We start from the raw sequence: 124488 nt of genomic DNA, 5'->3' as shown, positions 1-124488 counted from the left end.
ACTGGGCTTGTCAGCTCAGACTGAAGCAATAACCTCTCTGAGCAGGAGAAACAGGTGATGGCTCCTGCCCCCTGTGCAGGGGTTTTCAGCTTCTGTAAGGCTCTGGTCCTCTGTAAGGACTAGGCTGGGGCAGAGCAGCTGTGGCATTGTCTTGGGCTGAACTCAGCCCTGTGCCCCACAACACTTAAATTTATTTCTGTCTGCTGTGGCCCTACTTTGCTCAAGGGAGAGACAGTGATTTGGATGTTTCCTGCCTTTGAGGAGGGAGGGTTGGGGTTTTTCTTTTCTCTTCCTTCCCACACAGGCTATGCAGAAAGAGGACTGGCAGCATGTCCTTCCAAAGATGCTTCTGCTTCTTCATTTGCCATGATTGCTGTCAGTCCCTCTGGCACCTAGCTAAGATTATCTTATCATGGGCAGGACTATGGGATAATTAAACTGTTCATCTGGCTGCATGCAGGCTTTATTCTCTTGGAGAAGCAGATGTGCAGAGGGAGAGGTTGAGGTTTGTAACGGTGCAGAGTGCTGTGGTGACACAGTGAGGTGTCAGTCACAGTCATGTGCCTTCTGTAGGGATGAGTGGGGGCTGAAGCTGTTATTGCCAGAACTTTCATGACCACACATGTGCTGGAGATTTATTGTTTTTTTTAAGTGATATATATGTGTGGGTCCTGGGGGTCAGCTCGGCCACTGCAGGCAGGGTTGTGGGCTGCAAAGCATCATTTGGAAGGGATGAAGAAGCCTTGAAACAAAGTAATGCAAGGGAAGAAGAGATGCAAAGACAGGTCGTGGTGGCTTGTTTCTCACAGCATCGCTTTCTCCACTGACGTCTCGTCTCCTTGCAATATGCCAAAGTTTCTGGCTTTAAGCTTGGAGTCACACTGCAGAGCAGCAGAGCCACAGCAGGTTCAGCCCTCTGTCCTTTCTTCTCCATGGTGGTGTGTCTCAGCTGGGCTGCCCTCCTCCTGCATTAAGGCAGTGGCTGACCTGCTAGGTAGGACCCAGAACACAGACCTGAGTAGGAACATATGCCCCTCACTAGGCAGCACCTTCTTTACACAACCAAAAGGTGTAAGGTAGCACTTAAGTTTTCATCTCTTTTAATCTCTGGACAACATTGTTTGGTTTAATCCTGCTTCCCTGGCAAGAAAAAAATATTTCTGCTTTAAAAAAAAAAAAAAGGTGGTTATTTTCAAGTCTCATATGTTGATTTAGAGACATACTGGCATTTCAGGAAAAGGTGGTATGTGATGTGCTACACTTTCAGGTACCTAGCTGAAGGAGTCAGCCTCCTCCTTCCCCCAGATAACCTCTTTATCTGAGAAGTGCACTTATTTTACCCTCTTAGAGTTCATAATATTTATAAGCCTCCTGCAAACCATTAGGACTACATCCATTTGGGCCATTCCAATTTTTTTCTGAATCCACACCACTAATGTCTCTATTAGTAACATAGCTTAGAGGGACATCTGAAGGCTGGGACCCTTTGCAAGCAGACTGCACTGCAGCTTTTCAGTAACTAGCTTGTCCTCCTAGGAAGACTGCCTGTCCCATCTCCAAAAGCACTGACTGCGCCTTTCAGCTAGGATAGTGCCAGGTTAGGAGCTGGTGTAGAATTAATGAATGCAGAGGGTTGTTCCTAACCCAGGAGACTGCTGGTTTGAACATTTCAGTTACATTAGTACTGTGTCACAGCAGCTCCAGTGGTTTTGTTCTTGATCCCATCAGGGTCAGGCTTGAGCTATTCTGTGAAATGGTTGTTGTCACAGAAATTGGTACCCAGCACCTGTCTTCCATGTGCTACATGTGACTTGCAGAAGGATGTCCTGCAGCATACTGCTTATATGTCCTCCAGCTGAAGGGCATTGCTGCCTCCAGTTGCCACCTCCACCAGTCCAGGGAGTGTCAGTTTTCTCTGGATTCTGTCCACCCGTGAATAAGAGGGCTCTTTCTGGGTGAGGGCTTTTAAAAAGCTGATGTGATGCTCCCATGGTAAATGTCCCACTCTCCAGTAGAGCTTATTTGCAGCCTGGAGCTAGCTAGCAACACAGTTCTGCTTTTGCTAGCAGAGGGTGGGAATGGGTTTGTTGCCTGCCCTTTTCCTATTGTGTTCCCACTCTGGGGTTCTAGAAGAGGGCAGGGGAGCACGTCTTCTGATTGTCATGTTTACAGGATGATTATATATATATATATATATATATGAATAAATTCTTTACCCTTTCAAAAGAAGATTTTTTTGGTTGTTTCCTGTTGGAAGGAACCATGAATAAACCCAGCCTGTTTTTGAGGGGGAGGGGTGGGATGCCATTTTTTTTAAATGTGGCTTTGAATAAAAATGATTTTTATAATATTTTGTAAAGTTGTCTTCAGTGGGGCCATGACTATGATGTAAAGACCCTTCTAATAAAGTAACAGTGTGAGAAGCATGGGCATGTGTCTGATTTCCTGCCTGATCACTGGCTGTGGTCTCCAACCAGCTTTGCGTCTAGCCTGGGTTTTGCTGATTTACAGAAACCTTCAGAGCCAGTTCTGGCATGTAAGCCTTGCAAAGCCGAACTTCCAGTTCTTTAAGATAGCTCTAACTGCTTCAGAAACACTTCTGCTGCAGCTCGGAGGCAGTCACGTCATTGCTAGGAAGGTGATGCTGGTAGGGCTGAAGTGAAGCAGCCGCTCCTTCGCTGTCCGTTGTGGGTTACGACAGTGCTCGGCTGACCCTGCTTGGTGGAGAGCAGTATTGCATCCTGCCGGCTGAAGAGTGCAAGCCGTTGTCTGTGGCATTTTCTTCCCTCTTAATTAGCTTGCTGGCCTTAACAAATCTCAGGCAAATGCCTCAGGTCCTGTGCTTTGGTGTACAAGCTGGTCTTAGGAATGCCGTCCTGTCTCCTTCTTGGCTGAGAAGTGCTTAGATCCTAGGAATGCATTAAGGGGGGGGCATGGTACAAATCGTGTCTTCAAGCCCTATCAGTGCTGGGGGGGACCTCTGCTTGCCTCCTCAGATTGCTCAGAAAAACTCCCACCAACCCTCTTACCAACCACAGAAAGCCTGTGTGGTCCTTTTTTTTTTTTTTTTTTTTTTTTTTCCTGCTCAAAGATTTTTACCTTGTGGTTGCTCAGGAGCCTGCCACTTTCTACCTTGGGTTTCATGCTGGAAATGGCCTTGCTTTCACTGTCCACCCTGGTTAGGCAACATTGCAGGCTGTGAGCTCAGACATGAGGTGCTGAAAGGTAGAGGGATTTGGTACTGTGAATTGCAGCAGGGCACCACTGTGGCCAGAGGACAAGAGCAAAGCATGTCTCCTCCCTCCAGGAGACAGCAAGTATTGAAATAGTTGAACCAGACATCTTTGTTGTTTACATGTACCAGGACTGCACTGTCTCCTGGGACACACTGGTGAGAAATTATTTCACTCAATGTATCCCAGTGAAGCAAAGAATTTCATGGGAGTATTTAACTTCATCTGCATGTCCTTGGCAGTGCCTGAGGGAAGCTTCAACCATGAAGACCCTTACATTTATAACTGTATGTCAAATGTGCACTGTATTCCAGAAATAACTGTTATCCGCTCTTCTGCACTGGTGAAATGTTGAAAACAGAGCAAAAGTAAAAATCTTTCTTAATTTTTAAAACTAGAGATGACAGCTCTGAAAAGTTACTGGTGCTACAGCAGCAGAAGCATTTTCAGCTCTCCTCGTTACCTCTCTTTACTGTCACATCTGGGCTCCAAGCTCCCTGAGCTGTCCAAAGGCTTTTGCAGTGTCCCTGATAGAGATGATAGAACTCTCTGGGGGAAGAAAAAGCAGGCCAGAGAGGGAGAGTCATGGAATTGGGGCTTGTGCCTAACTTCCTTCCTCATATGACTGCATCTGCTTTCCCTCCCTCGCTGCAGGAGGACAGCTGAAGGTGAGAGCACTGCTGAAAGCATATCCTTCAAAAGTCATCTGCACTCTTTTAAGCCAAATGCTGTTGTGTGTTCTCCAGTTGCACTGGCCACTGGTTTAGTTCTTCAAGCACTGAACTACCCAGGGATTGAGAAAGCCAAGCTTCTCCAGAAGCTGGTGGCTGTGTCTTGCTGATGGGGCTTGTTGTTGCCTCTCTCCTGGGTGGAATTGGGGTGGGTGGCAGGGAGACATTTCCCTGGCATGCCACCTGCCTTCACAAGCACCCACTGGGAGTCCCCTGGGCCTGGTTTCCAGGCCTGCAGGGGATGCAGGATGATGTTTGCTCTTCATTCTCTCGTTCACTAGATGGCATGCACACTGAGGCAGTGGCCCTGGCCTCCGGAGCCCAGCTGCTGCCTGCAGAAGCGCAGAGCCCGAGCTGAGCCGTCCTGTTCCACTGAAATGTTTGCTCACTCTTTTTCCTGGATTCACCGTGGGACACCTTCCACCAGATCTCTGCTTCTCATCAGTGCTTCAGGACTTGGTCTCCTGCTCCAGCAATGTCCTCAGGAGTTTTCCAGGATTCCTCTGCTCACTGGCGCTTGTGTGCCAGAACAGCCTCCCTCGACCTGAGGATTGAGCATCCCCTCCATGTGGTCTGCTCCTCCCTGCTGCTGTACCTCTCTGCAGGATGGGTGCAATTTGCTGCCAGGCTGACTGATGGGTGGCATCCACATCACACAGCTAAAACCTGCAATACTGGGGTTAAAGCAGTGGGAAATTGTTCCCAGGGGCAGCTAAGAATCAGTGCAATCCAGCCCTGGTTATACAGTGGGTAATCACTGTTCTGCTGGGCTTCAGCTGCCAAGACTTGCCTTCTGTTGTGGTAGCAGCATTGTTTTTGACTAATCTTTGTGAGGGAGCTCCAGGAAGATGGATGCATTTGTTCTGTGCACAGGGGAGGACCGGGAACATTTAGCCACCTGTCACACATATAATTCTCCAATTAAGAAGCATCAGCAATAGTGGAGTCTCCATGCCAGAATGACTGCAGATAGTGTTTCCTCTGCAGGTCTGGGCTGATAGTGGGGCACTTCCTTGTTCCATTCCTGACAGCTGACAGATTTCAGGGATGGCCCAGCTGTGCCCAAACAGCTGGAGCCTGCTTACAGCCAAACTGAAACCCATTTGTACATCTACGATGATGTTGAAGTTGGCTTTTCAGAAGTCATTTGCCCTCTTGCTTTAAATTGCCCAGCTGAACCTGACAGAAAGAAGGGAGAGTGCACACAAGTCAAGGAGATCTTAACTCTTGAGTAGGTGGTGAGCTCTCCTGTGCAGTTATTAACAATACTTCAGCCTTTGGTCAGGGCAGCAGGAGATGCCATGTTTATTCCAAAATTCCCCTCACATGCACCATCTAACTTCATCATAGGATGTGCTACAGCCAGATGTCTGCTGCTTCTGCAGCCACAACATCAGAGGTATGGGCCAGGCATGGGACTTTCAAACATTAACCCTTTGTTTGGGCTCCCTTAGCAAATCTTTGTCAGTTTCCCTGATAAATTACAGAGGTGCAGTAGCACCCAAGCTAGGTAGTATGTCTCCAAAGCCAGCTTCCTGGCGTGCTTGCCTCAGGAGGTGACCAGATCAGCATGCAAAACCGCATCCCACTTGTCTCAACAACTCTCATCAGGCTTGTTAATTAAACACAGGAGCTATTTTGCAGCATTAGGTGCAATTGTTTCCAACCTCTGCTTGTTCCTGGGTGCTCATAAGCTGTCAACCAGTGGCCAGTGCTCTCAGGACCCAGGAGTGATGAAGTCACTTCAGCAGGTGATGGTGCTGGGGAAGTGATGCTGATGCTTAAGTGCTTCCAGTTGATTTTGTGCAGTTGCTTGGCTCTCTGCCAGCTTTCTTAGACCTGGAGTGAGTTTATGCTAGAAGACATGAATAAAAATACCCACTGTGTATAATGAGCTGGCTGGCTGATACACACGATTTTTACCAGGTCTGAAGGAATGGCCTTCACAGCATGTGGCAGTCATGGGATTGCATCCTGGGCAGTATATAGAAAAGAGCTAGAAGGCTGAAGTCTGGACACCAGGGTCTGGTCCTTGGAGCAGATAGATCCAAGATGCTTTGAAACTCATTCATACATTCTCCTTTTCCTTTCCATGTCACACATCTCCATATGGAGACTTTTGGCACTGGAAATGGATTTATCAGCAAGGGAATGTCCAAAGGTTTTGTGCATCTCTGAGAAGGGGCAGCTGGAGGCAGCTGGGACTCCAACTGTTTATTGGCCACTTGTCCAGCACTCCCACTGTCCTACAGCATGTCTCTGTGCTGCAGCTATCACTGCTGCTAAAGCTAGACCAAATGAATCTGGCAAGAAAACACAGTTCAGCCTCTTCACAGATGCTGCACTTATAGGTCAAAATGCTCTTAGAATTGTGTCCTTGATTTGCTCTTCCCAGATGGGTTTTTAAATTAATTTTTTTCCCCTGCAGACTGCTCCTAGGGTTCATGGGTAATGAGTCTAAGGTGTCTTGATGGTGGATGTTGTGTTAATACACTGATGCACTGATGCACTGATGGGCATCAGGATGATCTGTCTCACTATGCTGTTTTCAGTGCATAAGGGCTGTAGGGTCAGCCTGTGCACTTCTGTAAAACCAAATTACCAGGCTGCATCAGACCAGCTCTGCATACACACAGCCAGTGTACAAGAGCAGTCACCCTCTCCTGGGATGCCTGGCAGTCCCACAGTTGCTGCTAACTAGAGCAAACCAGCACCCAAAGCAAGTGGTGCGGCTGCAGCCATAACATTCGTAATTCAGATGCATCACTTAATTGCCTTCACCTTGCAATCTATCACCTATTACTGAATTTGATTAGTGTGTTTCTGCACTTCTTTTTGTCCTTCACATATCCAATTACCTGCTTCTGTTACCCCTTGCCTGGCCTTTCCATCCTCAGATCTTCAGGTTACGTCCTTCTCTGCATTGCTCAGTTGCAGTGTCCTCAGCAGCTTTCTGCCTTAGTTTCTCCTTTCAGCATGTGAAGACCAGAAATTGGTTCATTCCTCCCTTTATCAGCTCTCTCCAGTGTTCCATATCTCCTCAATATACACTTCCTTTCTCACCACCATGATGCACAGCTGCTTTGGCTGGTTTTCTCATCATCCTTTGGAGGATTCATGAATCTTTTAGAGCTTTTAAAACCAGTAAAGCTCAAAACCTGCAGTTCTGCTGCCTGTTGGTGCTTTCTCAGGCTTCAAGGTTGAGGTCCATCCCCAGCATCCCTCATGCATGTCAGGGCTTTCCTGACAGGAGAAGGAAGGGGAAGGCTTTTCAGGACCTCTACATGGCCTCCTGCCCACCTTACTTCCATACATGTCTGACTGAAGAGCGACAACAAGGCCAAGGCAGAGAAAGGAGCAACCTGCGTCTGCACCACAAGTAAACCAGCACTGCAGTGGTATACCAGCAAGTATCAGGGAAGCCACCAGTGGCATGATGTACCCTTCAGACAAGCCAGCATCCTTCCTGCAGGTATCTCTGAGGGGGCACCATGGTTTTGGGCTCATCTGAGTAGGAGAAGGATGAAGATAAGCCCTTTGGGAGGGTAAGAGGGGTGGGGTGGGTAATAAAGTCCTGGCAACATGCCTGTGCCTCCATTAAGTCTCTGGGGTGATTGTAGCAAAGTTAACAGTATAAAAAGAAGCCACTGCTAAGGAGTAAGAAGAGTTCATTATGATAAAATTAAATTCATACACTTGCTAATGATCTGCCAGTGTAAGCCTTGAGTAACTTATGCAATTAAAAGCCCAATGGGGAAGAGGGCTGTGATTATGCTCTCTTTGTGGTTACTTGTCTGGTCATCAGTTTGTCTCCTCCACTGCCCCAAGGGCAGAGTTGGGCACAGAGTGAGCTGCTGGGGAAGAGGTGTGGGGTGTGGTGGCTCAGCTTCCAGGGACATGTGGGTTGTCCCGGGTAAGGCAGTTCTGCTGATCTGTCCAAGAAAAATCACCTTTTTCTGTTCGATTCACTTCCGGGAACCTTTCAGGATCCGGTTGTTCATGATTAAGGCAGCACTTCTGTGGAGAGTGTTGTTATGAGCAGGGGCAGAGTTACGGAACGCAGGCACAGACCCCTTTCAGCCTTTGAAGCCCCCTCCCCATGAAGGATAAACTGTCAGCTGCACCTTTTCAAATCTCTGCCCTCAGACAGAGCCGAGTCACCTTCTCTGCTCCACCTCGGGATTGGGGGAACTGTGGGGCCATAACCCAACCACCCCAACCCGCCAACGGACACGCGTGGCGCCGGCGGCGCCGGCAGCCCCTTTAAGCAGGCAGCGGAGGGGCCGCCCCGCCGCCCGGGATAGGCCGGGGCTGGCCGGGGCCGCCTCCCGCCTTCGGCAACGGGCGGGCGGCTCGGCTGGGCTCGGCTGCGGCGCTGCAGGCTCGGGTCCCGGCTGCGTGTGCCAGTACCTCCCCCAGCGCCGCCGCCGCTCCCCGCTTCGCCGCCGGCGCCGGGCTGCGAGGGGTAGAGGCAGCGGCATGCCCAGGCGCATCATCGCGGAGGTGAAGGTGCTGGACGTGCAGAAGCGGCGCATCCCCAACAAGCACTATGTGAGTGGCTCGGCTCGGGGCGCCCCGCTCCGCCGCGCCCGGCCCTGGGCAAACAAAGGCCGGGCGCTGCCGGACGGCGGGCGGCCCCGCTGCCCTACGGCCGCCCCACGGCTGGCCCGGCCCCGGGGCAGGAGGGAGCAAGCAGGCTCTACTGTGGGGGCCACTCGGCGCCCTCCCTGCCAGCGGGGAGATGCACTGCCGCTTCACCTCCCCGGCCCCTGCTGCCGGTTAGGCGGGCAGGGACATCGCCGCGCTGGGAAAGCAGCTCCGGTGGTGACCCTATGCGGGACCCAGTGGGGAAAAGTTATGGGAGGTGTCCGTGAATAGCTGCAGATCCGGGCAGGCTTTTTGCGGAGGGTCTCGTAAGGCAGCGGGCAGCCGGGAGGAGCAGGCGGCAGCTCTGGGGCAGCACCGGGAAGTGACCCTGCTCCAGGGAGGGAGTCGCCGTTAGCGGGGGGGCTCTGAAACCTGTTAGATGCACAGTCCCTGGGCAAGGGACCACCCGGATCCTTTCTTCGGCGCCTGAGGCAGTGTCACCATCTCTGTGAGGTGCCTCTCTGGTCCCCTGCACCCCTTCACTGTGAGCTGCCCGAGGAGCGCGTTCCTGCACGCTCGAGGGCATCTTCCAAGCTGTTGTGGGTTGGGCTTCTTTTGAAGGGGTTGTTTTCCTTCTTTCTTTTAAAATTAGTATTATTTAAACTTTGGAGTGCTTCCAGGCATCTGTAGTGAACTTGTGGGTGCATCCAGGCAACAGCCGTAAAACAAAGACCAAAATGTTCTCCGGGCTCCGTTTAGCCTTAGAGCAGGCTGACCCAGTGACACACTGCTCGCTGTGTGTTCGCTCTGGCTGGAAGTGTGTCGTGTCAGCACAGCCAGGCTCCCCGAGATCTTGGGAGATCCAGGGCTTCTCTGGGTCACCCTGGCTGGTTTGTGGCAGCGAGCAGCAGCTGGAGGAAAGCCAGCTCTAGCCGTGATGGAGGGGAGAGTAAAGGGGGCTGTTACCCATTCCTTGAATCCAAGGATGTGGTGTGGCTGCTGCTGCTGAACCCCTTATCACCTCCTTGTTCCTCTCCGGTCCTGCCTGCAGCTTTATCAGCCCTATCTGAAGCTGGCCCCAGCTCCAGACATGCCCCCCTTCCTGCCATGTCCATCTCAGACTTACTCATCATAGCTATGCAAGGGATCTGGAGGAGCGTGTACGTGAGGTGGTTTGCTGAGCCGCGTACGCTTCTGTTTGTCTTGGCGGATCTGTTGCATCACCATCAGGTCCTGTAACAGGGCTTGGACGGGGTTGTCTGTTGCTGTGCTTCCCTTTGGGCCTTCTCATTCTCTTGCTGGGGGCTCTGCATACCCCTTGGGCTCTGTTTCCTCACATCTGCGACTTGCACCCCAAGTGCTGGACACCATCTGTTTTGAGCATTGCCCCTGCTCACCCTCCACCCACAGAGGCAAGATGCAAGATGGGTGGAGTTGGGAATACCACAAATAATTCCCGTGAGGCTGGAAAACTGGGGCAGAGGTGGTTTCTAGAACAAGATACGGGGCAGCTGGATGGGGGCACCCTAGCAGGAGCTCCTGGGATGGTTGCAGAAGGTGGCTGCTCATAGTTCATGACAGGCAGCCGTGCAGCCTGGTCACTCAGTCCCCTGCTCCCTCCTCAACTAGCAGCTCAAGTCCTCTGCCTCTAACCTTTCCCTGTACTTGTTTTTGGACTGAAAGCTGGCAGCATGAGCCAGCGCAGCTCGCGGCAGGGCTGAGCCCAGGGAGGGGCAGTGCGGGAGTGAATGGGAGCGCTCGCCTTGTCTGAGGGAATCAATAGGAGCTGGGCAGATTCTCAAAGACAGTTAATTATATGGAATCAAAGCCTTTTTTTTTTTTTTCTATTTTGTTGTCCTTTCTTCCTCCTTCTACAAAGAAAGGGAGAGGAGGGACAGCAAATCACATCTGAGTCTTCTGATTTTTAGACCATATTTGCTAGCATGCTGCAAAGCCAAGTCAGCCACAGTGTACCTGTTAAACCTTTGCTCTGGCTTCTCACTGCTGAGCAGAAATGTGCTCTCCTTCGTCCCCCGGGGCAGCTGCTCGCTGTCCCTGGCAAGGCTGCAGGAGCAGACCAGCTTTTCCTCCCACTGCCTCTGCTGGCCTGACCAGCAAGTGACCCTGTGCTGATCAGGCTGCGCATCGAGGAAGGCTTTTCTTTGCTGGACAAAGGTGCAGTTGTGTTGTCTGCAGTGAGGCCACAGCAGAAAGTCATGAATTCCAGTTTCCCAAAAAAGTGAGATCAAACCAGTGTTTCAAGGTCCTTATTGACACCCGTGGTGGGAACAGGCTGTAGGAAAGTCCAGCTCTATTCAGGCTAGAGTGGTTTGCCCATCACTTTGGTATTCAATACAAAAGAAGCTGTGTTGCCCAAGACAAAAACTTGTGCTTCTGTGGATCTCTGGTTTAAAGCAAGAGGCACAATTTTCCCTCGACCTCTGGGGCTTGAGCTAGGGCTGGGTGAGGACGCAGCATGGGTTTGGGTGCTAGCTCAAATGTGTGCTGAGCAGAGTGTTGGGATTTAGCTGGGGATCCAAATGCAGCCCCATGCCCTATAATGCCTGTGTGCCTGTGAACAGCGCTGGCTCAGATCCTGGTGCAAGCAAGCATCAATCTGGTGTGCTGCTGCCTCACTGCTTCTCACAGTGTGTCCAATGACTGTGCTTACCTGGAAGGATACACCAGGACAGCAGTGCACTTGTCCCACCTCCTGTCTGACTGACTTGCTCTGGGGACACCCCAGTACATGACCTGAGGACGGGAGAAGCTGGGTGGGTTATGCAAAGGAAGCCCAGACATTTGAGTGACGGGAGAAATGGGAACGGTCTCTTGATTGCTGTCCTCCTTCATGAGGTGTTAAACACTTTGGTGGGTACTGCAGTGAGCACCACTGGCAGGGCCAGGCTAAGTTGCTCTCAGCAGGGGTGCTCTCCCCTTCTGTGCTTTCCTTCTTGCAGTCAGCCTTGTGCTCCGGGAAGGCTGTTGCTGCTGTGGTGTTGGCAAGGTGTGAGGCTGACAGATCTGCTCCCATTCTTGTCAGACCAGCTCTGCTCTCACATGTGGAAGGGCTGAGAGGGGAAGAATAACTGAGCTGCTTGCTCTAAGTGATAGGAGCCTGGAATTTGCTCTGTGTGAAACCATATCACACTGTATTGCAGAAGCATCTGTCCTAGGCTGCTGACACCAGCTGCTTCAGCTGCACTTGTGCTGCTTGTGTCTCCAAGCTTTTCTCATGGGCACTACCTGGAAGGGACAGTGAGATGTGGTCCTTTTGTGGTGTTTGTTGTAGGATACACAGCTCTGATCCTAATGAGAGAACAGCCCAGCTCTGCATCTAATCAGCCCACCATTCAAGCAGAGAAGGGAACTCACTCCCATCCTTTAGGCAGTGGCCAGAGGGTGACCCTGCAGTGCCATTTCCCATACAATCCTATGCTAAGTGATTATAACTCATGCCCCTCAGGGGTGCTGCTGGCGAGGGCTCTGGGGCTGTAAATGTGAAAAGGCAAAGTCCAAGAGCAAGGTTTAAAAATAATCATTCTGGGCATCAGAGTAGCAGACTGTCATTTCTGTAGTCTGGCCAAGTCTCACATTCTGATAAACGAATGTTTATTCAGAAAGGACCCAAAACCAAGTGACAGTTGAAACACACTAAATTTTCCTTTAAAGGACTTCACACAGGATCTTTTTATAGTTTTGTTTTGTTATTCTGTAGTAGAATTCTTAAAATCTTTTCCCTACTAAATCCAGATTATTGGGGTTTTTTATTTTTTTTTTTGCCCTCACACAAGCTTTAGGACTTTTTGTTTTAACAGAGCTGCAATCTGTTTTGTGTGTTAATAACAATGCCACTGAATGGCATCTTCATTTCTACAGCCCATCCAGCAAGAATGTATCCATAGTTCAGACCGTTTTAAATGGTTGTTTTAGAGCACAATCCAAAGTTATGTATGCGTGTGTCTGACAGGAAAGGGAGAGCAGCAGGCTGTTGGGTTGTGTTAGTTTATTGGGAAAACTGGACTCTACTTTTGCTGGACTTCCTTTCCCAGCCTCTGTGCACACATGTATCACTTTGGAAAAGGGAAATGTAAACAGAGTGTGCAGCATACACTTATTTTGCAAGCTTAGTTAACAAGACTGCAAACGTTAAACTCATGCATATTGAACCTCCTCATTTGTGGCAGCTGCCTTGTGAAAATAATTAACAGTGGGTGTTGGAATCTGGTGCCTAGTTGATAACATCTATAGATGTTTTGAAACAAGTTTGATGAAAACCACACTCAAAAAGTAAACGTGTTACAGTTTTAATGGAGAATTTGTGACATGATGGTAGGTGTCTGTTCCTGTTCCTTGTAGTGATGGGGCTGTTCATGGTTTCATTTGTTGTCCAGCCCAACCCCATTGCCAGCCTGGGATTGATTGTGAAGCATTCAGAGAAGAGTGCTTGAATGGCAAGAGGGTGAGAGCTGGTAATGGACAGGTGCAGTGATTCTTCATTGCCTTAGATGCATAAAGCAAGAGATGTCTCCTGAAGAACATGTGCCCCATGAACCTGTGTGTCGTGGTCCTCTGGTCCTGCCTTGCCCAGCCAGAGCAGAGCTCTGTGGAGACCTGGCACAGTGTCACCTTCTACAGCTGTATTATTTCTGCCATTGTGAATCATACTGGTTGCTTGGCTTAAAAAGGGCCTTAGAGGATGACTCCCCCTGTGCTGCACTCTCTGGGGAGGGTGGCCATGCTCCTGGTATGGTGGGAATGTCCTGTGGAGAACCAAAGGAGCTGGGTACGTGTATATAGAGGGAGCAGGAGAATAAAATGAGTAATATGACATCTATGCAGGGGCCATTAGCTGAACTAGAAAGGGAAGACCACAAAAGCAAAATCAGGATGTATGAAGCAAGGTTGAACCCAGGAAGCTGAAGGCTCTGCCACAGCAAGGAGTTTCTGAATATTGGTGGCCTCAAGAGGTTCAAGGGCTTCCTCAGCATCCTCAGTGGTGTTTTGCTGCTGTATCCTGTGGTTTTGCTGTATCTCATCCCCTTTCCTGTCAGCTGGCTGACTCTCTCCTGCTGGAGGCAGGCCAAAGGCAGGGTGTTTGGAGCCTGTAGCTAGTAGAAAGTTGTGCCCATCCTTGTGCCTGGCCCTGCTCTGCCACATGGCATTGCAGAGCTGACCAATCCTTCCTTCCCCATAACCTCTCAAGAGGGTTGGGGCTTCAGGGAATGCTGTTAGCTCTGTGGATGAAAACCAATGTTGAAATGCAAACTCCTGTGTTTTTCTTCCCTAGTCATGTTACTCAAGGGCTGTTGGAAAAACTTGAATGTTGCAGTTCAGTGGAAGGGCCAAATCCTGCCTGGCACACAGCTGCTGAGGTGGATGCAGCTCTGTATGGAACCTGGTGTTGGTACACAATTCCAGCAGTGAACTTCAGCACTGGGGCCATCCATCACCTCTGCCTGCCCAGAGGTCTGGTGACCTTGGTCCCTCACAGCTTTGCTTTGAAGGGGATCTCTGTCTTCCGGCCGTTTCATGTAGCAGTGGGAAACAGCAAACAAACGAATCCATATGTTTGACCTTTGGTGTGACTCTGCTGGGGGGCTGAGGGGTCTGTGCAGTGGCTGAGAGGGGCTCAGTGGGTTGTCCTTGGAGTCCCTGCACTTGGTGTAATGCCCTGTGTGTGCAGCAGCTTTGGCTGTGTGCTCAGGCAGTGCTGTGCCCTGGTGAGCCATACAGCAGCAGAGTGGGAAAAGCTGTTGCTTGCTGAGGTTTCAGGGAGGGTCTGGTTGAAGAGATGAATCAGAGCTAGGGGAGCTGGCTGCTTATTGTAGCCCTGGATGCAAGGGCAGGTTGGCTTGAGTTATTTGCCATGATGAGGATGTGCCTGTCCTCGTGCTGCCTGTGTCCCTGTTACCCAGCTCCTCCCCACACCTCTGACTTGTTGCTTCTGTTTCTCTCCTCCTCTAGAGCAGAGGGACCCTGGCAGCATCCCCAATGCCCCACAGTTACCACTGGGATTGCTTCTCAGACTGTCCCTTTCCCACTCCAAGCTTTGGTGTCCTGCAGCACAGGAGCCCCTTCTCAGCCCTTGCATGCCATCGGCAAAGCCTGATGGAGAGGGGCCAACTACAGTAGTTCACTGCCGAGAGCTTGCTTTGTTTCCAGCCACATCACTCCTTTTTTTTCTTTTCCTTTTACAATTGCCCACTCCCTTTTCTGTATTAAACATCCTCTGGTTTGGCTCAGTCCCTCAGCTGAATTGATTTCTCTACCCCATTGAATTTCTTGGTGCTTCTTTCTCGTGGCAGCAGCTGAAGCTGAGGTGTGAGGCTCTCATGTGGCTTCTCTGTGTTTTGGGGTGGGGTCGAATAAACACTGATGCTTTTTTGAAAAAACTTCTTTGCTGGTGAAAGATGCTTTAAATATGCAGAGTTTTCCACAGAGAGGTTTATTGTACATAGCCTCCCTGGATCTGAGACCACACAGGCTCAAACCCATTGGAAACAGCTCTGCAGACAGCTCTGCCTCTGCTGGAGGTTGTTATGTCTGGCTTCGCTGTAGGAGCTCTGCTGAGTGGTTGGGGACCTATGCTGATGTCCATCAGTGATGGGTGGGCAGAGCTGTTTGTCCTTGCAGCCCCATGGAGATGCCTAAGTGACTGTAGCATTGTGTTTCACCCTGCCATGGTTCATGTGCCTCTGCTGTGGCTGGCATGGAAACAGGAGGGCCTCAGTGTGTGGAAGCTCTAGGCGCAGGGATTGCTGCAGTGTCACCCTGCAGGGAGGGCTGCGCCGTGCCAAGGAGGGCTGCTGGCAGATTGTTGGCTTGCAGGGATGTTGGGATGGGTGTGCAGCTCCTGGGCTTGAGCTGGCAGAGCTGCATGGTGCTGAGCTCAAGCTGATCTTGCTGCCTTGTTCAGCTGTTTTACCAGGCAGAGAGCTCACAGGCTGGCCAGCAGCTGCCTTCTCCTCAAAGCCTTACTTGTGGGCTTCATGTGTGTGTGTCCCCCAGCCCGGATACCTTGCAAGTCTCCTTGCAACAAGAACTTGGAAAAACTCTCTCTGTGGGAGGAGAGGAGCTGAACTGTAAGTTTTCCTGTGTCTCATCTACCTTTTCCCTATTCAAATGTCAGCAGTCCAGACTGCTTCCCAGGTTGTGTTTTATGCATGTTTCTGGTGTGTTTATGCAAGGAATCCAGAAGTGATTCTTCTAGGTCACATGGCCTCATGTTTCAAGAACGGGAAACTGGGTTTGGTTATTTTTTTTAGTATGTGTTCTTAATTCCACTGCCTGAAGTCAGCCACTTGAATCATCTGCTCTCTCTAGCCATGTTGTGTTATGGGCAATGTGCCTCTTGGGGAAGGGGCAAGACTGAGGACTTGTGAAGCACTCCAGAGTCCTCTGTCCCTCTGAGCAGTGAAAGTCACCAGGAGCCACTGTTATCTGCAGCATGGAGGCTCTTTATCAGTCCCTGGAAAAGTAATTCTGGGGGTCTGACAGCTCCCAGGACTTATGCTTGCTATTTTGTTTCCTCAAGAGGAAAAGAAAAAAAAAATCTCTGGCTGCCCTTTCAGATAGAAAATTTGTACTGGCTTCTTGTCCCCTCTGTTCTTGTGCCCTAGTCCTTGTGACTCTGCTTCTGATGTACCTCTAAGCTACGGCTCCTTCAGCCTCCCTGCTCTTTTGGTGATGGCCAGCACTGGAGCTTGCTCCCCACCTGGGGTCCCATCCTGCTCAGGAGGAATGTCCTGGATCTTCCTTCAGCATTTGCCTGCTGCAAGTTGCCAACATGTTTCCCCTGGGGCTGCAGAGCCCTTGCTGCCATGTGAGCTGACTGGCAGTTCTTGTTGACAGCTCTGTTATGGTTGGCCAGGTGCCATTTGCATTTCTTTTAGCAACCTGTCATTTTTTTGACAGTTCCCTTATGAAGGTTTTCAGTCCCACTTTCCCCTGGCCCTTTCTCCCTCTGAGCTGCCTCTCCAGAGACATTGGGGTGGGGAGAGCAGTGGCAGACATGGGGTCGTGCTGAAGGGATGCCACAGAGGCCAAGCTTGTCATGCCCAACTGTGTGGGCTGCAAGATGCCCTGGGTCTTTTTTTTAATCTTTGTATTTCTGTTTTAAGGCACTTGGTTTATGACCAAGGAGGATTTTGGACAGTTGTGGTCCTGATGGTAAACCTATCAGCTGGTAATTTTAAGTAGTTGGTATGTGATGTAGGGAGTTTGTGCAGCCCAATCCCTGTGGTTTCTGTTGGAGTTCAGCCTTTCACATCTGCAGGTTTCTCTTTTCTGTGAAGGATCTGATCTTCAGCCCTCCAAGGGACAGGAGCACAGAGAGTGCTTGGCTTTAATGTGAACTGCTGCTCTCCTCTGGCATTGAACAAGCTCCACCTGCATCTCCAAAACCGTTCACATGGCCTCTGTACTCCCTGGGAGCGGAGGGCAGGTCTTGTTTTCTGGCTTTGGGTTTTGCTGAGGCTCTGACAAAGCTGTCACACCAGGAACAACTCCTGCTTCATAACATGGGACTGGTGCAGCTTGGGACTGTGGTTTCATGGCACAGGGGCCAGGGAGCTCTGGTGGCTGGGAGACAAGCAATGGGGGGGCTGAGAATGTGTTTGTGAGGCTCTGAATCCTGAAAGCAGGATTCTGAGTGAATTTGAGTGACCCTGAAAGCTCTGTACTCTCCTCTCACCTTGCTCAAGTAGGACCAATGCTTTGAGCTGTGTCTCAAGGGTTTCAGAAACATGAGTGTGAACTTCAGCTCTGCTCCCCTGTCCCATGGCTGAAGTGAAGCTATGGAGGGTTCAGCCCTGGTGATTCCTGCCTCTTCCAGAGCTCAGCTTGGCCCTTTGCCTTCAGCCATCAGCCCTAGCTGCGGGTTTGATGTGACACATGTGCAGAAACATAAGCTGGAGCAGAGCAAGGGATGAAGACTCTCGGGGTTGGGAGCTGGGCAGAGTAAGGCATCCTTGCAGGAGGGGAGGGAGCTACCAGTTCCCAGGTTTCACCAAGTCAGCTAGTTCCCCTCTGTGGTGCAGAAACCACTGCTGGCCTGGGAAGGGCTGTAAATATTTAGATAGCTCTGCCTGTTGGTTTTGGCCAGGGGCCCAGCCCACGTGATGGCATTACAGATGCCCCTCCTGGATCTGGCTGCCTGCCGCCTCCCTGCCATCTGCTTGGCTCTTCCCACTCCTCAAGGAAATGATGGAGCAGGGTCTGAGTGACAGCCCCCCTGTTCCCAGCAGAGCTCCCTGTGGGTGCATGTCCCTGAGACAGCACCAGCTGCAGCCTTGGGAGATCCTCTCACTCCTTCCATGGAAAAGATCTGCTGGTGGTTTCTCTGTGTTACTTCTTTGAAGGAGCTGGGGAAGAGCTGGAGAAGACCCATGAAAGAACTATTTTCACATGCCCTCAGCCACACAGCCAGGCTGGGAAAAGACCTATCCATGGAGCAGCCTCTGCAGGACCACAGGTTGTGAGACCAAGTGATGGAATGGTTCCTACTGGGACAAAATTTGGCTCTTTGGGCTACTGCTTGTGATGGCTGCTTCTGGCAGGACCTGTTGCAGTGCCTGACCAGGAGGGGAAACTTCAGACCAAGTGCAATGTTTTCAAAACTGTCTTGATCATTGACAGTGTGTCCAAAAAAGCACCTGAGAAAAGGATGGGCGAGTGCCTGCAAGAGCTTGGTGCCTCATCATCTTCAGTCCCTCTCAAAACCATCATTGGGTGGCTAATGGCTAATTGCATTGTTCGTGTCCTCCAAAATCTGCACTTCTGTTACTTCTGTTAGTTAAGGAGAGCACCTGAATTCTCTTTTGGTGTGTCTCTTTTATGCCTAGGACAGCAGGGACTGGATTAGATATCAGCAGAGACTGAGAACTGTGGTGGCTTTGGCCAACAAAATGCTTCAGTAGAATGGGGCTGTCAGAGTGAAGGACAAAGGGATATTCACAGGGAGAGAAGAAGGCAGCTCTACTGAGAGATGAGCTCCCATTTCTCTGGGCTTCTCCTCTATTCTTTCAACAAGTAGGTGAGGAGATAACCCTGGAGACCTTTCTGCTGTACAAACAGGGTGTGCAAGAACCCTTACTCAGACTCCTGAGAGTTGCACATTTCAGCAAAAGGCAAGTGAGCTCAGTGGTTGGGAGAAATGCTCCTTCCCTTGGTTGCAAAGGGTATAATAAAGCATGGTATGCCCTCAAATCTCATGGCTTTATTACCCTTAAGAGCTTTGAATTCATTTTGGCTTGAACAAATCCACATCCTGATTAAAATCCCAGTCTAATAAGCTGTTGACTCCAAATAAAGGCAGGATAGGAATAAACAATGAAGAAAAGTTGGCTTTTCCTCTTGCCCCAGTGGAAGGCTTTCTCCAGGCAGGCAGCCAGCGGTGATATAACCCTGTAAAGTGCTGTAGACTGGTGAGAAAGCTGGATATCAGCTGAGCTTCCAAGCAAAATGAGCTCATGCTGGCCTGCCAGCAAGTCCTGGGGTGAGGGTAAAGGCAGTTTGGACACTTACTTAGATCCAAGTTAACGCTGAGGTTGCTGATGGTATGGTGGTGACTGTATGGATGCTGTCAGATACTTCAGAGGCCATGTCATGCAACTTCACTGGTTTTCACTGCAAACTGTGGTCAGACAAGTTGTCCCTGACCTGTTGAGGCCTAGAAGCATGATCTTCCATGGGTATTGTGCCTGTTTCAATGCCACATTTGGTGATAAGTAAGGGCAGTGTCTGGGCTTCCCTTGTAGCAAATCATGTCTCCACAGCTGCTACAGATGCTCTCTTGCAGGAGCCCTCTGTCTTCCTTGTGTTATTATGCAGAAATCACAGGTCCTTCAGCTCCAAAAAAGAATTTCTGAATGAAAGGAGAGGATTGTGGTTAGCTGAATCAGGCCTGTGAGGCAGTGCTGAGTGATTTGAATTTTGCCTGGAAAGGGTGGCAGTGCCTGTGACACCAGGCCAGCTCGCTGCAAGCTAGCAAAGCAGTTGCAGCTGTATTTGGGCTGATCATCTGGTTTGAGAAAAGTGGTCACTGGCCTGCTGCATTGAAAGTACTGAAGGTCTTTATTTCAGCAGTAAGAACTCTGCCTCTTTTTCCATCTGAATTTGGAAATTGTTCTGCTGCAAAGAGTTTGTGGTTCCTCAGGAGTCTCCTCACCTTGGTAAGGTCATGCTCCATCAGCCTTCTAAGCAGCAGAGTGACCTTTTGATTAGATTTTTAGTGCAGCATTGGAGTAGGTTTGGTGGGCACAAATCATTTAGCATCGTGATACGCCTTTGAGCCTCCTGGTGTTTGAGTTTCAGTAATGGGCTGGGATGTTGGTCACGTTCCAGCATCTGGAAAAATGTGTCTCTCTGCAGGAAACTTTGTGAAACTCTTTAAGAGATTCTGTTTTAAATATCAAAACATCAGCATCCTAAGAGTCTTCACGCTTCATGATGCTAACTGGAGTTCTAGCAGATCCATTCACCTGAACTGTTGAATGCTTTAGTTCCTGCTTCAGTGAACTGATACTTGCATTTGTGGTAGAAGTAAGCAGGACATGAGAGTTAGAAGAAGAAATGAACATGCCCTTGTTCTGCTCAGTCAATCTGTTATCAATTAGGAGGGGCTGAAGTTTGCATTGTTTGAGTGTTAGCTGGCATCTCCTCAAGGGTCATCTTTGGTCTCTGCGAGCAAACAAGAAGAACGTTGGATAAGTAATTGCTTAATTATTTTATTTGCTTGTTGTCTTCCACAGTAGAGGAAAAAATGGGTTGGGCTTTTTGTTTGCATTCATCACCAGTAAAAACCTGGTTCATGTGGTCTGTGACTAACCTGCAGTTACTAGGACTGACTGACTATAGCGTTTTAAGGAAGAGGAGGATAATTTGCACATTTAAGTAAACAAAGCCTCGGAGCTGCTTATGGAAGAACAGACTGAGTTTTGAACCTTGTGGGTTGGAATTCTTGCAAGCTTCAGCCCCAGGACCCAGGCTGGTGGTGGTGTCTGGTGATGCACACTCCAGTTTTGGAACCTCAGTATTTGGAACTTAATGCTGCAGCCATATGTCGAGGCATAGTTGCTGACCCATAATGTGTCTGCCTGGAAAGACTTCATCTGTGTTTTCACATAGAATTTCTCTTTCACATTTGATGTATGCCCCTATCTACAGATAAGGAGTTGCCTTCGTTCACAACTAGCAGTAAGCATTTAATGGACAGTTAAGTTGCAGCAGTGGAGCTTAATAAATGAATCCTCTCTATTTTATAGTAGACTTTAAGTGGTCCCATGAACTTCCCTGGTTGATACTCAGCTGTGGAGGCTGCATTGGCAGCTTTAGTGATGTTCAGGTTGTGGTGCAGGTTGTTGGGTCACTCCTCTGATTTCTTCCTCTGTTCCTTGCAGGTGTACATTATCAAAGTCACCTGGTCCAATGGATCCACAGAAGTCATATACCGACGGTACAGCAAGTTCTTCGACCTGCAGGTGAGCATTCTGCCAGTTCTTGGGGCTTTGAGTTTGGAAAGTTGAAAGCTGTGGTCAGTGGTTTCTGCCTTTCAAGATCCATGCCTCTTGTAGTCTACCAGAAAATATTTTTATCTGAGCAAGCTTAAACGTAAATCCTTGAAAAAAAGCAAGAGCAAGCAACCTGAAAAGTTAGACTCTTCAATCCAGTGGGGACACCCTGGGGGTTTTGCGTGTCCCAGTGTTAAAGTTCTGCTGTCCTTCCCTGGACTAAACGCACATGGGGCTGTGTAGGTGTGTTTGAATTCCTGTGATGGAAATCTGCAAGTGATAAGGATTTTGGGGGTTTTATTGATTGCTTTGTGGGGGTGATTTTGTTAAAGTTAGACCCAAATCCCGATCCTGCAGAGCTAATACTGTGCCTTTCCCAGTTGCCATCACAGCAAAACAGGACTGCTGCTGCCAAGAATGGATTCCTTGAATCCATGTCCCTCTGCCTGGCATTTTGGGGAGCAGGCACTTGGGAAGTACTTGCTGCCCAAAGTGGAGCAGTGCCAGCCCAGAGGGCAGCAGCCAGCAGCTGCTTTAGCAATCACCTCCTAGTGCAGCGGGGAGCCTGGAAGAAAATGAAGCTGGGAGGGAGGGGGGAGACTGGAAAGGCAATTGGGACAGGCCAGGTTGCAGAAAACCAAAGCTGGTGTTCTGGATGAGCAAGCAAAGGGTGTTTTCCACCCCCTCATTGGTGGAGATGAGCCAAGGGGTCTGGCTGAGCTTTATGAAACAAAACAAAAACTGAGCTGCTGGAACAGGCTCTGTGCAGATGAGAAAGGAAAGTGCATGAAATGATCTATGGACCAGCAACAGCTGCCAGAAAAGTCACTGGCACATCCCTGCTGGCCTGTGTGTGGGACTAAGAGTGGAGCTGGGCACCCTCTGCCTCCAGCAGCTCACTCATGTGAGGTTGGTCCTAGCTTTTTTGCTTTGTTTGAAGGGGTGCTGTGATTCCCCAGAACGAGGATACCTTTACTGAAATTGTTGCATCCAGCCACAAATGCTCTGCTAAAATTACAGTACATGTAGGCTTGCCCAGTGAAGCAAGCCCATGGGAATCCAGATGGCTTTCCCAGGTTCTGCTGGCTTCAGAACAGCCTTCAAGGCCTGGGGTTGTGCGAGGCGGCTGCTCGTGTTGATGGTGCCCTGTTCCCCACCCAGCAAGGCACCTTCTGCAAACGGGGCCATGAGGGTGACTGTGTCAAGTAAGCCCTGGCCAGCCAGGGAGAGCCTGGCCTTGGTGAAACCCTGAATGTCCTTAGCCTGCCCTGTGCTGCTGTCCCACAGCATCGTGCCAGGCAAGGTAAGGTAGGGTGGCACAGGTGGCTGTGGGTGCAGGCAGGGTTAAGCAGTGTGCAGCTGCTTGTGTAACCAAGGAGATATTAAAGTAAATAGACAGAGAACAGCTGTTGGGCAGCAGCCAGGGCTGGAAGGAAATGGAGCTCAGTGCTTCTTTCTCCACAGCATCTCATCTTTGCTGGTGCTCCAAGGTGGCGGCCAAGCTCATGCTGCCATTTGCTGCAAACAGGGCACAGTCTTGTGGGGTTTGTATGTGATGAACTGGTACCATCAGTTGTGCTGTTTCCCTGGGCTGCCTCACTCCTTGTGGAGAAGTCCATGGAGGGAAGCAGTGGCTGTCCTTCCTCTGTTCCTCCCCTTCCATCCTGGACTGAAGCTGTGCCTTGGTGAAAACCATTGCCATTGCAAGCTGCAAGGAGCCAGACTCAAACTGTCTCTGCAAAACACTCTGGAGCACCTTTAGAGGCAGAGGTGCTTTATACATATCATGGTGCAGATGGGAAAATTTAGAGCAAACATCTCTCCCCTTCCTTGCAACTTTTTCTTTAAAAAAAAAAAGGAGGGGAAAAAAGAAAGGGAAAAAAAGACTAGCCACTCCTTGTTGGCTCTGTTGAAAGAATGAATGAAATTGTGGTTTTTCCCTTCCTTCCCTCTTATCACACATGCTTCCTGCTGTCCTTATTTTAAACTTGTGGTGCAGTACAGTGGAAATTGGATTGAAAGGCCAGGACTGAAAGAGATCCTCTTAGTGGAAAAAAATGCTCTAGGTAGGCTTGGTAGCACTGACTGTTACCATTGCTGGAGGCCTTTATTATGACTGTTGGATGATTCTATGCCAATTTTAGCTCTTTAGGCAGAAATTTTCCCTACTGGAAATTATTCATGCCTCCAGTTATTAAAAAAAAAAAAAAAAGCCCACAAAAAATAACTGATTGGCTAAAAATGTTCAGCTGCTTTGGCATACAAAGTAGGAGAGGAAAATATTTCTCCTGGGCCCATTTCTGATGGTCCTTTTGATATGTTGGAGAAAGAATTGGAAACTTGAGTCGCAGGTGATCCTTGTGTCAAGAATCTGTCTTTCATGTTACCCACTGAAAATCCATCCAAGTTTGTTCATATTTATGGCCTTGAGGAGACACAGTACATGTGTGTTTGGGTAGAGATATTTGTTAATTTAATATCTATCTTCCTAGTGATTCCAGCTCCTGTCAGAAGCTGAGCAGGTTTTGTTTATTCAGTAGCAGCTCTGGCCATATTTGGGTGAAGGTTGGTGCACCTTCTTTTGCTGCAAGGGAGCTTCCTGCTAAGCTCAGGAAGCAGGACAAGGAAGCCATTTGGTCCAAGTGGAAGAGAACTTCTTGGGGCAGGAGTGAGGGACTGGTGGGGGCTGATCCCTGGATTGACCCTTGAGCAGTTCAGAGCAGCCCAGGCAGAGCTGTGTGAGGGGTTGGGGATTTTCTCCTGGTGTTCCCTGTGGGGCCACAGCTGAATCACTTGTCACCTTCCATTGTGGCCAAACAATTATTTTAGGAGTAGGGCCAAGTAAAACACATGCACGCTTGCTACTGACAACCTCGCTGGTGAGCCTGCTCCCACAGCAACCAGAGGGCAAAGTGTCCTTCCCTCCCCACCCAGGCAGGAGTGACGCTCACAACACAAACTGCCAGCTCAGCCGAAACTGGGGTGAAGGCTGGAGGTGTCCCAGTGCCATTCTCTGCCTCCTTCTGGACGCAGAGACATCAAACCAGCTGTGTTCCCAGTACTGGAACGGGGAACATTGAAAGCCACCTTACTGGTTGCAGTAATGCCTCGGGCTGGGCTGTTATCACCTGAGAGCCTTCAAGGTTTTGAGTGAATACTGTGACCTTCCAGAGCTCTTCCCATGACTGTCACTGATACCTGAGACTGGCCCTCTTCTGGAACAGTCCTGGTTTAGAGTTGCTTGCTGTAGCTGCCTTTCCAAGCACCACCCTGCTTTTCTCTTCCAAGGGTAACACTCACTTCCTCTTTCTGCCTAATTACCTGTCTCATTTTGTTGACCACACCCTGGGTCATCTGCTGTCACACGCAGGAGATTGTCACCTCCTCTTTAAGGGCTAGTGACCCATGCTCGTTCCACTTGTATGTCCCAACACAAGGCTGCTTCCTCCTGGTTCCAATCCAGCATTTTGAGCAGATGAAGTGGTGGCCCCCATCCCCTGGGAAGCATGCAGGTCTTACCCTTTCCTGCTCCGGGATTGTCACAGGAAGGCTGAGTGTACCATCTTGTGTGCCATGTCAGGTGGTGATGCTGGGATTGCTTCCACCTCCTATACTCTGGTCATGCACTGACCTGGGTAGTGCTCAGGAGTGTTTTTGCTGTGTAGATCCTCTGTGCTCTGTTTCCTACCACCTCTTCTCCTCATTTTCTCCATAAATGTTTTCTGTCACACAATGATTTATATAAGAGCCAACTTTTTAAGGATTAAAAAGCAAGCCCTAGAAGAAATAGTAATTTTAAAGTTTGAAACCTCAGGTAACTGCATAGTTCATAGTAAATTCATAACTACAAATACTAAATTGAGTTCTCTATTAAATTCATCTCTTGGTTGGAGGAATAATTTCTTTCAAATAGGATTGAGACTCTCTGGAAACACTCAATTTGCCAGATGTGAACTATTAGAAGCAGATGGATGCTGTTCCTGAGAAATAGAGGTAGTAAGATTGATGCTTGCAAGGATGCCAGTTGTATTCTGGACACTAATTTGGGCTGGCAGGAACACTGGAAATGTTAGCTGGCATGGAAGCTGGTAATCAGAGCATTGTCTCAGGTGGACAGAAGTAGAGGATTAAGGTCTTGTGTACCTGAGATGCTTCCAGCTCTGCCTGCAGGGTTCCATTGGATCCCATCTGATGCATCAGTTGTGAGGAGGTTACCAAGTCCCTTAGAAGAATTCTCTTGAAACCATTGGCTGTAGGGAGCAATGCTGTTGGTTAAAGAACAGATACTGGTTTGTATTTAGTGGTTGTTTTTTTTATGGAAACCCCCCAAAAGAAACATTTTTTTTCCCCCACTCTGTAATGATGAGCTCATCAGTCACAATAGTAGTCATTTCAGGTCTTCATGTGACCAACAGCCACTGTTGCCTTTTTGCCCTCCTAAAATGTCCTTGCACCCAAATCTGCACCTTCCCTGCTAATATCAGGTCCCTGTATTTTCCCCAGGCAGGAGCCCCACTCAGTGTCCTTATCCTCCTCTGCCTTTCAGCTGCAAACACCATCTCTTTGACTATGAGTCTTTGTCTGACTCTTTTCAGTCTTGTTTGGTGCCCTGGACAGCAAGGCTTGTGCCTCTGCAATTTGGGGTGGATCTGGTTGGTCACAAAGTAAGCTGCTTGTGGGCTGTGATGAAGCTGGATCTCAAACCTCCCCCTTGGAGCAAGCTTTGCCGTTCATCCTGTGTCCTGCATTCTCACCACTGAAGCAGTAGCTTCTCCTATGGTGGGTAACTGCAAGCCCTTACAAATTAAATTGCCCTTCAGGAGTGCCCTCTTTGGGGACAGGTTACTCTGAGGCCTATCTTCTTGTGCTGAGAAACCTTTCCTGGTTGAGGGCTGTAGAAGAGGGTGATGCTGTGTGGCTGCTCCTTTGCAGAGAGGTTTAAAATTTGGAGCACAAGGATGGAGACGTGATGTAGGCTGGGTAAGTGTGCTTGCTGCATGGCACAGAGACAGAAAGACTGAGAGTTTTAAGCAAGTTTTAAGATGTCTCTGGTTCTCTCCCATACTCTTTTCTACATATTTATCAAGTGTGTTTCCCAGACTTCCTATTTGTCCATATGTTTAACAAATCCTTCAGGTTCTTAGCTGGAAACTTTGGTTTTGACCTACCTGGAGCGATGTCATCTTGGAGAGAATCCTGCAGCCCTCAGGCCAGCAGTGTGTAGGACAAAAAAAAAACCTAGACTGTTGAAGTGGTGCCTACTTTTATGAGAAAACTGGCAAAAGACTACAGTCTGTGCATGTTGTCTCGACGTGGAAGACAGCTTGGCCCTTCTGGAGGGGATTCTTCAACTGTTATGTATATGCAACCACTAGGCAAAGACAGGGAGGGGGGAAAAGTCAGAATCTTAGTCATTCAGACTGTTTCAAAATAAAGCCCTGCATTAAAATGGGCTCAGAAGACACTAGCTGGCACACAGAAGAATTGTTCTCATCAGCTTCATTCAGGCAACTGGATTCTTTAAAAATTAAAATGACTCTCATGTGTTGCTTCCAGTACTGTGAGCTCCTTGCTCACCTTCCTCCACCTGCGTTCCTCCTCCTCCTCCTCCACACTTTAAGCTGTGCTCCTGGCAGTGAACAAGGTTCATAAAGGTGAAGTATGTGTTATCTTAACTCTCCAGATGTGGAAAGCAAGGGGCAGGCATGTTGAGTACTGTGTCCTGAACAGCACAAGGCTCCTTCAGGTGGGAACATGAGCTGGGGCACTGCTTGAATTTCACCCCTCTTCTGAGTCTTGCCTGGTCCTGGCGGCCCCTTTGATGAAAGAGCCCTAAAGCAGTGAGGCTGTGCTGCAGCCAGGGGAAGTGGATGTCTTTTTGAGCCCAGGGATTGTAAACAGGGCTCTTTCGATAGCTATTTCGTAACAGGGATCCTATTTCAACACTTTGGGGATTTCTTTTTTTTTTTTTTTTTCTCCAGGGTTTATGGAGTTCAGCAAAATTCTGCACAGTTGCGTGTGCAGTGTACTACGTGGTTTCACCCCACCACAAAAATAAATCACCAGGAGCTTGCTCTTAGACAGCTGGATGGTGAAAGACAGGCCCTTGCGTGACTAAGGACAAGAAAAAACCCACAGCTTCCTACGATGAGGTTCCTGCTACAAAGCACCAGCAACTATTTTTGCCTCTGTGCCCAGACTGCACTGAGAGCTGTGAGCCTAAATGTTACATGCAGAAGAATAGAAACAGTGAATTGCTGTAACCAAAGTGAAGAAACACTTTCCATTAAATAAGGACTACCTCTGTCTGTAGAAGAAACACCTGGTGTTTTTCCAGCAGTGCAGCAAAGATCTTCATCGTTCTCCTCCTTTCCCTCCACAAAGAACATGTACAGTCTAATGCACTTCAGCCTAGTTAAAAGTTGGCTCCTTATTTTTTTTCTCTCTCCAAATGTCTCCCATTTATAGCTTTCCAGCATTTGGCAGCCGGGCGCCAGCGCATTCCCGTGCGTGCTCGTGCCAAGGCAGGTCAGTGGAGTTATACTTGGCTCTAGCTGGCACCCTGACTAGCTGCTGCATTCTGTGCCTGGCAGCTGAGCAGGGCTGTGAGCTGCTGAGAGCTGTGCCTGCCCCTGGGAAATGGCAGCCTGTCCTTCCTCACAGTGGGTGTTGGATGGAGGTTCCCAGCACCAGCATAGACCTGGGGCAAGCGTGGTGGCACTGGGCAGTGCATGGCTGCAGTGGAAATAGATTTCAGTTCTCATAGTTAAGATTTTCTTGAGCAGCACTTGATGGTTTCTGGTTTATTCCAAGCTGGTGGCAAGTGCTTGCCCTTTCCCTTTGCTCCAAGTGTGCAGCTCTGCAGGCTGTCCGCACCCTTGCCAGCTTTCTGCAATCCTCCCTCTTTCCTCAGGAGCAATTTTGCTTCTTGTTGATTTGCTGTGAGGCCTGAGGGCTTCCACTCATCTCCTACCTCTCATCTCCACTTGCCATTCCATCAGATGGTCCCCTGTGTTCCTGGCACTGATGTGGTGGCATGGCAAAGGAGCACCAGCTCCTGAGACTGTCCATGCTTTGTTCATTCATCCCTGTTGGCACTCCCGTGTCTCCTTCCCTCTGGAAACTTGGCAGAGCCAAAGAAGACAATATTCACAGCTATTGCTTCCCAGCCCTGGGGCAGCTATGTCCCACGTGAAGCACTGCTTGGTGGGTGCAGTCTGGAAGGGGGAGCCTGTGCTGAGTGTAACCTCTGGATGGGAAAGGCAGAAAGATGGACAGGTTAAAAGTTTTACCTCCTTGGGGATGGAACTAAAATCTCTGCTGGCAATCTGGTGTGGTTTTATTGGGTGAGGCTTCCAGCAATGTGTTTACACTTTGCTCTGTAATAGGAGGTGAGGGATTACCCCTCTCTGCCTGTCTCAGGGTGAGCTAATGCCCTTCTACTCCCCGACTGCTTAATCAAAAAGCCCTGGAAATTCAGCTGCCCCATCCCTGGGAGGGCTGAGCAGGATCCACAGGAAAGCAGGAGCTCACTGTTGGTCCTTCTTCTGTCTGCTGCCTATGAAGTAAGTCCCTGGGGAGGTGCCCAGGGCTCTGCTACCCATGCCTGCCTGGAGCTGGTTGTGGCCAGTGGGTTTGATGAGGTCTGTGTGGGCTTGGGCTGATGTGAGCTCCAGTGTCTCCACCATGCTCTTAATCAATGTAACACAGCTTGGCTTTCTTGTGGAAGGACCTGCAGTTGATATTGTGTGCCAGCAGCCCTGGATCTGAATCGAGCCAATTCCAAGCTAAGCTGACTGATGCTGCCTGCAGAGGAGCTGAGGTTGGATAGCAGCACATCAGTGCAAAGGAAGCTGTATCCCAGAGCACTGAACTTTTAGTAGAGGGGCCAGGACCCATTCATATTGCTAACTCCATATGAGGTAGTATGGACTGTAGCAGGCACCCCGTGCATATGGTGGGCCTCCAAGATGTGGAAGCATCTGTGCAGTTTTATGGTGAGTGGGAGAAGCAAATGAGAGCTGGAAGAGACAGAGGGAGATGATGGTTCTGTGCTTGTCCTGGCTGAGGGTGGTGATAGTGCTGCGGGGATGCATTTTTCTGTGATCTTGATTTCTCACTTCTGTGCCTTTCCCTTGGTTACCTCAGGCTCTCACAGGTCTGCCATGATGCTGTAGATCACCAGTCTCATGCTGGCTGTGGAAAGTGCCAGATCTTGCAATCCTGAAGTCCCTTTGCAAAGCAAGGTGTGGACCTCTGCAGTGATCTTCCTGGGGTCCCAGTGGACCTGAGGACAAGTGAAGAATTTAACTGCCTGCTTTCCCTTCCCAGCACTCCATTCCATCCAAGAAGCAAAGCTCCTTTCCTCTTACTTTCCTTGCCTGGGGTTTTCCCTATCTCTTACATGCTTTCTGCCCTGAGGCTTGCCTTGCAACTTGTTTCCAGACTTTTCCTGGGTACCTGGTGTGCCTCCTGCAGGAACAATGAGGAAGGGAAGTCTGTACCATTTGCAGCAAGGCTGCTCTGTCGAGTGGGCTAGGGAAGAGACTTCATAGGGAGAGAAGGATGGGTGTGCAGGATCTGCCCTTCCCCTCTGATTCATGCCTTCCAGCTGACCAGAGAATGGAGAGGGGAAAACGTGATGTGGTGCCAGTGGGTGGATGCTCTAGGGCTCCAGCAGCTGGCCTGTGCCCTTCATGGTGCCATAGTGACTCTGGTTTTCCTGCTTTGCTTCTCTACTGCTGTGGGGACGCTGCAGTGCTGCTGGATGCATGGCATTCCTTTTGCTCATCTGGCCCTCACCTCCTGGCTGCTACATGTCCCCAGGCTGTGGGGTGGTGCTCTACACCCTGTTTTGTGGTAGTTTTTATATTCTGGTGTTATATAGGATTGCAATATGGGAAATTATCTCTAGCATGATCCCTGTCTTAATTCCATCTCCCTGAGCCTTTCTGCCTTGCTGGTGCCATATCTTGAGGCCTTTATAGTAGGGGTGAGTCAGTGAATAGTGAAATATAAATGATATTTATAGCTGTCTTTACCTGGCAGCTTGGAAATTAGATCTTGGAGATTAAGCCTGGGAGGTAATTAAGGTTGGTGAATTTATTGTTTTAATACTGCCTTAAAATATTTTACTTTGGGCAAGAAAAAGTTTTCACCTGAATGTCCTTTTTCAGTGCTGAAATCATATTAAATTAGCCAAACCAGGTACTTTTTAATACCCAAGATACTATTGTGCACCTTACCTGAGAATCCTTGTGCTCCCATTTTCCTCTGCACACACTCAGCTTGCTGATTATATACCATCAACTGTGGCCTGGTGCTTGAGCTTTCCAGAGAGGGAGAAGATATTTAGTTGTAGCAGGCTTTCAGAAATGCCTCCCTCAGCGAGTGGTTTGGGTGCAAAGTGGTTTTGGGACCCCTCTGGGGCTGACTTCCTCTTCCCAAGTTGGCAACAAACCATCTCTGGGAGTTTGAAGTTTCTCCAGCAGAGTGGGAAATGTGGAGGAGGAGAGTGGAGATGAGTCTTCTCCCTGTCTTGTGCTGAAAACAAAAGTTGAATTGGTTCAACTATGTCATGCAGCTTCACTCTGAGGTGGGTAGACAGCTTGCTTCAGGTATGGCAAAGCCTGACAATGGCTGTCAGCAGGAGCTGGCTGAGGTCTTCAGCCTTGCAGAGTCCAGCTGCCATTTTTCCTTTTTTTTTTTCCTTACTTTTCTTTTTTTTTTTTTAATTAAAAATTATTACTGAAAAATGGAAGAAACATCACCTTTTAGAAAGTTTTAGGATTTTGGACTTCCTATCTGTAGAGCTGCTGCGGGCAGCAGGTGTTGCTCATCTCCAGCCTAGGGAGCACTGGGGTGAGGAAACTACCAACAGTTCTGGTAGGGACCCAAATTTCTGGAGTTCTCACCCAGTCTCAGTCAGCAGAAAGTTGCAATTCCATATTTTTTTACCACATGTGTATATGCTGAAAATGGCTGATGAAAAGGCCACTGAAGGAGGCTTTGTGCTCAGCCATGCAGAGTGCCAAGGCAGCTGGGAAGCTGCACAGCTCTTCAAAATGGAGAGGTTTCCTCATCTGAAGTTTGGAGGAAAGTTGGAGTTTAAATTCTAGCAAACAAAGTAACTCATTTCAGTGTGTGTAAAACATTCTCTTTTTTTTCTCTGTTAATTTCTTTTTGTAAAAGCCTTTCCCTTTAAGTCCCTTAAAACATTAAAAATATCCTTTGGATTTTAACAGGCTTTAGCGTTTGCATTGAAATGTTAATTGAAATGGATACTTATCTGCTGATCTTTCTTCTTGGTAAATCAGCATTTTCCAGTTCCCCTCCTCTCCCCCTTCCAGCCCTCCACCCACCTCCAGGAAATAAAGAAGTCTTAGTGGAAAGTTCCAAGGAAGCTCTGAGGTTTCAGTCTGGGGGTCAGCTGCTTTCTACCTGCCTACAGGTGCCTGCTCTAAGACCCAAAATCATTGATTTTTTTTTTTTTTATCAGTCAGTGAATTTGGCCAGAGCTGTTTGAGGTTTTTTCCTTTTGTGTCTCTGTGGTGAGATTACACTTAGAGAAAAGCTCTGAGATTAGAACAGTCAAGGTTTGTGCTCCTTAGTTTAGTTATGCTGGAAAACTTTAGCATTATTTTCTCCCTGTCCTGGTTGGGTCCTAAAGAAGCAAGTGCAGTGCAAGGGATGTGATTTGCCTGGATTTTGTGTGAAATCTGCATTCTTATCTTTAAATGCGTAGAAAGCAGCAGGGTTGCTGCACTTTGCCTGCTGCTGGGGCTTCTCTGTGGTGCTTTGTGGTGTTTGGTGTCTCCAGGCCCTGGCAAGGAGTGAATATCCCAGGTGAGGTGGCATTCCCCCTGGAGCTGCATTGCAGCTTGGAAAAGGATTGCCACAGGGCTCCCCATACCCCAGCTCAGAGCTTGCTCAACCCTTCCCCATGAAGTGCCTAAGTGAACTCCTGCATAAGCTGTGGGGCCACTCTCCTCCATCAGACATCACTTAACAGTAGCCTTCTGGTTTTGTGGTCAGTGGAGTTTCTTGGTGAGCTCCAGCCCTCTGCCAAGGGCTATCCAAACTCAGAAGTGCTCTGAGGCCTTTCCTGCCACTGTGTGGGTCATGGCAGTGCAGGGCTCATCACCTGCCCCAACACTTCCTGCCAGCAGCTGTGGCTATGAGCTGTCCACAGAGGCTTCCTGCTCAGCTTGGGCTTTTGGACACCACTGAACCTGGCATCTTTAAATCCCACCTTTTCTATGAATGGAGGAATACAAGGGCAGTTACATATATATATATATATATATATATATATATATATATGTATATACACACAAGGGCAGAATACAGTGCTGTGTGGTGCAACAGGAGCTGGGGTAGGGACACTGGTGGGCACATGCTTGAGGTGGGCTGGTTCATGCTGTCAGACCAGGGCTCCAGAGCTGCATCAGTCTCTGCTAGACAGAATTTTATTGTTAGATGGGACAGAATGGAAAGGCACATGGTCATGTTTCATGTGAAGACCCTGGTTTAGGCAGTTAAGCCCCATCCCTGGAAGTTTTTAAGGCCAGGCTGGATGTGGCTCTGGGCAACCTGATCTAGTGTGAGGTGTCCCTGCCTCTGGCAGGGGCGTTGGAACTAGATGATCCTTGAGGACCCTTCCAACCCTAACGATTCTATGATTTGCAGTGTCTCATTTTCCACCTGTCTGCCATGGAGCTGCTCTGATAGACAACCAAGCAGAATGAAATCCTCCCTCGCGTGTCGACAGAGATCTCTCCACATTGGCCTTTCTGCTGACGCTGCTGACTTGGAAGATGGGGCTTGTGTTTAGGGAAGGAACAACAGGGAAAACAGTTAGCAAGAAGTCTGATGCAAGAGGAGGGTCATGAGGTGGGTGTTTCTGACCAGCAGTGTTCTCCCAAGTGATAAGAGTGCAGCTTTTGCAGCCCTGCCTGTAGCTCAGATGCCTCCTGTTTTGTCTCACCATGTTTGGGCCTGCCACAGATTTCAAACTTTGCATTAATTTCAGGGAAGGAATGTCCATCGGTCTGTTTTTCCTCGTGTGAAGTGGGGAAGGTTTTTAGGAGAAGGAGGGGTTGAGGAGAAATCAGATAATGAGGTATTTTGGGGCAGAGCTAGGGACAAGTCATCCCAAGGTTCTGGCAAACGAGTGGGGTGGCGTAGACACCAAGTCTGTGACCTGTCACTGGCATGATTGACAAAAGATTGCCTTGTGTGAAGCACCCTGTGAGATATGAAACTGGATCTGGCTGGAGTGTTTGAGCACATCCCTCCTCTCGCTGTGCCTCTGCTCCTCAACACACAAAACAGGGCAAATATGTTGGTATTTCTCCTCTGTTGTTTCCATTTCCACATTGGAAATGAAATCCCAGGACTTTGCAGTCTACCCAGTGTGTCTGTCTCTGGATGCAGCCTTCCCTATGGCAGTTCCAGAGATGGTTGTGGTGGTGGTTCTGTGATCTTTCTTTGGCACCAGGCTGGGGTAGGTGACACAGCTCTTCCCTGCTTCCGTGCTGAGGCTCCTTCCAGGGGTACATCCTTGTGTGACACAGCCCCAGCTGTGCTGCAGGGACGTTCCCACGGATGGGATGGGGAAGAGGAAGTGCTGCAGACCAGTGTCACCCCCCAAGTATTGCTGCTCTATTTCCAAGCACATCTACCAACAAGAGTCACTTCCCCTGGTTGGGTTGCCATGGTGAATTATGGATGCCATACTGGGGTTTTTTTGGTGGTGTTAATGCTGTGCTCCTAGTACCTGCATGGACTGCTGCAGCTTTCAGTGCTCATCTGTGCCATCTGGGACCTGCCTACTCAGCATAGAGACTGCAATTACCAGAAATTAAGGGAAAATGGATGAGTAAAGTACTGTAAAGAGAATGATGACTTCCAGGATTCAACACCAATGAATCAAACATAAAAAGCATTATATTATAATCACCCAAGAGCAGGCAGAAGGTTCCATAGCTCTGTGAGGAGGTTGTATAAATGGAGATTGCTTGGTGCTCTTCTCCAAATCTGAGGTTTTCTTTTCCTTTTTTTGAAGTAATAAACTCTCTCCTTTAGTCTCTACCAAATATATTCTGGACAGGCTTAAAAAGGAGGGAAAGCAAACAGTGCTTTTCAGGGGTTGTTTGGGCCATCCAAAGATGGGTGGTAATTTTGGATCCTAGTGTCTCTTACTGGAGTTGGGTTTTGGGAAGGTGCAGTTTTGTCTGCCCTCTCATTCCCTTCTTAGTGCCTACAAGTAGGTACCCAGAGCTATTTGTTGCTTTTGGAAACATGCAGACTTTTAATGTCTTAAAACGTGACTTTTTTTTTTTTTTAATGCTGTTGGAAATGTATTTTGTAGATAAGAAAAGACAAAAATCACTGTAGGAGTAGGGTCTGGCTTGACCAGACAGAGGGGCCTCTCTGGATACAAGGATTTCTCTTTCTCCTTCTATGACTCTTTCACCTTTCTGCTGCAATTAGCACATTGTGTTGGTTGTGATGGTGACAGAAGCAATTAGAATCTCCCATTCTCTCATTGCTGATAAACAGACAGTCTTTAAGTGATTTCTGGGGCTGGATGATAAAACAGGAGCTTCTCATATTCAGGAGCTTGTAGGGGTTAGACACGTAGGGCTGAGTGGTTCCTTCACTAGGAATCCTAGAATTCTAGAATGGTTTGGGTTGAAAAGGGCCTTTAAAGGTCCTCTTGTTCCACACCCCTGCACTAAGCAGGGACAGTTTTAACTAGATGAGGTTGCTCAGAGCCTTGTCCAACCTGACTTTAAACATTTCCAGGGACAGAGCATGCACAACATCTCTGGGCAACTTGCTCCAGTTCCTCACCACCCGCATCACACAACATTGCTTTCTTATGTCCAATCTGAGCATGCAGTGCCTGTCATGGCCTTTATTGCTTACACTGGAGATGAGCATAGCTGAGGTTTCTGCTCAGAGAATGAGTGGGGCCTTGGGCTGGAAACATCTCCTCTGGGCTGGAAATGTCTCTGCGCTGTGGAAGCTTTTTGCTCAATTGCTTTTGGAGGACCATTGCACTGGAACCAAACCTGTGGATGTGAAGCTGCCATATCCTGTGAGCCCCTGCAGGCTGGCAGATCCTGTCGGCTCCCCAGGTTTGCTCTGTGTGGTTTATGAGCAAGCACCCAGGCTAGAACAGACCAGGGTGTGCCTTGGTGCTAGGGCTGGATGTGGCAGTGCTAGGCAGAGGGATGTGTCATGCCAGCCCTGTACCTACTGCCCTCTCCATGTGAGTGAGCTATTCACAGGCTCCAGTGTCTCCCTCTCTAATGCTTCCTGTGATTTCATAGGAAATGTCTTTTGCAGTGGCAGCTGCTGCCAATTTTTGTAGCTGTTTTTTCTCTGATCTGATCTCATTTAATTTTTTTTTTCTGGTCTATTGCTGAGCAATGCTAAAAGTTTTCCATCAAGTTTTCACAATCCAGCCTCTGTGATGCCATTTCCTAGCACTGAGGAGGTCAGGATTGTCTCTGCCTCCTGATGTGTAGAATGCACTTGAACTCGTTCCTCGTACCAGAGGGCCTGGGGAGAAGCTGGGCTATCAAGAAACCACTCAGTTGTGCTGCCCTTCAGCTCCCATTACTGTCTTTGAAGATCCAAGCATTACATGGTGCCATACCAGTGGAATCTTTCCCCAGGCTTGACCTCCTGAGCTCGGCATCACCACCCTTGGGCTTGGAGCTTGCTCTGCCTTGGTGCTTCTGTTTTCTTCGGGAACAGTTCAGGGGGATGCAGGGAAAGTGCCTCCTGTAGGACTGCAGAGAGACTAAACATTGATAGCCTGTGAGCTGATGCCAGATGTTGTTCTCTTTCCCAGACTGTCTGTGTGGCAGATGTTCCCTGAACCAGCTGACTCCAGGGCACAAGGGTGCTTTGATCTGCAAGAGCACATTTGCAAATCTCTGGTTTCTGTGGTTCTCAGCATACAACCATGTCCCTCAGGAGGCTGAGGTGCTGCCATGACAGAAGGTGGCTGCTGGACCTGCGTCCCTTTCCCCCTGCATTTGAGGATCAGTGGGATGCTGTCCTTTGGCTGATCAGATTTGGGGAAGGATTCTACTTCCCATACAGGAGGCTTGACTAATGCTCTCTGAACACATGGGAGTCAGAGTGAGCAGTGCATGTGAATGTCCCCATCTGGAGTTCACTGCTGTGGTGACAGCAGCATGCCCGCCTGCCAGCAGCATTACCCCTCTCACGAGGGATGGGGCTGACAGGAGTTTGGGAGTGTGGAATGAGAGCAGGCTTGGCTTGGGCCCATCTTTCCCCCATGGCAGGCTGCTGCCTTCTCTCAGCAGGGTGGCTGTTGCTCTCACAAAGAGTCTCCTGTGATTCTGCCGCCTCTACCTCAGCTCAACTCTGAAGCCTTTTGTTGAACTTTTTTTTTTTTTTTTCCTTTATTTTTTTTCTTCCCCTTGAGCAGTGTCAAAAGCTGACTGTTCTGCTCTGGATAATGGACATGTCTGGTGTAGATGTGGATTAGGTCAGGTCTTGCTTGCTAGGCCAGGAAGGAGGAATGTGGTTTTACACCAAACCTCCGTCACACAAGCAGAGCAAATCCTCTTGATAAGAGAAGAGGGAAACTTCCCCTGCCCCAATGCCTGCAATTACAGCTGGTGGCCTGGCTCCTGATCTTGTGCAAGAGCAGAAGAGTTTACTCTCCTTGCCTGGGTGTTTGATCACGCTCTAGCCTGTGTTGATACATCTTGCTGTTCAGTGACATGAACCACTCCAGAAGTTGGCAGAGATCCGTTTTATCTTTGCAGCCACGCAAGCCCTGGCACTCAGTAGTGGGCAGCCTGGGTTTCAGAGCCACTTGACAAAAACAAATCCCACAGTCCCCCAGCTGCAGAGGACTTGCTGCAAGAGTAATCCTGTGCCCTTCTGGTTCATCGTTACTGGGGAATGCAGGGATGTTGTGTTTACCATTTCACACTGACATTTTTCTTCCCACCAGATCAGATTCAAATGAGAAATAATTGATTTTTGGTTAGTTTGTGTTTGGTTTGTGTGTTGGGGTTTTTTTTCCCCCCACCTTTACAATTTAGAGGGCAAAGCTTTTCCACTTTCTTGTGGAGAAGAGAAGCAGCAAAGTGGTGAACACTTTTTACCCTTATTACCCTCTGCCACTTGGCTTGAGGGTTGTTGGGTTGGTTTTGTTTTTGGTTTTGGGTTTGTTTTTGTTTTTGTGTTTTTTTTTTTTTTTTTTTTAGAGACTCACAGGTATTTAGGGACCTTGCTGCTCCACCAGACACATCCTTCTGGGGTTGTGCCATCTGCATGCTGTATCCCTCTGGCACGACACCATCAGCTCTTATTTGGGCAAAGCCCTTCCTGAATACTCTGCTGAGCAGACACATTCCCCTCTCCCTAGGATCCCCTGCAGCCCATAGCAGCACTTTTAATTGATTCAATTAGGGGATTATCTTAGGAGTTTCCTGTTAATGAAGGAGCTGTCTGGCAGTGTGTTAGCTGTTGATACAAAGCTGCCTTTGCAAGGCTCCCTCACCCCGGGTGGCCCCACTGGCACTATCGCTGGCCTGGTTACTGGACAGCTCAACCCTGGGGACAGTGTCCTCGTGTTGTGCCCAGGCCTCCAGCCACAGCCAGCTCCAGACTCACTGCCCAGATGTTTCTGGGTTAATAAGAAAAAACACCTAATTGATAAGATAAATTGGTGGTGGAGATAAATGGTGATAAATGTGCCCTATCCTGAGGTGCTGTTGTGGGGAGCCCGCTGGGGGTTGGATAAAGTAGGGTTGGGATCACCCCCTGCTGCTGCAATGGAATCCATGGAAAGTGTGATCCAACAGCTTCCACAGAGTAAAAGCACAACAAAATGCTCTCAACTGCATCCACTCCAATAGTTTCCTTTTTTTATTATTTTTTTTTTACTTTAAGATTCTGTCACAGATACTTTAAAATAATCTTGGAAGGGGAGAAACAATAGAGTTATTGTTGCTTTTTCCTTCATTTTTCTTCCTGACCTGGCTGAGCACATTGCTGAGAGCGAGACTTGGCCTCTCTGTGTTCTCCCATGCTCCAAAGGGCTGTGTGTCTTTCTGCCCTGTCTCCCCCTCTCCCCGGGATCTTGGATGGCCAGACAATCACCCCTTCTGGGAGCGTCATGTGAGCAGTCCTGCTTGGAGCTTGGATGGAAACCCTCACCGCTGAGATGGATTTCTGGGAGTCTTCCCATGCCAGCTGCCTCCACTCTGCTGTTCCTTGTCTGCTGGGGAGCACATTTCCCTGCCATGGCCAGGGAGAAAGGTCAGGAAACCTGCCCTGCCTCACCTTGTCACTGATGTGCCTTGGTTTCTGCAGACCATCATCTGATGCCTGTCTGTGTGTGTCTCCCCCAGGGCTTGTGGCCCTGCTGCACTTTTACCCTTTTCCCATCCCTTTTCCAGAGTTGTGCCTGCTTTCCTTTGCTTTCCTGGGCAAGAGCAGTGTAACAACCTGTGCAGCAGTCCCTGTGCTGCAAAATCCACAGAAGAAAGATGGGCTGCAAGGGGTGCAGGGAGCCTCAAAACCTGGAGACCTGCCAGCTGGTTTCCTCCAGGTCTCTGATGGCATCTCTCATGCCTGCAGCTGATCTTTTCCCATCAGTTTTGTGCTTTTATTGTGGTGTAGTGCTATGGAAGAACCATCAGTCCGTGACCCACAGCCTGGATTTCTGCAGATGTAGGCTCTAGAATCTTGCTAAGGCAAACTGCCTGCCACAGTTACAGCCAGCACTGGGGTTGTTTTCTTTGGAGTGGGTTTTCCAGCTGTTCATCAACCACAGGCTTATGCCTAGTAAAACTGATGAACTAGTATTTGCTGCTGCTTTCTCTGGAGCTGTGTGATGTGGCAGCCAGACTGGATAGGATCCATGGAACTGACCCCCTCTGCCTTGCTCCTTCTCCCCCTTCTCCCCTTCCTGTGTGTGCCTGAGGGTGCTTCAGGCACCTCACAACCTCTTTTTCTTTTTCCAGCAAGAGAAGAGAGAGCAGCTTGTGTGAGTGCACAGGCATAATGGCACCAACCCACAGCAGGTTATGGTCTGGATGAGGTGGTACTGGTGACTCTGGGCTGGGCTGGAGCAGAGCAGGATGGCTGCAGAGAGTCCTCAGGCTGCCTCCTGCTTGCTGAGCAGCTGCTTCACAAGGCACTTTCGGTCAAGCAAAAGGAAATGGAGAACCTCTGGGCTGAAGTTCTGGCCCAGTTTGGTGGGATCACATGGTTGGGAGCAGATCTGGCCAGAGGCACAGCCCAGGCACGTGCCTATGGGAGAAAACAGCTTGCACCAGTTGTGCCTTGGAGGCTCATAGTGCTCCTGGGAGTGAGAGATCCTCAGCTTGCCACCAGAGCTGAGAGGAGAGGAAAGCTTCCAGTGACTCAAGTGTTGCATCGCTTAACAGCAATCAGATGTGCAGCGTTTGGGACTTGTTTTGTTCTCCCTTCGCCAGTCACAAGTTTTCCTGAGCTATTCCCTGTAGGAGGAGCAGGGCCAGAGGCATTTCTCTGCTGTAGTGCATCCCGGGTGTTTTACAGGGTAATGGGGATGTGGTGTCATCCTTTATTTTCGTGGGCTGAGGGAAGAGCCAGGAAGCTGTGGTGTGCTCAGGGAGGCTGCAGAAGCAGTGCTGCCCTGGGAGCCTGCAGTGCCTCAGGAAGGTGAGCCCTCTGTCAGCCACCCTTGGGCTTGCTTTGTGGCTGCTGGGAACATCACTGCCATCCCCTGTTGTTGCCAAGTCTGAAGTAATTTTCTTTGTTACGAACTCTTTGTTACAAACTCTTTCAAACTTATTTTCAGAAGAGGCTGTAAACATGGTTTGTTTGTAGTTAGTGTCTCCCCTAGTTTTCAGTTGTCTTGTTTTCCTTTTGAGGAGAATATTTGATAGCTGCTTTTGGTTTTCCTGTTGTCATTGGGAGTATTAGGGGAAAGTGTTTTATTCCTTCTCAAAATGTAGGAAAAATACCTCCTTCTTTCTGTCTCCCTCTCCACCAAACCTCAAGAATTTTATCCCAGTGCATTTGAGATCCAAGAAAAAAGAAAAGGAAAAAAAAAAGGCAAATGTAGCCTGTGCAGGGGTGTGGAGAGCTCTGATGACAAAAAGAACTTGGCTGTAGCATTACAGCACTTTAAACAAGCTCACCACTTAGCAATAGAGAAGTCCTCAAATCATCAAATGGTTTGGATTAGAAGGACTTTTAAAGGTCATCTAGACCTCTATCTCTATGAAGCACACAGGGACATCTTTAACAAGATCAGTTTGCTCAGAGCCTCATCCAACCTGACCTTGGAGTCTGCAGCCTTTAGATAGGAACCTCCTGTAAAAAGCATGTGGAAAAATAGATGCTAAAGAATAAGAACCATGAAAACCAAGGAGCCAGGTGGGACACATCGTCAGGGGGTGTGTCAGGACTGCAAAGCTGCAGTGGAGAAGGGTCTCCTGATATTTCATGGTAGAGCAGCAGACAGGAGGGAGCATGTCTTTTGTCTTGCTACTCAGTGGTGCCCACCCTCCTGCCAGGCTGGGTGAAGGCTGCCTGCAGATGCCTCTCCAGGGATGAATGGCTCAGACTCGCTGGTTGCGTAGTTTCCTCTTTGTATTAAATACTTAAAATCTTAGTTGGGCCAACGGAGAATGGCTGTTTAGACTTTGTAGGACTTTGAATAGACAATTCCTGGACAGGTTGTCTCCAGTGCTTCCATAAGTGTTTGCTTATTTATGCAGAACGAGATAGCACCAACAGGAGAGGGCAAGACCTGTTTCAAATAGCCTAGGGACCAGTGAGCTCTTCAAGTGATGTGAGACAGAGCTCAGATCCATGCTTCAGAAAAAAATAGGGCAGAGTTTGCATCTCCCTTTTCATTCCACAGGAAGGGATGGTGGATGACTGGGTGTGCTTTCTCCTCGTATGCTATTAAGCACTGTAGCAGCTCCAAGGAAGCTTTGTGCACATGCTGAAGCACCAGTGCTGGCACTCAGCAAGAGCAGGAGCTGGTTATCATCTCTCTTTGCTGACTAGACGTACTAAGTGCAGTTGCATCAATCAGGAAATTATTTGTAATGCTGAAGATCTCATACAACATTCTTCCCTCAAAGCACAAAGCGTTCTCCAAACTTGACATAACTTGATGGCCTTTTGCAGGCAAACATGAGTTAGTGCTGAGAGTCCAAGTTAGCTGTAGTCCAGGAACTGTCTGAGTGCTGTGCTATGCTTGAGCTAATCAGCTTAAAATACGACTTTCTTTTTTTGAGCAGATTCTAAAATCTAGTGACCAATGTCCATCAGGATGAAACTTACTAGCTGCAGAAAAACAAGTTACATAAATCACCCACACTGAGCAGCATCAGAGGTGGGAAATGTCTTTGAAATAGTGGATGTGGCCCTGAGGTCTGGTGTTTCTGGCACTCCTTTGGCTGTGCTTCTTCCCTCGGTGCTGTGGGCCACTGTACTCTGGCTGATGGTGCTGTGTAGGATGTCTCAGGACACTCTCCTGGAGAGAGTGGGTTTGTGTCATGCAAGTTAGTCAATGACTTTAATCACGTCTCTTGCGTTTCCTTTTCCAGATGCAAATGCTGGACAAGTTTCCAACGGAAGGAGGGCAGAAGGACCCCAAGCAAAGGATCATCCCCTTTCTGCCAGGTAGGCGAGGGGGCTCCCACAAAACCCATGCTGGTTTTGGCATGGCAGGAACTTTTTCCTGGTCTGCATGAGCACATTCGTGCTTTGCCTCTTATCTGCTGAACCATCTGAGCAATAGCAAGTCCTTGGCCTGCACCATGTCCATGAAAACCTCTGTGTCTCTTAGCAGCGTGCCCAGCGAGTGTTAAACCCCTCTGTCGTTCTTTCTCCCTCCAGAGTTCATTAGTGAAGGACTGCAGCTAAGGAACCACTTGCACAGCTTCTGCCAGGAGCTACCCCAGCAGCAGCTTGCTCGTTTTCAGAAGGGGCCTGGCAAGCACAGCACAGGGCTGAGGATGATGTGGGCCTCCCCAGGAACTGCTCATGTGCTCTTTTTCCTTTCCCATGCAACTCAAAGGGCCATCTGGAGACAAATAACAACTGAGTTCCATACATTAAATCAAGCTGATTATCAGCTTTGGCTTCCTCCTGGAGTGTTTAGGAGTGGTTGCTCAAAGACAGGATTTCTGTGGCATGATGTGTGCCCTGTCAGCCAATGTGCAGCTGAGTGCATGGCCAAGGAACAGATGTAATGGTCCATTGCAGACTTTGTGGTGCAGGGGATTGCTTGGAGCTGTCCTTTGGTGCTGCTGCTGCTACAGGGAATCAAAAAAAAACCCAGAACCCTAATATGCCTTGCAAAAATAACCAGCCTGAGGGAGCCCTGGGAGTCTTTCATGCACCCATAGCTAATGGCTTTGACCACAGAGTTGTCTTTCCTCCCACCCCCAAGTAGCTAATGGGCATATTTAGAAATGTCACGGTACCATAATCACTTCCAGTGACTGTCAGGTCTGTTTAGTGCAGCCCTTTGTGCTGTGCTCTGCCTCCTGACTTTTCCACAAATATAAAGGCATTTAGTGAGCTGAGCTTTGCTTTGCTCTTACTGGCATGAAGAAAATCTTTTTATATGCCCTTTCTGAGCAGGAGAATCTTGCCTAGGTTTCCTGTGGAGGGATTTCTGGTTCTGGCTTGTCCTTGCATTGTAACACCAGCAAAAACAAGGCACACCTGACAGTAACACAGCAGAGAAGCCCTTGCTGTACAAGCTTTCCTGTGGGCAAAAGGAGTGAGGAGGAAAAGTGGAAGCCAAAGTGGCAAAGGACATAACTTGGAAAAATGGGATGTAGAGTTTGGCCATGCTGCACTTGCAGAAAATTCCCACCAAAATGCTGATTTTTGTGGAAGGGAGTGGTGGGGCTCGGAAGGCCTGGTTGGAGCACTGCTTCTCACAGCACGCTCATTAAGGTTTGGTTCTTCTTCTTGGTGCTGAAATAGTTTCCCTTAGCTATGAAGTGTGTCACGGGGATTTCCTTTGGAGGAAAAAGAGAGTTGAAATTGCTGGAAAATAAAGCCTGGCTCTTGTGTAAGAAGGCAGATTTGGGGAGTTAGGATGACTGTCCTCTGGAGGAGCTTGTGCGTTTGTGCGTGTCCTCTGCAGAGATGTTAGTCTGCTCTGGTCTCCTTACAACAGGATTAAACAGCACTGTTCTCAGAGGTAGTCACATGTTGACCTGGAAAACTGCTAGTCCATGCTTCTCCCACAATTTTCCCTTGACATTTCATATTTGCAGTGACTTGTGATTGCTAGAAGAGACAGACTACTGATGCCTAAGAGCTGCCACCTGCAGCTTTGCCACTTGTGACAGCACAGGACAAGGGGGGGTGGGTGAGAAGATGCCAGTGTGGGATGGTGTCCTACCTCCAAGGGGGTGATAGCCACTGGAAAGACTGATGATCTTGCATCCTGCCTGTCCTCATGGCACAGCTTCAGAAATCCTCTTGTTTCAGGGAAGTGGTGTTATTAAGAAACGGGAATTGTGTTGCCTTTGTCCTCCTTCCTTTGCTGCACAAGACAGAGCAGTCAGGAGCTGGTGGCTTTCTCTGGTGCAGGACAATGAGCTGTAACCTCCCTAGTGAAATGGCTTGCAACCTGTGTCTGCTTCTGAAAGAGAACTTCACTTGGAGGTAAGGGAAGATTCTCTTAATAGCTGCTGGCAATGCTAGAGGATGGTTTCTTTCTGGAGCTGTTCCTGTCCTTCCCAGTTAGGCAAAGCAGTGAGTTTTATTACTTAGAGCTGAACTCAGACTTTGTCTCTCTCTTCCTGAGGTGCCACCTAGGTGAGCTTGATGCAGACAACCTGGGTCCCTGCAAAATGTGGCTCTAGCATGCTTAGACTTGCTAGGGGTTTGGTGATGTGCAGCTTCTGGGAGTGCTGTAGTTTGCTCTCAGTCCCATTTTGAGCAACATTTTTAGCATCTGAATGTCATTACCAATGGAGATTTGGCTCCAGTGGCTTACTGAAAGTATGCTGCTTTCTGGGAAGCCTGTTGTAGAGTAACATTAGATGTTGTGGCCACTGCAGTTCTCAAAAATGTCTCTGGCAACCCTGTGCCTCCTGCAGCTCTAGCTTTTTTGGCAAAGCCCTGAGCATCCCAAACTCAAGGTCACCACCATGACCTGAGAAGGTGCCATTTGGGTTTGTCTGTCAAGCTGGTTTCCTGGAATGGGAAGAGTGTTCCATGACTACTCATTGTTACAACATTCAGCCCACAGGAGTTCTGTTTGCTTTGTGTTCCTTTGGTTTGTTAATGTTTGCTTTGAGGATTTGATTTCTTGGAAATTTCTAGAGACTTTGGGCCTTTTGAAGTAGGTCTGTGATTGTATCAGAAGAGGCACTTGTAAGTGCAAGTTTTCCAGCCCACTTAGCTCTTCTGAAGTGGAGTCATGAAGCTGGGTCCTCCAAAGCAGAGCAGAGCAATTACACTTGAGGTTTGGGCTCAGGGGTTGTCCTTTCCCAGGTGTTGGCACCACATTCATCCCATAGCATGGTGTGGTGAGGTCAGATTTTGCCTAGCAGGACACTGCAGTGCTTCTGCACCATGGCTGAAAAACCTCTACCACCATATAGGGGAATTTGAAGTGGATTCTTGGCTACTTTTGCTGGCGTTAAGCCACCGGCACAGCCTCCTCAGCTTTATGTGGTGCTGAGGCTGGCCCCTCAAAACAGCTCTGGAAGCCTGGCAGCACCCAGCCCATGCATGCCATCGACTGTGGTCCCTAGAGCAGAGTCAAGAGCAGCTGGCAAGAGAGAAGAGACCTGTCACTGGCCAGTCTGGGGGACGCCCTTCTGGGCAGCTCTGTCATTGCCTGCAGGAGTCCACACTAAGGGTTACACCCATGCTGGCTGGGAGGTGATGGTATGGAGACCCCAGGAAAAAATGAACTAAGAAAACAAATGAGCTCAGTTGGTCCCACTGTGTAAGGGCTGTGCCAGATCTTTCAGGAAACAGCTTTTATAAGGAGAGTGGAGCCTTCCAAACTTTGTGCAGCTCAAGTGGCCTGGAGCAGATCCTGGCCAGTCTGCTTCGCTGGAAACGTGAGCCTCAGCAAGGAGGGGTTGCCCGAAGCTGAGCTAACTTTGGCTGTAAATTTGCTTTTTAGGAAGCTTTAGCTACAGACAATACCAAACTCCCAAGAAGGGAGGAGGAGGAAGGGGGGGCTTGGTGAGGTCATTTTAAAGTGCAGAATTATGGCTCCTTTCTACTCCCCTCCCAGCCTGCTAACCTGTTCAGCATGGCCATCAGTGCTACCCAAAAAATGTTGGGGCTTTCCTGACAGAACTATTGTGGGGATGCTAACAGCTTCCCACAAGGACCCCATTGAAGGAGATGGAGAACAGTTCATCCATTTTGCAGCTAAAGTGCCTGACTTTCCTCAGTCTCATCACACCCTCATCAGAGCTGGAGGTCATCAAGGGTTCTAACTCCTATATTCCGCTCTAGGAGGAAGGACGTCTCTGCTGTAGCACCGTTGGGTGGACAGTCCCAAGCTAGCTTGCAGCCCATTATGTGTGGTTGCCTTTTCTGCAGGCTTTCAGCTAACTCTGCTGATGTGCAAAGAGTATTACCCCAGCAGACTGCTGGGACAGAGCAGTTGTTCTGCTTGTGACCCAAAGCTGTCTTTAAACAAAATATCTTGCATCTTTCTCCATCACATGGCACTGTAGGCTATGGAAGCAACGGCCTTGGGAGCATTTTGCTCCTACTCCAGCAGATCTCCAACCACAAGAATGTAAGGGGCTGTCTTGATAGGGGCACTCTTTAGATCAGCTTCATTTCACAGCTGTCTGGGTCTTCATGCTTATGCTATAGCCAGGACAGTCCCAGAGGCCCTTGGCTGATTCTCCTTCTCTTCACCAGGATATGTGCACAGCCCAGGACTTTGCCAAACAGATGCTAAGTGCAGGGCTCCTGGAAACACCGTCTCCCACACCCACTTCCCCATCTTAGGAATAGCCCATGTAGCTGACTGCTCCATGGGCTGGGATTCATTATGTGTACATTTGGAGCTGCCTTTTTTTTGAAGTGAGTTTGGAACCCATGCCAGGGAAAATCTGGATGTGATTTGAAAGGTGCAGAGCAGTGAATTCTTTCCGAGGCAGTGGGGTGGGGGGAGCCCTTCAGGGTAAGGCAAGAGGCACAGCTGGTTTTTCACTCTAGAAATACCTGGCTTGGTTTGCAGCCTGGATCAGCAGAGTAATGTGTTTCGGTTCTCTGCCCCTCCAGCTTGCTGGAGATCCAGTAACAGCCTTTGGCTCAAGAGGAGCCTCAACTATTTCACTAGCTGAAATCCCTCAGGCTTGATTTTTTTCAGGAGCTTGCTCCCCAGTATAACTTAGCTCTGCCTGGAGAATTCCCACAAGAGGGAATCATTGGCAGAGCTGTCTTTCCCTATGTGTTTGTTTGGAGAGATTAACTGCTCTTGTGGCCTGCCTGCTCTATTTCATACTGCTGGAGACCCAAATTCCTTATCAGTCCTTTCCCCAAGCTCTCCTCTGATACTTTTCAATCCTTGGTTGATGGCTGAGGCAGCAAGGGTCGTGCTGCACTGTTGGGGATGGCACTGTTTACAGGAAAATGCTCCCTGGGTGAGGCACTGTGTAGGACAGTTGGGACAACAGCTGTTGTGGGACAGTGCTGGCTGGCCTGAGGTTCACAGGAACATGCTGGATGGATTTGTTGCCTATTCATCATGTTGGATGAACTCCTGCTGCTCTGTGTTGGGCCTCTGGCCATGGTGGATGGAAGTAAGTAGCAGTGGTGAAGGGAGAGGAGTGGTGGAAGAAGGAAGGAATTCAGCTGTGTAGTTGGTACATAGAGCTTTGGAACTGCAGGACTTCACATCCCAAGAGATTGTGAGCTCTGTCCTCTGACTGATAAGAGTTTCCAAACAGCATCAAGGTGCTCTGCTGTTTTTTTCCAAGTTTATTGCAGCAGGGTGAAGATCACCAGCTGCCTGCCATCAGTCCAGAGCTCAGGGCAGTGAAAGACAGTAAAGAGAAGGACTAGAACAACTTGAACATCTTGATCACCAGAGCTGAGCAGATGGTGCCAGGTGGGTCAAAAAGAGAGTGAGGGAAGGAGTCAGACAGGAGAAGAGAAAAGCAGATATGAGTGCCCACAGCTGTCCTTCCAGGCTGCTTGCTGAGTCTCCCCCTGTCTGCCTTGCCACTGCCCAACTGGGGAGACAGAATGTTTGCTGTCTACTCAGAAGCCTTTCAGATGTGGTCAGATGTTGACTTTGTGGCAGGTTGAGATCTTTCTGTTAGGTTTCCCCCATCCACAGTCCCCATCTGAGGACCAGCTGGTGGTCCCAGTGCTGAAGTGCCTGTACTGGTGTTTGCTTGGCTGTAAAAACAAACCAGGGTCAACAAGGAGATAAAATGAGTAAAGGAATGCTAGAGTTGACTAGGGGAGCTGGAGGCATGGATTTTTCTGCTTTGCTGCTCTTGAGGTTTTTACCTAGCAAAGAAAAGATGAATTGGAAGCAGTCTCTGCAGAGCACAGCTGGCTTTGGCTGCAGCTCAGGTGTCAGCTCAGTGCTGTGTATGGTGCAGGATGGACACAGTCCCTCACCTATAGAATCATAGAATTGTTTCAATTAGAAAAGACCTCTAAGGCCATGAAGCCCAACTGTTAACCCAACACCACCATGGCCATTAAGCCATGTCCTGAAGTGCCATGTCTACATGCTTTTTGAACACCCCCAGGGATGGTGGTGTTCACTACCACCTCACTGGGCAGCCTGTTCCAATGCTTGATCACTCTTTCAGTAAAGAAATATTTGCTGATATCCAGTCTAAACCTCCTCAGTGCAACCTGAGGCCATTTCGTCTCATCCTATTGCTCGTTACTTGGGAAAAAGAGACCAACACCCACCTCACTACAATCTCATTTCAGGTGGTTGTAGAGAGCGGCAAGGTCTCCCCTCAGCTTCCTCTTCTCCAGTCTAAACAATGACAGTTCCCTCAGCCATTCCTCCTAAGACTTGTTCTCCAGGTCCTCCTGCTTGGGGCTGGGAGAGGCTGTTGGGGGAGCAGCACGTCAAGAATTAGGGTTGCTTGCCCTTGGCATTTCCTTCTCCTGGTGAATCCTCTGCCTAGGGCTGCTGCGTGTGCCCTGCCCTTTTCCCTGGATGCTGGTGGGGACAGGGATGGCTGTGTTGTGTATTCTACCGGAGAAAGAACACTTTCTAAATGGTAATTTTTTCCTTGTGGGTATTACTGGGTTTTCAAGATCCAGAAAAACAAGGCAGCATATCCTGGAGCCTGGGTGTTCCCCGCACAGCAAGAGGTGCCAGGGCAGCCGTTCTGTAGTAGTGCCTTATCTCTCTCTTCTTTTTCCAAAATCAACTTCCTTGACACATTCCCAGGTGATAAATGTCCAGTCTACTGATAGCTTTGTGTGTATAAAGGACAGTGTATTTACTGCCCTTTGGTCTGCAGTGGCTTTCTTGAGCGAGCAGGGAGGGAGACTCATTGCTCTGATTGCTCATGCATAACATTGTCATGCATGTAAATAAGAAAATCTAATCACTTCTGAGTGCTTGAGTTGTGGCAAAAGTGAGAATCTGGTGAAGTGAAGCCTGAAGCAGCACTGACCTTACTAGCTGGTGGAAAACCCCACTGAGCAGTGAGATGTGCAGAATTGCCTTCCTTTATATATCTTACCCTTGGTATTCCTCATGCTGGTGTTGAGGCTGAGGGCAGGAGCACTGCTCTGAGACTGTTAGGAGTAAAGTTAGTCTTGCCTGAGGAATTTCTTTAAGAAGTAGTAGAGCTGGTAGTTATTTTTCTCATACTGAAGGAAATTTTGCTGAGTTTGCAGGCATCCAGGAGTCAAGGATCCAAACTATATCAAGGCTGTCCTTGCTCTTGCTTGATACTGTGAAGTCATCCGAGATTGCTCCTTTTGCTGTCACTCCTCATCTCTCATGCTGCAGATTTACTGACTGAAGAGTTCAGCCAACTGGGAAATTTCGCTGTGGAAAATCAAACCCCAGAGATCTTTTCCTCTTTCCTGCTGGCATCTCTCTGTGCAGATGTTTTTCCTCACCGTTCTGCATGGCTTGCCTTTGCCTGGAGCTAGGTTACACTGTGCCAAAGCTGGGCCAGTGATCAAGCCCTTCTCTGCACCCTATCTGTGTCAGAGGTTGCTCATTGGAAGGGACCAGGATGGCAATTATCTAGCACAGTTATTAGACTTCTCTTTTTCCTTGGCCATCTGTCCATTTTATCACCATGCATTTCTTTTTAGGATCTAGAGGAGCTAATCTTCACTCTTCTCCTCCCTGTCAGCATAAAGGAATATCTGCTGTGGGCAGGAGGAAGAGAGTCCCCCTGGTCAATTAGCAGGACAGTAACCTGGTACCAGGCTGAGAGTTGTTACAGACTCCCACAAGCAGTCAAAGAAAGTGGAAAGCAGAGAGACATGAGCAAAGTGTGGGTGAGGGGCACCACTGCCTTTGATGTGTCCCCTGGAGCTACAGCAACGAGGGGTGCAGATCTGAGATGAACAATGCCATGTGTTTCTCTTGCATTATGTGGTCTTTGGCCACCTGAAAAGCACCAGCAGACAGTGCTGTGATTGCTATTTTGCAGACATGGTCTAAGGAAAATGCAACCAGGAAAATGCTGCATCTCAGTGACCCAGCAAGTTGCCCATCTTTCCCTTCCAGGAGGGAAGTGGTTTCCTGCACACTCTTGATTTACAAGCCAAGGGTTTATAGAGCTGTATTTGGCAGCACTGAAGGGACTGCAGTTAGGTTAATTAGGCGTTTTGATTAAAACCCAGCTTTTTGTGAGAAAAATAAACCTCCTTGTTGAAAAAGACTAGATCTAGAGCAAATCAAGCAGGGAGCTGGATGGCTTGCAGGTTCATATGCTCTGTGGCTGGGCTGATTTAAGAATACTTCAGCTGCTGTGATGTATTTATTTCCCAAAACTATATTCTTTTTATTATTATTCACTAGCATCTGTTTGTTAAACATTTCAATATTCCCACCCCCTGAGCTGATTATTTCAGGCATTTCTAACCTACCCACCCATCAGTGATTTAATTTTGGCAGGCATGAACCCAAAACAGCTATTCCTTACTATTGCCAGCAAAACTGTTGTGATCCGTTCATCTCTTTTAAAAATCATTATTCCAATAGAAGCCTCTCCAGTGCAGACACCATGAGAAAGGAAAACTGTTGATAATTTGTTTGTTTGATGGAAAATAATTGCCATAGGCAATCAAAGGAGCTCCGACCTGATTGCTGCTCTCAGTCTTTCCAGACAACTTCTGTGTTCCCAGGCTATTCACCCTCAAAATCTAAAAGACAGATTGAATAGAGGGGTGTTGGATTTTTTTCACTGTATCACAAAGCCAGACTTGGCTCTGGCAGGCTGTGAGAAGGAATGCATTTCAGAGCAGACCATTTCCCACCATGAATGTCTCAGCCACTTGCTGTCATCAGGATATAAATGAGAAGCAGTCCTTCTGGTATGAACTGGTCTGACCCTCTGTATTTGACTGGGGGGCAAGTATAGAGCTAGTATTGAGTATAGTTGCTGTGTGCTCCCAGTCCAGTTTTGAAGGCATTCTGCATTAACTGAGCCAGCAGGAGGTTTGGCTCCTCCATAAAGTTCTGATTCATACCCTTCACAAGCTGAAGTTGGGTTGTCTTAGATCATCTCTGCTTAAAACATGCATTGGCAGGCTGCACATGTCATGCATGTTCCAGATCCTGGAGAAGTGATGAAGAAGTGATGGAGAAGTGGGGGAGTGCCCCAGCCCTGGTTTTAAAATTGTGATAAGTGTGTGGCTATTTTACCACGTCCTGTTCTCGAGTAGCTTGATGTCATCCAGCCTCTGGTTCCAGCAGTGCTGCAGCTCCTACAAAGGCTTCCTTTAGAGGCTGAAGCTAGCTGTGGTGCAGTGAAGGGTTGTGTGACTCCAGAGTGCTTTTCCCTGTTCTCACGTCGCTTGCAAAGGTGTATTGGTATTTGGTTGTGAGGGGAGTTTGCCTCCTGGGTTGCTCCATGGTGACTGCTTTGCTAAGTGAAGGGATTGCATGGACAAACACTTCAGATGATCTCCTTAGGTTTGTTGTGGGGATTGGAAACCCAAGTAGAAACAAAAGGAGATGAGGCTTTTGTGCACTATGGAGATGTGAGCAGGAAATGGAGGAAACTTTGTTACCCCACCCCCAAAGCATGATATTGCATTTGGAATTCCATAAACCATGACTTTATTGCAAAGCAGTGCCAGTTCCTGGTGCTTTGGGAAGTGCAGGTCTGAAATCCTACCAGGATCCAGTCCCTGCCAGTCCTTTTGATCACTGAGTCTCTGTGTGGATCTCTCACTGTTTGCTAATGGCTTTTGTCTAGTTAAAGGCCAGAGAAGCTGTTCTCTGTGGAAGCAGCTTGAAGCATTTAGGATTCATTAGACTTCAAAGGAAAGAGGCCTGTACCACAAGGCAGAGGGAAGGAAATGGAGTGGCAAGAGGATCCCATTAATGGAGAACAAAAATAAACCCCAGACAGGAAGGAAAATCCTATAGGTCTGACTCAGAGCTGCAGTCCTGACACTGTGGCCTCAGGGACTGATTCAACACAGGAGCTCCACAGAGAGAAACCCCCTGGTTTGGCTTCTGCTCACAGTAGACCCAGATGCACTGAGTGGGACTGGAGCCTGCAAGAAGGGTCCCACCTGCAGCAGCAATCACAGAGGTGTCTGCCTCTCTTGGCAAGTGCTGGTGTTTGCCACTGCACTTGTACAGCCAGGACTTGCAGGCTGTAAGGTACCAGGCATGTGCTTTGATAGGAGCCACTCCTCCATCATCATCACAATGTTGGGAGAAGATGGGAATGCAATTTACTGGTAATTGTTTTCTCTTCTGTCTCCTTGAACATGCTTACCGTTTGAAATGGACTTTATTCTGGTCTAATAAGGCAGGGAACGTGCTTCTCCATAGGTCCAGTGCTCTTGGTGAGAATAGAATGCACAGGGAATAGATTCTGACAGAGTGATTCAAGAGGCAGTATTCCTGTGCTGACCTACTACTCTTCTCCCCTCTCTTCCAGGGAAGATCCTGTTCCGCCGGAGTCACATCCGCGACGTTGCAGTCAAGCGCCTGATACCTATCGATGAATACTGCAAGGTAAGGGGAGGTGTCAACCAAAGATGAAGCCACCTTGATCAGGCTTGAGCCTGTCTGACTGATAGCATATAATGCTGTGGCAGTGCTGGGAGGATAGGAGTGTGGACTGTCTCCCACTACCAAACTCTTTCTTGGATGAAAACCCAGCCACCAATTTTCTTTTCACTCCATTGCTACTACTGAGGACTTTGAGGCCTGAGGTGCAGGTGGCCCAGCTCCACATCACCTTGTGTCCTGCTGCTATGCTTTCCCTTTCTTTTCTCTTTTCTCAAGCTACAAACCAGAACCAGCTTTCCAGATGGGCTGGAAAGGACCTGACTGCCTGGCTGTGTCCTGTCTGGTAGGCAGTTTGGAGTGAAATGGTTGTGTGCAGGACTAAGCTTGAAGGACTTGGTTCCTCAGGGAGCCTTTCCATTCCCAGACCTGCTGCCTTATGTAAAGACAGAACTTTCTTGGTGGATTGGTCCCAGACTGGGACATAAACTCCTGTTACTGATTAGCAAACCAGTTACTTGCACAGGGGTAAGATGCTTTGTACATGAAGAAAATTACTGGAAGACAAAGGAGATCATTACATCACAGCACCAAAGTACAGCTGATTGTCCTTTGCTTGTATAAGGCTGAGATAATTTGCCCCATAGTCTTGAAGAATATAATACTGTACTTAAGTATGAGGCATATTTTGGTGTCAGGGCATTGTTTTTTTCTGGGAAAAACAAAGTTCTTAAGTCCACCAAGAGCTCTTTTCACAAAAATAAAGCACACCATGTCTCATTATGTTGAAATGCACTTGTACTTGCAGCAGCCATGAGATAGTCTGGAGGTAGCTCAGCTACTTCCAAAAGCCATTCTGAATACTGTTGGAAACCTATCTAAAGACTGCAAAGCCCGTGGGAGAAGACATGGAAATGGTGAAATGTCCATCACGTTCCTTAGGTGTGGGAAATGTAGCAGTGACTATGGTCTACAACTTTGCATAGTGGTAGAGACTGAGTTTTGGGACTCAGACTTATGGAAGGGATGTCATGGCTGGAATAACAAGTACAAAGGATAAAGGTGAATTAATAAGAATGCCTTGACAGCTCTGCAGAGGGGCTGTGGATGAAAACCATTGTGGGCCAAGACAGCAGACAAGAGCAGAGTGATGGAGACGTGGTGTGAGGTATACTTGGACCTGTATGCTTCCAGGAGTGTGGGGGAAGCTGATGGTGCAAATAACTGCTTGGCTCCAGCCAGGAGTGATCAGCCCCTTGCCTTCTGAGTCACTAAAATGTGCCAGCTATGTACAGACACACACAGGCATAAATTTAATTTTGGGGAAGAAAAAGTCCCTAAGTGATAAGATGCTGCATCCATCTCTTTCAGAATGATGCCATTAATGGAATAAAATATAATGAATCCATTTGACTTAACAACTGGAACGTAATGGCTGATGCTGTATGACCCACTTAGCTGCTCTCTCCTCCTCCTGTTAATGCATTGCCAAGTAATAACATGCACACTGTGCCTGGCCTGCCAGTTGCTGCTGCTTAACTGTAAAGCTGCTGAGCTGAAGGTGGGTGTGGGACCAAAAGCTGCAGAGATATGGAGTGAGCAAGGAGTTAGCAGGAGCAGACAGACGTCCCTCCTGAGCATGTCATGCTGCAGGTTGTGGCCATGGGGTCTTAGCACATTTTTACTGCTGTGGTTATTGTTGGAGGTAGACATTGCTCGGAGGTTGATGGTGCAGAATGGAAATACAAAATGTCTCCTCCAGCTTGGACCTGCAGAGTGAGAATAGAAGGTGAGGTGAATGTGTTGTGAGCATGTTCCCACCAGGGAAGAAAGTTTTTGCCTTCTTGTCATCTCCTGCAAGAGAAGTGTGGGAGAGCCCTGGAAGAAAGATTGGGGTGGAAGTAAGCAAGAGAAGCAAGGAACCACTGCTTATATGAAGCAGTGCCCTTGCTGAAGGGCTCTGTTCCAGGTCCTGCTGTACTGAAAAACACAGCAATTTAAGGTGAGGTGCAAGAAAAGCAGCCAAAGAGTCAGAGCAACTGGTAAGAGCAACTAGTTACCAAATGAGACTTCAAACAACCTTAGGAATGAAAAGGAGGGGGAGTAGAGGCCTGAAATTTCTTCCCATTTCTCCAGTTTCTTCTCTTTGTGTTCTGTATTTGTTGGCCTGCTCTACCCCAGTGACACCGGGTGGACCTCTAGCAGCAGCATTTTTAGAGAATAATCATCTCTTACTCCCTGAAAAAATGGATTTCAGTGCAATAAGATTCCTCTGTCTTTAGCAGATGACCTTTGTCTTCAGGCTTGCAGGCAGCGAGGTGAATGAGGTGATTTGCTGTGGCTGTGTGCTCGTAGCCCTCCCCAGTTCACTCCTTTGGGTGACAGAGGTAGGACAGACTGGGGGACAGTGGCTATTTGTGTTACTGGTTTTGATTTGGTGGCCACAGCTGCTATAGACCATACCCAGACAGACTTCAGAGCAGCATACCTGGCTTGGCCACTGCTGTGCCAGCTGAGTCAGCTTTAAGTGGGCTTCCATTAAGACTTCCTGAGAAATGAGCTGTTGGTCTTGCCTTTTGTCCTCCTGGCACAGGGATTCTGTGATCATCCCCTGCTATTGGAGGATGTGAAGTCTTCTCCAGGCCACAAAATTAGAGTGATTTTGGCACCAGGGAAATCACGTAGATCATGGGATGCTTGGAATTGGGGAATGATACCCACATGGGAATGGCATCCATGCAAAACCTGGTTTTTGAATAGTCCTTCTCTGGACCCAAAAGCAAGGAGTGAGTAGTTTCCTCTCCTGTCTTTCACATGCTCTTGATTGCTGCTGGCCTGTCATTAGTGGTCTGACTGTCTGCTCTGCTGGCAGTGAATGACTGTGTGCTGAATGGCTGGAAGGGCTTTTGGGGGCCACCAATTAGGTCAGTGTGGAGCCACATCTGATCTGTGTGGTAACCCCAGGGCTTTGCAGATGTGGCTTTGTGTCTGGTGGAGCAATGAGTGGAGGTTTGGCTTGCCCACACTGCTGTCACGAGACTGCTGTGACAGCAAATGGAGGGAAGAGGGGAATTACACAGAAAATTGGTCAAACATCTGCTCCAGGTTAGGCTACAGCACTGCTCCCTGATTTCAAATTGTCCCTTCCTCATTTGCATGTCTTTTTGACTTTTTGCAGTTGCTGCCACCCATGGCCCTGTTCCCTCCCATGAGCAGAGGGCAGGGCAGTGCTCTCTGCCAGGCAGCTGCCTGCCTTCCTTGTCCAGCCCCTGCTGCAGCCCATGTTGGAAACCATCTACAAGAACTCTGACCAAAGGCAAATACTGCTGGCCCAGACTCTGCCCCAGCTGCCTCAGACTTGTACACTCTCACCCTGCGAGTACCACCCTTGAAGCCTGTCTTTTGGCAAGGAGCTTCCTTGAGGGGAAAGGAGAAAAGCAGAGGCAGCTTCTAGCTCCTGCCATTGGACAGTGCATGTAGGAGCCTTCCAGCCCTTGCCCTGATGATCTGGTGTCCATGTTTTTTCCTCCTGCTACTGCTCTCTCTGTCTCTTCCCAAGCTGCTGTTGCCCAGTGGAGCATTGTTGGGATGTGCTGGTCAGGGCTGATGGCACTGAGTCTGCCACCTGTAAATCCACAGCCTCTCCCAGGGACCATGGCTCTGTGCCTGCAGCACAGCTGGGAAACTGAGCCCTGCCATGGCTGAGAGGCTGGATTTGGGGTCGGAGATCCCTGCTGCTGTCAGCTCTGCTTATTCTCCTTTAGTCTTCAGTGGCAGCTGGAGTGGTGTGGTGGGTGTAACTGGGGACTGTCTGGGTCTTGCTCCACTCTGGTGTGTTTGCTGTAGCTCTCCTCTGCCTGGCTCTGCACCCCTGTGTGCCAGGGACTGTGTGGGTCACAGTCCTGGTTCCATGACCCAGTTCCCTGTGCTCTGAGGGTCTGTGCTTGCACGGTCTTGATGCTTCCCATCACTGGTGTCTGTTTCATCCACAGGCCCTGATCCAACTGCCTCCCTACATCTCCCAGTGCGAGGAGGTTCTCCAGTTCTTTGAGACACGACCTGATGACTTGATGCCCCCCAAAGAGTAAGTTGGTTGGGCGACTGCCATTGCTGGGGTGGCAATGGAACATAAACTGCCTTGAACTTGCTGGTATTCGAACAGTTGACACTCATCAGCTGTTCACCCAGTGAGCCACAGATCTGAGATTTGGAGGCTTTCTTCGAGAGGAATCAGGGGCTGTGCAGCTCAAGGTGGAGACCTCTGCTCAGGCAGCCAGCTCCTGGTGTAGCCTTCTCCAGTGTGGAAGTGGAAAAACTTCTCTGAGACTCCATGGAGCGTTGAGCATCTCCTAAACCACTTTCTACTTGTCAGTGCTGGTTTCAGAGACACGGTCAGTCTGAAAACCTCATTCACATGGCTACTAATGACCTCTGCCTCATTCAGAAGGCGCTTTCCCATAGCCATGTCTGTGAGCCTCATCCATAACAGTGCTCCAGAGTCTTTCCATGCAAAACAAGGAATGTTTGCAAGGAATCTTGCGTGCCTTACGCAACTCTGGTTATAAGTCTTGTGACTATGAGCTGCTTTGGCTAGGAGCCACCCATCTCTTACTAATCACAAGCAGCATAAATCTGAGCAGCTGCCTCCATCTCATGCTATGCTGCTCTCTCTTTTTACGCTGCATGTGACATGATGTGCAACTCTACCAAAGGCTGAGCAATGGAGGCAGCTTGATTAATTGTGAGAGGAAAGGCAGTAAATTGATTTGACTTCATTCTGAACTGGAAGGGTGTGGAGGTAGACAAAGGGATTTTGTTTTTCTTCTCTAAGCAGCAGCACTGAGCCTCTCAGGTCTCCAGCTATGTATTGTGTTTGAGTGGACTACATCTCCCTCGGTTTTCATTTTTTTTCATTCCTTCTTTTAATTCTCCCTTCCCCCCACCCCTGCTTTCCTGCTTTGGCTCTGGTTTCTATACACTTGACCTATCATCATTCCTCCCAAACCTCTCGGTCACTTGATGAGGTTGGTCTGAGGGCCTCAGAGCCCATTAACTAATTGCTTGCTCTCGGCTGGTGCTCTCATCTGGCCTGCCCAGCTATTGCTCACCACTTAACCTGCCACCCCATCAGTCATCCCTCAGCAAGGGCAGCAGCTCACGAGCAGGCAGGAGACATAAGGAAAAGATGAACCTGCAAGGACATTGCTGGGGGGAGAGAGTTACCATGAGAGTTAACGCCTCTTGGGTCTGTTTTGGGATGTAGGAGGCTGCCTATGCATACGTCCTTGAGCCCTGCATGAGAGGACGGTGAGCTGCTTTCCAAAAGGAGTTGGCTGTTGAGCCTGCCTGTAGCTGAGGCATCTTCATATGTGGTGGGCTGAAGGGCAACTTCAGTCTTGCACCCAATTCCCTCACCTTTATTTTTTCTGAGCCAAGAATCAGGCAGGTGGGCACTGTGGCCAGAACAAGGAGCACATTTGGATGTGAGATTTTTGGGTACTGAGCATCAGCCCCAGAGCAGTGCAGCTCTGTGCTCTGCTTTGTCTGAAGCTGTGGCTCCTGGCCATCCAGCCAAGCAGCCATCAGTGCCCTGTCCCTCTTAGTCACTCTGATTGGGTCCAAGAGACAAGAAGAGCAGAGAGCATCAACCTAAAATCCAATCCCATGCATGTGGTTGTGTTGTGAGGTCCATCCTCAGGAACATTCTGCAGTGTCCTGCAGGACTGCTGAGCATCTCATGGGTGCAAAGTTTGCCTTGCTGCAAACTTGCCTCGCTTGCCATGTGTTTATGACTGTCTGGCCATTGCTGTGGTGAATGGGCAAGCAGTTAATGCACCAGGGAATCTGCTGGTGGTTGTGCTCCTCCCTGTTGCCTGCTCCTCTCTGTGATGGAGAGCCAAGCTCGCAGCATGCAGAAGGACTTGGCGGGTGACTCTTGTCCACTTGCCTCCAGCAGCCAAATGCCACAGCATCTCAAGGACAATCTCTGTTGTGTTTCCTATCCCAGCCTGAACGCCAGGGGGTATTTGTTAGCTACAATTCAAAACGTTAATTGATAAAAGTCCTTGACTCTCTCCTCTGGAGAGATTGGTGGGAGGCCTGTGCCGAGCCCCGAGTGCTGGCGCGCCGCCAGCGTACCAATACCGAGATGAGAGCTGTGATAGACGGCTGGGCTGGCGCGGACCTGACGGCGCGTCTGGGGTTTGGCCGGATGTCATCATTCATCCAGCAGATAAATGCTTTTCTTGGGAGTTTGAAAGGGAGCCAGGACATGAACAGAGTGGGGCGGGGGCGGGGGGAGGAGAAATAAAAAATAAGTCAACTTTTTATGCTGGCTGAAAGGCAGGAATGAGGGAAGGGAAGAGGACTGGGCAACATGCTCAGTGCCAAGCCAAGCAGCCGCTCTTGCAGCGCTGTGGCTGGGAGCTTCTCTGCTCCCCATCCCGTGCTTCAGCTTCTCTGGCAGACACCTCAGCTTGCAGCATGCCCATGGGAGTGGCCACTGGTGGCAGTGCCATCCAATGTGCCTTTGAGTGCTGTTGGATGCGCCCTCTGCTTGCATTTGTCTAGGGTGCAACAGGCCTGGAAGTCAAACCGCTTTCAGGAGCCACAGCTGACTGTGGTCTCTGAAGCTCTGGTCTAACTGCAAAGGGTTAATTTAGTATCTGGCAGTGTTTGCGACTGGCAAGAGGAGGTTGGACAGTCCATGTATCTATCTCTGGACCCTTGTGGTGTCTGCTTTCCCCAGCCCTTGAGCTCTTCCTGGGCTGAGCCAGCGTTCTCCTTCTGCTTTCATGCAGTGCAGCTCCCTTCAGTGTCCTTTTGCCCATGTTGGGAACAAAACCAGATTGCTGCTGGCTACCAACCCTGCAAACAGAGTTCTTCAGCCCTTTTCTCACCTGCTCTACAAGCCCCAGCCCTGCTGCTGCCTCTGCAAAGGGAGATTGAATGGACAGGGACTGATTGGAGAGGGAAGGACTCAAATACTGGCTTTTAATGCCCTTTTCCCCCCATCACTTCCAGTTGAGTAATAGACCAAAAGCAGAGTTGAGACAGGAGTCTCCAGAAATTTAAGAGATAGAAGAGGGAAGTGAAGCCCTTACTCCATCCCCTCTGCACACACCTCCCAACTTTCCAGTCTCCTCCTGCATGGAGTGACGACTTCAAACAGGGGAGCAAGCTGAGGTTTTGGTGTTTCCACTGGCACTGACAATCAGTGGCTTTTGTGATGTGGATCTCTGTCCAGCAAGCTCTGGACTGGGATAATTTAACTGCTTCTGCCTTGGAGAGCTTCCCAGTGGTGGGTCAGAGTGGGGCTATAATCCTGAGGGATTAGTTAAATTTGGGAAGAGGTGACTCCAGAGTAGTGGAAGGGAGTGTAAGGAGAGGAGAAATGGTTATGGAAAGAGAAATCCTCTGGCAGGATAGCAGTTGGTGAGGATGTGGGATTTTTCTCCCCAGTGTGAGATGAAAGCTCTATGAAAACCATAGTTTCAAAGAAGAAAACTCATCAAATTCTTGCTCCCTGCTTACCTCAGCAGGTTTGACCAGCAGCAGGATACTTGGCTGTTGAGGTGGGAAGCTGCTCTGTGTACCTCCCTTGCCTCCCATCTATCCTTTTTCAATTTAAAGCTGGTTTTAGCTGCATCAGAGAGTTTCTGGAATAAGCCTGGGGAAGTCTGAGTGGCTGGGCACAAAGCCACTGCTGAGTCAAGGCATTCAGCTGCTACCTCTCCTCACCAGCTGAATTTTGGCTCTGCAACATGCAGGAGCCCAGGTTAACTCCATAGTGAAGGAAGATCCTAAGTGGTTATTTAATAATTGTCCCCAGTGTACAAGTGGAGCACGCTGGGGATGGATCCATCATTGTGCTGCTTCCCAGAGGCTGTGGAGCTGCTGTCCTCTCTGGGGATTAGCTTTGGCTGTGGGGAAGTCTCTTCCTTTTAAAAGCATCTTCCATTGCTTTTGTTTTGGTAGCTGAGCATCCTATGAAGTACAAGACACTTAAAGCTGGTGTCTTGACCATTTACTTTATGAACCCTGTGCTTTGCTTCTGCCTGCCTAGAAAGCTTGAGCAGTGCCAGGGTCCCTCTGTGGTGGCCTGGAGCCCACCTGATATTTTCCACCACATGGCAGAAGCTCTCAGCAAAAGTTTTACTACAGTTTCCATAACCCCACTCCTCCCCTTCTTCTCCCACTGGACAGTGGCTCCTCTTCTCCTTGCTCCTCAAACCTGACCTGCCAGAGCTCTCTGTTACCCTGGGGCACCAGCAAAATGTCCCTGTCACTTTGGCTGCCACGTGCAGCTGCAGCATTGCAGCTCCCCAGGGCAAACACCCCCAGGACATACCCCACTCACAGCAGGGTTGCTGATGGCAGACAAAGCCTGGAACAGCTTTTAAAATTTTTCTTCCTTCCTTTATATGTGTGAGGCCACCCTCTGAGCTCCCATCCCCTGCTTGCCTTCCTAATCCTTCTCCCAAACAGCCCCTGGCTAAAGGGTGAACGTTTTGGATATTCCAAAAATGGTTCAGCTCTGCTCCTGTGGATGTTTGCTGGGATAGAAGACCAAATGCAGAGGGAGTAACCCTGCTCCTCTCTGCTGTGTGCCAGGGGAAGAGTTGCTGGAAGGAGAAGGAGGCCAAGCAGGACCCAAAGCTGAATCCTACTGCTGCTGGATCAGCAGAGGACTGTTACTGCTGGGGGCTGTCTGTGCTGTGGAAGGTGTGTGATAATGAGCTGGGACCTGAGCAGATGAGGAGCACCCCTGCTGCTGACAGCACTGTGCCTGCAGCCACTCCAGCAGCCCCTCGTTATTCTATTAATACCAAAGCCCTGGTTAAGTGGGGGTGGCACTGACAGGCAGTAGTGGATTGCTTCCTGCATGCAGACTGACAGGGACTCCAGCCAGCCACCAGCCCTAATAAATCACAGAAAGAGAGCTGGGCTAAAGTGAGACTGGGGCCTGGCGTGAGCTGACTGTGCCAGCTTGTCTCCCAGGAGCCTGACTGAAAGGTCCTGCTTAGGGCCAAGGTGCTGGCAGCTGTCAGTGGGTAGAAGTTTTGTGTTTGGTCCAAAGAGGATCCTGATCAGAAGCATGTTTCCATCCTTGCAACAGAGAATAAATCTGCTATTTCCATAACTGGGAAGTGCAAGCTTGTAGCCAGTGTCTTCCAGAAGCAAGTCTGTTCTCTTTCTGCTTCCCTGTAGTTACTTGTGTGCTTCTTTCCTTGTAGTTGAGCTGTGCCAGGAGCAAGTTTTTCTTTTCACCCTTGTATGGTGATTGGGGGGTAAAAGGGGCATGAACTCCTGGACAGGGAGTTAATAGAAAAAGGGGAGACTCAGGTCCCTACACCAAGATGGAGTGGCTGCCCCCTCTAGGAAACCATTCCAGGAGCTTTAGCTGGTAATCCAGAGATCCCTGAACTGATGGATGTTGGTTTGGATAAGGATGCTTACTGGCTTGTGGCTTCTGAGCTGTGTCCTGCTACCCAGACAAGTTACAGCTTGTAATAATGAGTTGTTTGTTTTGCAGTTTTGCTGATGCCTGTGTGCAGATTCACCAGGAGCTTAGGCTGGATCTTGGCTCCAAAATAGTGCTCTCCTTCACTCTCTGCTGAGAACTGTCTTTCCTTAGATGACAGTGGACAGAAGTATCAGAGAAGTTGAATTCCCTCTGCAGAAATGCTCTTTGTGCCAGTGCAAGCCCCTTGCATGGACAGAGTACTTGATTTTCGTGCTCACAGGGCAGTTTTCTGAGCTCAAAGGTTCTCCAGTGGTTAAACACAGGGGTGGCACTGGCACTGCAGCCTGGGGAACAGGGCCTGCATTCAGTGCTTGGTGGAGCATTTGCTAAACATCAGTCTTCCACAAGAGCCCTGCTGTGTTCCATTTCTCAGTCTCTCTGGCCTGCATCAATTTTGCTAACATCTTCAAGCTGGCTGAATAGTTACAGAATGAGCTACCTCCTGACAGGTATTTTGATGACATAAGTGTATTACAGAAGGATTTTGAAAGGAGCTAGGTATTTTTCTGTGGGAGATATTCTCTTGGAATGGTGATCTCAGATCAGTCTCACCTTGCTTGTGGACAATGGCTTCTGTATGGTTGGCTTTGCAGCAGCTGAAGTTACCTCCTTTTTCTTGACACTCCACTGCCTTTATGCTGTGGGGCATAAAGGGTGGTGCTGAACTCCCTGAGCCACATGTTGGGGCACCTTCCACCCATGAGATCCCTGCAAGGTGGGCTGTTCTGTGTGGTACCCTCAGAACTACCTCTGCAGCACACAGCACTCTGCCTAGCCTGCAACCACCCAAACGTGAGTGGCTTAGGAAACAGTTTCAAGTCAAGCAAGCCTGGAGCACATTTTCCTTAGACACTGTTCTAGCCATTAGGAGTTTCCTGCTTTTACAATTAATGGCTTTAGATTAATATTTCTTGCCTGAATTATGACCCTGTAAGCCTGTGAAGACTTCCAGTGTCCACAGCATCCTGCAGGAAGAAGGTTAACAAGTCACCTACATCTTGTTGAGGAACCAGCTGTTTGTGTTTGTTCTCAAGCTACCTTCCAAGCTGTTAGCTTTGCCTCATGCCCTCACTGCAGCCTTGTGCTTCCCATCACTGGATCTAGAGGAATGCTGTCTGATAGACTAGAGAAGATGCTTGAGAAACCTGACTCTTTTCCCTCAGGAAAAAAAAAAAAGAAGGGTTATTAATTTGTGCTGAGTTTTCCACATGTAAAAGTTTATTTTCAGGGTTGCACTGGAGGATTATTAGTTTCCTGAAGGATGCTATACTGAGCCCACTGCATCCTGAGACTGTCTAGTTGTCTCAGTGATTTAAATGAAACACAAACTCTGGCCTTCAGTGTTCCAAATAAGGAGCTGGAAAAGTCCTGGAAAGCAGGTGGAGGATCCATCCTGGGTTTTAACCACCTGGAACACTTTGTGGGGTTGGTTGGTGGTACATAATCATAGCTGTGTATCAGTGCCTTGTAATTGTGCTATGACTGCCTGGTTCTCTGCACAGCCTGGCTGCTGTGGGGGTGAGTGAGCTAAATGAGTTTCACAGTGGAAGGCTGAGTAGCCTTTCTTTCTTCTGGAGCCACCAGTTTCCAGGAAGCCATGCATGCAAGCTCTGCTGCATGCCTTTCTCTGGTCCACAGGGAATGGAGGAGGAGATGCTGCTGGGATTTTATTGCTTTTTCCTGTCCTGTCTGAGCTCTTATTCCCTCTGAGGTGGTGGGCTGGGACTGCTGGTCTTCAGACCTACAACTCTTTGTACCTGTGCCAGGAGCAACCCAGCAGGAAAGTGAAATTGCAGCTCCTTCTTTGCCCCCTCACTCAGACAGAGCAGCCAGTGAAAGGAAACGGGGGGAGGGGGGGAGTTACAGTAATAGGTTTAGCAGATGGCATGGGAAAAACAACAGTTATTTCCATCAGCACCCTCCTGTCAGCACGTGGGTGCCATGTCCACCTGCTGAGCTCCAGTGTGCTCATCTGCCCTTGCTCTGCTTCCCTTTCCTGCCATAGTGCTGAGCTGGGGCAAATTTAATGGAGCTTAATGAGAAATTCTGATTTACCTCCACGGTGCCAATCTCTGTTTAAAAATGGCTTTGGGATGGGTGAGTGCCAAGAGCATGGAGCCAGGCTCTTCTCAGTGATGCCCTGTGACAGCACAAGGGGCAGTGGGTAGAAGGCATAGGAAGTTCTAAGGAAACAGGAGGAAGAATTCTTTCCCTGTGAGGGTGACAGAACACAGGAACAGGCTGCCCAGGAGGGTTGTGGAGTCTCCCTCTCTCGAGATATTTAAGACCTGCCTGGATGAGTTCCAGTGTGATCTGGTACAGGTGATCCTGCTCTGGCAGGGCAGTTGGACTGGATGATCTCTTGAGATCCCTTCCAGCCCCTAACATTCTGTGATTCTGTGATGCACTGTCCAGCAGATTCCTCCTCTGCACCTGGGACACGTTCTTCAGGTTTTTGCACAGTCTGTGGTCTCTGAACTTAACAGATAGTCTCTGGTTTCTAGATAGCAATGTCCCATATGTTTCTAGCCTATCTTTGTTGCATTTCATTTAGTTTTATTGATGGCTCCATGGGTAAGTACTACAAGTTTAATGTGCAAAGGCAAGGGGAGACTGGGAGGATAAGGCACTGCGAGCAGGAGGCATTGCCAGGGTGGGTGGTGGTCTTTGAAGGCAGCCAAGTCCCTGCATCACCCTGTGGCTCTCAGGGAATAAAGTGTCTGCAGAAATGATGGACTGAAAATGCAGATAAGCTTGAAAGAGAACAAAGCCTAGCCCAGCTCTGGCTGACTTTTTTAGTGAGCAGAGAGGGATTTCCCCACTTTGCCTAGAAACAAAGGGGAGAGAGGGAGAAAGGTTGTTTTGCCAGTGGACTTGATAAGCACACAAAGGGGCTCCTGGGGTCCTTCTGGGCTGGTCCAGCCATCTTTCTAGGCAGTGGTCAGGCAGCTTAAAGCCTCAGGAAGGTTCACTTACCTCCAGGTGAATGCTTCTTCCTTGGAAGGCCCAGTGCCTGCTCTGTGGTTGTTACTCTTCCTGGAAGTAACAATGATCAATGCATGTCTCCTGATACCAGAATGTTTCATCTTGGCCAAATGGTCTTGATCTCTCATGCATCTGAGTCTGAGGAGCAGGGAAAACAGTCTCTACCCTAAGTGAGCAGGGAGCAGGCTACCATCACCCCACAGTAAAGCAGCATTTCAAGGCCATGGTGGCAAGTTACATGAAAGTGGTGAGAACCCTTTTGTAGAAACATGCACCACAGTGGCTGGGTTGAGAAAGGGTCTGGAGCATTTGTTTGGTTTCAGGCTGGTTGGGTTTCTTGGTTGGTTACCCATGAATTTGTGAGACTTTTCTGGGCCCATGTTTTCCTTGGTTTGATGTTTGGGTTTTACCTGTGAAATGTTCCAAATTTCCTTGTGCTTGAAGAGAGTTGTGCTTGTGCCCTGGGTTTCAGGCTATTCAGCAGCCATGTTTCTCAGCAGCATTCAAATAAGAGAAAGGGCCCAGGACTTGTGCTTTCTAATCCATCAGCACAGCAAGAGGATTTGAGCTTAAGCTGCCTCATTGCCTCCTCATAACCACCAGTAGATCCTGAGTGCTGTGTCCTGGAGGCACTTCTGCTGCACAGCTCTGGTGTTCCTCCGTTCTACAGCATTTTACTGACTTGTCCTGTTTTGGGATTTAAATATTTGCCCCTTCCCTGACCATTCCCCATCCCTGCCCATGAAAGGCATGGGACATGGAGAAACTAAACTATTTCTCTCTCTGTCTTCATACCAGTGCCCACTTCTGTGGGAGCTGTGGTCTGTGCTGGGTGCAGTATTGGGGGTTTGGGCTTCCCCAGCTCCTGACTGCTGCCAGACTGTCCAAGTCCATCTACCTTCACCAAGAGACATGGTGGGAGTTGTGTCTGCCAGACCAGCAACTGAGCCTCACCCTTGGAGAGATGAAGGCATTCAGTCATTAAATGAAGGGAGGGATGGGCTGTTTGCAGGGTGAGTGATGCCCCATGTCAACCATGGAGACATTAGCTGGTTCAGGGAGGTCAGCAGCCCCACCAGGGCCATCACTGTGGTGCTTTTTCAGGTGCGTTTGTCACAACCCAACTGCCCCATCCCTCTGCTGATGCTCTTCCTTCTCTTTTTCAGGGAGCACATTGGAAAGAAGAAATCTGGTAAGGACTTGTTTTCTCCCCACTGGTTTCACCACCTCCCTCTTTCACTCACAGCCGTGGTCTCCTGGAGCAAGGCAAGGGTCTGGCCCCATGATGAGCCAAAGCCCTGCTGTGCTCCCTCGTGGGCCTCCCTGACAGAGCGTGCTGGGATTTCACTGCAGCCTCCACATCCCAGTCCCGTGTCCCCTGTGGCTCCCATGGCACTCCCAAAGGTGTAAAGGACATTGGCAACTCTCCATGCTGCTCTGGCCTTCCTGTTCACTCAGGAACTGAATTGTTGCCCTATTGCTGCCACCCCTGAGTTCATTTCCCTGCCCACCTCATGCCTTGTCTCCCATCCTTTTGTTCCTCCATCAGGGTTTATCCAGAGAACGGCCTCTTTCCTGCAGCGAGGTAGTAACAACTGCTTGCTACCCAAGCCTTGCTCTTGCTTTGCCTTCCGCAGGAGGACACTTGCTCGGGTTTGGTGGGCAAGCCCCTTGCAAGAAGCTGTCACATCCCCTGTAGCTTTCTGTGGGGCTGGTGGACATGGGGCAGTAGTGAAGAGGAGGTATGGCAGACTGGGACTGGGACTTGGCTGTCGGTACAGCTCCGCATGCAGAGGCAATGTCACAGATCCTGGGTGAGGGGCAGGGCTTGGTCTGCACCCAGGGTGATAGGGACGCCAAGGTTTGGAGGAGTATCTCAGGTGCATGGTGGGCAGCAGAACATTCTGCTTCATCATTGCACCAGCTAGCACCTTTAGGTGGATGGCTGGCTCCCTCATGCTCTACCCCTGCCCCTCAAGAGAAGGGAACATCTCTGAGAGGCCCCCCAGGTGATGTGTTTTAGCAGTTATCTGAGCCTGCCAGAAAGAGAAGAACAAGAGGGAGGGCATCTTTCAGTTTCTGGAGCTGCAGAAGGTATAAAAGTAGCTCAAGAGTCTTTGGGATGGAAGGTCTGAGCCTTGGCCTGATGGCTATTCTGCTGAAACAGGTTATGGAAAGGTTTTTGGCCAGAGTTGGCACTGCCATAAGCTGCATAAGCAAATTGACTTGTAGATGAGTGGATTCATCTTGGAGAAGAGAGGAAAGGTACAAAGGAGACTAAAAGGCTTGATTCCACTTTTCCACTGGAGCTGTAGGTCATCCCCCACTCAAGAACTGATGGTGTCCCAGCATCTTAACTGAGACTGGTTGTAGGATGCATACGAAAAGCTCAGCTGTTGTCTGCCTGAAGAGTGGCTCCTTGTTTTGGTCTGTTCTCATGGGCAGGTCATGACTGGGTTCTGCCCTGATTGACTAGCAGGGGTTTGCCAGTATGGTTAAAACCTCTTCAAACTCTGACTGCTGCAAGGTGTGTCTGTCAAAGCTGGACCTTGGGATGGTCATTTTATATCTCTGGTGAGCCATCTGCAAGCCCAGACTTCAGTTTTGGGGCTGGATTTCTTGTGCTGAAGTGGTGGGTCTTCAGCTAGCTTTGGAGGCAGAGGTTGGACATAGGTGGAGGCAACAACAGGCTGCAATTTTTTTCCTTCTCCTCTCTTTTAATAAATCAGAGATAAAATAAAGATAGTCTCCCTCACCAGGAAAATTTCTCTTGTGTGCTGCCTCAGCCAGAATGTTGGGCAGGTAAGGGAAGGGTGTTAGAGTTGCCTCTGAGATCAGTGTGTGTTTAGGTGACTTTGAACCCCATCCACTTCTATGAGGCAAGAGAAAAGAAGGCCCTTCAGTGCTGAGAAGAAAAGGAAGAAAATTTCTGCTGCATAACTCAGTTCTTTGAGAGCAGAATTGAATTTAAGGATGCTGACTGTTACAGGAGAAGGATTTTTTTCCTGCTTGTGTACACAGCCCATCTTGCCAGTGGGACACTGTAGGTTTATGGACTGCTTCACTCTGCTGACCATTGGCATGGTGGGCTTGTAAGTGACACAGGGATGTTGCTGAAGTCAAAGAGATGATGCTTTTTTGGGATGCCATTTTTTTGGCACTGTTAAGAGGGGGTTAACAGGGAGATACTGGACTTGGTAATGTCCAAGCTGGAGCCTGCTCTGGCAGGACAGGATGCGGTGTTTTGCCCATGGCACCTGGCACGTGTGCAGTAGCCATCAGGGTAAGATGTTTGCGTGCAGTCATTACAAAGGGCTGATGCCTTGTGCCAGACAAATTCAGGGAGTTCTCTCACTGTCTTGCATATACTGGCAGCACAACCAGAATTTGGTTCTGCTGCTGACATCTTGACTCCTCTCTTATACCTTGAGGAAGTCCCTGATGGTTCATCCATTCCTCCAGCCAGCCTGCTTCGGGGTAGCAGATATGCTGCAAGACACAAAAAAGGCTTGTTCCATACAGGATCTCTCTCAAGAGGGGACATCCAATAGCTGCTAACAAACAAAAATCATGAGAATTTTCCAATAGTTTCCCAATTGCTTATTTCTCCTAGCATTGCCAGAGTGGATGGGTGAACTGCTCTTCAGGAGAGCTCCCAAGGTCCTAGCAGCAGCAAGCCCTGGTTTGAAATGGGATTTAAGCAAACACTGAGATGCAAAGTGGAGTAAAATGCTGCCTGCTCTTAACTCCTGTGGTGACCAAGAGGCTTGAGTGTTACAAGGAGGGCCTGGTGTAAGTGAGCACTGGAAATAAAACCTACTTCCTCTGCTTATCTTTTTTCTGCCAGTGCTTGTGATCCCACATCTGAGAGCCTTAGGCATGGGCTCAGGTTCCATGCAGCCTGCAGCTTGTAGGGGGGTGGATTATTGCTCACACGTTGGGACTCTGAAGTCTGACTTGGCCACTGATTTAGGTACATCTAAAAGCAGTCATCATGTCAGTCCCCAAGACTGTTTTGAGCGTTTCTGTTCTCTCCTTCTCTGGTAGTTCAGCATAAAGCACAGATGGAGAGTCATGGGTTTGTTGCAGCACTGCCTTAGTGCAGGAGAACCTGAAACTGTCTCCAGAGATTATATTTGGGTGGAGCTGCCCAAGGAGGCTGGCAGAAAGCTCCAATATCCCCCTGCCAGTTTGATTGTAGATGCTTCCTTGTGTGGCTATATGCCTTTTGCTGTGCTGTGTAATGTGCCTGCAATGGCATAGGGACACCCAAACCATAGTGTTCAGTCTAAACACCATGAAAACACCATTCTGATATCCTGCAGCAGCCGGAGGGAGACCCTTCCGAACCTCTACAGCTAAATGGTATTTCCATGTGATTATTTTCCATTTCTGGAAAAATCCCTGGAGAGCTGAGAAGGCTTGCAAGGAGTACAGCACAGCTTCTAGTGCTTATTTCATTTGACAGCAGGAAGAGGTAACTTTTGCAGTATCTATCTTCACAAACTCCTCAGTTATGGGGGAAGAGGAGCTGTGTTGAGAGCACTGGGTCTGGTTAGCACAGGCCAGAGGACTAGCAGGAAGAAACTATCCAAAGCATGACAATTTTGGAAGATGCTTTAGGCAAGGGCTAGAGTGTACAGCAAGGGCAGACTTCAAAACCAGATACCTATGCCCCCTTATTCAATCCTGAGCTCTTTTTTTACCCTCTGCAGGCACCAGTGTCCAAGCCCCACAAGAAAGTCCTCACTTTCGACAATGATACTATGAAGCCAAAAATTGGAAAAGCTGGAATTGTCTCAAACAACCCCATATCTGTGAGATTTCCTACTGGTTTCATACATCTCAACACTTTGGGTGAATGGCCACCTTCCTGGTCAAACAATACCTGCAAAGATTTATGGGCCCACCCATAACTAACATGGCTTCAGAGCAAGGGCACTGTGCTGAGCAGTCCTTGGTTGGTAGCTGGGATGTGCACTGCCTGGAGCCAGCTTCTGCCTGCAGAGCTGAGTGCATCGTCCCAATGGCTCTCCTCCAAGCATCAGTTCTGCAAGTCCAGTCCAAGGACCTCAGTGGTCTCTTTACTCAAGGCACATCCCTTTTCCTGGCCATGTTCCTGCCAGTCTCACAGATGATGGGTGTTCAGAATACAGAGTCTGTGTTCCTGCCTGCAGCTGTCTGCAAAACTCACTCTGCTGGGCTCTGGACTGTACTAATGCTTCATTCCCAGCTGCAGAGCTTTGCTGCAGTCTCTCATTTTAGATGGTAAGATTTACACCAATGCTATTTTTGGAGAGACCCAAGTCTGCCCATATATAGGATGTTTTGATGTTGACTTGTGTATTTTTGTGGCTGAGGATGATTATGCTAGCTGAAGACGCTCCTGAAATTAACTCCTACATCTTCCTCCAAGCTCAGTTTACCACTTCAGTTACTAGTTTAATAGGTACACTGGAGGATCCAGAATTGCCTGCTGAAACTGCAAATAGCCTCAGAGTGAGGGGTGTAATTACAAGTGAGGGAGGCAGAAAGGAAAGTACTGCTTTCTTCCTTTAGCTGTTATTTTTTCTCTCAGGGGCTGGGTAGATCCTCTGATCATTTTGAGCACAAACCTTTAATTGTACTAGTAGAACAAATAGTCCTAGCATCCACCATTCACTTTAGAGGGCTATTTTTAATTCTGTTTGGTGCCCCACCCCTGGATTTTGGTATGGAGGAAGCTTTCATTAGTGGTAACAGGTCCTCTGCACTTGGCCGGCTCACCTGGAGCTCTGCAGAGTGCTGTTTATAGCAAAATAACATGGGCAGTTTTCCTCTTCTTCCTTTAAATAAGACTGTCCTGAAGATAACAGTTCATTTAAATCTTTATTGTGGTCTTTCTCTCTCAGAACCAGTTTGAGAGGTTGTGACCTTGTGCACGGGAGACCTTCTCCTGAGGCAGCAGAGCATCCTAAGATTGCTGAAGACCTGCTAGATGTTGTCCATTTCTGCTTATACCTTTTTGGGATGAGTATGCCACCCTAGGCTTCCTGTGGGAAAGTCTTTTGTCAGGCTCTGAGACTCTCCTGTGATGGGGGAGGCTTTGGGGTCTATTGCAGCTTGGGTGCACTTGCCCACAGAAGTGTGTTCCTGATAATGTAGTCTGAATTTCTTTGCTGGATTTCACCTAACTGTCCCGAGGGACCACCACTCTCTCTGTAATGTCACAGCTTCAGAGACTGGGAGGTAATTGTCCCATTTATCTGCCATGCCATAGCAGCTAGATGTGATTTCTGGCCCAACCCAGAGCTTGAGGCTCCCTGCTCAGGGTACATGCACAGCTCTCATAAATTCAACTTAACACCCATTATCAGGTGTCTGATCCTTTTGTGTCACTTGGGCTGGAGCAATTAACACTCTCCTGTTTCCAGAGCACTTGGCAAATATTAATTAAATCTTACTGCGTCTGGGGAGAAGATGATCCTATGGTAGTGTCCTCATCTGACAGGTGGCAAAGCTGCAAGGCAAAGTGTTGGAGGCCAGAGCCAGGGCTTGGGTTGGAGGGAAAGTCATGGGCAAGAGCTTCTGACACCTTTTTGCTTCTTGGCGGCTTTTGGAGGCAGATGAGGCAAGTGCTGCCGGTGCTGTGGGCAACCAAACGCCTGGTGGCTGGTTTGGTGGAAGGCTGAGCACAGCTTGGTAGGGCTGGGTCAACCGGACTGGGCACTGGGCACATGCAGCATCTGCTCACATGAGCCTGCAAAGCTCTGAGTTGCTTGGTGGCCTCTCTGCACACAGCAAACCTCTGCACACGTGGGGAAAGAGCAGCTTTGCTCGATGATGTGTAGGGACAAACTTGGGACCGTATTCCTGGAGTGGTGATGGGTGCAGGTGGGAGACCCCTGTTGCAGTGCTACCGGGGCATGCAGTGCGCAAGGCAAGCGGCTGCAGCTGCAGGCAGAGCACTCTCCTAAGATGAGAAAGTGCTTGCGAAGCACGCAGCAGCCTGCGCCTGGCTGCCGGTGCCCCGGCAGCGGGTGGCAGTGCTCCGGGTGTGCCTGCCCGAGCCCGCAGTGCCACCTGCAGCTTGCTCGAGCTCCGCGCAGCCAGCGGCCGCCTCTTGTCTGCCTGCCGGGCCGCCTCCTGACCACGGGAGAGCTTTGCCCCCGCTGGATCTTGCCCATTCGCTCCTGCCTGGGGATCTCCAACAGGAGGAGCTGAGCAGAGTTAGCGATGCAAATAGCAGAGAGCAGAGCTGCTGAAGGTGGCTGAAGTACGGTGGCAGTGATGGCAGGGGGCTGCTGCTCTGGCCTGTGAACACTCTTCCACCTGCATGTCCAGGCTCTTCAGCCAGGACCAGCAAAACTCACTGAAGGTTGTGTGGATTGAGCCGAGGTCTGAGCTGGTCCATACATTGGGACAGCTGATGCCAGGGCACAGTAGCCTGCCTCAAGCCTCCTCAGTCTGTGACAGCAGGGACTGGGCTGCTGTGTGCACCTGTGGTGGTGGTGGCATTGCTTGGACAGCTCTGTCTGTGAGCAGGAGTGGTGGGTAGCAAGTGCAAGGCCCCACCTGGCTGTACCCATCTCATCTGGCTGCTGGTTTGGTCTCCTGCTCACTCTACTCAAGTCTCCAGCTCACGTTTCTCATGCTGGGGTTCCCTGGGTGTCCTGGAGCTGTTTGCAGGCCAGCAGGTGCTTGGGAGTGGTGGCTCCTGTTCTCAGGAACTGGTGCTGACTCTGGCACACGGGTCGGTTCTTGTCGCCCCTGTGCAGGAGCTGACTCTGCGTCGGTCGACCCCTTGGTGCTGGAGCAGTATGTCGTGGTGGCAAACTACCAGAAGCAGGAGAGCTCCGAGATCAGCTTGTGCGTGGGCCAGTTGGTGGATATCATTGAGAAGAATGAATCAGGTACAGAGAGTTTGGTCTGGCAGAGGGCTTTGGGTCTACTCTGCATCACAGAGCAGGGGCAGGAATAGCAGTCCTACATTGTCAGTGGCTTCCTGAAAGGACCTTAAGCAAAACGGCCTCTGGACTCCTCGCAGGGATGTCCTTGGATGGTCAGCTGAGGTGGGATGTGAAGAAAGCAGCTTCTGTCTGCAGGTTGTCTGAACATGAACAAGACTTCAGGACATTCTCTAAAGGAAGGGTCTGTTAGCTGTGTGCTGAGCACCTGGCACCATCCATCTTTTACACTCTGCTTTATGCTTCTTCATGGTGAAGAGCTTGCTCGATGAGTCCTGAGGACAAAGCCTTTCCTGGAGTTGGCAATCTTGTTTTACTGCCAGAGGGGGGACATCCTCATGATGCCCATGAAAGTACCCATTGTGCATTAGCTGTTCCTGCCTCCAGACACAACAAAGTACCTGGCCATGGAGTGGGGCAGGCAGCCAAGCTATTCACTTGCTTCAGAACTTAAATTTGCTCTTAAGGTCTGCAAGGGATCGAGTCATGTCATGGACCCAGCTTCTGGAGTTTGTCAAAAAGGGGATTTTGTTCCCTGATGTTAACAGAAGTTGCTAAAGAGAAATCATGAAAATAGATTTTAAAATTCTGGAGAGCTGGTCCCCAGAGGATTGGTTGTACCAGCAGCTATGACTGAGAATGAGGACAATAAAGGCAACCCTGAAGCAACTGAAACCTATTAGCACAACCAATTCAAAAGCTATGGCAAATAATTTATTTCTCAAATGTCAGCCCTGGTTTTCCCTTCCATGCAGGTAGCTGCCGATTCCCTCCCCAGCAATCTAGTTGTCTTTCTTAAATGACTCACTGGTGAGATTCTGAGCATAATGCTTGGTCTTTATTTTGTTCCCCCTAAAGACACAAATAGCTTGTGCTTTTAATAACAGAGGAGCACGTGTTTGCTTTGATTGGACACCCAGGGTGCCCCAGAATTGCTTGTGGCCACTATGGAGCTGGCTCAATTTCTGCTGGGAAAACTCATGTTTTAATCCTGCATTTGCTCTTTGCTTTTAAATTTTGCTGTTTCCACAAATGTAAAGAAGGCAAGAGCGCAGCAGGAGTCGGCTATCGATTTGCAGGCAGTATATTCATCTCTGCTAATTAGCCTGGGCTTGCTGACCCAGACTGAGGGAAAATGAACCATGAAGGGAAAAAAAAAAAGAAGGCAAAGAGGATGGCTGGAACCATGCAGTTGTCAGAGCCTCTCCTGTTTTCCATGGGGAAGGGCCTGTACATTTGTGTATCATTCAGCTATGATCTCTGGTGCTGCTGTCTGTGCTCCCTTTTGAGTAACGCTTAGCTTTGTTGCTTTGGGGTCACCTCAGCTTCCCGGGTAGGCAGCAAGGAGGGGTCAAAGCCACCCAGGTTTGTGGTTTACAGGGAGGGAGGATTTGGCTGGTGAGAGCCCTTGGCTGAGCCACTTGCTGTTTTGTTCTCAGGCTGGTGGTTTGTTAGCACGTCAGAGGAGCAAGGCTGGGTGCCAGCAACCTGCCTGGAGGCCCAGGATGGTGTCCAGGATGAGTTCTCAATGCAGCCTGATGAAGGTAAGAAACTGCTGGAGACACCTGCCTCAGTTTTTTCCCTGCTGAACTGCCTCCTTTAAGTCCCAGGGAGCTGTTTTACCTGTGCTGTAGGAGGAGCAAAGCTCAGGTCCTAGGACAATTCACATGTCTTCCAAACCCATGTGGAACAAAGAGCATGCATGAGCTCACATGAGAACAGCAAGGTTGCAGCCTTTGCTTAGAGCAAATCTGGAATGCCCCTGGAGAACACATCCCTTCCACTGACCACTGTGTGCTCCAAGCAGTGCTGTAGCTGGCATAGTCCCTTTTCTGGGGAGGTGGATGTGGGAGGGGGGCTCAGACCAGGGAGGGCCTCCAGAGCGTTCCAGGTGAGTACAGTCTCTGTGCCACCCGCTGGTATCAGCCCTGTCTCCTCTTGAACCTGAAGTGCTGCCTCTTTATATCCTCTCTTGTCCTTCTCCTGCTTCCCCAACATGGTCTTCCCAGTCCCATGGAGATACTGGTCTCTGCCCAGGCACATTGGCCGCCGACGGACTCTTGGGGACTTGTACAACAGTGGATGGGGTCAAGGTGGAATTCACAGAGACTTGTTCAGCTGCCCATGTTGTGTGCATGGAGCCTTGTTGTCTGCATGTTTGTTTGCTTTGCATGTGATGAACCCTGCTTGTGCCAGTCCTCAGCGTGTGCCATACATGCTCTTCAGCCTTCCATTAGGCCCATTCATGTCCATCATGTTCCCCTATCAGCTATTCCCTCTCACGTTTTGAGGCCTGTTTTGAATACAGAGGCTGGAGTTTCTGCTCTCCCTCAACACGTATATGCAGGCCTTTTGCAGTTGCTGCCCTAGTTCCTGTAAGAGTGACTCCTCTTGCTGTGGTCCTGGGGTTGGTGGCTCAGATGGGGTCACGAGGGAGTGGGAAATTAGGTTATTCAGAAGGACTGTGCTTCTCCAAGAAGACAAATCCAGGAAACCTCTACTGTGGGGATTTATGAATGTCCAAAGGTATGAGTTTTGGAGGTAGACTTGTCCCAGAATGGCCGTCACCCTGTTGTAGCACTACTGAAGCAAAGGCAATTGCTTTCCTGGGTTTCTTCCAGAAAGGACAGGACAAGATGTGGAGAGGAGGGCATGGATGGACCTGTTTGTCTGACATGTTCTCTACCTGTCAGGATTTTTCCCCTTCCTCTTGAATGGAAGAGCATCCCTGTCCCTGCTTACCATCATTTCGTCTAGTAGACTCTTCAGATTCTTCTCTAGGCTCATTACATGGCTTTGACCAATGTCTTGGGGAACCCAGCTATTGAACAAGGAAGTTCATGTGAACACACATGTAGAGTGGTGTGAGAACATACCTGTATGTGTGGGGTTACTTCCCGATGCCCATGGGATTTCCTTCCCTGTGTAGAGGAGGGTTCTTCTTTAAAGGCTCTGAGAAAGAAAGAAATTCAAACTGAAATGGATACTTGGAAGGGCTTGTGTAAAAAGCAGGTGGAAGGAGAGCTGTCATACATAAGATGGTGCTCAGTCCTAAGAGAGAGGAGGAACTGTTTTAGACAACTTCTCCTTGGGCAGACAAGCTCACCAGAGCTTACATTTCAAAATGCAGCTGGGTTTGTTTTGACATACATTTCACTGGCATTTCTTTCATGAGTGGTTGTGTATCTCTGTGTGTTTGCACCTGTATTACAACAGAATTTATCATTATATAAATCACTTCACTGTTCTCCAGCTGAGTGCAGGTTTCCATAAATGCCTCTCTCGGTGACAGTGCCCTTTCTTTCCCACAGAGGAGAAGTACACCGTCATTTACCCATATACTGCAAGAGACCAGGACGAAATCAACCTGGACAAAGGGGCTGTGGTGGTGGTGATCCAGAAGAACCTGGAGGGCTGGTGGAAAATCAGGTACTGTTCCTACCTCTTCCATGGTACTGCAGCTGTGGCTGTGCAAAGCAGAGACCTGATTGTGTGGGATGTACAGTCCAAGCATGAGTCTAGGGGATTGTGAAGAGCAGCACATCAGAACTCATTCCTCTCCAGCCCTACAGACTAAGGCTGGCTGTTGTTCAAGTCTTTGTCAAGCAGAGCTGTGGTTAAACATCTTTAAATTCCCCCAATTTCCTGTGCTGGGAGGTGGACTGCGTCACAGCATCACATGCCCCAGCAGTGCAGGGGGACCTGGCGTAGGAGCATTAGTGTGATGTCATGTGCTGCTGATAGGAAAACCAGCAAGTGTCCTGGCTGGATCCTCTGACTTTTTTAGGAGGCTTCTGCAGAGAATTGCTGTTTTTTGGGCCAGGGCTGCTGTGTGGAGGGTGACCTGAGGCCAAAGGCTCCAGATCATCCTGAGCTGATACTTGTTTTCTCCTGGAAGCTCATTTTCTCCTGTCTGTGGTCTAGTAAATGGCTGGACTTGAGCAGGATGGGAGCACATGCTGCAATTTTCTTAACCTTACATTGAACCTTTGGTCTTGGCAGCAGCAAAGCCTCAGAAGAATGTCCATTGACTTTTTAAGCAGAGGAGAGCTGCCACAAGAGCTCTAAAGGCAATTTACAAGCTCAGCAGCTGGTGCCACCTGAGCGTAGTGTCTGCAGCCCAGTCAGCAGAGGGAATTTTTGGTGCTGGCACAGGACCCTCCAGCATGGCAGGGAGACTGTGGATGTGGTTTCTCAGTCAGATCACAGGGCTGGTTTCTCTCCTAAACAGTGCAGATTTAGAGCAGGGAAGGGATCCAGGCTGCTGGCATGCAGGCAGAGGGCTCGTGCTTTCTCCCAAACCCAGGTACATCAATCCCAGCAGCAGTGCTCTGGTTTGTGCCTTTGCTTCCCCTGCCAGTGTGCTTCATTGCTGAAATGGAGCAAAGGAAATTGGACTTTGTGCTGTTCCCAGCCCTTGGCCTGCTGACCGTGGCTGGCTTGCATGGGAGCATTAGTCACGGCTGGAGCTCTCCAGGTGCCCACGTGCCATGAAGCATGACACTGGGCGAGTTCATTTTGCCCAGATCACACAGTACCTTTGCTCAGTGTGTGTCCTGAGCTCAGGGGATGTTCAGTGGATCCCTCCTCGGGGTAGGGCTCGCAGCCCCAGTGCAGCACAGGGGCTCTGTGCGGTGACACTCTTCTTGTTGCCACCACAGGTACCAGGGTCAAGAAGGCTGGGCCCCCGCCTCCTATCTCAAAAAGGGGAATGGAGAGATGTTCTCGCAGAAGCTGGGTTCAGGCCCCTCCACTCATTCCTGTGCCTTGGATCTGGATGGCATCTCCCGGCAGCAGGGCGTGGGGAGCCGGGAGAGGGAGGCGCTTGCTGGCCCAAGGGATGGGAGGTTTGACAGCCGGCCCCTGCCCACCGCTGACAGCCGACGCAGTAAGTAGCCAGGCAGGAGGGGGCCAGTGGTGGCTGGGCGTCAGCCCAGCCTTTCCTGAAGACTGTTGGGTGATGTTGTGGGCTGCGAGGCAGGCAGCAGGCTTGCAGGCACCGTGAGCTTTGCAGCAAGGTCCAGAGCTTACATTGCACAGTGCTGCTGGGGATCAGCAAACGGAATGGGAATAAAAGCATCCCTGTCTCAGGCTGGAGATGCTTTCCTCTCAGAATCTGGAGCATATTAAACCCTCTGCAGGCCAGAGCTCGGTCAGGCCTACAATGAAAAGGCAGTTTCATGTGCTGACCTCAGCTGCATTTCCCAGCACCACCTGATGGTGCAAAGTTGGTTCCTCTTCCAGTGGGATGCCCTCACAACCTGGGTGACTTGTCTTCTGTGAACACACGTGTGACCAGAAGCCAGAAACTCAATAGCATCTGAAATTCTTCCTCCACAGAGTCACCAAAGATGAGGCAGAGGCCCCCTCCTCGCCGAGATCTCACCATAGTAAGTACCAGCTGATGTAGGAGAACAGCAATGGCAAAGGGAGTAAGAAAGGAGCACTGAAAAGAGCTCTGCCCACTGGTTGTTCTTTGCCTCGGATCTTACCTCTGTACCATGGGCTGTGCTCTTGTCAGGGCTGGAATATGTATGCCATCATCCTGGTGTCCTAAGAATCATCTTTTTCTGTGTGGTCTTCTAATGAACCTTTTGGCCAGACTGACCGACAAGGCTGAGTTGCCAGTGGGAGGCTGCAAACTGGCTCCCTCCTTCTGGGAAGATTGAGTGCTGTCAGCAAGAGCTCTGGCACTGAGCAATTTTCTGCCCAGCCTGGAAATAATTTACTGGTTTATGTTGGTGAAGGTGCTGCATTGGCACAGCTGATCTCCCTGGCCTGGCTCTGCTGGCTTGTGTCCCTGCAGGCTGGTGGACTGTGTGGATATTGTGTAGAAACACACTGATGGCTTTCGTTTTTTCTTGTCATAGCCACGTGGCTTGAACTTGCCTAAACCTCCTGTCCCTCCTCAAGTGGAAGAGGAATATTACACCATTGCTGACTTCCAGACCACCATCCCTGATGGTATCAGCTTCCAGGCAGGAATGAAAGTAGAGGTGAGGCTGCCATCGTCGCTTCTCACATCTTCGTGCTGGTGCAGAACTGCTGACTCCAATGGCCCTTTCCAGGCAGGGAAGATCTCCTCACCACAGCACTCTGGGTAGAAACTGGACACAGTGGTGCATGTGATTACCTCTGTGGAATGTTAATGTCCCAGGGTGCTCCTAGAATGGGAGAGAAACCCATTTGGGCTCATGAAACTTTGGAGTCCCTAGTGATCTTGGTGGCTTGCTTTCCCTGAAGCGTGTGAATGCTGTGCTGTTTGAGCTAGTGTAAATCAAAGCCACATCACAGAATCAGAGATAGTGCTGTTTTCTTATTGCCAAGTGTAAAGTTAAAAGCCCTTCCAAAACTGTTTTCCTAGTCCACCACTTTCACTGGCAGTGTCCCTCTTGCATCTGTGACTGCTTTTCGAGCAGTATGCCGTGCCTCTCTCTCTAAGAGGATTTTTGCCTTTATGGCTGCCCTAGTTAGCTCCTCCCAGGTCCCAGCTCACTTCTGGGACCTCGTCGCGGCGGATGCTGGCTGAGCTGTGCTGCATCTCTTGATCGCTCCCACAGTGCCGCGCAGTGGCCACTGCTGGTACCCAGCATCCAGCTCCTGTCTCCGGGCCGGGATGGTGGCAGCTCAGCCGCATCTCCGTACCGTGGCTGCATCATTCCTCGGTCTTAAGCCATGCAGGTCCCTTCCCTGGCAGAGGTCCTTCACAGGTTCTCCTCCTGTTAGGATACCGGTGCTATGACTGTATGATTTTTGGTTACCAGGACAGGGAGGCACCAAGGCCATGTGCCACCCTGAAATAATTTCAGACACCCAACATCCCCTCTTGCATAGAGAGAAGTCCTGCATGGATGTCTGAAATTCCCTTTCCCCTTGGCAGGTCATTGAGAAGAACCTCAGTGGCTGGTGGTACATTCAAATCGAGGAGAAGGAAGGTTGGGCCCCTGCCACATTCATTGATAAGTACAAGAAAACCAGCAATGCATCCAGGCCAAATTTCCTGGCTCCACTACCCAACGAGATGGCCCAGCTCCGGCTTGGCGATGCTGTGCCTGACAGCAGCACTGGTGAGGAAGTGACAGGACCGTGTCGTCCTCTGCCAGAGGCTCCTCCTAATGGTATGGACTGTGGTGGAAAGTGGGCCAAAGACTGGAAGGGGAAGGAGGCTCCTGAGAGTGGGGACCCAGCCTTTGCCAGTGGGTATGAGGAGATCTCAGACCATGACACAGAGGAGAAGCCCAGCCTGCCACCCAGGAAGGAGTCCATCATTAAATCAGAAGGTGAGTTGCTGGAGAGGCAGAGGCCTCCTCCCAAGCCCCCAGGCATGATTCTGCCCATGATCCCACCCAAGCAGTTTGCAGCCCCAAAGGATAGCAAGAAGCCTGAGCTGAAACCGGAGAAGGGCAAACTCTTCCAGCTGAAAAATGAAATGGGACTGGAATGCGGACACAAGGTGTCAGCCAAGGAAGTGAAGAAGCCAAACCTCCGGCCCATTGTCAAGCCAACCAAGCCAAAAGCTGAGCCTGTGGAGGACAAGCCTGAGCCCATCACCCAGAATCCGTTCCTGAAGTCAAGACCTCAGATCAGGCCAAAACCTGCTGCAGCCGTCCGGACTGACCCACCTCCAGCTAATGACAAACTGGATATTTGCAACCTGCGCAGCAAGCTTAGACCTGCAAAGTGCCCAGAGAGACCCTCTGAGCAGGACGCCACTGCCAGTGACAGCTCCTTCAGTAGCACCATGGTCTCTTCAGAGGCTTCTGGAAGGTACCAGGAGCGACCAAGCATGGAGAGCAAACCCCTGCCCAAGCTGGACAGCCATGCTGCAAAAGAAGCAATGCCCAAACCTCCCCTGGGCCCAGCAAACACCCCAGGTGCCAGGGAAACCCCAGCACAGCGCCCTGTTGTGCCACCCCGCAGGCCACCCCCTCCCAAGAAAACAGGGGGTCCTGCCTGCAGCCCCACAGTGGAGCTCAGGGCCCCAGCACAGGAAGCACCTGAAAGCAGACCAACTCCAGTTCCAGGGAGGCCCATGCTGGTTCCTCCAAAAGCCAAACCATTCCTCGCTGCATCTGTCCAGGATGAAGCCAAAGTGAAAAGCAGCGTAAGCCAAAAGGTTATATCCAAGCCAGTAGAGAGAGGGGAAGCCAGAGAGAGGACCTCAGCCCTTTTCTCCAGTCCAGACATCTCCAGGGAAGCTCTCTATGTGGCAGTGGCAGATTTTGAAGGTGATGAGGAGACCAACAGCTTTAAAGAAGGGACTTTGTTTGAAGTTCGTGAGAAGAACAGCAGTGGCTGGTGGTTTTGCAAGGTCCTAACTGGGGGCCCGTGCTGGGAGGGCTGGATCCCTTCCAATTACCTACGGAAGAAGCCATAGCTGCTCCTCTGCTTGCACAGCTGGAGGTTCTCCGGTGTCTCACCTATTTAATTAGCAGATTAATTTATAGTTTCTGTGAGGCTGGCTTTAAAACAAAAGGTAACAACTGAGATCCCACGCTTCCCAGCTGGTGCTCATTGGTGGCAGCATGGAAGAAGCAGCTTGGCCTCCCCTTCCCACCCATGTGCTCCTACCTGCCCTCTTCCCCTTGTCTTCCTTGAGCACTGTGCTCAAGGGCCTCAATGGTAGCCCAGTCATGCAGCCAGGGCTCCTCTGGCCAAGCTTTGTGGCATATGATGGCTACCATGGTTCTCCATGCTGGGGAGATGGACCTTGATAGACATTTTTGCCACTTGTTTGGGGAATTAGAATTATGACAGTAGCCAGGGAGAGAAGTGAAATGTAGCAGAATACCAGCAAAGGAAATCTGGACACACAGAAGGATTTACCTTTTCCCAAGGCTCAGAGTCACAGCCAAATGTCGTAGGTCACATTGCTTAATCCAGGTGTGTAGCAGCACGATAGAGAACGTGGTAAAAAGGAGGAATGGTTGCTGAGAACAAGGTCCCTGTAGCTCTGTGAGCACGTGCAGGTACAGGCATTGTGCTCTGGTTAAAGGCTAGGCCTTGCTCCCTGCCCCACCTGTGCCACAGGACCACCCCTTTGTCCTTCTGTGCTCTACGATGCCAGGTGTTAACTTCAGCATTCTCCTGGTGGGAAAAACAGTGCAGAGGAATACATGCAGGCACACACAGGTGGAACAGGTCCTCTCTGTGCTGGCCCAGGAGGCTACACAGGCTTCTCCCCTGCAGTACTGCAGCCAAACAACGAGAGGTGCTTTGCTTTGGTAGCTGAAGAATAGTATGCAAGGCACAGAGGACTGAAACAACCCCGAAAGCCATGGAAAGAGGATGCTTTGCTTTCCTTCCCACGCAGACTGCCCTGCCTCTTGGACTATTAGGGGGCCACCCCTTCCCATGACCCACAGAGCTTCCCCAGGCTGGCGGGCAGCAGCCAGGAGGTGGGTCCTTCAGTAGGTGCTGATATTATCAAGTGCAATCCAGAATGTGGGAGTTGAGCTCCTCATCACAACCAGTTGCAAGGCATGTCTGGTGCTCAGGGGCTTCCTGCCTTTTTTGTCACCCCCATCGGCCTGTCTTCCAGGTACTTCCGTTTCAGCCTGCATGGCAGGCTGTTTGGGGGTCTTCAGATCAAGTTCTTCCATGCTGCCAAACCTAATCTTGCCCTCAGTGTTGCTTATCCCAGCAGGAGGATGAGCATGGAGGAGCTGTCATTCCCCAGTGCTGCTTTCTTCTGTGCTATACTTGGCTACTTACAGATTCAGGACCACATCTCTCTGCATAAGAGCTTTAAACCTGATGCTTCTGTGAGTTTCTTGTTGACCAAGTCCTGTTGCCCTTTCTGGTCTAATTGCAAGTGAAAGCATTTCAGCCACAGCTCCATGGCCACACTGCTTTGCTGCTGAAAACAGTTACAATTTTCCCTCGAATTTTAGGCTGGTGGAATTGAAGGAGTGTTCTCCACTCTCCCAGATGCTCACTTCTTTCTCTGTCCCCTACGTGGTATTGAAGACACCTCCCTCTGTGTACAGAATGAAAATGGTGGTGCCTCATGCCAGGGTCATTCCCAGAGGGCAATGGGGCAGTTTGTCCCAGCCCTAATTTGATCTGGTAGAGAAGCCTTGACCTTTCCAGTCCAGCCTCATACTCAGAAGGCCTAAGGTTCATTTTAAGCCGTGGGAATTCATGCACCCCAGTTTCCAGCTGATTCTTTTCTTTCCCACCTACAGTTTTCTCTGGTGACACATCAGCCTCTAATCAGACTGACTCAGCTGAGCTGGCAACAAGCAATATATCTGCAACCCCATCCAGTAACAATGTTCCTTGCATGGCACATTGTGAGGTGTTGCTGTGCTCCCAGGAGAGCTTCAGGGTGGCCTGGGGGAACAGCACTAGCTGTTCATCTCTTGCTCCACTAAATCTCTTTTGCTTTGGAAAAGAATGGGGACAGGATGAGTCAAGCTGGAGGGGCCCAGCAGCCAAATCCAGCTCCTGCTGTATCTGAGGAGGGGGCTGGCCCAGTGTCCCCCAGCTACTCTGACAGTTTCACACAGAGGCTGGAAGGGCTGGGTGCCCTTTACCTGTGGCACTGTGTCTTTGCTCTCTTTTTGGCCTTTTAATCTCAGAAGTGTCCCTCTTTTCTCTGCCTCACAGACCTCACTGCCCTCGGCTTCCCTCCGAGCGGACGATGCTATTTCCGTGGTCTCTGTACTCAGTGAGGGCTATTTCTGCTTTCCTCCCAGACTGAACCTCAGAACTGGTAGTGCTTCGTTTTGCTGACACAAGTACTGTATTGGGCTCAGTGATCTCTCCCTTGTTCCCTAAGACCTTCCAAGAAGGCAGGGCAAGTGCCCGAGCGTGGGGTCACCCTCAGCAGGGTGCTGACACCTGCAGCCTTACCCCTTCCTACCACTGCAGGCTGGACAAGAGCTCCTGTTGGGAAGACGCTGAGAGCCTCTGGGCCAGCAGGGCTTTGTCCCCCTGCCCTTGGATCTGATGTGCCTCCTTTGTGGCAGCCCTGCATGCCCTTTCCTAGGCTGTGCCTCTCTGCCTTGCACATCAAACACAGCTGAGCTCCCCAACTACTTCTTGGAGAGGAGAAGGGCAACTGGGAGGCTCAATACCCTGAGCTTGGCCACAAGGTTCATCACCCTGTCAGCCAAAGACCACCCTCCCTCCTTGCCCACCACCAGTGCAGCCCTGCGGCATGGGCTGGTGGTAACGTTGGGCATCACCATGTCGTGGGGCAGAAGAGATGGGTATCAGGGAGATTCCACGTCTCAGCACATCCCTGGCAGGCAGGAGGCCCTCACTGTGTCCTGCTCCTCCTTGCAGGCTCCTGGAGCCCCTCTGTCTGTCCATGTCTCGCTATCCTATGTAAGCGTGTATAAATCTACGGTATGTGGGCGGGAGGGGGGCAGCAGAAGGTAGATGTAGCTGTGTCAATGCCCAATTATACTTTCACCTTTAGGGGGTTGATTGGGGTGTTTTTTTTATTTAGTGGGGGGGTTGGGTGGTGGTTTTTTTGTTTGTTTGGGGTTTTTTGTGGGTGGGGTTTTGTTTGTTTTTTAAGAAATAAAAAGAAACTGCTTGACTGGTTTCAAGCACCCTTGTGAACCCCTGGCTGGCTGGTGTGTGTCTGGAGTGCTGCGTGGCAGCTGTCCTGGGAGGTGTGCTGCTGTCCTGCCCGGAGTGCTGGCAGCTCTGCCCAGGGAGCTGGTTTGGGATCTGGCACATCCCACTTGCCGCTGCAACAATGGCACCAGCAAGGAGCCCTGAGCCATTGAGCTGCACTCCCTCTTGCTGCGGAGGAGCCATCCCCAGGTGAGGCATTCTTCTGTTGCCAGCAGATGAATGGGATCATTTGGCTTCCTGGAGACTTGCAGCGAGGGCTTCTGGCTGTGGCATCCCTTGTAACGGTTCTGGGGCAGGTCACGATGCTCAGACGTTTGACTTACCAGTTCCTGGCTGTGAATTCATCCATTGCTGCTGAGCCCCCGGTTGCCTCTTGGGAATTGCACAACTGACATGCTGCAGGACCAGGGTTCAGGTATGGGTATGTATGTAGTGTCTGCTCACTGCTCTGGCACAGAAGGGAGGGGTGTTTTTTCTTCTGCAGCTGTGGCTGTGTCAACACACCCCATATGAGACATAGCCTGGTCCTTAGTTTGTATTTTGTGTACCCTGGTGCCCAAGAGAAGGAGAGATGTGATTGCTGAGTTAGTTAAATGGTGTTCAGCAGAGCTTTGCTTTTTCTTCCCATCTCTATGAGCCAGTAGACAGAGGAATGTTGTACAACTGACTCTCCCAGGCCTGCATCTGGGGGCTGTGCCATCTGTCAATCCATCCAAGCAGCCATGGTTGTGATCCTGTGCACAAGGCAGTGCCTGGGAGTGGTGAGAGTCATGGGACATACCCTACTTCTTACCTTTCCCCCCAACATCTACTTGGGTTTTGCCTTTGAGTCCAAGCCCTGATGAATGTCTCTGTAAATGGGGCATTGGAATTTTAACAGTTGTGTTACCCTGAGCTCAAGACAGCAGACTGAGCTGATTTGGGGGAAGTGCAGAGAAAGAGAAAGACTGCCTGACCTGAGGAGCTCTTGGGGTTCAGGCTAGCCAGGGAATGGGGCTGCATTAATTGAACAAGCTCAGGCAATGGAAGAATTGGATTTAAGAGCACACGTGCCTTTTGTCAGAGGAACTGTGGTATTGCAGACATTGGTAAGAGGTGGGTGGGAAAAGACCTACAAGAGCATCTTCCACTAGCCCAATTCATTGTCTGACAGCCTGGGACATGCATGCCCTGTCTGTGCTTACCCATAGTTTCCCAATGGCCATAAACTACCCAGCCAGCACAGGGCTGCAAGAGGCAGATGTAGGGCTGTGCGTGCTGCCAGGAAGAGCCCAGTGCCTACTGTCTTACACAGTATCTTGCTCATCTTGCTCCTTCTGACAGCCCATGCCTGCAGCATGTGCCCTGTGCCAGAAGCAGCTGCCTGTGCTCCATACAGAGCTGCCACAAGAGCAACCAAGCATGCAGCACCTGCCCTGATGCTGCCACTTGGCACCCAGCAGCAGGTGAGTGAGCTGGGGAGAAATCTGGGTCCTGTGACATAATCTGGAGTATTGCACCAGCACGACTGAACAGAGCCCATCCCTCCTCAGGCAGTTCCCTGCTGCCGGTGTGGTGCCACACCATGTCCCTGTGGGCACACAGCACCTGGCATTGAGTGATGACAGCTGCTGCCTGCAGCTCCAGTGCTCGTGTGGCTGTGCCATAAGAAGAGCTGGCAGAGGCCTAATGAAGTTAGGCTTTGTCCATGGAAGGCTCAGACTGGGCTGGTATGTGCACCATAGCATCCAGGCTGGCAGAGGGGAGGGGGTGGTGGGTACAGGTGATGGGAGCAGGCACTGGGCCCTTCATGGTCTCCCTGGGGTTCAGGCCAGCAGCAGCTGGAGCAGGTCAGCATGCTGATGCCAAGGATGGTGCAAAGTTACTCCAGGGCCTGAGCCAGCAGATTTAGTCTGTTGGCAGCTCCCAAGGGTCAGCTCTCTGGGTAAAGCCAGGCAGCAGAGTTTATAAAGAGGCATTTCTGGCACAAATGAGCACTGCCAGGCTCCTTCGCCACCTGCGGCTCCTGATGGTTTTCGTGCAAATGCTCAGCTGTGGCTGTGTTCTTGCCAGAGAAGAGTTATGAATGAATTCTTCCACTCCACTTTTAAACCACATTGGAGGCTGCTTGACTGGTGCCTGGCTTCAGCAGGCCACACTTCAGGATATAAACAGTTTACAGAGGAGCCTTTTGTTGGCCTTGGCTTGTGAAATAAAGAGCCAGGCATTGCTAAACGAAAAAACCCCACCAAACCAAACAAACAAACCAAAAAAACAAAAAACAAAAAAAGGTGGGGGTGGGGGGAGGAAAAAAAAGAAGAAAAAAGCAGCAACCCTCCTTCTCCTATCTATGACAGTCCCTGCCCATATCTGCATTACCCCTCCCTAAGCCAGCTGAGGTAGTCCCCAGACTGCCACAGCCCCACCATGGGCACAGGAGCGAGGTCATGCTGGCAACTGTCTTGCTTGAGACGATGGAGGCTGGATGAGGAATTTGTGGCACTTAGCAAGGTCATCTGCCACAAGACCCTTCCCACCTCCGTAGCCCTAAAACACATCTTGCTTGAAGGGTTTGCAAGGTTAATGACCCAGGAACAAAATCCCCCTGCCCAGGGAGTGACTGAGCACCCACTGTGCACAGCCTCCCAGGAGCAAAGCAAAGCTGATGCAAGGTATTTCAAGTGCCTACTGTATTCTTTTTTGAGGCAGAGGGGCCCTGACTCTATGCATTAATATTGCCCCACTCTGAAGTAAAGAATTTATTCACCACCACCTTTGCAGGTCAAATGCTTTTAAACATCCAGGAGCACTCTTTACAAGCCAAAGTTTTATTGTTTCATAAACAAGTAAAATTATATTAATGTAAAACAGGTAAATGGACAAAAGTAAAACACACAGCACTAAACACAACGCTATAGAGCACTGACATGTACAAGTGCAGTTCCCTCCCTCGTGCGATGCCCTCCCCACCCCTGCTCCCCCAAATGATTTGAAAAAGCCTAATACAGAGGTCCAAAATCTGATTCAGCTTAAACATGATGTACAGGTCACAGTACTGAATCATAAAGGTAAGGATAAGAGAATAACTATCACTTCAGAAAGGGGGAAGGTAAAAGAGCTTCCCCATCTCTTCTTTTTACTTTCTTTCTTCCTTTTTACTTTTTTTTAATTTTTAAACAAATGGGTTAGGAGGAGGGGGTGGGGGGAAAATCCATGGAAATAAACACTTTTTCACTCCAATATATATAAAAAAGCAAGATTCTCAGTGAACACAAAATTCTATAAAACTACCATTGATCTGTGTTTTGCTCCCCACCCCCACCCCTTTTTTTTTGTCTTTTTAAAAGTTGCTTTAAAAAGGATAAAAAGTGCACAGACACCCTTATAAGGCACAAACAGATCTTCTGTACAAATCATAGATCAATCAGACTGTTTAAAAAAAATAGCAATACAAGTACTGACAATTAAATCTGTAAGAGGCTACCTTTTCCTGGAAAACTTTGTTTTAGAGGCCTGCTTTGGAAAATTCCTGTTGCTGTCGGGTAGGCAGGGTGACAGGTCCACTGCTCTCACAGCTGTACTCTGCACCCTGACTGAGCTGGCTCCCTTGCTGGCCCTGCTGGATGCTGCCCTTCTGGAAAGAGATCTAGGCTGCTACAGCAAAAATTCAACCTGTGCAATGTGTCCTGAACAGCTCGGGCACAGCCTGGGGTAGATTTGGTATTTCTCCTTGTTGGCTTACAAAGAGAGCTACACCAAAAAAAAAAATAACCCCACCCCAGGCATGCAACTCACCCTGCTCACTGAGGACCTGAGGAGTTAGCCAAGCAATTGGGCTGTGCTCAGGCACACAGCTGTGGGCAGCCACCTAAAGGGACTGGGTGCAGGACAGCAGCCCCAGGGACGGCCACTGGCATTTGCTGGACCGGAGCTGATCCAAGCTAGCCTCACTTGCAGTGGAATCAGAGAGCTTTCCTTGAATTCCTCATCATGCAAAGGCTGCAGCCCGTTCAGCAGGCAAGCACTAACCCCTGGCCTTCCAGCCCATGCTCACATACTTTGCCATCATCATGCTCTTAGTGCTATGACCACAGGCTGCAGCTGGACCCTGATCTGCTAGCACAGGGCCAGGGAGGTCTCTGCCAAGGCAACGTCTGTGGTCTCTGGTCGGATGGCAGCCAGGAGGTGTGGACAAGGCTCTAGCTGCCAGAAAGCTGCCCTTGCTGCCTCCTTTGCAAAGGTGTAAGTGAACTGGCAGTTCACAGTGGCTCTGCTGAGGGCTGAGCACACTTGGTAACAGCATGGTCAGTGCGGAGCTGAGCATCCAAAAAGGGCTCTACAAAGCTGGCAGGCTCTGCTGTGATGCCACAATGCAATGGGTGAGAGATCTCACTCTACAGCAGCCTCACTTAATTAAAATGTTAATGAGCTCTTCAAGGAAAAAACAACTTCTCCCTGCCTGTCAGCAGCTGAGGGACGAGGATGAGCACTTCCTGATGGCAGAGTGGGGCTGGGATGGGGCTGAATAGTCGTCAGTGACCATGTGCAGCAGCATCAAACCACCACCCAGGCAGCAGTGCAGTGAGAGGCAGCTAGCTGTACACCCATGGCCTTGGGGGAGCGAAAGGTGAGGTGATGTGACAGACTCTAACACTCTCAGGCAACCCCTCCAAGGGTTGCTATTTCTCTTTTTTATTCTTTTTGGGCTGAAATGTGATAATTGCACCTTTCTGAAGAAAGCTGTTCTCACCCACTTGGTGGCACATGGTCACTGAGCTAGATGAACACCAGCCTCTCACTCATCCTCCCATTTGTAACCTGTCTCTTCCCCTCTTTACAAACCTGGACCAGCTGGAAACTAGCTATGCTGAAGCTGAAGGAGTGGAAAAGAGCTATGCAAATGGGTAGAGGGTGGAGAATAGACCATGGAGGGCAGCTCCTGTGAGAGCAGGAGAGAGGAGGACACTGAGCTCCTCGTACCAGCCTCAATGCTGCATGCTTAGATGCTGCCCAGCTCATCTAGGTTGCTGCTGCTTGTAGCTGTCTGATGTTACAGCTGAAACCTAGTTACCTTTTAAATCCCAACATCTAACACTAGCACTAGACCTTCTTTTCTGCTCCCAGGTAAAGCCAAGTGAGACAGATCCCTGGTCATCTCAAGTTCTCATCTACTATTGGGATCTAGTGTCTGGGCAGCTGGGAGCTGTGCTAGGAAACCTGGAAAGGTAGCAGAAAGAGCAGATAAAATCAGCACATACAGGCCCCTGCAAAAAAGTGAGCCTGCTGGGACTGGTTCAGAAATTAATTTCTCACCACAGGCTCCAGAAAGTCCCTCTGTTGGGACAGGAGAAAGGCTGAGCCCTGCCACAGCGCTGGCTGCAGGTGAGGGGCTAGGACAGGCCGACCCAGGGGGCACCGGGTGAGGCGGCAGCTACGCTGCCTTCAAAGAGCAGCGGAACGGAACACAGGCACATGTGTGCCTGCAGGTGACAAACACCATCACTGCAGACAGCACTAGCTCCATGCTTTTCCTAAGCCAGGGCTGCAGTGTGCCCATCCAAACCTCTCACCCATCCACAGGCTGCAATTTATGGCTTCAGTAGCTGGCCAGACCGGCAGCACATGAAGAACCCCACTGCTGCTGCAGCAGCTGGGCTTGGCTGGGGCTCTCAGTGGGCTCATGCTCCACTCTGTTACCCATGGCTGCTGCCTGCATCTCAGCCTTCATGGCCAAAAGTCCTTGCTCTGTCACAAAAAGCAAAAGCTGCTTCATCTAAGTCCAGACCAGCTTCTCCAGCTTGCCCCAGAAGCCTGTTCAGGGTGGGCAAAACACAAACAAGTGAGAATCTGGCTGTGCTACTATTTTGGCCTTAGCTAGCTCCCCCTTACATGGATTAACATAACATTTCCAGATCAGTTTTGTCCATTTTGAACCCTCCCACTGGGCCTTGTCCTAATTTTGTTCCACCAGGGCGCAAGCATCCAACAGCAGCCCAGAGCTGTTGGGGTTTCAGGGCTGGGGGAGCCCAGTGGCACCCAGCATTGACCAAGTGGCAACCTCCCCTTCCTGATCTGCACTGCAGTGAGCCCCCTCCTCTAGGGGAGGAAGGGAAAAAAGAGCCTTTGCAGGGGAAATTCCTCGTTTACAGCTGGGTCAGGCCCAGAGCACGATTCCTGAATTCCCCCGTGGGCAGGCGGCAGCCGTGCCGTCGGGCCCCACGTGATCCTCAGCTCAGTTTTATCCCTGAATTATTGTGCCCTCCCCAGTCAAATAAGGAAACACAGATAACGAGCCACTGGATAACGACTGACCAGCACGATAACCCATAAGCAGGGACGGAAAGGCAAGGTTACTGCTAGCGGCGTTCCCCTTCCCGCAGCGCCAGGCGGGCGCTAGGGGCGATATATTTTAATAACATCTTTGATGGCCCGACGGCAGATCGGGCAGCAGGCGTTGAGCTGCTTCTTCAGCTTAAGACCACAGGTGTTGCAGAGGCACATGTGTCCGCAGGTGTAGATCACCGTGTCCACCTCGCTGTCAAAGCAGACGGTGCATTCCCCGTTCTTGCTGCTTGATGGCTCCGGAGGGGGGAAAACAGGAGAGATAGGGGGGCTCAGGGGGGAGCTGGGAGCAGTCACTGAAAAGGAGGAGAAAGGAACAAGGTCATTCAGACCCCAGGTCGGTGCAGACCTGGCAACATAAAACATGCACACTCCATTTCTTAAGGCTCTTCCTTCCTTAGTCACTGCCTGGCTCGTTTGGCCCCAGCACAGGTACAACTCCAGGCAGAGCCTCCCATCCCTTTTGTACTGAGGGGGCAAGCATGGCTCACCTAGACTTCCCCACTCAGGGTGATGACTTTGCACACCCGTTTTGTGGTGTGGGTGTGCAGGGCCTACTGCCTCCAAAGGAGCTGTGCTAAACCCAAGATGCTCCTGCTTCTCATCAGCCATGTCAGGTAGATGTGGCACAACACAACAGTGGCGTGTGCCATCGATAGTACTGGCCAGGGCATCCAGTCTGCCTGAGACCCAAACACCAGTATGAGTGTTTACAACAGTGTCCCTCCAGCACAGAGCCCTGGCAGTGCAGAATGCAGCATGCTGGGTGGTGTAAGACAAGAAACCAGAGCCCCAGACACAGTATGGCACCCCTCACTAATGTAGCACGGCTGCTGAAGCAAGGGCAGCCCTGCAGGCATCACCTTCATCAGACAGACTGACCAAGAGGGAAGCAACATGCGCCCTTCTTCAGGCTGTGCAAAGCTTCTCACTGCTTTGTGTTCTCATAGAATGGTTGGGGTTTAAAGGGGCCTTAAAGATCATCTAGTCCCAACTCCACTGCCAGCAGACCAGGCTGCTGGTTGAACCTGGCCTTTCTTCCAATTATTTCTGCTGGTCTTGCAGGAGATGTAACAGCTTTGCCCTGCTGTCTGGCATAGCATCAGCCCAGATTCCTGTCTTGGTGTAGCTGGCACAGCCAGGTCCCAAGGGCTAGGCTCTCCTTACCAAGCGATGACTCTGAAGCAGACGATGACCTGTTGACGCTGAAGGCCATGTCCGAGTCACTGTCATACTGCGAGCCACCAGGGGATCCTGAGGGAGAGACAGTCACTGGGCTGGACTGCACAGTGCCTGCAAAGACAGGAGAGAGCTGAGCCTGCTGCAGGGCTGGCAGGCACCCAAACCTCAGCTAAACACCTCAGTCCAGATAGTGGCTCCCACCCCATGAGTGCAGGGAGCTTTAAGAGCAAGCCTAGCTGCTGAGTGACGTGCTGCCCCTTAGTAACCACATGGGTGCATGATTTTGGGTGTGACCTTCACTACGCCACTGTACTATTTCTGGTCAATGCTTCAATGAAGTGAGTACCAGGTTATGTGACAGCCATCATTTGGGGTGTAAAGTCACTTCCCCATGGTCCCGGCCCCTCCAGCAGTAGCTGCCTCAAGCTATCACTGTCAGGTTTGGGGCAGCTAGGAAAGGACATATTCCTAAGCAAGGGGAAGGGAGAAGTACTGTAACTGATCACCAGCAATAGATCAACAGCAACATCTGATACCTGACCTGCAGCAGCGATTACTGTCCAACAGCAACACACATGGCCTAAACCAGAGCTGTGCTCACAACAGTTACCACTGTTACCAAGGCAGGAGTTCAATAGCTGCTGGCTGGAAGAGCGGTTGCAGAGGGTTTTAAAACCAGACACACTGACAAGCAGTTCCCTGCCCTGCAGACAGCCACCCGTGCCTTCCTATCTGCTGCTTTTATCCCACAGGTCTCATCGTTTTCTGGGAGAAATACACAGGCTGCATACATCTGTGTGACAGTTCTCCCTCACTCTTGTTTGCAAACACCAGGTGAGATCAGGAGCTGCTCACTCACATTGGTGACCACCTGCTAAAGACAACGCTGCAGATGCAACCCTGTAGCTCCTGCTCTGGCCTAGGAAGTGTCCTCAGCCACGCACTGCCCGTTCTCATTTCTTTTAGCTGCACTTACCCAATATTTTGAGCTGGTTGATTACACCATGGATTGTAAAAAACACCCAGAGAGATTGCGAGGTGTCCACACACATCAGCATCCCTCGGCTGGCTCCGTTCACCCCGTGGTGCACCTCTCCGTTCGGCAAGACCATGAAACTGAGAATGTCACCGCTGCTGAGGACGGGGAAGGCTCGGTACACCACCCAGTACTCCTTGCGGTCCAGCAGAAAGTCTGGGTCTGCTGGCAGCTCGTTCGTCCGTAAAGTACTCGGATCACAAGAAGTGATGCCAAAAGAAAGAGCCCCGTAGTATGGCAACCCAAGATGTCCTACTTCCACAAACAGGCTTTCACCGATGTGCAAAGGCCGGTCGGAAAACACCAAAGTCCTATTGCTCTCCTGCCAGTTGGTGCATGCAACCATTCGGTCCTGAGAAAAGGTGATGTCGGGCCCACGGGTGGGGTGGAATCGCAGGTCTGTGTCCAGGAAGGCTGGGACCCCCTGCGCACGCTGCCGTCGGTTGGGGCAACAGGGGATGATGTGGTTGTCTGTCACGAGCCCTGGTACCCGACTCAGGTTTAGGTTTGCAATTTTGGCCACCACTTGGTTATTCTCCAGTTCATTGTTGTTGAAGTTGGCTGAATCGTGGTTGCTCTGTGGAAGGCAAGTGCTGAGACGGGCAGTGCTGAGACGGGCAGTGGTCATGGTCTCTGCAAACATGCTATCTGAGAGAGAAACCCAGTGATAAGGGACATTAGAGTACAAGATACAATTGCTCACTTTCATGGTTACAACTGTTATTTTTTCAGCCTACAAATTATCTGAATTCTGTTCCTCTGAATGGAAAAGCAGAGAAAAAATTAACCAGAGGTCAGCCACTAATGAGCAGCTAGTTATGGAGAGTCATATGAGGAGCAGGCAGCAGGCAGAGAAAATCTTGGCACTAGCTGAGGAAAAACAAGCGTTATGAAGTACCCACGTAACCTGGGAGCTCCTCCCGCTGGTGAACTGGGAAAAGCTGTAAACCAGTGTGGTCCTAAAAGCTTTCACAATAGAGGCATCTAATAGCTTTGAGGTTGCTCTGTAAAAGAAGCAAACACCTCAGTATCTTGTTGTCCAAATGTCTTGTGCAAGCCATAGCCACAACACAGTGATGAGTGAAGGAGCACAAGCTTGAGTTCTTTTCGCACTCCTTGCCATTGCCTTACAGCTGTGAGGTGTCTAGGCAGTATGGGTCCAAGAGACGTCATTTTGCAGGAAGATTTCAAGTCTCATATTTCAGGAGTGTTCACACCACTGCAGAGATTTTGAATTAAGAGCTTCTCACAAAAGCTACTTGCTGTAGGTGTTACCAAAGAGATTTTTACAGTAAAGAGTTATTTTCCCCTTTCATAGCAAAGGTGCTGACTCTTAATTCACTTTCCAGTTTATCACCTAGGCTGTGCCAGACTGAGGAAGGGATTTAAAGGCATGGGGAGGTTTGGGAGTATCCTTCCTTCTGCCTCCAGCACTGCCTGGGGTGGCTTAGACACTTGACTCTGAAGGTAAGCCATTAACCAGCTGAGAGAATTTATTTGAGGCCCATGGAAGTTATGAGCTCATGAATGAAGTATATTACTAGTCTTCCCAAAGATGGAAAGAGGAGAAGCATCCCATCACTGACCCTGCCCACATTTTGGAGAAGAAAATCACCAGGCCTTTCAAATCCACCCAGCAAAGCAGGGGCTGCCTTCACTGAGAATCCCATGCAGGAGAGGCCACTGGTGTACACTGATGGCTGGACCAGCTGCTTCTAGCAAACCCAGGGTATCTGGCATGAAACACTCCCACAGAGGAGTAAGACACATCCAAGCTTCATGATGCTGAAAGATGCACTTTGTGCATCTGCATTTGAGACAGATTTCATAGCTTTCTTGACTGGCAAAACGCTGGGAGAAACAGACAGAGAAACAACTGTGTCTGCTATAACACCACCACATCTGTAGTGCCCCAGATAGCTGAGCATCACCCTGACTCCTGGGGCACTTGGTGGGGCTTGGAACTGTGATAAAAAAAAATAATTAATCAGAGTACAGATACCCTCAGACAGAGCCTTTCACTCTGCATACTCGGATGCTGCAGGCAGGACTGGAGGCTGGGGTCTGAAATAAGCTTCTAACTATAATCTAGTGAGGAAAGAAAAACTGCTCTGGTCAAGGAGCTGCACTGGCCAATATAGCAAATGCTCCTTTACCACTGCAGTGAGCACCAGATATGCTGCTGGTACTGAGGAAGAGCAGGCAGGGCAAAGTTTTGTTTATGTGTGGCCTGCAAAATAATTGGAACCAGTTGGAAGAATATGTGATGAAGCTGCTTGTCCAATGCACTAACATTTCACAGCTTATCACTGGTGTCTGCTTGGTGTGGAGATGGAGGCACTACCCCTTTGAGCAGGTGCAGCTTGGTTTGGTTGTTTAAACTAAATCAGCTCCTAGGACCCTCCAGGAAAGGGCAACACTTTTGTATTTTTAATGGATTCCCTGCGGTGCAGACCAGTTCAAAACACTCCATCTAACACTGAATTAATTTGAAATTTCAGTGCTGTAGAAGTCACAAAAGGAAAGTCACTCCATGGCAATTGGCTCAGTTTGCTACTGGGAAGAAATTCATCCCCTCTTGCAGTGATGTTTTGAGAACTAACCAAGCCACTGCAGCATATCTAGCTCAGAAAAAGCTGAAGAAAGTTACACATAAAGATTTCCATTTAATCCTACACATGGCTGCTATAAGGTACAGCTTTAGGGCTTTCCAACACTGACACCTCTCAAATACATTGCTTTCTGTGAAAGAAAAATGGTTCACTTGAGGCACAAAAGAAAGAGTAAATTAGTTCTCTTATGTGTCCCATAGAAATAATCAACCATATAGATCATGCACCTTTTCTCTGCCAATGCCTCTGTGGAAAGAGCAAGCAGAAGAGCAAGCCATTGGCCAGAGCAGACACTTACCTAGTATTTGCACTTCATGGGTAATTCCATAGACGTCTATGAGCGCCCAGAGAGGACCAGAAACTTTAATACCACAGTGAAACAATATCGGCTCCTCATCATTAATACTGTAGAAAACTCTCCCGTGACGGTCAACCCAGAAGGCCAAGATATTGTCTCTCACAGCAAACCTCTCTGGCAAAGCTTTTGCCCAGTATCCAGGTCGGGTCACTAGGTCTGGACAGGCATACTTTGGTATCTCGTCAGAACTCATCTGTGATGGGTCGTGAATGGTGAAGCCGAAGCGTAGCGCCCCGCTCCAGCCGTGGTGCACAGCCACCAGCTTCAGCCTGACTTTCTCGTAGAGGTGGATGGGCCGGTTGGTGAAGGTGACCCCGTTGCAGAAACTGTTTCTCCGCGTGGCCTTGCGGGAGTGAGCGTCCAGACGCACGTTCTTGCCTTTGGCTTGGGAGTGGAACCGCGGCGGCTCCGTGATAGCGAGGACCGAGCGTCTCTCATGGCTGCTGTTGGGCAAACTGTAGTAGGGGCGGCTGGAGACGGCGCGGGTCTGGTGGCTCGTGTCTGCAAAAGGAGAAAGCAGTGGCTCCATCAGAAAGGCCTGACCTGAGCCATGCGTTGGCTCAGCCTGAGCAGCTGCCACCGTCCCGCCACGTGCGCGTTGCATTACTCACTGCGGAGTGCACTACTGAATCTTCCAGTGCTGTGCGTGGCCACCATCTGCTCTTTGTTGCACCAATTTGGCTTTATGCAAATATGAGGCAAATGTGGCTCTTGGGCCAAAGGTTAGCAGCTTCCCTTCTACGCCCTGCAAAGCTGACTGAAAACAAACATCCTTTTGTTCCCCCATCACATGCATCCTATTGCACTCGGAAAGGCTGAACACTTGTGACTGCGGCTCTGAGTTTCCTATTCACCGTGGATGTGCTGCTAAATCACCAGCTGGTGGCCAGAGTCACACCATCTCTGAGAAATGTGGCTGTCAAGATCAGAAGTGCTCAAGATGAACACAGATGAAGGATATTGACTTTTGCAGGACATGCTGCCACTGGCTTCTCTGTCCCTTGATTTCATAATGATCAGCTGGAGCTTCTGAACACCAGAAAGAAACCAAGACATTTAGCAGCTGGACTACTACCTCTGCACCACCAGACCACTCTTCCAAAACTTTCAACCCAGACCCTTATTCAGATATGAGATGCAACTGGCACATGCAGGAACATTTCATCCCACAAAGCCTTGCCTTTACACAGAACCTCCCATTTGAGCTCAAAGAACTTTATAAATGATAATTGTTTTCAGCTTCACAGCACCACAGATGGCACAGAAATCCTGCCATCCTCATTTTACAGACAGGAGAAGAATTTATGGGTGAGATCTTGCAGCATTTAGAGTCAATAGCAATTTCAAGACCAATTTCAAGAAAAGCAGAGTTGAGGCCTTCACACAAGAGTGAAGCAGAAATGGAAGAAGCTCAGTTTTCAATCTTAAGGCTTAGCTCTAAGTTCCCTGAGGTGGAGGCAATCTTTTTTGTGCACCCCTGAATACATGGGGTCTTGCTCCAGGACCAGGGCTCCCACAGCTACCACCATGGTGTTACAGGCACTTCAATCTCCCCATTTCCCACCCACTCCATCTCTCCTCCTCTTCATAACTGGCTTTGTAGATTTTTCAAGCAAAAACGGAAGGCATCCTGGGTGCTCAAAGTCATCCTGTTAAATATAAAACTGCATCACATGCACACATTTATTTTCAAAGATTTTGCCATGTTTGAAGCTTCAGAAGGTGCCTCCCTGGACCCTTCCCCTTCCTTTAGAAGCTGCTTCCTCCCTGTGTGTAACCCCTGGCTTTGCTTCTTGACAAGGGAAGGAATTGCTGACACTTTCCTCTCTTGGATAGAAACACCAGAAGATGCTGGGAGCTCAGCTGGGAAAGCTGCAGTTGTGATGCCTTTTTTTGCAAGCAAATCCATACCTAGGCAGAGCAGCAAGAGGCTGGGTCTCACATTTGTGTCTGAACTAACAGACACTCTAAGCAACTGCTGCCTTTGAGAATGCAAGAGAAGAGAGGTTGCAGGCAAGATCTGAACACAGGATTAGCTCTTGGAATCAGGCAGCTGCCACAGGAATCAAAGAGCTACCAAAAAGCTCCTGTTTGCATCAAGACAAAATTGGCAAGCAAATGCAGTGGCTAAATAAAGGGTCTTTTGTATCTCTTCGTTCATACTGCACAGGAAAATCACTGAGTAGCACAGGGTAATGGTTATTCCTGTCCTACACTAATGTCAATAAATAACATACTTATGTATAATATACTTGTGTAATGTAAATAAATACATGCTCTTAGACCAGTGGGAGATTTGCCATTTCAATGGGTTCCCTGGGTCTGCAGGGTCATTCTTGGCCAGGCCAGCAATAAGCATGGTATTTCTCTTGAGTATTCCCAGAAGAAATCTCATGTCTTGCCTCCTGAAGAGCTAAAATGCAGGGGATGGCTGCTCTCAGCAGAGAGTCACCCATAGCTCCTGTGGGTGCTGCTCCATGTGTCTGCCTGCAAGTGTTCCCTACAGATAATCCCTAGCAGTGAGAGGCATGGTGGCATGAGGCCAGCCAGCACATAACGCTGGGCGAGTGACCCTGAGTGACAAGGGGTGAATCCTCTCCTCTCCACACTTTCCCACTCTGGCTCCACATTTTTCAGATGGATGTAGAGAGCTTTGGTGGCATTCAGTTGGGATGTGGATTAAGCAAAGCTGCAGAAAGGTGTCACCAGGACAGCCTCTGAGGGGCTCCTGCAGTACCTGATGGGCCAAGTGCTGCTCTTTCACATCACACCTCACCTTCCTGGGCAACATCCTCCCCTTGCAGAGAAGCCCTCTCCTCTGAAAGTGAGTGCCATGGCCTTGATGTCCCTGTGTTAGTCAGAAGGAAGATAGAGGGATGAGAGCTTCTGTCCTCATCTCTGCTGTTAGAAGAATCCTCTGCTTTCCACCCACTGTGCAGCACCAGCCTTCCTCCCACATCGACCTGCTGGAACACAGACACTCTACAGACCAAGAGCAGCAGGACAGGATGTCCTTCAGCACGGCTCCAGGGCAGTTACTTCTCACACAGCTTTTGGAAAGCACTGAGGTCCGAGGTGGGAGCAACGATGACAGCAGCATGATGGACGGAATAGCAATGACATAGGCACCCACTTCAAACGCAGCTTTGGGTCCACCCTGCCGGAGAGGAACTTGGGGCCAGGGTTTGGCTTTTTCTTGTTTTGTGTTTTTTCAAAACAGGAAAGCATATTGTGGCTGAACAATAGGAAAGTCTCCAGAAGGAAATGAAAGGATAATTTATTTATAATACCGTTCCCCCCTCGTATGAACACCTGCCACCAGGAATAATGTCTGACATAACCCAAGGCAGGGGAGGCAGAGCTTTCCCACTGACACACGCCTGAAGCTGAACCTGGGCATGTGCTTTACTCATTACGTACTGGCGGGGACTAGGCAAGCTCAACAGGATGTTTGTGCCTTTGAATTGCCCTAATTTGCGGCTTGGCTTCCACAGTTTGGATCACATTTCAGTCCCTCTGCTATTTCTTCAGACTCTCCCCTCTTCTGTCTGTGCCTTCCTACCCAAAAGACCAGCAGTGGAATAACGATAGCCAAGCTCTGGCAGAAATGTCACCAAACCCAAGGGTGCCTGATGCTGTGACAGGCAGCTAAGAGCTATGCCAACTCTTTCTTCAGCTATGGGATTTGTACAATGCTTTGAGTAAGTAATTTTTTCTCTTTATGCCTCAGTTACCTGCCTAAGAGACAGCAATAGAATTCTTCCAACTCTCAGGAAGCTAAAAGGATTAGAAGATGTAAGGTTCTCAAATACTTCAATCCCTGAGCTCTGTAAACATGTCAGCAGGCTGGCTAGATCATCAAATGGGACATGAACCCACTGGGTCCCCTGGGGTGATGTCTTGAGGTCCCATCCAGCATTTTGCTTCTTTTCATTCCAGAGTTTTCCATTTGTCATCCCAACTCTTACCAACAGCAGACACAGCATGAGTCCCTCAAATGCACAAGCAGGGCTTCAGCAAATGTGAAATGAGCCAGGAAAATGGAAGAAAAAGCTGAAGTGAAGGACTAAGAATGGTGTGGGGCTCCTCACTGAAGCCTGCGAAAGAAACCCTGCCTGGAAGACAGCATTTTCATCCAGATGGGCTGCACTGAAATAGATCTGGGTTATGGGCACCCCTGATCTCAGCTGCAAGCAGCAATGGCGCAACTGAAACTCCACCTGCTTTCCACAGGGCCAGCACATTCGTTTCTAAGGTTGCACTGAGCTTTCAAGAGAGGTATTTTCACAAAGATGCACTTTGCATTTCAAGAAGGTACAATAGGCAGACTGGACAAATTCCACATATTTATCACAGTTTCAGTTCTAAAAATAAACGTTTTCAGGTTTGCTGTGGCATTGTAATCCTGACAACAGCAGAAGACAAAATTCAGAACAAGAGCCCTCTCCAGGGCTGCTGTTGTCTGAGCAGTGGGACAGAGGAGGTTGCTCAGCTGGGGAGTTGACCTTAAGCCAGACCGATCCTGTCTTCACTTGCCCTGACAAGCCAGGCAAGAATGATGCCACAAAAAGCCCTAGAATGAGGGAGAAGAGAATAGCATTCAAAGAGACCACAGCTACAGCAGAGAGCTACGGCAAAGGCAGCCTGCAGCCAAAGAAGGATGAAGAGAGTGCTGCCTTCTCCATGCTCCGTGGGTAAATTTACAGTTTGCATTAACTCTATTCTGCTGCACCAGAAGGCAATCCCTGGCTCCCACAGCCTTTCCTGAAGACCTCTCTCAAGTAAATCCATGACAAAAGATGTGCAGGATCACAAGGCAAGACAAATATGGGGCGGCCCGCTGGATCAGGCAAGGATGTCAAAGGAGCAGAAATTGCTGAGACCATTACCCCATGAGTGAACAGCTCAAGGAGATATACCTCATCAGCAGGTAGCTGGAGCATGGGCTCCCTGTGCTGTTCAATGGCAGAAAGGTAGCAGCTTGCAGCCTGAAATCTATCTGCTAACACCCACTGCACGGGCAAGAGGGAATCCACCTAACACGCCTGGGCCTTATCTTTATGGCCATTCTTTATCTGCGACATTAGAACTTTTTCCTATTACAGTAGATACCAGGTCGCTGCTGCTGCAACAACCCTGTTGAACATTAAACAAGACATCTGGAGGGAAGAGGCCACCAGCTTTTGCTCTGGAATAGGAAAATCCCAACAGGTGGGGACAACGAGGTCAAGTTTACTGCATGATTGCATAGAAACGACCCTCACGGATCGAAGGCCAGTCACAGCATGCTCCAGGGAAAGCATGGTCCTCACCAGGCTCATCCCACCACATCTGTAATGATGGAGACAATGCAGCTGGCCATGGGTGTGTGGGCTGGAGCCTTGCTGGAGGCTGGAAGGAGCAGGCTAGGCTGTTACTGCAGATAACAAACCTTAACAGCAACATGAAACAGGATTCTGCTCTGACACGATCTTATCTTCTGAGAACAAGAGATAAAAATCTGTTCACATACAAATTTAGTGCACTGCCTAGACATTTCTGGAGTTTTGAATACAGAAAAATGTGTCATGGATCTCTGCAGGAAGCACTGGTGACGCCTTGTTCCATGCTCACCAGTGTGAATTTCTAAGGTGTGACTATGAAATCCACTATAAGGCTGCTACAAAAAATTGGCCTCATTTCCAAGTGTCCTGTTGGCTCCAACATTGGAAAATTCAACTTGACAATTAATAAATCTCCCACATTTAAATTCCTGTGATTTGCACGACCTGTCCAGAGCCCTGCTTTGATGTAAAGGTCTCTCTGCCTGGTCCTCTAACAGGAGAGAAATTTCCAGGGGAGTTAAAACACCCTACCTGTGAGAGAGTGATGTAGAAATTGAGGCTTTAAGGGGGGACTGAAATGCCTGTATTGAATTGCACAAAATGTAACATTTTTGAAGAGACTAATTTCGGAAGAGGGGAGGAGGAAAGACAGAAGTTGTTATTTTCATGAAAAGAAGGTGTGTTATAGCCCTGAGGTGACTCTTGATGCAAATATCTAATGGACATGTAGCATTTTTCATTGGAAAACTGTCAGGGAAAACCCATGTCAAGAAGAAAGGCTAGACTTTAGCTCAAAAAAATCAAGTTGTGCATGTCTCCACGAGGATTTGTGGGTGAGAAAAGCCTCTTTGCTTCTGTGGCTAAGGCTTGAAACCAAATATTTTATGGGTGATTTAAAAAAAAAAAAAAATTGCTAAAATGCATTTGCCCAGGCAGAGGCTAACGACACAGCTATTCTGGTCTTCTAGGTGTTCCTCCATAAAACCAGAGCAGTATTTGCCAACAACATTAGGCAAAATCCCTCTTTTCTCAAAGCACCAAACACAAGCAATTCCAGAAGGACTTAGCAGTATTTTCAGGCTGTTTCATTCTCTGTCTCCCATCATGTCCTCAAGAAATGAGATGAACTCCTGCATCGCTGCTCCTTTCAAACTGAGCCCCTTTCTTGCAGTGAACACAAAGTTCAGCCACATCATTTATAAAAACAGTTGCCTTGACATGCAAGCCAACACCAGGCCTTGGCTCTCCTGGTTAACCAACGTCACATCATGACACTAGCAGCGGAGCCAAAAGACAGAGAGTGCAGCTGAAACACCAAGGTCTCTCTCCAAGATCCACCAGCTGGCTCAGAGCAGAAAATAAACCATGACAGAAGGTCTGCTCCATGGATGAAAAGTGCTGATGGCAAATCTTCCATGACCTAGAAGTGATCACAGAGCCCCATAGCCTGGGAAGAGTCGGTGCTCTCCCAAATGAGGCAGGAATACTCTCCCAACCCACTTTCAGACCTTCTGCTTTTTGGTGGTAAAGGAAGCCAAACTTGACACAAAGAAAGCCAGCGCATGACTTTGATGGTGTAGCATTTTCAGAGCAAAGTGAGGAGCCCTGAGCTAGACCAATATGGTCTTGTGGATCAGGCTGTAGAAGCAGGGCCTGCTATCAAAAACCCTTCTGCTGGGTCTGCGAGTATGGGTAAGTCCACCTACACTCACCTCCATTTTGCTGTTCCTCCATCTCTCTCTCTCTCTCTCTCTCCTGTTGTGCCTCTCACTTTGTGCAGGCATGAATTTTGCTGCAAAGTTGGCCCCATCTTCATTACAGGCTTTTAGTTCTGCATATAAATAGCACTAAGAATACACAGAAGCCAGCGATTAAGCAGGGGAAAAAAAAAAAAACCACCTCTCCTCTCCCCCGTATTATTAGCAAATCTGGGTCAATGAGTCTGCAACTCTAGTCACAAATTCTTAGACTTGGTTAATGAGAGACAGAGTGAGAGTGAGCGGGAGCAGGCTGGTAGAGAGGCAGGGTTCATGCCATAATCCCTGCTTAAGTCTTCTGGTGCGAGTGATGAAAGGAGCTGCGTGATAGATGAGGAGCCTTGGAAATGGCACAGCTTATTGTAATCCCTTCCACGGCCCTGACACCCCGGTCCACTGGCTCATGTCACTCAGAAAGCCCAGCTCAGGAGCCAAGGAGCTTTGAATGATGTCAGGGCTTTGAAAGTCCTAAAATATGGGATGCAAAACTAGATGGAACTCTTGGCTACTGGCTGAAGACAAAAGCATCTTGTCAAAAATAATCAGTCAGCCACTCTTACTAGAGCTTTTATCAGGCATTCCTGGACTGTGTTCTCACTAATGTGCTGCATGTGCAACATGTTTGATTCCATACCCCAGGAGAGCAAACCTGTGCCTCTTACTTGATGTATTATGGTTTTGCAAAATTGTTACCTTCTTTAGAAAGCGAAGTTTAACTTGGGGAGAGCAGATTGCTGCTCAGCTCACTTTATCTTCCAGTCCTAAACTCAGAGTCCATAGCATAGCTTTGGGAGGTGATCATAAGCAGTAAGAAGCAAGCGGTTGATGTCTGTTTAAGCAACCCCACAAATGATTTCTGAGGGCTGCTAGTTTGGGAAATGAAATATTTTCCACATCTAAATGCTCAGCTTGTCAGTCAACAATAAAAATATGCACTTTTGTGATTTATTATTTTCTAGAAACAGGCAATAAAATACACCGTAAACCAAAGAGCACTTAAAGATGTAACACTTTGGGGTGGATTGATCTGTAATGAACTCAGCTGGGGACCCAAAGATGGGAGAGGAGGACCAGAGATATAGATCAAAACCCTCATGTCCTCTAGGGCAGTTGGGTTCTGCTTTGATTAACTAAACTTAGAGAATCAGAGAACCAGAGAATGGTAGGGGTTGGAAGGGGCCTCTGGAGGTCCAACACCCCTGCTAAGACAGGTACACCTAAATCAGGTTGTATAGGAACATGTCTAGGCAGATTTTGGTAATCTCCAAACCCATCGGAAACCCATTTCTGTATGAAATGAGGTCCAATTTCCATGGATTCAAAATGCTAACCTATTTTGTTCTAACAGCTGTTACTTTGGGCAGGTCTGAGGCCCATTACCATCTTCTGATGCATCAGATTTTTTAATCAAGTGTGTTGTGCTCAAGGCAAGTTAAACCTAGTTTAAAGACCAAGGATAGTATTTCAACAGTAGCTTTGTTGTTATGTCAAACACCAGTTTCCTTGCACATTCCCTTCTTCCACAGCCTGACTCAAGGACAATCCCACAGTGCACTCATCAGGTGCTTTTTCCCTAATGATCCCATAGTCCTTAGAGGAACACTCTGCCTTCAGTGCTCTGCAGCATGGCTCAAACATGGATTTTCATGGAAGCAAGACAGACACAGAGATATTTTTAATTTTATAGGATGTTGTGCCACTGAAGTCTGTCTCAGAGATACTTTGCCCTTCCTCCCTGCTCCAGGCCAGCAGCAGAGACTCAAAAGAGAGAGACCCAAAACCCCCCTGCTGTATCAGAGAGTGCTGCTTGGTCCCTCCAGGCTTGAGGCCACCATGTGCCTCTTGCTTTACAGGTGAGAAGTGACCCCATTGTTGTGCCTGCAGGACACCCCTTGTACGTTCCTGACTAATCACACTGTCCAAAGATCCTAGTAAGAACATTTTTCACGGATTGAAAAATTAATCTGGGTTTGTCTCCTTGTCCCCAATTCCTCTCCATTCATCAATTCTTCACTTCCAAAACAACTTTTCGCCTACAGACAGTATAAACAGCTCAGAACTGTTTTTCACAGCAATGCTTTATGTTATGTTTTCCTTTTCCGATCCTGACTGTGATTTGTTGAAGAGTTACAAGAACATGTGAGTGGTGTAATCACTGACATTGAAATGGTCCATGCCCTCACCCTCCTCCCTCGCTGCCAGGGGAGCACGTAAGGACCATTAATGCAAATAAGGCTGGCTCCCTGTTTCTGACCAGCTGTACCAAGTCATCTGCACTGGGGATTTATAAATAGTGACCATGTCATTCCAATGTTAATGGCTTTAAATGAAATTGGAGATTGAAATGCATTCCCTTTTAATATCCTCAGAGCAGCAATTTTATTCCATCCTATGGTTTCAATAAAGGGCTCATGGAAAGAGTGCTGGAGCTTGGCACATCTTTCCTACAGCCCGTCAATGTGTTGCTTCCAGTACAGACAGGAACAAAAAGAGGGAAAGAATTTTGTTGTCTCTCTGATGCAGGAAACCCACCCATCCCCTACAGACCAGGAGCACCATAGCACTGCACCAGTGAGAGAAAAAGGATTTGAATAGCAGCAGTGGTAACTTCACTTTTAACGTGTTGTTCTCTGAACACATCCTACAAGCCAGTATTTACCTTATCTTCAGCCCTCTGAATCCAGACTGTATACCATTTATACCTACACCCTTCACAGCTCTAAAAAGCACATCTGGAAAAGGCCAGTACATGAGATGTGCTCCCCAGCTGGCTGTGTATCCCCTGTACCACACTACCACTGAGCTGCACTCAGCTGAGGCGACTCGCTGCGGTGCATGAGGCTGGAGCCCAGCAGCATTAGGAGCTGAGCACGTTTTCCACCCTCAGTTAAAAACACAAGAAAACCTTCCCTTAATCACAGAAATTGTCCAGCACCAGGACTACAGAGGAAGAGAAACTGCAAGTGAAGGGAGAGAGAGATCAAAGACCAAACCGTCTCCTGGGCTGCATCAAAAGATGCATGAACAGCAGGTCAAGGGAGATGATTCTGCCACTCTACTCTGCCCTTGTGAGACCCCACATGGAGTAATGCACCCAGCCCTGGAGCCCCCAAAGCAAGGATATGGATCTGTTGGAGAGGGTCCAGAGGAGGGCCACAAAGGTGATCAGAGTGCTGGAGCACCTCTCCTGTGAAAACAGGCTGAGGGAGTTGGGTCTGTCCAGCCTGAAGAAGAGAAGGCTTTGGGGAGGCCACATAGCTGCATTGGTAATGCCTGAAGGGGAACTACAGGAAAGCTGGAGAGGAACACATGCAAGGACAAGGGGCAATAGTTTTAAATTAGAGCAGGGTAGATTTAGATTAGACATTAGGAAGAAGTTCTTTACTATGAGGGTGGTGAGACACTGGAATGGGTTACCCAGAGGAGTGGTGGCTGCCTCTTCCCTGGACATATTTAAGACCAGGCTGGATGAGCAACCTGGGCTAGAGGAAGGTGTCTCTGCCAATGGCATGAGACTAGGTGATCTTGAAGGTTCCTTCCAACTCAAGCCATTCTATGATTCTTTGCTCAGCACTCAGAGTGATGCTGCAGATGCCTGGCCATTCAATGTTTTTCCAGGAAAACCTTATGATAAAAGGAAAAAAACCTGCTGTTTTTCTTTGCTTCAGATTTGTTACAGAGGCCTCTTTCGTCTCTATCTCCTCTCTTCATAGTGGTTCTAAGGTCTCTCTTTTATTTTCTCTCCTAATTATGATTTCTCTGCACTCAAAAGACAGGAAAGAATTCAGGGAAATATGATGGAGCTATTTCAGTCCAAACAGAGGTGGATAATCAGAGAGCCATTAGACTTAACAGTGGCACCCATACAGAGCTTTCATCTATCCTAAGGGAGCTGCAAAACCACAGGAAAAGAGGGAAAAAGGCCTCTGGGAAGATGTTCTTTCCAGCAAGCCCTGCTCCCAACATGGTGCAGCATTTTTAAATGCTGTCCACAATTCCTTTTATATTTACACACAGTTTAAACAGTGATCTGGCAGCAAGAGGGGAAAATGCTTTGGGAGGAACGCATGGCTGAGGAAGCTAAATAAAGACGTGGCCAGGTCTTCAATCATCCTATATTTTATATATACAAAGGCTGCTACTCCACTAAGCTTTTCTCAAACAATATGTAAAGAATCCCGAACAGGGCAAAGAGGAGGGAATAACTGGTTATAATTAAATCAGGGGCTGAGGGGAGGGGCACAGCTCTTTCACTCTGCCAGGCTAGTTTCCCTGGAGGCATCACAAAACACAAAGGATCTGTGGTGGCAAGATCTTTAATGGGTTATAGGTAACTCAGCACAGGGGCTGAGTCCAGCCTGGCCTGGGTGGGCTGATGCCTGAGGCCAACACTCTCCCAGCAGGAAGAGTTTAAATAAATTTACTGGCCAGTCTCTTTCCAAGTCATCTGAAGGGCTGGCGACTTTACTCATGTACAGTCCAGACTGTGCAGCAATATCACAGATTTTGTTCACTGTTTTACTTAGTGTTCAGACAACTAAGCTATAGGGGGGTTTTAAATACAGTACATCTTCAGAAATAAAGCCCAAAATCTTTTAAAGAAAGGAAAAAAAAAAAGAATTTAAAAATCAGCATTCTTTGCTGGACAAGAAACAGAGGCAAATGTTACACTGAAAGAAAAGATGCATCCCTTTTTTCCTTAGTTGAAGGTTTTTTTTCTAAATGCATAGTTTTCTGCTGAGCTATGAAGCCAGTCCGAGAGGCAGGTGGTTGTGCAACACTTGGCTGCTGCATGGCTAAGCTGCAAGATCCTTTTCCATGGTATTTACAAGAGGAAACAAGAACCACTTCAAGACATTAAACTGTCCAAACAAAAGAAAATACAGTCATACCATTACTGGACACACAATGACCTCAGCCCCTTTCTTCATCTCCACTGTCTTCAATTATTTCAACACAACAAGGATTTAAGCAACCAGGACAACAAGAGAGGTTTATTTTTAAGCCTCCATGTCAATCTTTTTAACACCAGTGGGATTTGATCTCAGCACACCTAAGTCAACATCAACATTCTTCTCCATTTACATTCCCTTTGTGGTACCACAGCCAAGAGATGAGAAAGGCAGGTGAACCAAAGAAATCTAGAGATGAGAGACAATTCCTTGCATCATTGAAGATAAATGCCAGCTCTTTTTAGCAAGAAAAAGGCCAAAGTCCTTTTTTTTTTTTAATCCCTCCTCCAGACGAATGAATCGCTCCCAAGAGATGTATGAAGTGTGAACAGCTCTGCAACCTCAACAGTGATCACCCATGGACATCTGCCTGCCAGAGGAGGTCCAGGTAATATAAAGTAGTGGGTTTCATCATGTTTTCTCACAGTTTTGAGGTGGAGCTTAAGTGCTCAATACCTTCAAACCAGTTTACTGCAGAGCTGTCAGCTGTTGTTATTTTTATAGCTGTGTTATTGTTTTGCATTCTTCATAAGCCATTTACACCTATAAAACCCCACTGTATGGTCAAACAGCACATTCCTTAGTAACTCTGGAATTGGAAATCTCAGAAGTCCCACGTGAAACAACCCAAACAGCTGTCTGAAACCTCCCATTCCCACCCAGATGGCTCTTGTTTCAATTAGCCAAATCAAACTTTAATTTGGTCACTCACTGGCCTTGTTTGGATTTATTTGGAAGAACACACCTATAAATCACTCAAGAAAAACTGTGGAGAGAAACAATTTGTTTCTCTCTGGGTGGTTCTTCTGGTTCTTTCTTTTTTTTCTTCTTCTTTTTCTATTTTCTTTTTCCTTTTGGCAGAACAAAATTTTATTACCAGGCAAAAATTATACAATTAGCTGTTGACAGCTTAGAGCCTCTGTTGCTTCTGGTCACAATAAAACACAGGCAGTAGCATGGCTACCCGTTGTCCCTTTGCCTCTTTGAAATAGATGCACTGAGTGTCTCAAATGCTACAGATCCCACTCGCACCATCTCCCATGGACTTCTAAGCTGGAAATATGCCCAAAAAAGGGTGCTGAAGGTACAAAAATCCTGAAGTCATCAAAACGGACCCAACACAGGGGCTTTCCCCTGGTCACCAATCCACTGGGCACTGCAGCTGCCACACTGCTCACAGAGCTCCTTCTTGAAATACCAAACGTGAGCAGTCACTTGCAGAGTGTCAGCAAGGCCCTTTTCTAAGCTACTCATTCATTGCAGTGATGCTGGCAGAAGGGGAGAGCCTCAGTTTCCCCCAAACCTCCCTGCATCCCAAAGAAAGGCACATTCCCGGCATGCTCCCATCCACCCAACCCCTTGTCTGCCAGCATGTCTAGAACCTGGCTTCAGATCAATTGAATTGCACTCAAGATATCTAAAAATAACGCTGAAAATCATTGGTGGTGGCCAGTGTCCACTCTGGCACAGATCTGTCAGCTCAGGTCCATGGAAGACTTTCAGCACCACGTGCTGCATGTGTCATAGCAAGGTGTGCAGGAGCCTTGCTACATCTGAGCTTTTCCTGGTGGACAGACAGACCAGAGCACCCACCAAAGTCCAATTCATCACCCTTTGCTGGCAAAATCAGCCTGCTGCTTTCAAGAGCTGCTTGTGGCAGATACTAGGGGAGAAAAGGAACTGCCACACCCTGTCTTCAGCATCTCCCTGGGATGTTCACCATGTTTTTAAATGCCTGCCTCAGTGTAGCCCTCCTTATTCCTCCCATTTCCCATGCTTTAGTGCCTGCTGAGATATGCTTGAAGCCACTGGTTACCAAGGAAAATGCCCTTTCATTACCACCACACCAGGATTGTTTCAGACAGAACCTGGTATGTGCGACCAGCAGACCTTCTGACCATCGACAGCTCCAAGGCAGAGCAGGTGCCTGCCTGACTACAGCAAATTCAGGGATGGTTTCCAGCTCAGCTTCCTACACACAGAGAGCTCAGGAAGACAGCAGCATGCCCTCCTGTGTCCCTTTTTCTAGGCCACTCTGGTCAAGTAGGATCAATATCAGAAACATTTCATGCCGTCGCTAAACCAACAGGAGCCCTCTCCCGCACACAGGCAGCGCCATATGGTCGTGTATTAATGGTGTATCAAAGCTGTCTGGCTGCATGTCTTTCTTTGCTTGGAGAGCTCAAGGTGCTGCAAAACACCATCTTATTAGCTAACAAGGAGGAGCTGCTGGTGAAGCAATAGCAGCAGACCCTCCCCAGAGCAGACCCTGAACCTTTCCAAAACAGAGAGGCAAAATTGGGAGCTTCCCCCACCACGGGGACAATATTCCTTTAGGCCTGTGCCTAAAGCTCTTTGCTTCCATCTTTCCCACTTGCCTCGCACTGATGCCTCATTTTTCATAGCACTAACTGCTGAATTTGGATTTTGTTTCTGCAGTTCCCCATGCTGTGATGGCAGGGCAGGCACACAGTGTTTTGGATGGGAAGATTTCCTCCTTTGACAGACCTACATGCCCACACTGGGCAAAGCCCCAGTGCAGTGTGTGCATCCAAGGACACATGGGGCCACCAGAAGGATGGAGCTCAGCAGGCGTGTCTGTCCCCATCATTCACAACAACCACAGTCCTGGGGTTGCCCTTCAGAGTGGATCCCAGGCAACATTGTGCCTACATCCCCTTTGCCACCAACTATGACCTGCCCAAACACCTCTCTGGGGAAATGGCCACTTCCCTGAACAAAGAGCACTTTATCCAAACCCACAACCCTCCAAGGCAACACAATGGTGATCTATAAGGCAGCATCACTCCCTTCAGCTGCTCTGTCATTGCCACAGAGACAGACAAGTCACAACTACTGCTCCCAGCACTGCTGTTAGCCCTAGGGATGAAGATTATGAAAAAGACAGGGAGAGCTTTGGAGAAGTGTTGAGTTGGTAGGGCAGAGACCTGAGCTGATGAGTCTGTGATGATGAATGATGGCTGCAGATGCACAACAGCAACCATTTAAAGTGATGCCCTGGCTCAGAACAGGAATATAGGCACAGAGAGGGGAAACATAGCAATATAAGCACAGAAAGGTCTTCAGCACAGACCTAACATTTCTGCTCATCACTGTTAGTCCATTGGAAAGGAGGGGGAAAGGATTCCTTAGTGCAGGGCTGTGTTTGAGAGACAAGAGGCAGGGAGCAAACTGGAGAGGGGAAAATACAGTCAAGATCCAGAGGCACACAAGGAACACTTTTCCCTCTTTCTGGGACTGTCTTACAAGGAAAATCTGAGCACCTAGCTAAGGGCTGCTTGGTGAGGTTTGGTGACTGAGTCTATAGGCATGCCCATAGATTTCAGTATTTACAGGAGTGCAGGTTTTCTGCATGGGTGTATAAACATTTACTAAATAGGAATGCATACAAAAAGGAGGTTTGAAAAGAGTTTGTTTTAAACTGAGAAGCAGTTTTGACCTCTCAGGGAGGAATGTGCCTTTGCCCTCTGCTTAGAGATGATCAGCTAAATGCTTGAAGAGGGTGGGAGAAATAGTAAACATGTTCATGGAGCTGGGAAGCAATTTTTTATTTTTGTTTTGCTTCTAAAACTAGCTTTAAATATTTCTGAGAGCAAGAAGCATTTCCAAAGAAACACAATCCGTCAAAACTCAAATTTGAAAATGGGCTATTTTTTCACATAAATACATTTTAAAAGAAAAAAATGCTAACGCTTCTACTAAGTGATAAACTCCAGCTGTTCCACATGGGCCTGGTATTTCAGGGGGAAAGGGCTTCACAAAATATTTTAGTAATGAAGCCTCACAGTGTCCTCATGAGACAGAGAAGCCAGCAGTAAATCTGGGAGCTTCAAGTCATCGGGGACTCACAACCCGAGCTCCCCACCTTGGCAGCCACACAAGGGAAATAATCTGCACTGCGATTAGGAAGTGCTGGAAACCATCACATCGCTTGTTTGAGGAAGAAAAGGACTGTTTTAACCAATTCTTTAATTATGAATATTAACCAAACCAAGTTTTGTAGTTGGTGACAACTGAAACTTCCATTATTGTTCTGCTCGGTAAAATCAGACTCTCCAGACAGCATCTGTCAATCTGATTATTATGTAGTTAAATGAGGGAGAAAAAAAAATGTTCTCTCTCACCTGCAAAAAAGCTCTCTGTTCCCTGTAATTATTTGCCTTGATAAATTTAATTTACTTGAGTTTTCCCTTACAGATTTGGCTGGTCAAGTTAAACTATAAAGATTATTCACAGAAAAGCAACCACAGTTGGTTACTAGGATACAACAAATCACTTAGTACGTTCCTCCAATGAATAATCCCAGCAGAACACAAACAAATTCAATAAATTATGAATTTCTCTCTCTCTCTTACATAAACATTGGGGTTGCAGAAGCATTTCTTGGAACCCTATAAAATAAATTAATATCTTAATTACTATGCAATAGCAAAACAAACAGAGCGGGTAGCCGAGCCTTGCAGGTGAGCTGCATCCTTTGTCTAGACATGAAAGTTATTTTGGAACAAGACAGGGTGCAAATGGACAGCAGATTCATTATTGCCAGTATCTGAGTGCAGACACTGGTATTTGGCATGCTCACATGCCTTTTCAGAGTGGATAATGCAAGCAGTAGGCTAAGCTAATTTGGAAGAAGGCATTCCTATTGCAGGAAAAAAGAAAATCTCACTTCCTGCACAATTCCATGCATACAAAAGGTCTTACATAAAAGCACTTAATGCCAGATCTCTGAACTACAAGGTGAAGAGAGACATAAGTTCTTCTTGTATTGGGAGGTGGCTGCCAAGTCCATCCATAGGAGGCCAGCAGAACTGATGCTGCTGATGGGCATAACAAACTGCAATCAGAAGAAGTCTGCCCCACTCAGACATTTTTGGAAACGACGTCCAAACTGAGCAGATTGATTTTAGATATCTAACAGCATTTGGTCTCGTGTGTGTGTGTGGTTGTCTCTCGCTCTGTCTTTTGCTAGCCCTCATAATATCCCCTGGTAACAGCAATCCCCAGGCATGACTCAGTGCAGACTGCTGTTGGAGGCTGTGGTATTTAAAGCCCCCTATAGGGTCTGTCGGGTGAGATCAGTTTTTATAAACTAACTGAGATGGATTTCCTTGAAATTGTGACTTGCTAAGCATCCGTCCTTCTCACCCTCTCCCTTTGATCACATCAGCAGCACAAGCAGTGCTGTTCTGCTGATGGCAAATCACCCAGTAATTGCTATTTAAGACTCCCAAATCAGATGCCTGAGTGAAGATCTGCCTCCAGCTCTTCAGAGGACATCTCCTTTCCAGGAGAGATCAATCAAAATTCCCAGCATACTGAAATATCCGCAAGCCCTCTTCCATGCAAGTGCAAGGAAGCTCCACTGGCATCAAGCATTCCCTCTCTGCACACACGGTCTCAATGTTCAACACTTGTTTTTCAGCCCTCTCTACCAAGGCTCTTGTGCAGACTTGTCCCCAGCCTGTCTTGCACAGGGCGACGTTCACCAGCCAGCCATGGACTCCCAAGAGGCACTGTGCTCCAGGGCAAATCCAGTGCTCATTGTCAGATAAGCTGAACCACCTAAACAGTCTTTCCATTGTACAGTTTGTGCCCAGGAACTGTACCTCCACACAAGATACCTGCCAATGCTCTTTATCACTAAAAGTGAAGCAACAGCCACTTAGTAAATTGTTCCAGCTGTCATGCTTAGAAACCCTTTCACCTTTAGGACAAAGCAAGCAAGAGCTTTTGACAGTGTCCTGAGGAAAGGACCACCAAAGAACAACCCCCTGAAGAGATGCTTCCTGGGGGTAGGAGCCTGCAGGATTATCAAGCCCACCTTTACCTTCTGATGGGACCAGAGCTACTAATGCCATTACTAGCTGACAAATAACAAACTTGTTCTTTAAGCCCTCCAGTAATACAGACATTGCAATCTACTGTATTCCACCAAGGCTTTGCATCAGTGTTAACCTGTCCAGCTTCCTTCTGGAGAGCATGTGTTCAGAGATCCTGATCCTGTCTCCTCCTAAAAAATCTAATTCACTACAGCCTCCCATCTGCTCCTCTTAGCAGCAATTTTGGCTACCAGTAGGACACTGGACCAAACAGATCTGAAGCACCAAGCGTTCGCTGTTAGCAAAAAAAAACCCTCTATCCAACTGTGTCAAGTTCAAGACCCCAAGAAATAGCAATTTCCCCTCATTAGGAATTATGCTTTCAACCTCAGCATTACACAGAGCAGATAACTTCTGAACTCCACTCCATAAATTACAGAACACGTTAAGCTGAGAAGCTGGTGTCCCAATGAGACCAAAACAGATAACAGGCTGAGAAAAGCTGTTGCCACAGTGCTAGTCACCGCTGAGGAAAGCGAGATAAACCTGAATGAAATTACTTCCTCTCTGCTGCCAAATGGGATATTCTATCTTTTACCTTTGGCTTGTCAAGGCAGGGCTAGGCAGATTTAACATTTGAGTTATGGAGGAAGGCAAAAATTAAAAAACTTTTTTCCCCTTGGCTCAGGGAAATTCTCTCTTGACAGGACTGAAAAACAGAGCTTTGGGGTTTTTTTGTGTTCTCTTTATTTCTCCCACATAGCCGTAAGACTTCATGCCATCAAGGAGTGCAATCACAAGAAACCGGAAGTCACAGACAAACGGATGGTTAAAATAGGACAATTCCCAAGTATAAAAGTCTTATTGTTACATGGCACCAAGCTTTCCCTCCCTGCACACATGGTCTCAATGTTCAACTTCTCTTTTTCAGCACTCTCTACCAAGGTTCCACAGTGAAACAAGAAAACTGAGAAAACGGAATGTGTTACACGCAACTATCGAGCCAACAACTCTGCAAGCACAACTCTATCCATTTTTCTCCCTTCAAAGCATCACTGGTTCTTAAAAAACATCCTAAATGTGATTTCCTTGCTGTACAAAAATGTTCTGAATTGGCAGTTAAATGTTTTTTTCATTAAAGAATATTTCTGTGTAATTTCAGTAGCAAGCAAGAAGTCATTTCTTATCCTCTGATTTGGTTTCTTTACACCAGTCCTATTGGTGTAGAAAGGAAAAAAACACACACATGGTTTTACTGGAGCAGAGAAGGGGTCTGATCCTCTCAGTAGTAGATCTCTGAGCTGCTCCGCTGCCAGAAGTCTGAAAGAAGTGACAGAGAAAAAACTCCTGGGTGGAAAACAAGCCCAGCTTACACAAAGCAGAGGAAGATATCTCCCTGGACACAGAGGGGAAAAACAAATTAACAAGCAAGAAATCACTTTCCCCTCCTTCTCTCTTCCCCAAAGCCCCACTTCGACTGTTCAGACACCAGGAATGTAATGTTCCAGCACTCAGTAATTGAGACAACAGGGCATCCAGGTCTGAAGGGAAAAACTGCCTCAGGTATGCTAAGATAAAGCTTTCAACCAGACGTCTGATGCCAGTGATTCATGTCTTTTAACATATAGAAGTGAAAAAATACAATCATCACCAAGACATGGAATAATCCAGAGTAAACAACATCTCCTTCCCACCAAGCATGTCCTCCCACGGATATACAGCAACTTACCAAAACAACCATCAGAAACAGACTGCCCCAGTTAATGCCTCGGGGCAATCCTGTTGTATTTGAAGCACGAAAAGAGGTGGAACGGGGAGGTCTTCAGAGAAGTGGGAGGACCTCACCACCTAAGGGCACTGAGGCCATCAAGCAGAGTAATATGGACCACTGACACAGCATGAGGCCCCTCCAGGACACAGCAGGTAAGTGATGTCAAGGGCAACGGTGCAGAAGCTAAGTGACAAGACAGAACAAAGAATGAAGATGCTCCTGTCACAAAATTTCCACCAGCTGCCAGAGACAGAAAAGCCTCCCCAAGATGTGACAAGGAACCAGCTCCCTTCCAACAGCCCTTTGGGCACCCACTTCTTTCTGTGCTGGTTGGTAAGCGAGCATACATCTGCTCTCTGGGTAGAGCCTGGAGAATGGTTCACTGGCCAAGCTGTATTTTGATGCCAGGGCACCCCAAATGAGCATGTGGCTGAGGAGCTCATTAGGAGCAGGGAAAGTGCCTGTCAGGAGTCAGCCCTGCGGTTTGGCTGCCGTGACAGGAGCGGGGATGCCAAACTGCTCCGGGCACAAGAAAGGAGACAAACAAAGGAGATAAGACAGAAGGAAATAAAAAGAGAAAAGATGGAAGAGATAGCACACACCTTCCCCATAAGGAAGCCCAGATGAGACCTGACACGTGTTTCAGGGAATCACACCTGGCCTCATCTCATCTTGCAGCTCTTGAAGCCACCCCAGCAAGTGAGCCCCTGCTCCTAGGTTCTTGCTAGCTCTACCCCTGCTTGGTTTAGCAGTTTGCTTCCCTTCTTCTCTCCTGAACCCACCACATCCATCACAGTGACACATACACCCCACCTCAGGGAAAGCCTGCTCTTAATTTAGCTACCAACCCTCACCGATAGGCTCTGTAAACAGTGCGATGCTGATGAGAACGAAAATGTTTCCTTTCAAGGCAAACAGTGCAGCAGGACACTGACTGTCCAGGAGTGCGACTCCAAAACTCAGTGAGCTGGAAGGTTAAATTACTGGAGCTAAGGAGGACCAAGGTGCTTCTTTGCACTCCTGACTGAAAAGCTGTCGAATGTGATATGCAAGGAAGATCTGTACTAGAATGAGAAGCACAGCATAAGCCTGAAGGTGACTCATCCTTTTCATGTCAAGTAAACATTAATGCCCGCATATTCAAATTTGACTGCCTAAAGTTAAACACCTTAAATGTACTTAAGCACCTCCATAGATTGTCAAATTATAATGTGTCAGGAAGTAGCAATTTACTTTGCCTGTAGTGAGGGCTCACTAAGAGTTTTGCCTACACACACAGACTCAGGGGTGTGATTTGAAGCACCTACAGCAGGGCCAGATGGTGACACACAGGTCCTTCCAACCTGCAGCGATTGGCTAGAGAAATAAAAGGGGAAAGGATCTGTTTGCCAGATATCCTACCTCTTAGTAAAGCAATTCCCCTCCAGAGCATAAGTAGTAGAAGAGAGGGCACCTGCCCAGCACTATCCAGCATGAGAGTGGAGAGCAACAAAAAGCTCTTGCTTTAATGACACACTTGGCAATGCACGCTGGCCATGGGGCAGGACACACCACTCCACTTAGCGCCGTCGTGATAGGTAGCGCCTTCCTGCACTCCAGTGCAGTTGTTTCTCCAGTCTCAACAGCTGAGATGCCTGTGGCAGTGCTGAATTAATCGTGCCAGTTGGCTGCAGCACATTTTTGGGTATGTACTGTGCAAGGCTGGTTAAAGATAGTCCTCAGTATACGATCAACCTGTTCCAGCTCTAAATCACAGTGAAGGCTGAGCAGTTTCACAGGTTTCCCTTCAAAGAGTGGAAAAGCAGAAAGCTACAAAAGAAGCAGTGAATTAATCTTTTTTTTTTTTTTTTCAGTTCTGTGACCTTCTTCCTGGAGATGCTTCATGCCTGCATGTTAATTAATTAACTCTCATATACCCATGTGAACCAAACTGTTTCCTACCTCCCTTACATACACAGCAAGACTGTGAAAAAGCCACTTGCTCAAAGGTCACACAGGGAGTCAGAAGAAAAATCAATGACAGACTCTAGAAACCTCATATCTCAGACTAAAAAAGGCAGAAAACCAGGCAAAATAGTGTTGTTGCTGTTGAGGCAGGATTAACACCTGTAATCAGTGTTGATGAGAGTTGAACCAAACCCAAACCGAAAACTGGTCTGAACAGGTACATTTTTCACTCAAACCAGAACAACCTGATGTGTTATTTTGTAGCTTTGTTGAAGTCAAACTGGAATCAAACAAAACAATTTATTGAACTAATTCCAATTTATTGAACTACTCACTGAGTACTCCTCCCATGTTGGATCACTAGTAACTAAAGGGGCAGGAGGGGCCAGAGGGTGAATCTAAACAAAAATTCCCTTTGAAGCTGAGAATTTAGCTCCTGGAAAAGGCAGGGACACGTCTTTCCACTACACAATCTGTGCTACTCAATTCTTACACTGCAGCTCTACTGTAACTGGGACCCTACAACCACCACCACTTTGCAAAGGAATGGCAGATGGGTGCATCAACCTGGTGAAGATCCAAAGTTGGTATCTCTGAACTGCTGAGTAGAGGTTAATTATTGAAACCATTTTTCTTAAGAATACAAAATAATTTCTTGAAAATATGAAATGGAAGTAATTTCTGACAGAACAAGCCCCATTCTCCCTTGTGTTTACCAGACAAATGCCACTCATACTTGGTATTCCTTGCAGTTGTGAGGAAGGCTGTGGGAGAAGCACTGCAATCAGATCCCAGCCAGATTCTTAAAAGGGAATTTGGCTCCTTGGTTAAATACCAGTGACCCTATTTGGGCCAGGATCAACAATTGGATCCCAACTGGAAAGGCCTTTACTTGTGCTTCAGCCAGTGAGTGCCTCCTGCCTGCCCTGCCCATCAGCAGCTGTCCATGCTCACCCCACCACAACAAGCTGCCATGCACTGCAAGGACACTTGCTGCTTGCCCAGCTGTCTTAGATGTTGTTTCTTGCTTTTTCCTGCATCTTGCAGCTCCATGTAAGGTCTTAGCTGGGTTAGGGGAGTTTTTACCTCTCCCAGTCTGCCAGTATTCAAGGACCAATGGGCTCTTGGCATCTTCAAGGGAGGCTTTGTGCCCCCATCTGGCTACTAACCATTTTTTTGGGCCCTCTTCAAAGCGTCTGCCACGGAAAGCAATCAGCATGAATAAATCAGCACCATCCACAATATCAGAGTGCAGACATGTGCTGCTTGCAGTCTCATTCACCTCTGCGTTAACTGAAGAGAGCAGGTGAGCACTGCGGGTGAGAGTAGCCACAAAGCCCCATACCGGTATGCTACCCATCCACCACCACCATCCGCACAGCCTCCCAGCCCACTCTGCAGGTCAGGACACGTTCTGCCCATCGGCAGCAATGCTGCACACCTAGTTTATCACCTGTAGGAGACAGAACAGCAGGGTGCCTCAATAATGAAGAATTCACTCTTGCCTAACCACCTGCCCACAAATCGTCTCAAACAATGGGCAGTGGTAAGGGGAGGGAGACAAGAAAACATCTGTGACCCAGCGTAAATTCCCACCCTGCGCTGGACACGATGTGGTGGGAGCTTCTCCCACAGGAGATGAAGGAAAGATTGGCAATGGGCTAGTGGCTGGTGGCAGCAGCCACACTATAGAGAAGCCTCACCCCCACCAAGGTCAGGCCAGCCACAGGAGGCAACCATCCTGCTGAAGGAATGTGTCATGTATCATTTAGCTGTCATCTAGATAAGAGTGATTTCCTCCACCACCTCAGGACCGTTGTTAAGCATATCTGACACATCTCAGCTCTTTTCCATTCAAATGCCTCCTCAACCGGTTCAAATATAGAAGCTGCCTTTCATTAGCCCTAGCCTATTACTCATTTCAATACCACTCTGGTTAGAAACCTCACTGTTAATTTGACAAAGCTTTCATCCATTGTGTGTTAACCATCAGATACTTGGCAAGCCCAAGTTTCCCAAGCTCCTGATACAAATTTCTTCAGCACCGATAGCGTATGCTCTCATATCACGACATGGAAGGATGTAAAAATGCAGCAAGCACAGAAAACATATTTGAAAAAACTTCAGTATAGAAATTAGTCGAATGGCACTCAATTAAAATTGAATTCCACTATTTGGGGAGGCTATTTCCATTTCTATACATAAAACCTGAATTGTTGATTGTTCGGCTTTTCCAGGAGCCAGATGATGAGGGTTCCTCCACGTTTCCTCTGCATTTGATCAGAATGGAAAGACATTTTCCACCTTGAGCCATTCACAGTGAACAAAACAACAGAAGTGGAACAACATCTGTAGGCTTCTACAGTTAATCAATTTAACACAACAGGCAGGCAAATTTTAGTTTGGGGTATTTTTGTTATAAATTACTTCACTCCATGGGACAGGGGAGGGCAATTCCTCTGTGAGTTAAAATGAGAGTGAAAGTGCATTGCTCAGTCTTGCCAGGGCGAAGAAAGAGATGGATTTTGGACAGAGAAGAGGAAAGACTTAATTCTGATTGATTATCTTTGAGTAATTCTAAACAGTCGCAGCGTTTATAAATAGGATTTCATTCAACGACTCAGTCTTCCAGAAAAATTTTATAATTTTCAAAAGGACTGTTCCCAGAACAGTTCTAAACCTGCTTCCTTCTGTAATACCATTTGGATAATGAAAGACAAACAACAAACCCAAGCACATCAATATGAAAAACGGCTGAATGGTGTCCAACTTGACAAAATACATTTTAAAACTTCCAAACTGCAAACATCCAAAACCTCTTCTGCAGCCACAGGTTAGCACCTTACGCTGACTGTGATTACTCTGTAAAAACTGAACACAGCTGAATTTGGGGAATGGACACATTTCAGCATCTCCCAGGCCATTAGCAGACGGTGTTCAAGCGTCCTCTGTGTTTTCTCCTTGCGCAATTTGACAAATGTTTGCAAATGGACTATCCCCAGCAAAGCAATCCTTACAGTCTCCACCTGGCAGGACAGGATGGAGATTTTCTAGGCCACCAGAACAATGTTTGAGTTGGGAGGTCTACATAAATCAAGTATTTAGGGTTTTTCCAACTGACTTTTCCTCTTTCTTAACAACTTCTTTTGAAAGGACCGCTAGGAACTCTTCAATCACACAACTGCGGTACAGCTGATGTCATCCCTTTTTTTAACTTCACGTGTGTAAGGCTGTGCCTACGAAGGCTGCTCAGGAGAGACTGTTCTAGCAATAGGCAGAATGGCTGATACAACTCTCAGCCTCCTGGAACAGTGCTCACAGCTACATCCCACAGCCCAGCAGGTACACATATTTTTCTTTAGGAAGTTCTCACCTTACTGAAGTAACCTCCCCTTGACCCAAGGCTATTTCCCTGGCTCATGCAGATTTATTTGCACGTGCACCTTGATATTGCCTCTAGCTGAAAAGTCAACCCACAAAATTAATTTTCTCCAAGGTCATGCACTCCTTACAATGCCTTTATTTGCCAGTTGGTGAGGTATTAAAAAAAAAAAAAAAAAACCAACTTCCTTATTGTGAAAGGAGCTAATTTCCCATTTAAACGTAATAGAGGATGAGAGGAGATGCAAGTAGAAATCTAATCACAGGTTCATAGCCAAACCACAAGCCTAGCAGCTTTCTTTTGTGCCTTGAAGGTCCCATGCACCCTCTCTTTGCAAAGACAATAAACGGCACATCCAAATGCAAATCTATTCCTCTCTTTACTTCTATATTCAGCTCCCTGGCTGATTACAGGGAGGCATGTGTGTATGTTCAATAGGTCCTCCTGCTCCTTTAAATAAGTTTAATAATACGCTTTTTATTTAGGGGATTGCAAAGTACAAAGGGTGCAATGCAGGAGCTCTGCAAAATCAGAAATGAAAATAAAAGAAAACTTGCTGAAAATAAAAGCCAACTAGCTGAAGACAGAGACTGGCAAGGGCTAAGTAATTCAATCCTGCTGATTCTATAGAGACTAACTGCTTTTATTACACATCGGCTCTCTGAGGAGGAAAAAGCCCCACAGTTCTGAACTTGCAAAAGAAAAGAATCTGTACATCTCTTGTATAAAAGCAGAATTCGCTAAAAAGGCAGTTTAAACCATGGCAGTCTACCAAACATTTCAGACTTGCTTTCAAATAGTTCTCTTCTGGTGGCTCTAACAACGAACCACATTGCAAAGTTGTGCTTTTCCACACACACCCCTTTCTTCCCCCCTCCCCCTTTTTTCCCCCTAAAAAAGAAAAAACAAACAAACAAACAAAAAACACCACCAACAACAAAAACAACCAAGAAGGGAACGGAGACGAAAATAAGCTGCTAACAAGATTCAGGGAGAGGCTGAGGATCCCTTCTTCACCTGCGAGAACAGCCCCACTTCACCCGCTTTTGTTGCTCCTCACATGGGCGAAGCTGCGCCCCCCTTCAGCATCCCCGCCTCGGGGGGACCAGTACCAATCACACTAATAACAATTATTTTAAAAAAACATTCGGCTTCTCTAGAGCCGCTCCGCAGATTCTCGGGGCTGGGACCCGGGGTCCCGCTCGCCCTCCCCCGGGTCGCTCCCTCCGCCGCGCCCAGCTCGCCCACAGCATCTCCTTGGATGGGACGCGCCCCGCAGCCCCTTCCCCTCCGCGAGGCGCAGCGCAGTCCCCCGCGTCCCTCGCCAGTACCTGCCAGGGTCTTGTGCACCGTGTTGCCCATCGCTCCGCTCGGCGGCGCGGCGGAGCCCGGGGCGGCCCGGCGCTCCGCAGGGCCATGGACAGCGCCCGCCTCCCGCCGCCGCTCGCCGCCGCCCCACCCCCTGCCCCGCCCCGCCGCCCGCCCCACCGCCCGCCCCGCGGAGCCCCGCATGGTGCTGCCCGCCTTCCCGCGGAACCCAGACCCCCAGGCTTTCCCTAGTGCCTTTCTGGGACGTCCGGGTCTGCGAGCCCGCTCCGGCACCGGCCGCTGGGCTGTAACGGGAGTGAGAAAGCGCGGCGGGTCCCGGCATCTGTTGCAGCAGCTGCCGGCCGGAGCGTTGGGTAAACACGGGCCCGGCTCTTTCCGAGAGGGTCCGTAGGACCCCTGGAAACGACCTTTGGCCTCACTTAAACAAAACAAAACCACAATAACCACAAAACTAAAATTATTCTTTCTCCCTTAGGAAGAACGCGGTGTGGAGAGCAGGAGGGCAATCCCAGCTTTACCCTTAGGACAGATCTTTCTGTCAGCAAAACCTTCCCAATGGGTACCAGCTGTACTGGGAGTCCGCAAACCTCAGCTCTTCTCCCGTGCATGCCATTTTACTTACGGCGTGACCTCGGATCAGTCACTTTGCATCTCAGTGACACGGCTTCCCCGTCTGGGAATTGAGGGAATTAGCAAGAGCCCTGTGTTGTCAAACTTGTTAATAGTTTGAAGCACACCAGTGCCATGGTGATGAAGGACACCTCAGCCGACAGCCTGAAGTGCAGCATTGACAAGATTTGCCATATTATTTCTCTCTCTTCCCATCTCAGACGTAAAAGCTCGTTTATAGCCCCATTAGGGAAGAGCAAGGGCTTCCTTTTCTTCACACTTGTGTTGCTGAGGGGTGGTGCTGCCAAGCCTTTCTCTGAGGCAGTTTTCATCGTTTTAAGAATGGAGAAGCGAGAACATCACAGATACAAAACGTGCTGCGACCAACACACTGGGCTGATGCCACAGTGGCACATGGTGTTTGGGAAAAGCCACACTGGCCCGTAGCAGGAGTCACATCAGTGGACTAGCACATGTCCTGGGACACAAAAAAGGTGGAAGGAAGAGGAGAGCCAAGAACCAGTAGCTCAGTGGTGTGGCAGAGATCTGTTATAGGGAAGCTAAAATAACAAGCCTTTAATCCCTAGATCATATTGAACAGGTCAAGTATGGCTCAGAAAATGAGCAGGGATAAAAAAAAAAAAACCAACTAATTTTCGGTATTTTTTACCATCATATGGATTTGTTAAAAATGGGATTATTGAATGAGACACCAGCAGCTGTTCTTAAAAGCGCTCGCACCCATCTGCTGTCTTCTTGGATTAGCATATGTCTCCCACTGTCTCTGGTGCCCTGAGCTGTGAACCAGCCGCAGGAGCTGTCAGAGGGTAGGAGCAAGCGGCTGCAGTACCACCACTACCCTTCGGGGAGAAGGGGAGGGGTGCAATGTCATCCCGTTAACACAGAGGGGAAAGTCCCCGTTTCACTAGGCAGCAAGAATGGGAGGCTTGGGCTAATCCCAGCCGGTTTCCCTCAGCAGGGAGTGGTAGTTGTTATTTTAGGGCTTAAATGAGCCTTAAAAAGCCAGAGGCAGCAGAAGGGTTCTCTGGAGCGGGGCCTCTGCGGCTGCCTAGGAGCTACCAGGACAGCTCATGTGTGTGCCATGTGTGGGCTGTGTGCCACCTCCCCGGGGGCTGCCACATCCCTCCTTCCACACCGCGACCACAGCAGCCCGGAGATGGTCACTGCCTGTCCCAAGGGTGTTCCAGCCCTTCCGCCTCCCCAAAAATGAAGTAAAAATAGAAGACAATAAAATGGAAATGCACATCCTTCGGACATGGAGGCAGCCTCCAAGAATGCAATCAATGCTCCTGCTCTTGGCATTGTAAAAATGTAGAGTTTGTTAAAATAACCCGCTTCACACAGTGTAAAACAATAAGCATGAGAAACAGTTGAGCAAAGATGACTTCACCCTCCCCAGAAACCACACTGAGAAAGTACAAGAAAACCAGAAACTGACACTGAGTGAGGACTGAAAGGCAACGCAAAGTCACTGCCCAGCCTGGAGAAATACAGGAAGGAAATCAACTATCCCAACCAAGGCACCACAAATGAAAGCTCATTAGCATCTTAAAATTCTTTCTGCTCCAGTAAGTTTTGATAACTGTTGATAACACACTTCAATAATTTCTTCTGTAAGCCTGGCAGATGGCTTCTCCTCTGAAGAAATTCCCTTTCCTCTCTCACCCTCATTTTGATCAAGGGACAGGGTGACCTGCATGTGCCTGTTATTTGCTTTGCTAT

At 48.9% G+C, this 124488-nt stretch overlaps 2 protein-coding genes across 2 annotated transcripts; one reads left to right on the top strand and one right to left on the bottom strand.

Moving 5' to 3' along the window:
- The first annotated feature begins 8443 nt into the window (after positions 1-8443).
- On the top strand, positions 8444-81107 carry SH3PXD2B (SH3 and PX domains 2B). Its single transcript, XM_054389179.1, has 14 exons — positions 8444-8515; positions 20953-21033; positions 41676-41751; positions 52203-52279; positions 56266-56357; positions 65951-65976; positions 66334-66369; positions 72542-72676; positions 74170-74274; positions 76042-76159; positions 77392-77618; positions 78071-78120; positions 78601-78726; positions 79611-81107. Exons 1-14 carry the CDS (start codon positions 8444-8446, stop codon positions 81105-81107), a joined length of 2718 nt encoding a protein of 905 aa, XP_054245154.1.
- A 9587-nt stretch (positions 81108-90694) lies between these two features.
- On the bottom strand, positions 90695-96435 carry NEURL1B (neuralized E3 ubiquitin protein ligase 1B). The gene is made up of 4 exons (XM_054389379.1): positions 95772-96435; positions 92802-93509; positions 91811-91936; positions 90695-90939 (listed from the first exon to the last, which is right to left on the bottom strand). The coding sequence occupies exons 1-4, from the start codon at positions 96433-96435 to the stop codon at positions 90695-90697; spliced, it is 1743 nt and encodes a 580-aa protein (XP_054245354.1).
- Between the last annotated feature and the right edge of the window lie 28053 nt (positions 96436-124488).

This window comes from Indicator indicator, chromosome 18 (genome assembly GCF_027791375.1).
Source record: "Indicator indicator isolate 239-I01 chromosome 18, UM_Iind_1.1, whole genome shotgun sequence".
NCBI classification, from domain to species: domain Eukaryota; kingdom Metazoa; phylum Chordata; class Aves; order Piciformes; family Indicatoridae; genus Indicator; species Indicator indicator.
Note: the sequence above shows the minus strand (reverse complement) of the source record. Positions and strands in the feature narration are given on the sequence as shown.

What these genes read in the sequence shown, in the direction of transcription:
- SH3PXD2B (XM_054389179.1), top strand. Translation starts at nt 8,444, where the DNA reads ATGCCCAGGCGCATCATCGCGGAGGTGAAGGTGCTGGACGTGCAGAAG. An exon ending in GCATCCCCAACAAGCACTAT is followed by an intron (nt 8,516 to 20,952) that starts GTGAGTGGCTCG and finishes TGTTCCTTGCAG; the next exon opens with GTGTACATTATCAAAGTCAC. An exon ending in CATTGAGAAGAATGAATCAG is followed by an intron (nt 72,677 to 74,169) that starts GTACAGAGAGTT and finishes TTTTGTTCTCAG; the next exon opens with GCTGGTGGTTTGTTAGCACG.
- NEURL1B (XM_054389379.1), bottom strand. Translation starts at nt 96,435, where the DNA reads ATGCAACGCGCACGTGGCGGGACGGTGGCAGCTGCTCAGGCTGAGCCA. An exon ending in CAACCAGCTCAAAATATTGG is followed by an intron (nt 91,937 to 92,801) that starts GTAAGTGCAGCT and finishes CTGTCTTTGCAG; the next exon opens with GCACTGTGCAGTCCAGCCCA. An exon ending in TGCTTCAGAGTCATCGCTTG is followed by an intron (nt 90,940 to 91,810) that starts GTAAGGAGAGCC and finishes CCTCCTTTTCAG; the next exon opens with TGACTGCTCCCAGCTCCCCC.